Genomic DNA, 144,179 nt, shown 5'->3' on the forward strand with positions numbered 1-144,179 from the left:
TGGTGAGGACAGACCCGCAGGTCCAAACACAGATATGCCAGCCCAGCCCTTCCAAACAGAGGAGGTGAGATCTGCTGCTGGTCCAGAGCTTGAAGGGAGGCAACTGTCTGGGAAGGCACCTGTACGGGAGTATGGATTTGCCGCTAGCCCTTTTAGGACTGTCTGGTCTGTAGGCACTGTGGTGGTAGTGGGTTGCACATATCGTGAAGATGATTGTAAATAGAGCGCTCCAAACAGAAATCCTGAGGTGTGCAGATTCTTATATATACTTATGACAGTTTTCCAGGGAGAAGTATAAGCTAACTCCATCAGTGCCTTTGAGCCTTGACTTGTTAATTGGCATTACTTCTAATTCCCAGCTATATTTTAAGGTATGAACCTAAGGAATTTTAAAGTCATTATGTGGGCGAGGGACTGATAAAAATAAATCCTTCAGGTTTGAAAGTGGCAGAGAGGGAATAAAAGGTGTTAAGAAATCCAGGGGTTTTCAGCCAATTGGTTCAAGAAAGCATCCGGGTGGACTGCAGCTCCTGGAGAAAGGTCACTGATACTACTCTGGGTACCTCTTTTTATGAACTTTATGCATCACATAAAATAAATTTAAAGCAGTTTAATTTAACAGTCTAATTAGTCATGGCTTTTTCATCTTGTCAATTTAACTATACAGAGAACAAAGAGAAAGACATAGGCCAAATGCAGAGCTGACACAAATCAGCTCTGCAAGTAAAGAAAGCTGTCCTGCTTATCCAGGGTTGAACAGAGATTGTGGTGGCCAAATTTGTCCCTGAGGATAACATCCTTAATGAATGGAGACATGCACTGCAAATAAATTTGGCTGACAAGAATTAACTCTCTGCAGAGCAGATCCCTAGGTCTTGCTGTTTGGAGCTTGAGCCAGGTGAGCTGAAAGATGGGTAAAACACTTGAGAGAAATGGTTTAAAGAGTTGAGATAGTTTGGAACAAAACTCCTCTGTGTGTTGGCTTCACAAAGACTTATATGAGTGCTTCCCTTTTCTTTGGTGCTCTTAATTTATACCCCCTTTTGCTTTAAATTTCCCTGTCCATAATCTCACACTCTCAGGCAAAGAGCAGTCACATGTATGTGCCCTCCACTGGAAATGAGTATCTCTCTACTGCCTTTGATGTGGTTATACTGGTTATACCATTATACTAAATTGTGCCTTGCTCTCCAGCTCATGTACAGAAACCCACAACATTAAACAGTTTAGAAAGGTGATGTTTGTGAGCAGATTTCCAGATCATAAAGTCTTACGATGGCTAAAACCTAGAGCTCTAGATCCAAAGTTAGGGGTATTTGGGAAGGTTGTTATCCCACTGCCAGCTTTCATTAATAAAACAAATTATTTTTCAAAATGTTGTACATTCTAGCAGAAATCTATCAGCCATCAAAAGAGGGAACAGGTCTCTTATAAATGACATCTGTTCAAGCACATGTCTCATTTATTTTGTGATGTCATTTTTCAAGAGCATGTACCAGAGGAAGGTTGCCACCTGATGCTTGCAGGTACTGGAGGGAATTGGAGGGGAACTGAGGCAGCTTGACCATGTGTCACCACAACCCTGAGTAACACAAGAGTCATTTCCAAATGGCTTTTTTCAGAGTTCCTACAAGTTAGCATCTCCCTAGCCAAAAATAAACAACATAAGCACAATAAAGAAATTCAAATGTATCTTAAATCATCTAATAATTAACTGCATTCAATTATTCTCCAGGGTGCTCTGTACTGCTGTGTGGTCTCCCTGGAGGCACTGCCAGCACCACAGTGGTGAGTTAATGAGTTCTGGTTGTGTCTTGTCCACAAACTTGGCTGCCTCTCTGTGCTCCTCCTCTGGCCTGAGGTTCATAGGAAGAACACCCACTTCTGAGAACTTTCTCCCTTTTCATGTTGGAAGCCAATGAAATGCTTACTTCTCCCATGTAATGCATTTTCAAGGAGCTTCCTATGTGGAATTTGGCAGGGTTCTCCCCTGTGTCCTCTTCCTAGGCACCCTGCCTGAGCTTGTCTTATCAGTTGCAAGATGCAGGTCCCTGTTTTGACAATATAGTTTGAAGAGTCTTACTTAATCCTCTCTTCGGGATGGTCCCCAGACATCAGTGCTTTCTGTCAGGTCTAGTGCCTGTTCAAGATACTACTCCTGTTTCTTCTGAAGCTTGATATTGCCAAGCTGTCAGGTCTTTTTGCACATCTTTCCCTTACTTTAAACTCTTGTTTCATTTAGCTTTTGCACAGCAATATGCTCTTTTCAAAGTTTCTTGGAGCTCTAGTTATACATTTATCCTTCTTGAGGTTCACTATTGAAAATAAGATATTGATGAATTTCACCTCTCAGAAGTGGGAGGCCCAGAGAGTGAGGGTGAGAGAGTAGGCATTCAAAAGCGAGAGGCCTGGAGAACAGAGACCCAGTCAGGGAAGGCCAAGCAGTTGATTAGGAGGGCAAGACAGTGGAGGCTCAGAGTTTGGGGTCTAAATAGCGGAGGCTGTAAGAGAATGTGGTTGCAGAGAACAGGAGGATCTGAACGTGGGAGGCCTAGAGAATGGAGGCCATGAGTGTGGGAGGCCCAGTGAGTGGGAAATGAAGATGGTGGAATGCCAGTAGTAAAGGCTCAGTGAGTGGTAGTGTGGTAGGCTGAGAGAGCAGAGGCCCAGTGAGTGGGGCGACCAGAGCATAGAAACCAGAGAATAGAGAGGGGAATCTGACAGAGTGAGAGTCTTAACAGTGTAAGTGAAGGCCCAGAGACTGTGAGGCTCAAAGAAGACAGAAAGCCTGGTCAACGTGACACCCACAGAGCAGGAACCAGACAGGTGATTGCAGACCCAGGGCTGTGAGGGAGGCCCAGGGAGAGAGCAGTGGGAGGAGCAGGAGGTCAGTGAATGCAGGCCCAGACAGGCTCTGGGGCTGCTTCAGCAAGCTGCTGCAGTGAGGGTGTGTTTCCCGAGGGTTATGCCACAACGTCTTTTGAGGGCACCATGATCTGTTCCTCAGCTATGCTCTTGCTGTTTTTTTTTCCCTAAACATCCAGTTTCCTTCTCCATGCCCACTAGCACACCCATATTTGTGACACTTCCCACACCTGAGGTGAGGGCAGGGTCTGTCTCAGCCTGGTTGCTGCAGCTCCAGCATTGGAGCAGGCTTGCTCAGCTCTGAAAGGCTCATAACCCCTGAGTTGTGCTTAATCAGGCAGCATCTGAGATTAATTGCAAGGGTTTTTCTCTACCCACCCACAGAGATAAATGCAGAGGAGCCAATTTGGTAATTGCTCTGAGTCCTGGTGTGTTTCTGAGTTCTTCCCAGGATAAGGCTGGGTGAAGGAATATTTGCTGGGGCGTGGACTGAGCTTTTACTTCTGCCCTGGCTCATAAAGATACCAGGGTGTCTTTAACAGGACAGAGCCAAGGATAGGGGCATTAGGAAGAGACCTGATGGGAGGAAAAGTAGGCTGGGAAGAGGTCAGAAAGGTTATCAGAGGCAAGCACAATGGTGTTATAAATAAGAGAGAGGCAGTGTCTGCTTTGGCTTTGTCTGGACTCCTTCCTGCTTAAAAACCAGCTTTAAAACCTGTTGGGGTTTTCTATATTCTCTCATACCAGAAGGAAAGGGCATCTTGATTGTCAGCCTTGAGCCGGCTGCTCCTCATATGTGATATGACCCACCTGATGATGCCATTACTTAAAGATGAGGTCCTCTGGTTTGTTTTTTGGCAACCTACAGCATTCTCAGATTGGTGCTGGACATAAGTTATGGTGTTGTAGAAGATGTTGGGGTGTAAACAGAAATAAAGGAGAGGGCAGGAAAGGGGAATCCATTTGAAGTGGATTGATGCTTTACTGGTAGGTAGAGAGGGAAAAGCAGCCTTGGCACCTATTAGTGGCTGTTAAAAACTCCCATGTTCTGCTAATCTGGGCTAGTAAAAAGGCTGTCTGCTAATGCTCAAAGGTTATTAAGTTACCAACGCTGTTTACTTCTCTAGTTCTGTTGGACCTTTCTGAGAAAAGTGGGCTTAAATGTTTATTGTGGTGGCGCCTGCTCACACTGCTGGATGGTTAAGGGTTTGTCAGTATTTTCCTTAGAAACCCAGACTTTCAGGGCTTTTTAAACTCAGCCATTAAAGTGCCTGCTTTGCACTGCCTGTGTAGACTCTAGCGTAGCTTGACAGGTTTTGGGGACAGAAGGCGTTCCTGTAGGTGTTTTTTTAAAAAATTGTTTTAAGCAATCAACTTGATTTCTGTTTTAATTTGAGGAATTGAGAAGTTCAGAAAGCATTTGTCTGGGGTGCTCTGGCAGTGCTGCTTTAACTTGCCCATAGCTGTGCTTCGGAGAGGGATGTTTTGTGTTGGATTAGTTTACAATGAAACTGCTTATTACTTTTCTATTTTCATTACAAGAAACAGCACCAAAAAAAATAAAAGGAGAAAAAACATCGACAGTAGAAGAGCATTTTTTGTGCCACTTTAAGGGCTGCTTTTTTCCTAGAAATGTGGGGCTGTACTGGATGTTACTGGTGGGGTTACAAGTCAGAGGCATATTCTAAGTGTATAATCGGCATTGTCCTAAGGCAGGTTGTGTTTGCACCTGCACCAGGGTCTGGGTGCTATGGGTGGGTTAGAGAAGAAGGTGAGGCCTGAACTCTGAATTGCCTTGATTTCATAGGTTTTAGTCAAACCTTTCAGGCTACATTAACATAGTTTTCTTGTGGTTAAACGGGAATATTAAAAATTCCGATAATTCTTTTTTCCTTCTGGAACTTCCCAGCAATAAAATGAGAAGTAGCTGCTCAAGTTTTTACCCTTCATTTCTAATAATGATGATGTCTGTCTTGTAAAAAACTGCCTTTTATTTTCCCCAATTAGCTGAGCTGCTGCACCTTTGTGCTGTGAAGTTGAGTGTGCTGAAACCACTTCCCAAGAACAGTCAAAGTGCCCTCTCCCCAACTCTGTGGGGCCAGCCTGTCCAAAGCACCAATCTCCACTCCCATTGGCATTGGTTTAATCTTTTGCTTTCTGTGTAACATAAAGAAGAAACCTCAGTCAATGAATAATGAAAGCTCATCCAAAATCTGGAGTCTTACAGTTTGGTCTCTGATGCACTTTAGTTTAAATGGAGTTGTGTTTTGTTTTGGTTTGTTTTAAATTTTGTTGCTGCATTCAGACTTTCCCTTGTGGATCTCATGGGATTTACATCTAGGATTTAGGGGAAATTCACACTGATGTCCGGGATTCACTTTTTCATCAGATTGTTCTTATTTCTGCTCTTACTGAACTCTGAGGCCAGCTGGGTACAGAATGCTGTTACCACTGTGTAAATAATAATATGGACTACTAGCATAGAGCTGAGAGTCATAAAAAGGTGTGCAGAGTAGTATAGGGAAGGACTGTCTGTCTGTCTGTTTTCCAAAACAGCCTTTCCAAGCTATGATTTTGAGCTAAAAATTAAATAATTAGAAAGGTCTTCCTAGCTCAACAGAGATGTTTTTTGCCAAAACCACCTTCTCACCAGCCAGTCCTTCTTAAATCTGTAACAACTCAACAGGTAGTTAAAATAGTTCTGATTAATTGTAATCAGGACTGTTGGATTCTTCTGAGCTACTGTTCTGATTATGCATCACAGCCAAAATCTTCAGGAGGTATGTAGACAAAGTAACTAGTGCAAGAACTCAAAAGAACAAGACATACAAGCTATTTATGTTATTTTTATATTAAACTGCTTGGGCCTCTGCTGCAGATGTGTTGCAGTCACCTACTCCAGTGCTTCCTGTCTAACTATTTTTAACTTAGTGGTTAAACATTTTTAAGAGTGGACAGAGCCTCTGACTTTGGTGGTGGAGCTCACACGACTCTCATAATAAACTTTCTTTGGTTTACATCTATTACTCAAGTGTAGGTCTGCAGCATAGTAGGCTTCATATTAATGTAATCCTTATGCAGATGCATACTGTAGCAGTGGATTATTTTAAAGGAGTCTGAGGCTGATGGCAGGTCTCCCAGTGGAGGAGTGGGGAAGATGTTCTCTCCTTAGCCCTCCCATGTTCCTCAAATTTCACTTGCATCTTCTAAAATTATTAATTTACTGAAATTGAAATTTACCAAAATTGAAATTTGCTTTTATCAATGGGTCATGGAAACAGCCCTCCTTTTGATTGATCTTTAGTTTTGAATTCTGGCATCATTTGAGACAGCCCACTGCCAAGGTGCTGTTTGCCAGAGGTTTCACCACAAAGGGTTTGTCTCATTTGGTATACACAGCACAGTTTGACATGACAAAACCAAAGTATTAACTAAATTATTATGAAGTGCACAATAATTAGGAAGGATCAGGGGAGGACAGTGATTGTTGGATCTCCCTGAATCCACAGCTTGGTGTACACCTGTAGTGTAGTGATGTGAGTATTATGTTTGGGTAGAAAATGCTTGGTGGGATGAGCACTACAGCTCTGGGATGGCTGCAGATGAGACAGAAGCAGTTGCCTAAAGCAGCTTGGCTCAGAGCTGGCTTGGGTGGCTTTTCACTGAGCAGGCAGACCAGGTGAGCAGTGGGGCAAGATGATGTCCCCTTCTGGGTTTTCCTGCCATGGACCAGATCATCAGCTGGTATAACTCAGGGACTTAATGAGAAGACTGAATTACAGATTGTGTTAAAATCTGAGGTTTTAATTCAGTTCTTCTCAGAACACATAGATATGTTAAAATTTGTACAACCTCACATCACTGTTCTAACATCAGCTGCTTCAGGAAAGGTCTTAAAAAAAATCCTAGTCCTTAAGTTTCAATTATTTTGTTTTGGTTTTGTTTGTTTGCTTTTAAAATTTTGTCAAATGCTGTGCAGACCTTGTGAATGTAAGAAAACATCTTTCTGTCAACAGAGAAATGGTACAGTAGCTGGAAATGGGAGGACAGGGGCAGTGTGGCACAGAGCACAGTCCCCCTTCCCCAGCCCTCCAAGTTATGATGTGATGGTCAGTAACCTCCAAGATTGACTTAGCCTTCACACTGACACAATTTGTTACTGGAGTGGTGGGAAATGTCCTTTTCTTCTTTGTCCCTCTCTTTGAACCATGTTCTAAAAATGATGTTTCATGGTTTTTTCAGTAGTTGGTACTTAAAATGTTTTGCTTCCATATAGGCACTGATACAGTCTGCCTGGGTAGCACGCACAAAAGCAAACAAGGAAAGAAACAGAGAGCACAGACAATTTCTCAGATGTCATGTTTCACCAAGACTATGAAGAGAAGGAAGCAGCAATTTGTTTGGATTCTTGCTCAGCACACACAGCCAAATTGTTGGTGAGTTTTGGAGGGAAAAAATATTTTGCCTGGGGAAGGCCAAGGGATTTTAGTTTGCAGATATGCTGCTGTTTTACTGCATATACTTATTTGTATATCTCTTGCTTTGGAGTGTTGGGTAGGTCTGCTCCCTAGGATTCCCCTTCTTGGCTTTGTGACAGTACAAACATTATTTGATTTAGTTCTCTTCTGCTTATCCACCTTCCGTCTTCGAAGATCTCAATTATCTTCATTATAATATCCACAAAACTCCTGCTCTGAGATCAGAGGCTTTTTCAAGGGCCAAAGCAATCAACAAAACATACCGGGTCCTTTTAATCTCCTTTAATCCCAACACATGGGACTATCCCAATGAAAGATCACATATCCAAAAATTCTTTCTTGGCAATGACGCTTGATTTGTAGCTCAGTTTTCATTAAACTGTCTCAGATATGAAAGAGGATGTACTGGAACCTTCTTATGCCATCAATAAAATAAAAGTTTGGTTTGAAAAATTATCTTATAGAATAAAATAGAATAACAAAAATCCATCATTAGCTATGTTTCAGAAAAGGATTTTGTTGTGTTTAGCATTTTAGTTAGAAATGATGTATGACTACATCATAAAACACTTACATTAAAAAAATCTTCTCACCCTGAATTCAAAATATATATTGTACTCTCTTATCATCCTATTACTCAGGGCTCATGAGTGTAGACATTTATTTTCTTATTGAAATTGGTAATACCATGGATAGTAGGTTTATATTTAGATTGGCATTTATAATATTCCCCTGGCCTACTGAAGGTCAGCCTCACTTGGTTTCGAGAAATTTGGGTCATGTCTGTGTACCTCATTGAAGAGGTGAAAATCTTTCCATGGGGTGAACAGCAGTGGAGAACAGAAACTTCTGTTGTTTTGCCAAGGTAGCCTATGCTTTCTGTTGGTTTTTTGGTTTTTTTTTTGTGCATATGTGGAAACCCACTCAATTTTAAAGAAAATCAAGTGTTAGCAGAATAAAAAGTAGCCCATGCCATGGTTCAAAGTCTTGATGGCTTGAGATGTTCAGGAGTTTCACAAAAATCCCTGTATCAGGCAACATAACAAAAAGCAGGACTCTGCAACATCCTGGTTTGATGTTTTAGAGATGAAAAGTTTCTCCTGCCTGAGGCATAAATTTGGGCTTGAATAAGAGAGCCTAACCTTAAGGCGAAGATGCTAGGACCTGGATTCCTGTTACTGGTTTGAACCATGCAGAGCAGAGACTTAAAACTGACTTTATCGTGTCCTAAGTGAATGTCCTTACCACTAAAAAGTGACTATTGTAAAGGAAAAAAAGGAAAGGTGAGTTTTTTGTGGTGGCAGGTTTTTCTTTTCTTTCCCCCCCCCCCCCCACCCCCTCTTCCTAGAGAACCTGGACTCGTGCAGAACCTCAGCATCTCTCAAAAATCAAAGTTTCACAAGGATGGAAAAAAACACCCTTTCCCACAGTTGTAGGAGCGTTCAACGCAGAATTGTATAAATCAGACCAGTCACTTTTGTGGGAAAGAAAATGTTGGCAGAGATGGGAAGTCTGTAAAGTAACTAACCTGAACACTTCTTTCTGGTCAGCAGAACGATTTACTGAAGGGGCAGTTAAATGTCACAGATTAAGCTCATTAATGGTTCACATATTTGCTTGGTTTATACAATGCTGTCCACCAAATTATATTGATGCTTGACAGAATTATTGTCATTATTTATTTTGCTATAAGCCAGATTTATAGATATTTGTAGCTTTTGTAAGGCTAAACATAAGAAACATTAATAGCTTTACTAATTATATCACTGCTTTAGAGATATAAATAGTGATAAAAGTGCCAAGTAAAGTGAGCTAGTAAAACATTTTAAAGAGAATTTTAGAGTGAGTTGCTGATTGATGATCTCTTGGGTGAGTCTTAACTTTTGGAGGTGAAAGCACTGCTTCCCACCAGGGTGTGAATGCCTTTTTACCTCCATCAGCTCTTTGGGGAGAGACAAGGAAGAACAACAGTGGTATTGAATGGCTGATTATTAAATCAGATTGCATGATCTGAAAAATATTGAAATCCTATAATAGCGTAAACTGATGCTGAACTTATTACAACACAACAGGATTTTTTTTCACCTTTACCTTGTCCTCAGCCCCCCCAGATGGTTTATCTGCCCTTCTTTGTCTCTTACAGCATGCTAAAATTGCAATGTCTTCAGAGCAGGTGCTGCCTTCTCCTTTTGTGTTATTACAGATATGTATGGGCTCTAGCACAGTTCTGACAAGGAATTCGGGTCCTAACAACAATATGAGTAATAATTTCATGGATATTAAAAAAAATTTAAAATCTTTAATTAGCAAACACTGCCTATACAGGGATATATACAAATGAGAGGTGTGGGTTTTTTAAACATCTGTCAGATGGAAACAATTTGTTCTCCTAACTATTGTTACACGGTTTTATTTTGTGAGTGCTCTTTTAAAGGGGGGTCATAGTGATTGAGAAAAAGAGTTAATAAATGTTCAGCCATTTTTTTGCAAACATGAATGCAAATCCATCATTGGTTTAAGTGCTGAATGGGCTCTAGACTATAATCAAAGCCTATTTGACCATGATCAGTGCCACCATGAAGAAACACACAGGGTCCTGTAAGCTGTGATCATTAGGGACAGCACAAGGGTCCCTGCTTTCCTCCTGCATACAGCATTGCAAAGCTCTGAGTTTTATTTTTCACTGAATTTAGTAATGACCTGAGTAAAACTCCCTTGGAGCTAGCAGAAAGACCTGTAATCTCTAATGGCCTTTGAGTCAGGAATGTTGCAGGGCTTTCTTGGAGTGGACCTCCAGTGGGCACTTCTCACTGGTGAGTGTAAAAAAACCACTTTTTAAAATTTTCCTTTGCAATTTCTGCTTAATTGGTCTTCCTAATACAGTTATGAATGGTGTATTGTGGAGGTGGATGTTCCTAGGAGGAGAAAGTTGGGGCCCATCTCATGCTGTAAATATCACAGGAGCTGTTCTTCTGTTTGATCCCAAACTAGAGATGAAAGGGACAAATCTCACATGTTTTTTAACCATAAAAGACATGTGGCTTGACATTGGCTCCAGAACAGGCCAAGATGTAGGATAATCTGATCCCTTTTTTTCTGAAATATTTGTACTGTCTCTTCTCACTATGCCATGAAGCTGTGCCATAGCATTAGAAAATAAATGGAGTGTGCTGTGGGACTTAGTTCTCAAAATGTGGGCAAAAGGAAAACTCTTTTTGACTTAGGTTGTGTAATTTTATACTTGATATTAAAAGTCAAATCACTGCATTGCTCATTTATTTCCATCTTCTTTAGTATACTCCATAGCACAGAGTTTAGAGAGGAGGTTATTTGGCTTTTGTGGTTTGTGAGTATGAAGGAAAGGCTTCATGTATGATTCTAGCCTAGGAAGCAACAAGATGACCAATGATTTTAATGAGTAGTCCTACTGTGGATAAGTTTCAAGATGAAACTGATTCAACCTGAAAACTAAGAGTGTGGATTATTTTTCCTGCCTTTTTTATCCATAGAAGTATCAACACACTTTTGAGGACTGCACTGGCTTCTCCTTCCTCTTAGTGCTGGGGAATTGTAGTGTTGGTCAACAGTGTGCAGTCGGAGGAATAGGTTGCATTACTCCACACACCAAGAGGGCTTCTTGAGTGGACTTCTAAATCCTTCTCCAGTATCTCTAGATAAAAGCTTACTTCATAGCCAAATTAACTGATCAGTGGAAATTAGATAAAACCATGTTCCATCCACTTCATCATTTGCTCTGTTAAAGTAGTGTTTCTTGCTTTTACAAACATGTTTGGGAGTGTTGCTGTCCACCTGCACTCATATTCATGGTCTTCCTTTGCTTTTACTCTTCTTCTCAAGATGCCTCTTTGACTTGCAGATCTTTTTTTTTTTTAACTTTTTGGAGACCCCGGAATCTGATCAGCTGCTCTAAAAAAGGACATCTGCCAGTCTGTTTACAGGTAAAACCAGAAATTTAGAAATCATATTGGTCTTCTGTTGATCTTCAAAAGAAATTATGAAAAAATTATGGAGGCTGCAGGGGTTTTTATTGTTGCCAGGAAGTACCAGTCTTAAAGTTTCATAAGGTTAATGAGTGTCTGTATTGAGAAAGAATATAGCTCCATTTGCATATCTTGCACCAACAAGGGTAAAGGTTTGGCAGCTGAGTGAGATTGTCAGGACTAGCTGAATAATGTCAATATTTTTTACCTCCACTCATTTTTTCCAAAAAAAGGAGACAGTGCATCTTTAATTAAATGTTATATGAATACATTTCAGATAGACCCAAACACAGGGCAACTGTGTTTTAGAAATGCTGTTTCTACATTTAAAAATGTATTTGAAATGTAATTTAAGAAAAAAGATAATGGAAAAAAACCCTAAAATAACTCGAAACAAGCCAGAATATAGTAGCTCATCATTACACTAATATATCAAACAATATGAGCTTAGCTTAATTATCCCCTTTGAGAGTTGAGAAAACTAAGCACAACCTTCAATTTACAGCTGTTTGGTGCCGGGAACCTGAATTATTATTTAAGGAGAAGGAGTAAAAAAAAAAAAAAAAAGTTTATTTATTGTGACCTACACTCAGTTTTTATTCATCATGGAAAATCTGTATATTCACAAATGAGGGCTATTCATCTGCAGACGGCAGCATTCTTCAGCTGTCCGGGGCTGCATCAGCCGCACTTCTTCAGCTTTTGTGTTCATCTCGAAGCCTCTTCATCCAAATTGTTCATCATCTTGATGGCGGAGCTTTATCTTGCTCTAGTGCAGCTGCATTCCCCTTATCCAAAGTGCTGAGAGATACAAGGGAGAGGGAGAGAGAGAGGCAGAATAGAAAAGAGAAAAAGGAATGGCCAGTGCTCATATGAGGATAATTTGTAGTTTCTCAATAATAATAAAAAAAAAAAAGGAGGACAGGCTAATTACTGGCTTAACTAGGGCAGCCTGTGGATCCTCATGTCAAAAGGACTAGCGTAATTATTTGCCATCAAAGCACATTCATATTGTGGTACAAAAGAAGGGCCTTTTGCAAATGGATCTCACTAATAAACAGGGCTGAGAGGAGCATTATGTGTCTCCCTGGATGCAAGCACATTAACACAGTGACATGGAACATAACTCTCAGCCTGGAGAAGGTGGCGGGGGGGGGGGAGGGGGTTGAGGGGGTGGAGAGGAAGAATAATAATTATCCCCCCTCCCCATCTTTCCTCTCCTTTTCCTTTGTGTTGGGCTAGCAAGCTGAACGCAACCCACTGGAAGGCCCAAGGCAGGCTATTAGTGACCTCTGAGCATTGACAAGGTGGCTACACTCTTAAAAGCCCAGCTCTCTATGTCAGGAGGGTTGCCAGAGCCCATGAGAGGAGCTTTAAATGGTCCAGCAAACACTTCAACCTTAAAGACACCTGGAAGGTCACAACCAATTTAATGTAGATGAATCTGGCATAAAGAGGGCTCTTTGAATCCACAGACAAAAGTTTTGGGGTTTTTATTTTTTGTTTTGTTTTGTTTGGTTTTTTCCCCTTTTACCCCAATGCCTTTTTTTTTTTTTTTTTTTTTTTAACAGATCTTATCTTAAGAGATACTGGAGAAAGAGACTTGATTCTGGAGACCCCTTCTGCACTTGGTGAGCAGATGTGGTGCCAGGCAGCCTCAAAGGCTGCAGCTTCTCATTAGGAAAATTAAACAGGTTTGTAAAGAAAGGTGAACATGCACCTTCCAAGGATGTCTGTATGTGTTGACACACTAACTTTTTTCAAACTTCGAAATACTGCAAATCGTGTGTGTGTGTATATATATATATATATAAATGTATATTTATATGTAAAGAGGGCAGTTTGGGGTTTGGAATTTTAAATATTCCAGCTACATAAGGCTATTTACTACTGGTGCCTACTGATAGAGATGCTTTGCTTGCAAGCCATGGAGTTTATCTATTGGTCTGTTGTCTGGCACTGGCTGCTGCCACTGCAAACCATCACGAGTGAGTCCGTTGCTCACAAAGGATTAAAAGGCTTTGCAGTCAGCTTGGGATAGCTGCTGGGAAATGTTAGGTGTGGTGGTTTGGTTTTCCCACCCTCCTGACTTGCTTCTGTGCAATCTCAGCAACTGGGTACACAGGGCTGCTTTGGTTGCACTGAGTTTTCCCACGGAAATCCCTTTTGCTTTTCCTCATCCTCTCACTGAGAGGGTACAAGCTACAACAGGGGCAGTTTGTGCATAACGGGAATGATCCATCTGCCCACCCCCAGTGCTTCTCTGCTCCAGAGAAACAGTTTTCAATGTTGTGTATTTTTTGGTAATGCCTCTTTGGCCTTTTTTTTTTTTTTTTTTTAGGTAACCCTACTTTCAGGTCAGTGTTCATGTCACAGCTTATTTTTTAAGGTAACTAGGAGTCTACATGGATTATGTACTATACCACAGCTCTGCCGGTGATTGAAAGAGTAAACTGGGATAGTCCTTTCCTGTGGCAATGTTGCCTGGCTCTGCTAAACAGGCACTGTACAGCTGTAAAGAAGAAAGATGTTGATAGGAATCAGGACAACATGGCATGTGGTGACGTGAATCTGTACATGCAGCCACATGTGTGCAGCTCATCTGGGTGACAAGGGGCTGAAAGCTAAAGTTGTTTCCTTCTCAGCACTCTTCTAGGTCACATCTAGGTTACACTGCAGAGAGGAACCCCTTTCCTTGTCACAACATTCAGGGGCATTGCTGTCTGTGTTGCATTGACAGGCTGTAAGCCCCCAGGTCTGCACATGTCTGTTAGTATTGCTTGCCCTGAGAATAGCTCACCAAGCCACTAAATTTAGGATGAGGGTTGCCAAATTGTCAACCTTATATACTCAATTGTGAGTCACATTTGAAAAAACTGAGATTGGTATAAAATATATGGAGTTCAATCAGTGGCAGATCTTTTCTTGTTTCGTGGGCTTAAGGGAGGGGGAAATACCCAAGGATGAGACCCTTTAGTGCAGAGCACAAAAATCTGATGCAACTCATAGTAAAATAGCAAATGCTGGCAATAGAGAAGCACAGATGAGCTGTACACTACTACCCAGTTTTGGGACTGGGCAGTGTTTCTAGGACATGACCACTTTCTGTGACCTAAACCCCCCTGAATATTCACCCATCCAGGAGCTGTGAAGCCCCTTCTTATCAATATGTAGTGTTGGAGAGATGGGGACCTGCTGAAGCAGTCGTTATCAGCAGTCTATTGCAAAGGAGATCCAAAGCTCCTGGCGTTTTCTTCCTAGATGTTTCTGTCTCTTTAGCCCCATGTACTATTTTTTTCCTTTTGCCCCTATTTCCCTGGATTTTAGAAAATCCTACATATAGCAAAATTTGCTTTTAATTTACAGGAAGTAGTAACCAGGGACTTAATGGCAGAATTGGATCCTCCAAGGTATGGGTATACTGGAGTATAAAGAATATAATTAATTTCACCTTAAAATAAATCTCTCTGTGAAAGGGATTAGGGAAGTCATCTTTATAAACTTGAGGGGGTGGTAAGGTTTTGTGATTTTTAAATTAATCCAGGCAAATTTTCCTGGCTTAGTTGTGTTCAGCAGTGCCAAGGACTGATACTAGCAATAAAGATGATGTTTATTAGTATCATTACATCAATGTAAAGAAAGTTATAGAATAAAACCAAACCCCTCTGTTAATGGTGATTTTTTTTTTCTGTTAACTTGCTCTTTGGCAGTATTTTATACACTTACAGAGTGTTTATGAACCTGGGTATGTATTTCTGGTGTTGCCAAGAATAATGTGAGTTGAATACAACAGTTGCAGGGTTTCTTTCCTGATAAAATTGTATTGCAGTTTCTAAACCCAGAGCTGGCCTCCAGCAAGGGACTTCTGGTCTTCTTAACGTAGAAGTGTGATGCTTGAACTTTGCTATCACATAATGCTTTCAAGGTTGCTTGTCTAAAGTGACTTAATTTGTACTGCAGAACTAGCCTTGTACCTGCAAACATGCCAAAAGCTGCAGCAAGCCAGGGCAGCAGGACTATTACTAATTTTTTATTAAAATCCCTTAGGCACACACAGAAGGCCCAAAAGCAGCTTTAATAATAGACAACATACAGCACATTTTTCTTGTATTGCCATGTAATCAAATCTAAAGCTTCTGTTCACTTTCTTTGTTTTACCTAGAGGACCAGCTTCCAATTTAGTTGTGGCCTGCACTAAACTGATTTTTCATTGTAATTAATGCCTACTTTGGCCTCAGCCACATACACAACTTTCCATTAGAGGTTTGCAGCCATCCACAGAGTATTTCACCAAGTTTCTTCTGGTCCTGCTACAGTTGCAATTTTTGATAAACTGGGGATTTTTGGTGGTGGTGGTTTTTTTTTCTTTTCACTTTATTATTATTTTGCAAAGAATGCTTAAGTTGCTCAGCTAAATAGGTTTCTTTTTCCCTTTATTTTTCTCTCCTATCCCCTTCCTCCCTGCTGTAGGCACCCCCACCCCCCCATTCCCCCACACTGCCTGCTACACCTATTAAAGTGGTTGGGCAGGAGTCCAACTGGAAGGAAAGCCTTTAAGTGATTTCAGAAAGGGCTAGTGGAACTTATTTAGGCCTGGGGTCTGCTGTGGTTAATTTTCAGTCTGTGTTTTGTGCTGTCCATTTCCTCTGAAATACTACCTGGGGTTTAAGGTTCCTCAGCACAGGATGTTAATAGGCCTCTGCAAACATTCAAAAGGCAGCTTTCCCACCACTAACCTTAAAAAGATTGTGGCACTGGGCCCAGGGTCAGATTGAATAGATGAAAAAGTATATGCTGTGCTTTTGCTCACTCCTTGGACCTTTCCCTGTTGGCTTGCCTGACATTTTCGGTGACTTTTCTTAGTACTTTATTTTCAGAGTGCTTCCTAGAAAGTTCTGCTTATTACCTTCTCCTATCCCCCCAACAGCATTACTATATTGGGAAGCACAACAATTTGTAATTGTACTTTGCTGACTTCTTGGACTTTGCTCCTGCAGCCACAAACTTCTTCTCATGTCCCCGAGGAACCAGTCAAGACTCACAGTGTATAATCCATGTCCCATTGCTGGCACCCAGTGTACTTGCTGATGCCACATGTGGTGCATGCTCTGCAGATCTCCTACATGCCTCTTACAAAAGATGGCACGTTTGCAGTGAGCTTAAAGTAAGGAGCTAATGACCAATTATAGGTATCTCTGCTATATTGGCTCTTCTCCCTGGTGCAAGAAATGCAGCTGCAGGTGTTCCAGTGCAGGCATGAAACAAGTGCCAGTCTGGGCACTTGTAGCCCACCTTTTGTAATTCAGGCACTGATCTCACTTTGCTGTGGAATTACTCAAAAGGAACCAAAGGGTTCTGACTCCATTTGCACATTCCTACATAGATTAAAGCAGATACACTCAGCTGCTTTCTTACTGTACCTGAAAAATTAAGTAAAACTAGTGCCAAAAGATATCCTTCAGTCTGTGACAGCAAATTATTGATTGCAGTGTTTGAAGGTATTGACCTGATGGGCTGTGTGCTGAGGGATCAGTTGTGTTGGTCTCTTTTGTGTAGGTTCAGCTCCCCTTAGGAAAGGAGGTGGATGCATTTAGCTTGATTTAATTTAAGGGCTCGCTTGGGTGCAATGCATGAATTTTTCAGAAATGTGTCCAGTTAGACTTCCCGCAACTGAGGAGGAGAGGTGGATGTGCTACCTGGAATCACACAAGTCTGTTCTATATTGTTACTGTGTCAGACATCCCTGTCTCAGTATGGGAAGTGTAAGAAGCATATTTTTCTTCCCTGACCCCAGAATGCTGGTAGCTTTTACTTTATTAAGAGGGGAACCAAAGCAGCATTTGAGAAGACTTTGTGCAGACACCTAGATGTTCCAGATATAAAAGTGATGGGCCACAAGCTAGGCCTAGAATCCCAAGCAATGGATTTACATCCCTACTTAAGTCTGCTACCCTTCTGGCTTTTCACTCTGATCCACAGCTTGACTCATCTCCCTCTGACCTATTTGCAAGCTCAGTCCTCTCTTATACTTCTGGAAACCAGAAGTGTTTCAGGTGAAGCAGATAGAGGAAGAAGACTAGACCAGCAGAAATGCAGTGCAGTGTCTGCTCTGTGTGAGCTGGTGTTGTGAGTTGCCACTGTAGGCACACAGAACCTGGGATATGTGTGGTCCATATTCTCTTGTAAGGATCTGCCAACTTCTGGCTAGCATTATGATTTCCAGGGGATTTTCTCCAGGGGTGACCTGCAACATCATGTCCCCTTTCTGTACCTGTGCCTATATGAATACCCCTTGCAGAAAAGCAGCTGATATTGGTCTAAACACATTTGTGTATCTCTCCCTGACATTTGCTCTGCTAAAAGGTCAGGCTTCTGTGGTGGAGACAAGAGCCGTCTTCCTCATTATCATGTATTTCCAGTTCCAAAGTTCCTGGTGATTTCTGTGGCTGGGGCAATCCAGCACAAAGTGCCTTCTGCCAGCCTGCAAACTATGCCCTGAACCATGCAAATGATGCTCAGGGAGAGAAGAAATGACTGTTTATGGAATATTTGGGAAAACTCAGTGAATTTCTTGCTGCAGTAAATTCCTTACTTTCAGTGACAAGTTGGAAAAATGTGACAAATTTAACTTAAAAATGAAAGTCTGCAGAAAGAAATGGCCATTCTACAAGAAGTCATTCATGTTTTTCAATCTTCCCACAGAAACACTGCACTCAGTTTCTGTATAATCCCTAGTACTTCATAATATCAGGGTGCAGTGCTGGCAGAGGCAAACCTTCAGTCTCTATTCTTGCTCAGCGGAGGTGGTTTCTGGGATCTCTTTGGCTTTTGAACATCAAGAGGCCAGATTCAGAAACAAAAGAGGGGGTCAAAAAAAGGACATATCTTGTTAAACTAAGGTCTTGCTGATGGGAAGACGCAAGTACCAAAATAAAAGTATGTGTGACATTAGAGTTGGGCAGGCTTTGTAGGAGTTTACAGGGTTATCTCCTTTCTGTGTTTCATAGCATCTCCTCCATTCAACTTCAGAAGCAGTTATATGTATCCTTACCTACCAAAGGAACTGTGAATATTTATGAAGTAATATTGTTGTACAGTGAGCAGGTATTGTTCTTGCTTTTTGCAATTGTTTGGTTATGTACCAACAAACAGGCGCAGGAAAAGCTCTTGCTTTGTCATGACCTGGCTGGGAGGTGGACGAAGTTTTGCTAGTCCTCTTCTGAATCCCACATGCAGTTTGGATGGCCACTGGCTGACTTCCCTAATTTTTCTGCTGACTGCAAACTTGCTGTAAAGTGGCCACTCAGTGGTGGCCCTGGGAGAAGAGATAATAAACTGCTGATTTAGTAATGGAAGAATTAGGGGAAAGGAAGAACCTTACTTGCTTTGGCCTCAGATATGGGTGAGACCTGGGGAGCCCTTCAACAACAACAGAGTCAAAAGAACAAATGCCACACAGAATAGTTTTATGTAGATTTTTTTTTTCAATAACAGCCATAAAGAAAAATATACTTTAGAAGCAAAATATTCTTTTCACATTCTTCCCCTTAGTTTTCAACTTTAATGTGGCTGACCACAGAGCTTCAGTCAGGGAAGATAAAGTCCATGCTGGTATCTACCTTTTAGATAAACACCTACTACAGGTTACAGTATAGTAATCTCTCTTCTTTGCAGTGCAGTTGGGTGCCCACAGGAGAAGCGATTCTCTGCAGGATGGACTGCCATCAAAGCACTGTGAATCTGCAGGATGCTTTGATCATGTTCCTACCCTAATAACCCCTGATTTGTCCTTCTCTGCCACACCTGGAGCAACAGAAACACTCAACCACGAAAAGGTATTTCACATAACTTCCTTGCCCCTGCATTTTTATCTTCTAGAAAATATTATTTGACCTAATGTTTTAAATTATTGGGTGAGTCCCTGTTCTTGGAGCATTTGTAGGTGCCTTGGAAACAATGTGTTGTGCCAGGTTTTTACATTAATTCAGTAAAGCAATATCAATGCATTTGAATTCTTTGCCATCTAAGTTGTGGCTGAAGACAGTTGTAATGCAATAAGATGAGGATGACCTCTTTTTATCTATGTTCCTGTCTCATCACTCTAGAAAGGTAGTGCTAGTTTAAACTCCGGTTGTCATTAATGAAAAATTCTACTGTTTTTATTAAATTTCAGAATCATCTCAGCTAGCTTGAAAAACAATGATATTGGATTTCTTTTTAAAATTAACAATGTAGGTAACACAGTAAAAAAAGCCTGACATTTACTTAGTACCTGGAAGCGAAGACACTGTGAGGCAGAGGGCAAGCTGCTTTGCTTCTCCACTTCATCCTGCAGCCTGCATATGTGGTTAGGAGACATGGGGCAGGGTGGCTCTGGCTGGATTGCACAGTTAGGATAAAAGCCAGGAAACACCAGCACTATTGCTGCCTTTTGCCTGTAGGAGGACATCAGAGATCATGGAGGGAAGAAAAGGTTTATTTTAGCAGCTGGCCTGGATGTCAGCCACGAGAGGTTGGTCAGAAGTGAAGCTTGGGGATCTTGGTTCAAGGATGATGGAGTTGTGAACTGGGCCTGGACAATCAGTAGGTCAAATCTGCACCATGGTTAGGCTGGGAAGTGATCTTAAACCCTCTTCAGATGTTAAAGGGATATTCACCATCCAGCCAATGTAAGAAGCAGGCATGGTGCATGGGGGTCACAGAGCAAGGAGCCAGACAGTGGGATGAGAGGGAAGTTGATTTTTAAGGTAAGTCTATTTATGGTGTAAAATCATTTTACTTTAGGTTAATTTAAAAAGTCTCTCTCCTTAGGAGGTTTGTGCTGCAATCAGCAGGATCCCTTATAAAAGTGAAAGCAGGGAGTCGCTCTATGGCTGTTTGCAGGCATTGGGGAGGCTGCAGTGTCTGGTAGACAACAGACTATCAGGCTGGTGGTATTATTTGATTAAGAGTCTGGGGCAACCTGGAAATGAGCTTGCTCTTGAAAAGAGTCCACAGATCACCAGTAACTTATTCTTGTACACAAGGGTTCTCATTGTCTTCGTAATTCATTCCTCCTCTCCTTATCCAACATTCATTGCTACTGGGTTATTGACTATGTGATTTCTTTTCTTCATGTGAACCACAATAGAGAAGTCATTACTGTACAAGACAGGAAATAAAGCAGTGTTGTGTGTGTTAGGCTTGGGGTAATATTTGGTACAGCTGGTACATGGCAGATTCATTCTCATTTAGGGCTTGGTCCCCATCCTTCTCAGTGGCTTAGAGGGTGTTTTAGTTGTGTAGAGTGAATGTGGAACCAGGAATGTGTGCCAAGGTCCCACTCCATCCTTGTAGCCCTTTCCTGTAGGAGACTCTTGAGATACCTGGGGGATGCATACAGTGCAGAAACTTCTCGTGTCTGATGAAGGCAGGCAGGACAACACCTTGCACCCTGGGTTATAAACTGATATGCCTGGAGCTGGGGGAAGGGTTTCCACCTGCAAACACAAGAGGACACTGAATGCCTGAGGGAGACCAAGCAGGAAACTTGTGCACATCAGTGGCACAAATCTGCTCTTGGCACTAGGGTGACTGCAAATAGACATGCTCCCCTTTCACCCCAGTTCCCCAGATACTGATCAGGAGCAGGGTTTTGCTGTATGGTGTCAGGTTTAAATTCCTTCCTTACAAGGAGTGCTTGTGAAGGTGCTGCAGATATCACCTGTTACCTACCTCAACTTTTTTCCAGTCTTGGTTTGCTTTACTCCCAGCTTTGAATTCCTGCACATGCTGAGCACAATGCAAAGATGTCTCAGTAAAAACTGAGTTACCCCTGTAAAGGGGGCTCTGTGAATATATACTATTGGCTGATCAGTTCTAATAAGAAGTTTGGAATTAGAAGTAGCCTAAAGAAAGCTAACAATTGTCCTATACTACCATACTAATAAATAAGAAATACACACTTTTGAAAGGCTTTTACTCTTAGAAGAGAAAAAAATGTAATAGCATTTTTAAATGTCACATAATCATAATTTATTCTGACAAACAAATGTATTTTGTTGTTGCCGTTTTCATTTGATGAAACACTTTAAAGCTGGTCCAAGGTGGTGCATTTTCAGATATAATGTGTACAGTACATGTAGCAGTTAACAAAATTTGGATGTGCAGCATAGAATGGTCATTATTTTTACTGAAAAAAAAAATAAAGGCACTAATTACTTACAGACAAGATACTTAGCACAAACAGATAAGCTTCAAAATGAAAAATTCTCGGTTTATGATAATTATGTTCTCTGCTTTGTTTTCAGAGACTGATAATTTGAGGCTTTAAAATCACCAGGAAGCCATTAATTGGAATTCTTCAATAAAAAATAAATTACATAGAAGTTCATGATGAGTTGTAAAAACACAGAGACTGTATTATGCAGTGAACGACATTGCTCTACTATTTATAGACATGCACAGCTATATAACAGCAAAACTGTAAAGAATTTGAGATGTGCAGATAGCAATTATTCATGGATCCCAATGATCTGCAGATATTTCAAATAACTGCTTTTAGCAGATCAGCTATCCAGTAAAAGCGGGGCTTTATTTCCAAGAGGCACTCTTCTAACATGTTTCTTCCTGGTTTTGACACCTTCTATGGCATTATTCTCCTAGAGCTGATTATGACAAGAAGACATAGAAGTCATGTCAGAGCAGATGCTCCACTCCATGAGTGTGCTTATTGATAGGAACTGGGGGATTTCTCTTATGAGGGGTCAGTATGGTCCTTCCTCCTATAGCAGGATCAGATCCTGAAATCCATAGCAGCTGACCTAAAGAATGCATTTGATTTCCCTTTCTTGTCCAGTAGTACCAATCACAAGATATCTTCTGACTTATGAGCTGGACTGGACCCTCTTGGGGCTTTCTGAGTAATTTGGGGTGATTTAGGGGACCTTCTCCTGAGAGCTAACACCAACCCAGACCCCTTAAAGTATCCACTGCTGTCTTGCTAAACACATGGCACAACAGTATGGCAGAGCCACCAGACTTCAGCAGCTTTCCAATCAGACTGAGTCTTAAGAGTGCTAGACACAGCAAAGCATATTGATTTATTCAACTTTCCTCCTGGTTTTCTCCAGCACGTGGATGAGTCCGAAAAGGAGACTGATTTCCTGAAGGAAATCAGACACTTCTTTGCTATTGCTTGGGATTCTGGCCTGAGGCTTGAGACAGAGTTGCTAATGTGCCTCAGTTAATTGCCTGACCCAGAGGGTGAAAATACTGTTATATTCTAGCTATGCTCTTTTCATGACCACTGACACCCTGGGCTCCTGCAAGGAGCTCTTTAGATAAAAGCAAGTAAAAGTGATCATAGGGATCCTTGACACATTCACCTAGTAAAGGAAGAGGAGCAGATTTCAGCTCATTCACCATTGAGCTCAAGGGGATGCACAAAAGAGTGAAGTGGCCTTGGTAGACCCTGGTCTAAAGTTACACTTCAGGAAGATGGAGAAGGACCTGATCAAAGACTCTCCCTCTTCAATGCCAATATGGTGCCTTCCGGCTGCCACCATATGCAGGTAGCGTTCAAGGGCTTTACGTGACTCTTGGGCAAGTGCAGAATACACATAACCAATCTAGGTGCATTAATTCTCACGATATCAGCAAGCACAGAGTTGCAGACCATTGTGTTTAATATTTTGTGGCTAAAATGAATCAAATATATCAGCTGGTTTATTCTCTCCCCTCCCATCCCCCATTTATTTAAGTTAGTGTGATCACGGGGAAGGCAGGACAATGCAAGTCTAGGAGGATGAAGATAAGGTGAGAGAGTAGCAGTGAGTCTTCAGGGAGACAGCTATAGTGTCAAGACAAAATGACATGGTGTTAGGAGACAAAGCCATACAAACCCCATATTTGGTCTCTGCTGGCACTTGAAGAGTATTGTAATTCTTGTAGAATAAAACCTATTATGCATCATCTGAAATCAATTGATAAGAGATTGCAGAGAGATTAAAAACCATCCCCTCCCATTCATTAGTAAAGGTGGCTTCTGTCCACAGCTTAGTATTGGTGTGGGCCAACTATGATAAAATGCTGTCTTACCCACCAAAAAGAAACACTTCTTAATAAGCTATCATTTTGTGTACATTTTAATATCCAAATTGCTACAGTGGGTATACAGAGTTCCCTGGAAGTGACAGTGCCGCTCTAAGCCAGGCTACCCCAAGTAATGCAATAGAAATTTTTGATGCCAAACCAATCCCACAACCTGGTGCCTGTGTGTTGTTGACACTGCAATAACAAACTGTTGGCTTTTGTTTCTGTAGTACTCCTTACAAAAAAAGTATTTACATGTGGTTAGTGTGAGACACCTAAGGATTTCTGGCATGTGATTGCTATGACTGGGCACCTGCAGCATGAGGTAATTACTGATGCTCAGCACCTTTGAATATCAGGACATGTTTTTGTGGAAAGCTACCTCCCAATAGGATGATTCTGCTTGTGCTCCATTTCTGCATTGTGCCCTGTTTCTCTGTGTGTGGCCTAGCCTACGATATGTCCTTCTACAGTCTTTGTACTCCTTTGAGAGGACAGAGACCAGGATATCCCATGCAGTAGCTCCCAGAGGAGTTGGTAAGGACACAGGGAGCCCACTTTTGATTTCCTCCAGCATCCCTGAATTTCACAGCTCAACACTGAGCCAGTTCTCAGTCCTAGAAATGCTGTGAATGTCCCATCCTGTTTCAAGCCCCTTTAAGAGCATCAGTGACATTTATCCTATGTCTCTAAATTATTCTCAGTAGACTGATGCTCAGGCCAATGATGGTGATGCTTGCAAAAGGTCACTTGATGGACGTTAGTGCTTGGTTTTATTTACTTAGTTTATTTGGCTTGCAATGAAGGCAGGACATGGTTAAATATGTTAGCCAGGTCACAGGCTGGTCCTTATCACCTCCTCAAGTTAGGATGTTTATAGAAGGTGTTAAAAAAATGGAGTTCAGCAGTTTATTTTTTTGGTATGTCATAATTTCAAAGGATTTCTGAAATTTAATGAACTCATTTAATAGGCATAATTGTCTTGAGTACATGTGAGAAAACTTCTGAAACAGCAGAATTAGGCATGCTCCATTTTGTAGCCTTTCAATGACCTCCAGCAAATGTGTGACCTAGATATGAGAGCCTCCTGTCCACTTGCATAAACATGATGTTTTAAAAAGGCGGGAGTGGGGGGGGGAAGCAGGCTGTGTTGGGGGGCGAATAAAAGAGTTGAGCACTTAATGGCACATGGACAGAGACACACTGCAATTGAAAACCAAATTCAGAAGTAGATAGAGAATTCCCTTGAGACTCTGCAAGCTGAAATTCAGCTGCCTCCTGTGAGACAAAGGTTTGATGTCTGTGGACCTTTGGTCAAAACTGCTCTGGATTTTTCTGTGAAGAGGCTGAAATGGTAGTAATGTGCAGAGATCTGCTTTAGGCCCATGAAAGTCTTTGCTTTAATGCCTAAATGATGCCAAGCATCCTGTATTCAGGACGCAGTGTAACATACAAGACTCTGTTTCCTGGTCTTGATGGAAGATGTGTAGGGGTTGCGAAGGTAGAAGCGATGGCCGTCCCAGGTGATGATGAAATGATAACTGCTTGCTGCACCTATGACCAGCCTTCTTCTTACTTGCATACCTGTTACGGCAAAGGAAGCAACTATAATTTTAAAAAATCTCATTTATTAGCATGCATTTTTAACACATCAGCAACTTCTCATCACATGCCTTTCCTCCTCATTTGATCCAGAAGATCTCTATGGCCAGATTCTGACCACGAGCCTCTTCATCCATATGCACAGAGAGGGATGAGTAGCTCTTGATTAGTTTGGACCCACTATTACCATAGTAACAAGACCTAATTGACAGGATTCTAATTAATATGCATACTTAGGAGAAGAGGATGAGGGTCCTGCCAGGCATGCCCATGCCAGCACACATGGAATAATGCTGCTGCTACTGGCCCCACTCAGCACAAGCTGCAGCTTCAGCAGCACACCTATCAAATCTGCATTTCCTGCATTGTTACAAGTCAGCTTTAATTAAAAGCAGAAGCTAGCAAAGTGTTGCTGGGACGTGAAAATATACGCTGTTATTTATTAACCACTACAAATTAGGTAGATGTTGTCTCAAGGAGAGCAATTTCCACATACTGGTAAAGCAAGCTGGCATGGGATATTGAAGCACTTTCCAAAATGGGCATCACCAGCCTGCACAGAAAAGCACTTTTTTGGCTGCTTCTTGGCTTTTACACATGGCTGAGGTTTAGCATTGTTCATTCTTGCTTGCAGCAATGATACTTTTCTCTCTGTGAAAACTCATTTTTCATTTTAAGAATAATTCCCAGGCAGGCAAAAACATGTCCTGTGTTTTTTCAGTGAGCCAAAAGCTGAAAGAAAATGTTGGGCCAAATTATGTTCTGATTTTGAAACTTTAAAATCTACCTTTGAAAGCTAATTCTGAATTTAGTTCATTCCCCTCAGGTGTTTTCCATGCAATAAAAATTGTGCCTCTTTTTTTTTTTTTTTTTTTTTTTTCCTTTTTCTTTTTTTTTGTCTTCCACCCACACCCCCTTTTTTTTTTTTCTTTTGGTCTCCTGGCATTTCAGGAAAATGAAAATTCAACCAAGAGAATGAAGTCAATTTTTAGTTTAAAATTTTGTATACCCTTAGTGTTAGAAAAAAAAAAAATATAAGGAAGGCTCACTCTAAGTATCTTGCCTGGAAATCTTGCATTATCACTGTGGCTAAAGCTGCTGATACAGATGAGACATTTTGAGTTTCAGTAGCCAGTGATAAAACCAATACCAAACAACCCAAACTAAGAAAAAAAAAATGTTGAGACCTAATAATTCTGTTCAGCAGCTTGAAGGGAGAAAGCGATGAGATGATCTGGAGATTTTCCTTCTCTGCTACTTTTGCTATTTCCACAACCCTGCAGAGAACAGGCAAAAAGTCTTTGAGCTATAATAGGTGAAAAATGAAGCAAATTAAACAAAGTTTTAGTGAGTGATGAAGTGATAGCTGCTTGCTCTACCTATGACCAACCTTCTTCTTACTTGCTTAGATGTGAAAACTGGGCAGTGTGATACAGAGACATTGCTCTGTGCAGGAGAACAGGGAATTGAAGGTACTGTGGATGCCTCTACTTTTATTGGGCTAACAAATTCAGAGTGAAAACCAGTCTTTGGTACCAAAAAAGGAAGAAAAAGCTCTTCAGCACCAAATTTTTATGTTAATCAAGTAAAAGCTATTACAATATCTATCACTGCTAGCTTTCAAAAAGTTAGTAAAGCTGAAGGCCACAACCTGCACCTATCTTCAGAGTAGAGATATCCAGTATTTTCTAGAAGTTAACTGATAAATTGCATGTCTCTGTGTGTATATATATGTATGGCTGTGTATATATTTTCCTGTGACTGTGAGACATAGAGTAGATAGCAAGGAAATGTAAAAGCTCGTTATCGTTTATCATCAAGTGTGGCAGAGGAACAGAAATTATAAGATGCTGGGGAGGAGGGAAGAGAGCAGCTGTACTGACACCAATAACTTTTCATGGGGGTAAGTCAAAGTGTCAGGATGTCAGACCCTCATTCCTGCCCTTTTGAACTTCTATAGATCACAACAAAATAGAGAACTGAGAGAAAGATACTCCTCTCCTCAGTGGGCTGAGAGGAAACCTGTCACTCATGCAAATATTTCAAATGAGAATTTGAATACACACACACACACACTGCTCTTATCTGCCTTAAACCACACTGTACATATCGGAGGTAGAGACAGGTATAAAGTAATAAGTAAATGGAAGAGAAGTGGGGCGTTCTCATACCAAGTCTAAAATAGTAATTGAGATGTGATGGAGTCTTGCAAATATGGTAAGTGCAGCAATGAAGACCACAAATGTGGGCAATATGAGTCATGGGAGGCAGGACCTCCATGGGAGCATCCTGGCTGTGCTGGGGATCAGCTGTCCTGAGGCACAGACAGAAGCTTGGTGGGTCATGCTCCCACCCATGGCACGTGGCTGGTGGCTCTGCCTTCAAGAAGCAATGAGCTGCATCCCCTGTTGCATCCCTGCTGCTGCCAGCTGTGGTGCAGTTCATGCTGCATGGGCACAAGTTGCCCTATGGGATCTATGCAAGGAGATGTTTATGCTCAGAGTATTTTGTCCCTGACAGCTGGCCCTGAACATCACCTCCACACTGGAAATGAGCAGGAACAAAATACAGTAGCAGTCCTGTTCCTGGGACTGCTGGCCATGCTTTTGAGCTGGCCATAGGGCTTTCACCAGGCCCTGTGTTGCAGGTGTGAGATATGGAGCAGCCAACGCACGCCCCAGTAGCACTTCAGATTTTTTTGCTGTCTGTCTGCTGCTCAAATGGCAGTGGCTGAGGACCTGCTGGGCTCAGGAGACTCTATGTCATGTAACATTTTGTGGTCTATGGTTTGTTTTTGAAACACAAAATGAGAAGTGAGAGGCAGCTGGCCTGCTCACGGATAGCTGGCTGAATATGAGCCAGCAGTGTGCCCAGGTGGCCAAGAAGGCCAATGGCATCCTGGCCTGCATCAAGAATAGTGTGGCCAGCAGGAGCAGGGAAGTCATTCTGCCCCTGTACTCAGCTCTGGTTAGGCCGCCCCTTGAGTACTGTGTCCAGTTCTGGACCCCTCAGCTTAAGAGGGACATTGAGATACTTGAACGTGTCCAGAGAAGGGCAACGAGGCTGGGGAGAGGTCTCGAGAACAAGCCCTATGAGGAGAGGCTGAAGGAGCTGGGATTGTTTAGCCTGGAGAAGAGGAGGCTCAGGGGTGACCTCATTGCTGTCTACAACTACCAGGAGGGGTTTGGTCTCTTCTACCAGGCAACCAGCACCAGAGCAAGAGAACACAGTCTCAAGCTGTGCCAGGGGAAGTTTAGGCTGGAGGTGAGGAGAAAGTTCTTCACAGAGAGAGTTGTTAGACATTGGAATGTGTTGCCCAGGGAGGTGGTAGAGTCACCATCCCTGGAGGTGTTCAAGAGGGGATTGGACGTGGCACTTGGTGACATGGTTTATGTCATGAGGTCTTGGGTGACAGGTTGGACTTTGGTGATCCTTGAGGTCTTTTCCAACCTCATTGATTCTGTGATTCTGTAACCTTTTGGGAAAAGATGCCCCAAACTTGCTCCCTTGGGTGAAAAAATGAAGTATTCTACAAAACCTAAATTCTCCACTGTGGTAGCACAGGCTGCCTTTCTACTCATCTTACGAAGTGGAGATGGCAAGGGATGCTCAAACATGGATGATATCCAAGCATATTTTGTGCTCTTTGATTAAAACAAGCCACCTCTGAATTCAAAACATTTTGGCTGAGATTAAGAGGTGCTGCTTCTCACCTGCCAGCTATTTTTGCTTGACTTCTTACTGCAGTACTTCAAAGTCCTATCTGAGACACAAATCCCACAGCTGCAGGAACTGAGCACACCCTATTGAAGAAAAACATTTGCTGTCTCACAGAGCTTCAGATTTAAGTAGACAGTGGTGAGAAGGGTAAAAACAACAAACCAAAGAGGTTGCTGGGCTGGCTGGTGGCAGAATGAGGCTAGACTTTACCTCTGAGATTGAACTAGTGGCCTCAGGTGTATCCACTGAAAGCCTGAGGAAGTAAAAGAGTCATTAGTATCTCTGCAAATGTTTTCCTGTCTGCACTCCTCTCACAGTGCTTTAGTGACAATTTGTGAGGAACACTTCAAGGATGATTTTAGTAAGCCTAGTTCTTCCTGTGCTTTCTGGACCTTATTACCCACACCTCAGCTGTCCAGAGTTTGCTGTTATTAAAAAAAATTGTATGTCCCATGAAAAAGTCCTCCTCAGTTCTGTAGGTTAGCCAGAGATTGGTCATCTGCATCTGTTTTTAAAGTATCTCCAATGGTATTTAGACATGTAGGTGACTTGTATAACAGTGACAGGTGGTTACTCTTTTATGCACTTTGAATTTTCATCCATGCACCTACTGACATTGGGGTTTATTCTTGACTGTGAACAGGTCAAATGGAAGGGCTGATCTGAGCTTCCCTGATGGTAAATATCGCATAGCCATAGCCACCATCACCATTAGAAACATAGAATGTTTTCTGCAGTATTTTGTTTTATACTCAGCATTTCTTTGTTTTTTCTTTTTTCTTTTTTTCTCTTTTCAGCAGCTGTTAGGCAATTTGGGTCCCTAGCCTCACCTTTAATATATTTTAACACTACTAGATTGCATAACCTTCCTGAAGTAAGAAGCAGGGAGCATGTTACTTCCATCTATTTAGTCTATTACAGAAAAACTCCACAATCCTAATGGCTGCCCAGATCTTTTGGGGAAATCCCTGCTTGTGCAGCTCTCAAACTGCAGGTGTACATGTTTTGGTGATACTCCATCACATCTAAACCCTCTGCTGCTGCTGGAGACCCTGGAAAACAAAGTGAAATGCTGAGAGATAGTTATGTCCTTTTTGAAGGAAATATTCCAAGCACCCTGAAAACTGGAATGGGGCAGCAGCCAGGGAGCACAGCCTGTCCCTTGCAAGAGAAAGCAGCAAATAATGAGTTGGTTATAGAAGAGATAAAAGAAAAGCTGACCTCTGTGATAAGCATGGAGGTGGTGGGAACGATGAAGTAAGGAGGCAATTATTGTAGCTCTCTGGGATAAAGTGGGTACAAGAGCTACTGTTGCTGAGCACTGAATTTCAGCAGAAAAAAAAAAAAAGGATCATGCACAGCTGCAGGAGTTACAGCTGGAGACTGTATCAGAAAGAACAAAAATGGATATTGCCTGTAGAGGGATTCAGCACTTTATTGGGCTTCCAGGAGAAGTCAGCTCTGGCATGCACAGGAATTTCTGAGAAGATGATTTTCCAGCTACTTTAGATTCACTGCAAACAGGTTTCAAGTGATAAAATTCTTTGGGGGATATGGGTTATAATGAATGATCTGTTTGAGAAGTGGAAAAAAATAGTGGGATGTTGCAATGTTTTAGCAGCAAGAAAGCCATTGTTTCCAGATTTTTATTAATGATACGGAGTAGGAGGAGAATGGTGAGATGACAGCATTTGTAAATGAGGAAAGTGATCAAAGATCAGCAGCACTCCCAAGAGGAAGGGTGAGAGCAGTTGGAAAATACTAAATTTCAGCTCTGGTTCTCATGTCCCTTAGGATGTTTTATAAATTTATTCTTTCCTGAAGAGTTTTTTGGGCACCTCAACTCAAGTCAATGCATTAAGCCTGCATACCTCAGTTACTTGGCCAGCAGATAAATCCAGCTTCAGCTGCTAATACTGATGAGCCTGGAGTCAGGAGAGACTGCAGCATTTGAACCTTGTGAATGATGGCCAGCTGACATTATTTCAAGTCTCCTGTCATGAGCACAGTTCTCACCATGTGAACAATTCTAGGTATTACTCACAACTTGTAAGAACAAAGTGAAGAATGATATTTGAGCTGAATTTTCTAAATACAGCCACGTGAACAATACTTTGAAAGGAAAAATTTCCCGTCAAGAGACATTTATATGCTGCACCAGGGAAAAAAATAGTTATCTGTTCTGGAGATCTAGATCTGTAGGCAAAAAGATGCAAAGTAGGAAATCCCAAAGCACAAAAAGAATTAAGTTGCTCAACTAACATTATATTTCTTGCATGATAATTATAAACAGATGCACCATTTGGTGGTTTACAGATTTATTTCTCTTCTTGACTTCAACTAAAATTTGTAAAGTATTTCCCTTCATTCAGAGAATAATTGACATTTTCTTATGACATCCCCAGGCTTATGATCCAAAGCTGAGTGAAATCTTTCAATCGAAGCTGGATGTCATTGTGAAATAAACACTTTGATTTCATCACATTTTTCTGGGTTAGGTACAAAAATTACTGTTGAGATGTAATCACCTGAGCAGTCCAGAAAATGACACCAGAGGAGCTGGAGGGGTTGCTTTCAGCCTTTACATTTGCTGAAACAACAAACCCAGTGACTCTCTCCTTTACACAATGTGTAGGGATGCCAAACCCAAAAGTTTTGGAGTTTTTAAAGTTTTAAATAATTGCATGGCATGGAATGGCAGGAGAAGATGTTCCATTTCTAAAGCTGCTCAGGCTCTCGGGAGCAACCTGCTCTGCCATGGCCACTGGCCAGGCTTCTTGTGCTCCCTTTTCTTCGCCGTCTCCCACCACTGTCACCCCAAATTGTGTCATCTTCTCTGTTGAAAGATCATTTCAGCTGTTGAGGTTTTCTTTGTGTAAGTTTAATGACATGTTTTGCAAGACAATTTGATTCCTTGGCACAACATTAGCTTGGCTGTGGCTGGGCTGCTCCTTAAGCTAAGACCTCATGTCTCCTTTGTCAGTCCCCAGCATCTGTGATGCCTTCCTCTAGTCAGGATGAAGATGCACAAGTGCTCCCAAACCTCCGTCCTCTTGATCAGCCTTTCTATGTTCTCCTTCCATGAGCACAGACCTGGAAGAGGACTCCCCTGTGCCATGGAGTGAGCAACCTCTCTTGTAGATACCACACTTCTCAGGCTTTTCATGTGCCAGAAAATACATGTGTATACAAACTGAATCACCCTTTGCCTGCAATTCCAATCATTGTCAGACATCTTTTCAAGCATTATTCTTGGCAATAATATCTCATTCAACTCAAACTTTTCTCCCCAGTGATCATGTACTTTGGTTTCCTATCTTTATCAGAATGAGGATCTTTGTACTTAAAACCTGCTTTTGGTTTTGCTGCTTTGTCTTTTGGTTGGGAAATTGTGTTTTCCCCATGGACCCTGCTCCTTCATGCTGCCAGTTTGATCTCTGTCTCACTGCCTGAAGAGCTTTTTTCCTGAAGAACTAGTCCCAAGTAGAAATGGGAGGTGGCCTCTTGCGTGTTTTGAAAAATTTCAAGAAATATTAATTGGAAATTAAGTACTGAGCTATTAAATGTGCACACCATTAGGAGAGAACATATTAGTGGCATAATCCTTTTTATGATATTATGTAGAGATCTTAGGTCCAAATATTTCCAGCGTTGAACAAGTGCTATCTTAAATCATTCAGTCGTTTCATACAGGCTGCAGCTCACACAACAGCAAAACTTGGGCCTGTTTTCCACCCTCTCCTGAACAGACAACATAGGATTGCTCCATCATATTCACTGTTTTCTCTAGTGCTGTAGTTTTTCACCTTTCTTGGCCAGGTCCTTTTGCCATAGGACCTCAAATGGTAAGCAACCTCACTTTGATTATTGGCTTGATTCATTTGGCCTTTGCCTGTACTTAGGTGCAAGTCTAACGATTAGAAGAAAATCAAGAGCTTTTTTGTGTAGGTGACATACCTTGCCTCATTATGGATGGTTGTGGCCAGGTTCTCATGGGCATCTTGTTTGGTTCTGTCAGAAGAATCACAACAGCGAAAGGTTTAGCACATGTTGTAAAAACTAAACCTTGACCCAGCCATGAGAAAGTGTAAGAGAGTTGGTGATGACGTCAGATGAAGCCATTTCAATATTGATTGAAATAATTCTATCAGCGTTGGTTACTATGAATGTATTTTCTTCTCAGTTACAAGCAGTGAAAATTGCCCAGCTCAGAGATCACTAAGTGGACTCTTCATCCTTAGCTCCCCTCTGATGACAGGACTGGGAAAAAGGGCAATCCTTCACATGGGTCATCATCCCCATGGCCTTACACCTCTGCCCTTGCACATAGGAGAAAAATGAATGCAGATGCAAGTGGTTGGTGATTTGGTTTTCAGCCCAGTAGTTCTGACCAGAGGATGTTTGATTTGCCATGGCCAGAAGCCAGTTAGCTGCCAGGAAAGTATTTGTGTGAAGACTCACTTAACATCTGGCTTACAAACCACATTATATGGCTGTCTCCATGCCCAGGAGTAAGCAATGCAGTTCTTTGGCTCAATACACTGCATTACATACAGCCAAAATTGTAAACTTCTGCATCCAAGACAGAGTCTATGTCAGAGACCCTGAGATGAGGAAGGGGCTCCATCTCAGCCACTGATGCTTGGGTGACTTGCTGACACCAGAGTCCTGAAAAAAAAATTGGCTTAGCATCAGGCAGTATCCAAGCCAAGAAATGGCAGATCAGCAGCTGCTGGAAGCAGAAACTCCTTCGCAAGTTCTCGTCCTCTCTGATATCACCCAAGCTGCTTTCCTGACTTTTAGCAATGGCTTTTTGTTAATTAGGTCATGCATGGCCAATGTGTATGCAGTGCTACACAATCCAGAAGGAACAGTATTTTGTGCCAGGGTGTCTTTTGACTTCCAAAGTCTTGAATTTTCTTTGCTCTCCAGGTCATGATGAAATGGAAGGAGGAACTCAGACAGGGAGTGTTAACTTTTTGCTGGCCACAATTCATTCCCTGTTATGGAGGGTTCAGCAACCCAGCCCCCTCCCATCCAGCCTATCTGTCTGAACTGCTGAAAGCATAATGCTCCTATATGAGAGATAAGTAAGTGAGCTCTCTTCCTTTTCCATAGGGATGAACTATAGTGTATGCAGATTATTAGGAGAAGAAAATAATATCAGAGAAAGGTGGCTTTCTTAAAAGGCATCAGTAGCATTAGTGTCATGTGTGAAGCACCCATTTGTGACAACTGTACAGATCTTTCAATAGAAAATTGTGCTGTGCTACCTTTCAAAGTATGAAATGCTAATTTTGGATTTACAGTTTTTGAACTGGAGGGCTGCATTTTGCATGGAATTTTGTTTAATTTCCCAGTGAAAAAAGGCATTTGAAACACAACTGCCTACAGCCAACTGTCAACAAAAATCAACTGTAATAACACGCAGCCTGTCGCTGATTTATGTGGTGATGTGGTAATCTTCTCAATTTAGCTGGATATTTCTTCTTCATACCAAATAGCTGAAAGTCTTGCTAGACATTTATGAATATCAGGAGGTACTATTAGGATGATAATGGGGCAAGATTAAAGAGGTGCTCACTAGTTCAAAGTGCCAGTTAAAGAGACAGGGAATTGAGAGGTGTGTATACATGTGTGTGTGTGTATGTATGTATATATATATGGCCCATTGGTATAAGTGAATTTGATTATTTTCAGAGTTGTTTAAGATTTGGGAGATGATGTATTGAGATCCATCTGCCAAGAGAACACCTTTCTAAAGGGAGACTGAGAGGAGCAGCTCTCCTTAGTGTTTTCCCCTAAAAACTCTGCTTTTGTTTAGCAGAGGCTGAGTTGAACTTCTTAAGTACTGAAAAATGGAACAAATGAACATGGGTAATGTTAGGGCAAACAGGGTGCTGGGACTCCTCACCCTTTTCTGTGAAGGTCTGAGCCTCAGATATGGTCATTCTGAAACAGGTTGCAGGACTGTTGAGTAAGATACCACATTCTGTGTGCTACAGAATGTACAGAACTAAGGAAAGTAATCGACCTCTTGTAAGGAGCTAGAACTAGTGTTGTCAAAACGATACTGCAACACTGGAGCTACAAATAAAGACACAAGTTTGTGTGTTACAAAAATGTATAATTTACCAGGCATTTTGTTATGCTGTAGAAAAAGGCAGAAATGATAATTGAAAATAAACACGTCTGCCTAGATACAGTATATGCTGCCAGTGTTACTGGAAATAGAACTGCTTTCTTGCTGAAGGTAGTTAAAATTTTGAGACAACTTCTGTCTGCAGATTTGTGCAATGTATCTTCTTAAATTTGTTTCAGTTTGGGTATTTGTAACAGAGAAGCAGGCAAAACGTGAGACCTTGTCTGTGTTTTTATATATCTTGGGGTTTATATATTTGCATTAATTATTAATAGTATGTTCTGCAGATGCACATATCTGCAGAGCCGGACTGAGGGTGCATGTTGCTGAGCTTGTTTCAGAGCTGACAAAGTACACCTGTTACCTTCAAGGTTGCCGAAGATATTCCATTGCAAATTCCTGTCTTCCAGGGAACATGGGTACAAATATAAATATACCAAAGTAATGCTGTTGGGTTATTTCCCCCTGAAGCAAAGGGAATTCTGGCTGCCATTTTTTCTACAGCATCATATAAAGATGGGGCTACTTGAAGATGCTGAGACTTACTGGAGGAGAAGAAAAATAAGTCCATGAATTGTCACTAGTTCTGCTCTGAAAGCTTCTTTCAGACCCCCTTCATCCTCTGGTGAGATAAAGTTGCCAGAGACACAGCATCTACCTGTATCCTAATGCACAAGTTTGCCTGTAGCAGTTTTGGTGCTCTCCACACTCAAAATGTGAAAGTCTCTCCTGAAGAAGTTTTTTGTGTTTTGTGGGTTTTTTTTTGGTTGGTTGGTTGTTTTTTTTGTTTTGTTTTTTTTTTGGGGGGGGGGGAGCGGGGAACTCTTCTGAATGGAGATTTTTCTTCCAAGACCTTCTATTTCTCAGCAGAGAGTGCTGCAAATGGTTGTGTGCTCAATTCTTCCTGCTGTCTGTTCATACCCTGCATCAGCAAAAGGGCGTGAATGCTACTGAGCTACTGTACTGAGTTTCAATTAGCTCTGGAATTAAGCTAAAAAAGGAAATATAAGAGGCCTTCCCTTGACTGAAAAAGATCTGACACCACCAAGATGGCTTTGGAGGCCAGAGCAATAGGGTCACAGAAACAGCAAATAAAATAAGTTGCTTGTTGGGACTCCAATACTGCAGATCCTCCCCCGGGATGGCTGGGATTGGAACACAGTAGACTGAGTATGGGGAAACGAACTGATCAGAAAGGGAGTTATATTTTCATGTGTGTGTTTAGATCCACTGTTTCATAAGATTATTTTTTTCTCTTCCCAATTGGACCCTTTTACATCTACAGACTCAGCTAGGATGTATTGTTCAGACAGTCAGGTAGTGTTTGGATGGGTCAAGCCCTATGAATTCACTTGCCCTTAAAAGTAAAAAAAACTCATCATGAATAATGAAAGAAAAAAAAATAACGCCTGAGCCAGAATGATTTTAAAAATTATTAGCATCTACTATTTCCTTCATAATTTGCCTCCAGACTGTTCCCTTTTCAAAATAGCTTGCCATTAGCAGTTGAACTTTCAGTATGGAACTGGAGCTCTGGAGCCAAAGGAAACATTATTATTATTGTTACTATTGTTATTATTATTATTATTATTTTATGAAATAAATGTTCATTTTGTAAGTTGAAAGCTCTACATGAATTCAGAAAGTACTAGGATCTGCCATTAACCACATCTAGTTTGCTCAAATTGGCGTCTTGAGACAGTGGCCACCTTTGCCAGAGAGATACTGAAATTCTTGACATCATAGAGGTGTAAGCACCACTGTTGTGTTCCCATCCAAAAACCATGCACAGAAGAGTGGTCCTGTGCAGAGCATTGTGGAAAAGATTTGCAATTATGAAGACACTGGATACAGCAGGGATGCAACTGACTGCCACTAAGTAGCTCAGCAACTCTCAGGGGCCTCCACTCAGTTTCCCAGTGCCTCATCTCAGAGAGGAGATTTTCTTTCTTCAAAGGCTTTTATTAAAAACCAGTTCAGGTAAATGCTGACAATAAGCAAGCAAACCTGCTGAGCCCCGAGTCCACAACTTGTCAGGCAGCAGGACGCTTCTCTGTGACATTTAAGAGAGCTAACAGCTGAAGAAGATATTGCATGTTTTACCCTTTCTACTTAAAATAGCTCAAAATCTGCTGTTCTAGCAAATGCATTCAGGTTAATTTTCAGCAGACTGTCCTCACCTCCCAAGACCAAGGTCTCAAGGCTCTTATCTGTCTCCTGTTAAAAGAGACCTTTCTCCCACGTTGTCCTGGCCAGTCCCCACTCCAATTCCCCAGCCAGGACTTTGAAATAACCCAGAGCTGCTTGATCTGCCCCTGAAGCAGATCCATGCAGGGATTTAGGGTAGGCTGAGTCAGGGAATGGGGAGTTTGAGCTTGTAGGATATGGTTGTACAGCAATTGCAACCAGTGAGCTAAAGGGAGTTAATTTGTGTGTCCAAACACTTGTGGAGAATGCTACCATGCTACCATGTTTTGAGCTTCTGTTTGCTACTCATGCATACAGATTTAGTGAATGCTGCTTTATCTTCCCTCTGAAACACCTCCATCCAGCCATGTAGGTCTCTCTGTCTTAGGCAACCCCAAGCTTCAGGTAAGTCTTCTGTTCTTCCTAAAGTCTTAAAGCTTTGTAACATGACACTGTTTCAAGCATATTTTTTTTTTGAGATGATGAACAGAGAAAGTATGATGGGTAAGGACCTGAAGTTGCTGCTTTTCATGGCAGTTGCAAGGTGGAGTAGTTGTCTGGCATAGAAGATAATTTTGTCTTTGGTGACATTCTTTTTTTTTTTTTACTTCCCCACTTACAGTTAGCCCTCATTACAGAATTGCACTTTGTTGTTGTGTTTAACCTTTAGAACACATCTCTGTATGTATTGCCACTCTTGTGAGGCTTTACCTAACTGAATATCTGCATATAGTGGCAATATTTTTATGGGAGTTGGTGCTTAAAATCAGACTTCTTGATTTCCTGTAAAAATAGTGGATAATGATTTTGTTTGTAATGGTCAGGTGTGCCAGTTCTGTGAGCTTTATGGTCTTTGTAGTACATTAAGCCAAAATTGCAATGATCCTTGGTCAGGCAATACTCCTATGAATATGTGGGGTTTATTCCTGATTAAAACAGGCGTTGGCCCAAGTTTGCACTTCATCCTTTTCCTGGTGTGCCTTGGAAGGAGGGTTGGAAGAGCAAAAGGTGTTTTTTCTTCCCCTGTTGCAGTTTCAGGGAAACTCAGCAGTATTATTATAGGTTTCAGGTGTTCTGGCTAAACTAATGCCTGAGCTTGTGGTCACAACTGAATTTTGTTACAACACTTGGGGGTAAAGGAAACTGCAAAAGCTGAAGAGGCAGCCATAATCAGGTTCTGAATTACCTCTGCCTGTGCTAAGAGGTGGAAGAAGGCCTGTTAAAGTATGCCGGGGATTAAGCTACAGTTGTTGTCCACTGGAAGCATTGGCAACCTCAGCTTGGGTGTCTGAGCTTGTGTCAGGTGCCCCCATTATGGAGATTTTAATGGCTCAGAGGAGGAAGGCTTATATGGCAAAGCCCCTTTCCCCACTGAAAATCCACCTGATTTCAGGGGTTTCACTGGCAGCACAGAGCAGTTTGGGTTTTAAGACAGAAAAATGCACATGTGTATTATCTGCAGCTATAATTGAATGTATATACAAACCCACACTAAGTACACCTGTGCTGCCTCCCTGGCATGAATAAGTATTCCCTGCATGCCTGTGTGTTCTCTGCAAGCTACACTACACATTAATAAGACAATCCATAGATTGCATTAGGACATACTGTATGCAGACAATGCTCCAGGTACTGAGGTTTTTATTATTTTGTGTGTGTGTGTAAATCCTGAAATATGGCTGATATGGTCCACTGCAAAATGAACCTATATTGGAAATGGCAAAATTGTAATGTAAAATACACCAGGGTCAGTGGGGTGTGATGTTTTTTGCATACATTTTTTTCTCCCTTGACCCATGCCATTCTCCTGCATACACGGGGAAAAAAAGCTTCATCTCACACAGAAATGTGATGTCCTTTACTGCCAGAGGCTGTTGCTGTTTTAAATGAGGAAAAAGCACAATGCATGAAGAAGGAAAATTAAAGCATATTCATTTTGAAAATTAGATATGGTGTCAGGAGACTTTCTGGAAATAGCAGGGTTTGAATGGAGCACCAGACTACAAGACAGTTCACTGAACTTTTGACCACTATTTATACTATGGGAGCTTTATAAATGGGAAGACAGTGAAGTATTTTATGGCTGTTTAATAGTGAACTGTGGTTTTTCCTAGACATTTATCTTCTCTATGAGCGTATATAAGATAAGTAAACATTATGTAGTGTAATTGCATTATGTTGGAAGTGCTTTAATTTAGGGTTGGTTTATTTTCCCTGTTTGTGATACATCTCATCTCAGGCAGCAAACCCACCTACCTCTGCAAGCAGGTGTTGTTGCCACCCAAATGCCTAACCCCGTCCCAAGATTTAATGTGCAATTGGAGTCACTCCTGGGATTAAAGGGATGCTTTTGCTGGTTGCCATATTGGGCATAAATTTAAATCTAAAGTGGGGGGTTTGTGGCCCTGCACCATTTGGGAAGCTCAAGTAACTTTTTCTCCAGGCCTGCTGTAACATCTCTCTCATTTCTATATAGTGAAACTAATTTTAGTATCATATAATGACATCAGCCCCTCTTTAGCGTTCCAGGTATACAGAGCAATGTACCCTTCCAGGGTTGGCAGCTATCTCCTTACAATTGTAGTGATGCATCACTGGGCATTAATGAATGAAACAGGCATGAATGAAACACTGTTTATGAAAACAAAAAGGTCTTTTTAGCTCCTATTAACTCCGTCCATTCATGGAAATAAAATGGAAAAATCAAAATCCAAGAAAATGTGGTCTTGGTAAAGTTCTAGTCCTTACTCAAGACTCTTCTTTCCCTTCTCCCTTTTCTTTCCACTACATAAATTCAGCCTGAGTTGACATGGGGACAGTTGCATCATGGCACTGGGTGTCTGAAAGGCAGGTGTTCTGGAGAAGGACCTGCTGCTATCAAACAAGCCATCTCCTGTAGCTGAAGGTTCAAATAGAGTTGTGCTATACTGCAGTATCTGTGCGTGGTGCTATTTTCTTTTTGTTGTTGTTTTTTTTAAAATCATCTTTTATAGATGATTATAAAATAGATCTGCTATTACTTATTACTGTGAAGTATTATAATAAAGCTTTTTTTTTTTCCAAGCAATATTAGGAATAGCTTAAGGTGATGGACATCCATTCTGTAGTCCCTTTGTCTTCCATCGGTTAGCCTTCCATATAGTATAGCTTATGAGGGAAGGGAAAAAAAAAGTTTCTCCTTCTGCCATGGAAGATGCTTTTCTTCCTTGGACCAGAAGCTCCTCTCCTATCACTAGCCAGTAACAAACCTTCTGTTCATCCTTATGTCAAAGCCACACTACTGAGCTAATAGAGATCGCTGACAATTAGAGATTAGCTGAAATGATTTGGCAAACTCTGGGTGCTTGTGAACCTGAGGGTGTTCTCGGATCCCTTCAAGCCTGTCAAGTGTATTGCCAGCAGTGTGCTTCCCACATCCCTTGTCCTAATGGGGAGAGCAGTTGGGACGTTGAGTCCAGCTGGGCCTGGAGGTTTGGAGAAGAATGAGAGGGAATGTCTATCAAGATGCATCTCTTCCCTGCTGAGAGTTGCTTCTCGTCTCTGCTTGCCTTACTGGCTGCTCTTTGTTTCTTCTTCTTGCCAAGAAATCCTAGGCACAATCAAGTTTCGTCTCTTTGTGCAAGATGGATGTGACAGGGTCCCAGGAAGGCTCTCTGTCTCTTGCTTTTGAGTAGCTAGATGGGCCATATCTGGAGAGACAATGTTACTTGGGCAGACAAGATGGACAAGGCATAAGATAATGTTTTAAAAGGAGTACAAATGCCCTATCAACAAACACCTTGTCAGGTTTTCTGTTTGGTTTGTTCCCTCCTTTTGGTAATGGCTATTTTTAATTGTTTTTCCCCTAGACTTAGGTATATTGCCTTTCTTATGCTTCCCAGTTGTCCAAAACAGTATCATGAAATATTTTGAGTTGCCAAAATTTTACAGGGCAAGTGGCAATTTTTCAATGTTTTCCTTACTCTTTTTGTTTGAGACTACTTGAGGATAACCGCCTGAAACAATATTCCAGGTAACCATTATTGGAAAACCAACCTCCTATAGCTTACCCCAAACAAATGTTTCAAATGTAAAAGTATGTAATGGGATGAATCAGTGGTTGGTTGATGACTAAGTGATGACCAGCAGCTTGTCATCAGTAGCATCATTTCCTTGAAAAACTGAGTTTACTTTCTATGCTTTTTGTAGACCTGCACCAGCCAAGAAAGCTTTTTCTCAGTCCTGACCAGCTATTTGTGGTAGTGTCGAGAGAAGCTGGTTCCCTAGCCTCATTAGGGAGCTATACTGCAGGAAAATTGCTTGGGGAATTTTTGTAAATCATTTGAATCCCCTGAAACTAAAATGAAGAGGGGTATATTCATTATTTTATTTTTTATTTTTTTAAGGCTCCAGGGTCTCTTTCTTTTTCGTCATCATGTGGAAATCTGTACTTCAACATTCCTGTTTGCCAGTGTGTCTGATATTTGTGGAGGACTTTGGAAGTAGCTTAGCCTTAAGTCCAGTAAAACTTTTCAGCTGCACCATGTGCAAACTCATGTCTATTAAATAGTGATGAAGAGCAACAGATGGCCCAAACCTAGAAATTAACAAATTTCAATTTGCATTTTGCAGGCGTATGAAATATATCCATCAAGCCTGTAAAAATGCAGAGAGGGACAATGCTGACAGATCTTTATCCTACATGACTGCACGTGATTTGCTGTAGAAAAACATACAAAATCAGATCTCAGCAAAAGCATTGAGGTCATCAAACAGAAAAATGAATGACTTGGCTCCATCGTTTGCATCATAGACCTTGTGAACATGTTAGATACAAATTCTTTGTTTGAGTGAAGAGATAACAGATCCACATTAATTCTGGAGCTGATTGCCCTTCTTTATTAATAGAAATGTAATGTAGTGCCAATACCAAGTCCTGCCAGCCTTTCCTTTTTATCTTCTCCATCAAACATAGGCAGCATTGAAGGTCTGATCATATTATCCCCCAATGCCTATTTATTTAAGAGCTGCTTGTTAAGCCAGGGGACAGTGATAGCACCTTACGATGGCTGAGGTGATACTGTCTTGTCAGCAAACACTGTAAATATCACTTGGGATTTTTTCCAAGGCTGAAAATAGTTTCCATGGAATAATGCTAATTCAATCTAGTTTCATAAGTTGAAAAAAAAAAAAAAAAGAATGAATGACAGTAGATTTGTGAATAGTTTGCAAATGGATAGAATTTGTCGAATAATGTGTTCTCTATTAATAGTTTGCTCTGTGTGGCTGCCTAGCAGTCTTGGTTCTCTGGTTGTTTTTTTGAGGGAAAGATGGATTCTTTTTACTTTTTTTTTTTTTTTTAAACACTCTCCTTTTTAATCTGTCCCAAGGGCCATTGTTTACTTTTGAGGTGGATGAACCCATTGTTCCTTGTCTTATCACTGTGAACCACTGAAAAGAGCCTGGCCCCTTCCACTTGACACCCAGAAAGATGAATTCAGGTTATGTTCTGACATTACAACAAAATTGTCAATAGAAATCAATGACTTGTCACATGATAAGTTAGGGTCTATAAGGCAGCTTACCAGTATCCTTACATCTTCAGCCTGGTTCATTGTGCTACCCTCATTGGAAGTCAAGCAACTGTGCTGTTATAGAAAGGTGTTGTCATTGTTAAGGGGATTATAATGGAGTTTAATAAACATGGAAGCTGAGGAATGGAACCCTAATATCGGTGCCAATGCTATAAAGTGGTGTATTGTCTCCAGAGCCTGGTATTTGTATCAACTCTATTGACCCTAGAGAGGTAATATAAACAGAAGAGACAGAGGTCAAAGAGTTCACCTTCAGCTACTACAGATGGCCATTGAGCAGAGCAGGTTTGCATGCACTGCATTGAAATACCACTGTGTCAACTCTGTCCTCCCAAAGACCTCTGCTTACTTGGCTTGGAAGCTGCAACTGGATTATTTAGCCTTGGGGAATGTCAGTGTTGGAAATGTGGTGGCATGCTTGACGAAGGCACTGGACACAGAATCATAGAATCACAGAAATGTACAGGTTGGGAAAAACCCTCAGGATGACCAAGTCCAACCGATAACCCTACTATACAAGGTTCACCCCTAAACCATATCCCCAAGCACCAGACTCTTGCTAGTGATGTTTGTGTTGGGGTGGGTGACATGCAAACTGGGTGCTATTGGGTTGCTGAGTGCTCCCACTACACTCCTTCCTGATAAAGCAAGAATGTAACTGAAGATCTTGCCTCTTAGACTGTGACTCTATGATTCTATTTGCCCATTTGCTCGGGGCAGCTCGGAGCTGGTTGTCCAATCTGTCTGTTTGAGCTCCAGACTTGCCATTACAAAAGGAAGGACCAAATGGCCTGGCCAGTCATTTCCCTCACGCAGAGGGATGATGCAGCTGGTTCGCTCCCCTAAATTCAACCAGAGTGTAAATTATACAGTCAGTCTCAGAGTTTCTCCTTAACAGAAGTGCCTTCAGCTCAAACTAGTTCAGCTGGAACTGGAAAGAGATAAGAAATTGTTGTTGCAGTTGTTGGTATTATTATTATTAAATAAAAAAATAAAACAAAACAAAACCCCCAAATGAACAACAACAACAACAAAAAAAAACCCAACACCAAAGAACATGATTTATAACGAGATACAGAAACAATTTATTCTTTCCATGGATTAGAGAGGTGGTTCTTGGAGCAGCTTGTTAAACAGAAGTGCTTGGCCCCTGGCCTTGCAGTGCTGTTTAATGATCCACTCTTCATGTGCCACCTCTCTAATCCATGGAGAGATAGGTACAAATTGTATCTATAATGTTATATTACTTAACAGTATAATGTATTATAAATCATAGAATTGCATCCCTACCTTGTAATTGGTGAGATGTGTTGCATGAGAAATCCCCTAATTCAATATAAAGTGGTTGCTCTTATGCATAACTGCCTCTCTGGATCAAACCAATTCAGCCTAGAAGTGGTAAGGGGAAAGTTAAAGCTATTTTAATTAAAGAAAAAGCAAAAATATGACTTGGCATGGCTTTATGGACCCCTCATCGGCTTTATAGGCTCCTTCCCTCAAATGACTGTTTAATAGTTCTCTGCTTGCAGGGAGCTCCTCTCCGCAGCAGGAACTGGTCTCCACCAAGTCCTGCCTCTTCCCAAAGGATGCCTCCCTGAACACCATTCAGTTTGCACCAGGACTTTTCCTCACACATGACGGTACATATTCCCCTCTGCCAAAGGGAAGGACAAATGCCTGTGATGAGGGCTTCAGCAGCCTGTCCTATGCTGTGCACCCAGCACCATTTCATGGTGCCCATTGTGGTGGTATTGGAGGACTTTTGCACATAAGGTCCAAAGTAAGACCCTTGGTTTATTTTCCTACTCTTAAACCAGACGTCACATCCTTGAAGAGAGACAAGAAAGAATCATGGTTTCAAGAGAGACGTAAATCAGATATCTGAACTCTTCAAACCTCCTGGGGCAAGAGGTCTGGACATCTCATGCAAGCAATAATTTTTATAATTATTTTTTCCCCTCTGCATAATTTGGGCTAATAAGTAAATATTTAGGACATCTATTCTCTCATCACACATCTCTTACAGTATTTTGCCTGCAAGAAGAAACCTGGTAGGCATAAAATGATGAAGAAAAAGAAATAAATCCTTTGGATCTCCTGGTAACTTAATCTAGTACAAATTTTCATTGAAGCTGGGGTGGCACAAGTCACTCTCACTTTAGGAGAAAGAATTGTGTGGTATGTTAGCAGAGCAAAGCAGCCATTTGGCCATTCCCATCTCCTGCAATCAACAAGACACCTGAGTTACTGACTCAGAAAAGTTACTTAATATCTTGTGCCACTCTTATGTAAAATGGTAGGGACAAAAATTTCCTTTGTCTGTGAAGGGAAGGTGGAGAGGTGGAGGGTTTTTTGTCCCCATTTTCCTATGCAGGATCTCTGCTGCAAAGTGATACTATTTACTAGGTCTTCTGGAGACAAGAAAGAGCTGAAGTTGTATTCCAAGTTTTATTTGTTTGGCAAATAATAAGTAGCAAAACCCTAAGAGATTATGCTTCTGTTTGCAAATAAGGCATTTGTGTTTTCATTTTAATTTGACACTGGAATAAAGGTGGGAGATGGCTAAACCTGATGCAAGAGGCCTAGAATTTTGATGTACTCCTGAATTTATTTCTCAAAGGTGCAAAGATGGTACCAAAAATCATAATGAAAATTTTCAATATATTTTGGCAAACAAAGCCATCAGCATAATGACAAGCCTTTTCAGGGTTTGTTGTTATATTTAGGTCCATGGCACTCAGATTTCCTTCCTGTTCAAATTGTTTTGCTTTCACTGAGTGTGAATCCTCTACAGAACAAATATGTTGTGATACATTTCCTTATCTCCTCTTTCTAGTTACTTCCACCTGCTCTTACAAGTGAAAGGCTGGGGGCAGGGAATAAGAAAAAAAGTAATTTGTTACCAGTTTCTCTGTGAAAGCTCCAGATAACTCTGCTTAGTGGGGTGAAATATTTTGTTTCTCTGCTGTAACCAGCATCAGTCCCTCGCTATCATCTCCCGACCCCTTTGCTCCATACCATCTCCCCTTTGCCTCAGAGCACTGGATTTTCCCCCTTGAGGTATATAGGAGGGACCATACATGAGCCAACAATGTACACTTGCAGCCCAGCAGTCAATCACATTCTGGGCTGCACCAAAAGAAGCATGGCCAGGAGATCGAGAAAGGTGATTCTGCCGCTCTGTTCTAGTGAGACCACACTTGGAGTACTGTGTCCAGCTCTGGGGCCCTTAACACGAGAGAGACATGGACCTGCTAGAGCGGGTCCAGAGAAAGGCTGCAAAGATGATCAGTGGGCTGGAGCACCTGTGAAGACAGGCTGAAAGAATTGGGTCTGTCTAACCAGGAGAAGAGAATGGTCTGGGGAGACCTTATAAGCATAATTTCAGTATCTGAAGGGTACCTACAAGGAAGGCTGAGGAAGGACTGTTTAGAAGGGTTTGTAGTGATAGGATGAGGGGCAATGGTTTTAAAATAGATTTAGGTTGGATGTAAAGATGAAGTTCTTTACAATTAGAGTGTTGTAATCCTGATGCAGGCTGCCCGGGGATGTTGTTGAGGCCCTGTCCCTGGAGACATTCAAGATCAGACTCGATATGGCCCTGGGCAGCCTGATTTAGCTGGAGGTGTCCCTGCTCACCGCAGGGGGATTGCACAAGATGACCATTGAGGGTCTCTTCAAAACCCAATGCAATTTGTGACTGGGGTTCCTGTCCTTCCTGCCAGCAACGCAGAACAGATGGAGGGTTGCCTGGCAGAGTAGGGTCATGCCATGGGGTGCGAAGGGCAGAGTGAACTTTACTCACATTGTACATTTGTAAAAATGATTGCTGAATGGGTGAACAAAATCTTTCACTGTTAGTATGTGCCTACTCTTAAATCAATATAATGCAGCAGGGCTGGGTGTTTTTCTTATGATTTTGCTGTATATTTTCTTAATATATTAACAAATTGGTTTTTCTTGTACTAAAGCAAGCAGGAAACCGGTTCAGCTCTCTTTTTCCACACATTGTAGGATTATTGTGAGTAGGGTGTAAATGCAGATTTGTTTGGAGGAGTGCTTTTATATATATGTCTGTATAAAAATAAGATGTAACAATTTTGAGGATGAAGGTATGGTCAGAAACTTTCTAATGTAGTATGGAATACTTACACTGAGCATAGCCCTTTCTGACCCTCCAAGATCTCTGTGCTGAACATACAATAGCGATAAATCCTGGAGTAGATTAAGCAATTTCCTCATAGTACTGTCTGTATATTGGAGTTTCAAATAACCCAGAGTAGCCTGAAACATTTGGATATTCCAGACTGTATCCCTTCTCTATGTAGAAAGTTGATGGCAGGGCAGCATCCTGAACTTTGACTCCTTGTAAAAGTTTAAATTGCTGCCCTGCTGGGCTCAGAGAATGCTAATTACTTTGTCTCTTACAATACGTTCAGACTACTTATTTAAAAAAAAAAATCCCTGAAGACACAGCTTTTGCATGCCAAATATATTGCACTCAAAAAAGTAGCTGTCCTGTGTGCATACAGCTCATGCCATTGCAAATTTGCTGTTGAGCAACCTTGAAGAATAATTCTTATTTTGCACTGCTCGTGTGAAAATTTGCTACAAAGTCAAGCAGCTCTTGCTTGGGTACTGCTCGTGATGGTAGCTACAACACACAAAAGCTATGTGCTTAGTCCTCCTAGGACTTCAGAGCATGCCCCCACAACAAAGAGTGCCAACAGTGAGGAGTTCAGACAATTGTTGGGAACCAGTGTTGTGATGTCCTAGGCCAGAGGATGTTTGTACTCCAAGGAGATGCTGTAGTCCCCTCAAACCCCTTTGCAAACCCTCTTCCCTCTGGTTTTGAAGCAGCTGAGTCTTTGTGGTGCCCTGTGGCCCTCCCAAGACTGTGTGAGGGAATGAGCGAGTGCACTTGCCTGCACTGCACACAGGACCAAGGGAATATTTTTGAAACAGGTTAAATGAAAGACGTTCTTAACATATTACCCACCAAATGTTTTTACGTATGGAGTATCTTTTATGGAGAGAGATAGCCTTCAAATAATTAATTGGGGAAAGGCAGGTGGAGGGGGGGAAATTAAAGAATTTCTTGATATTTCAGACTCAGAAAAAGTACCACCAAATCAACAAACAGAGTATTCATTAGGAAAAATGTACTTAATTTCAGACCAGGGATGTGGAAGTGCCATGAGAGTTGTTCTCAGAGAATTTTTAGCCCAATCAGAAATGAGAGAAGACCACAATTATTATGGGAGTCTGTTCTTCTGAGAACACCAACCCAGTTTTGTGGACCCAAGAGATCTGAACAATCTCAAATCAGGTCTGGCTGAACAACTATTCCTCCTGCCACTGTCTTTGCCAAGTGAGACATGAGGTTTCTTGTTGCTGTTCTCAAAATCAGAATAATGTTTAACCTTTGAGACTCTTCTGAAAAGAAAGACAAGGGAGAAACATGTTTATTAGGGCTATAGTGTTGATGAGAGGCTTCCATACTCTTACCTGCAAGTTTGACTCTGTGAAACTGACTGAATTTGCTGAACTAGCTTCTGCACGGTGGGGCACGGTGTTGGAATTTGGGAGCATCATGTACCAAGAGCACTCAGTGATGCCTGGGCCATGATTTAACTGATGTATGAAGTGCATCACACCAAGAGACATTACAAAAATCATCAGATCATGGGCCCCAGCTTCTCCGTGGAGGAGCTTACATAAGGTCACCCCCCAGCTTTTTCCTGCTCATGCTCCATACATAATACTGAGTTGGCAAACTCTGTAGATGCCTTGTCCTCAACAAGCAGATGCATAAGGATGTGCTTGCATCCCACCCTGCACAGATATTGTACAGGTACTGATTGCTTGTCAACCAGGGCTGATTCAGTAACGTGCCTGTATCACAGGCTGTGCCGTGGTGGTACTGGAATTAACAACTCAGTGTTTTAGATTACTCCCTGGATTTATTACCTTCTGGGAAAATAAGTTATTTCTAGACCCTCTGCTAACTTTCAATTTCTAGTAAATGAGAATGTACTAGTTCTGGGACTTAGAATGCTTTATGAAAGAGGGGGGGAGGGGGGAGAGGAGCAGGGCAGGGAATGATGAAGGAAAAATGATTTTGATCTGAGACAGAAATTCAGACAAAGGATTACCCATGTTGTTTGAACAGACAGTGCATAAACATTACCTTATATTAGAAGGAACAGAGACTTGCAACATCCAGGAAACTACTTTATTCACAAAATAAAACTGGGCCCATTTCTGCTTATTCAAATACCACCCACAACTTTCTGGGGAAAGATCATATGCAGAGCATATTTGGAAACATTATTAGGGATTCATAAAGTACAGTATTAGTCAATTTTATATGTTCAGTTGCATGAAATCTGTGTGTTTAAAAAATATAATAATTTGCATTTCATGGCTTTTGATAACCTCAGGAGTGCACTTGAAATTCAGCACATGCCCACAGCACCTCCCAGCTCACCCCATTTTTAACTGAAGACCAATGGTTTCTATTAAGGGATCAGGCAGGGACTCTGACAAGCCAGTCAATAACTATGTGAGGTTACTTCATTAATGCTATAATGGCTGATAGAGTGAGAGGCAAAAAACAGGTTCCTGACAGCAGCAAATGAAAATGATAGAGATTCCTGAAGCAATGCGCCTTTCCTTTGTCATTGTCTTTTGCTTGGCTTATTCAAAATGTGGCATTTATGTATTCAGCCTTGATGAATGTTGCAGGCTTTAAGTACTTTTTCCATCTCTAATGCAGTGCCAATTGCACATTGTTCTTTCTTTCTTTCTCCCCTCTCTCTCTCTTTTTTTCCCTCCGTTTTTTTTTTCTCCCCCTCCTATAACCTCTGCTGTCAAGGTGTTGTGGGCTGAAGGGTTGCAGGCACCGGCTAAATAGCTTTTTTTGCTGTAAATGGTGAGGGTGATGGGACAACGTGCCATGAGTACTGGTGGGGTCACAAAGCAAGTGGGTGGTGGAGGCTGGAGCCATGATGAGGAAGGTGCAGCAGTCCCCAGCACTAGTGCCGACCACAGGAGCAAGTCTTCAGGCATAAAAAGGCACTGACCCACCACCTCATGTATTACTAGGGTGGTTTATGAGACACCACTGGTGTTTTAGGAAACACGTTGCAGAGGTGGTCCATAATTTCCCCCATGTGCAGTTTATCACTGGAGCAATGAAGGGCTTCCATCCCCAGCATCCCAGAACTACTTCTGGTGTGCCTGTTCCTCAGTGCCCTGCTGGGGTGTCCCCACCAGTGTCTGTCCTGGGGTAGTCCCCCAAAATAGTGTCATATTTCCACTGTTCCCTCACAGCAAAGTAATGTGAGGAATTTGAACATTAGGATAATGGAACTGGGTAATTCGGTTTCTTTAAACGTTTTTATGTCTTGTATATAAATACCCACATTACAGTTGGAAACATGATACTCTTACAGCTTGCTTTCACTCTTGTTTCATTTAACTGTTTACAGTGTTGTGTGCCTCATGCTACTTTAATTTTGATTGTAGCTCCTTTCTACAAATCAATTTTCTTTAGGACGACCAAACTGGAGGAACGAGGCAAGGCTGGCCTAATATTTGCCCCTTCCAGAACCTGAACCCCTCATGTTTGTGCTATGGAAAAAACTCACTGATTTATCATTGACCAGTAATTTAAAAAGCAGTGTCAAAAGGTGAAACACATCTCCTCAAACTTCTCAAAGTTGCCATGAGTTACGACAATATGTCTTGTCTATTGTTCCGTTCTCATAATTATTACAGATATCTCAGCCATTGCTGAATATTTTTGTTAAAAATAATCTATTTCTTTCACAGGGTGTTGGTCACACCTGGTAAATGCCTTTCCATACTCTAATTTTCTATTCCAAGGCAATTCTTTACCTACCTAAAACCAGTCTGTTTAAAGCCAGCTTCTGAAGATGCTGGGACTGAAGCTTTATTCAGTGTAATATTTAGGCATGTGCTTTTGTTTAAATAGTCCGCCAGCAGTCACATTGTAGAGGTAATGTTAGACACATGCATGTCTGATGACTTGAGCTTAAGCATCCCAACAATTTGATTAATTTGTGGCTTGATAGTGGAATGCTTTTGGCCTAAGAAATCAGAGTGCACAAAGCAGTTGCAGATGTGTATTTCCCAGCTAACTTGGAAGAAAGTGAGGCAAAAGATCGATATTGGGCATGTGAGTTTGTATGAACATTAAAGTGCTTTAAGATTCTTTAAGGAGTAGCTTGAGTATGAACCAAACTTTGGTTTTAATTTGTTTCTGCAGCAGAAGCATAGAAGCTTAGTGCTTTCATTATTTTTTTTTTTAAGACACTGCTAATTTCAGGGCTTTTCCCATGTTTATGGTTTAACAAGAAGAGAGCCAAGTATGCTGTGGTTAATGACATAAGCATTTTTAAAAAGGATACAGAAGATTTGGACTCACAAACCTCTTTGAAGATTCTAGGTCAGCCAAATGAATCCCCTTGGCAAGGAGGGGTGGCTACTGCTTGTCCTCTATATGCGTTCTCTGGTAAGGACTCACCTCAAGAAGGGTTTCCAGGAGAAGGTCCTTGGGCATGAGCGTAATCTCCATGATAACGACTCAAAATCACCCAAATATAGAGTGGGACACAAACTGCCCATTTCCAACTACACAAGAGATCTGGGACACGGAGGAGGGAATCATTTGGGCTGGTGTATGGAGATAGAGTTCTATGATAACAGAAAAAGTTATTGTGTTACAAAAATATTATTGTTAACATGAAATCAAACATCCTACTCAAGTTTAGCTATCTAAGAATTGTAATGTCCAATGCAGTGTCCAGAATCTTCCCATTTGGATTGTAGAAAGATATCATCCAGGGAATGACAGTGCTGTTGAGATAGTGTCCAGTACAGGTCATGCAAGCTATGTTTCATGGAATCATGAAATGACCATGAATGATGAATCGTGAAATGATCATGAATAGTAGTGATTGGAAGGAACCTCCAGAGACCATCTTGCTCCGGAGGTGCATCTAGGTCAGGTGTGGTGTCCGGGCAGGTTTTGAAAGTCTGCATAGAAGGAAACTCCACAACCTCTCTGGGATCCATTACCCTCAAAGTAAAGAAGTTTCTCCTTAAGTTCAAGTGAAACCTCCTGTGTTCTAGTTTGTGCCCTTTGCTCCTTGTCCTATCACCGGTCACCACTGAGAAGAGCTCAGCCCTGTCCTCATGTCCTCTACCCTTCAGATATTTCTATGCATTTGTAAGATCCCCTCTCAAGTCTTCTCATTTCCAGGCTAGAAAGGCCCAGGTCTCTTAGTGTGCTGGGTTAACACCGCCCACTCTCCCTCAACACAGAAGTGAGGGAAAATAACACAAAGAATCAAATTCTGGGTTGAGATAAAGGTATTTACTGGCAATGAGATAATACAGTACACAATTACCTTAGCCTATTTGCAGAAAAAGCACAGCATAATGCAGAAGCAGCAGCAGAAGCCAGCGACCTACCTCACACTACTCTCCCTGGCCTGCAGCCAGCCCGGTGGGAAAGACCAACACCAGTCCTCTTATCATACTCATGGCCCTCCGTTGGACTCTCTTGAGTAGTTCCCTTGAACTGGGGAGCCCAAAACTCCAGGTCTAGAGAGACAACACTTGAGGTTCAGCATCAGCAGGACAGCATAGAGGCGGAGAAGAATGTCCCTCGACCTGCTGGCCACAGTCTTCTTAATGCCCCTCAGAATACTGTTGGACTTCTTGGCCATGAGGGCACATTGCTGGCTCATGTTGAATTTGTTGTCTACCAGCACTCCTACCAGCTCCTTCTCTGTAGAGCTGCTTTTCAGCAAGTGAACTAACCTGTACTGGTGCATGGGGTTATTCCTCACCACATACAGGACTCTACACTTGCCCTTGTTGAAATTCATGAGGCTCACCGCTGCCCAACTCTCCAGTCAGTCCAGGTATCATTGAAGGGCTGCACAGCCTTCAGGTGTGTTAGCCACTGCTCCAGGTTTTGTGTCATCAACAAACTTGCTGAGAGTATGCTCTCCTTCACAGCTTTCACAGGTGCCTGTCTCTCTTTGTAGACTGGAAAGGGAGGTCTAGTTTGGAAATACAAACTATCTTTAAGATCTGTGGTTTAAAATATCATGAAACCTTCCCTGAGGTGGAAGAATCTGTGTTCATCTGTATGTTGCAACATGATTTTTTATCTTAACTAGCCATGCTCAGAGTATTTTCCACCCATTTGCTGAAACAAGGCTGTTTCAGCACATAGGTAGGAAATCCATCAGTGTCTTCCAAAAAGGAGGAAATCTCTCGTGTCTGATAGGGTTACCTGCTGAATGTGCCCCCAGTTTCCAGCTAAATACTCATCTATATGGTGTTTGTTGAATACACTGTCTGTACGTAAACTGATGTCGGTGTGTTGCTACTGTGGAATGTTAGAATTCCCAACTGGGTGATCTTGCAAAGAGTCCATCATTTGACTTGCTCTGTGGTGTAACCTGTTGTTTTAATATGTCCCCACTGACCTTCATGCAGCCATCAGTCTGTGTTCAGCCCTACGTTACTCCAGCTTCTTCCAGGTGCTCAGTGCGTCTCTTCCCCAACCTGTTTTTTTCAGATGGGAAAGACTGTGATCCCTTCTGGTGCTGCCAGAACGGGTTTGTCATGTCCCCATCACTGAAAATATTGGAACTGTGGCAAGTGTCTCTGGTTATGGAGCTCGGGTTGAGGATTGTCCCTTCCAGGCTAGCTGTCTTCCAGGAGAGAGGTTGCTCAAAGGGTAGCTGTGCAAACAATTCATGTCTTCCATTAATATAAACATCCTTGGGGAGGAAGCTCTCTGAGGTGCAATTTGCACCTCTTCCCACAGGCAGAAGTGTGAACTGAGTGAGGAAGCTACCAGGCTTTTGTTCATTGATGGAAAACCACCAAGAAAGCTTTTCACCAAGCAGTTAGGAGAAAGGGACAGTGGTTTCAGAAACTCCAGTTTGTATTTTTGGGTCATAACAACCTGGGTTTATGGGTGATGCAGCATCTCTTGCCCTTTTCTTGTAGAGCCAGCCACTGGGCTGGGCTGTGTGTGCTGGTGGGACAAGTGATGGACCTGGGTGACAGACCTCACTTCTCTGCCTTCACATCACTCTTTAAAATAACTGAAAGTAATTTCTGTTGCACTTTTGGTTGGCATTTGACTTCAAAATAATGATATCCTGAAAGGTAGCAAAGATCCAAATCCATTAATACAGCATATTTTTATGTGGAGAGCTGGGTGTTGGCAGAGGAGTTTTCTTACTTTTTGAAGTTTCAAAACAGCTCAGGAGTAACTGGAAAATGCTTTTCTGCAGAACTGACAGGAAATGTTGCATGTATTTCTACCTGTGTGTATATATACATATATACACACACACATATATAAAATACCCTCAGCACAAAGAAAGGAATTTAATGAACTCAGTGAATCCATCAATTAAAGTAAATTTCATATGCTTTCCCTAATCTGCTTGTTATTTCAAGACCAAGTTCTATTCACCCCAGTCCAGCAGTCTCTAGCAGATATAGTATTGAAATATATCAATTCTTGCATGTGGTATATATTTAAAAAGATATATTAAGTGAAAGGCATGTATTGCACAAAGACAGAGAGATGTTGCATTCTATCACCTCTGTGAAAGCATTTAAGTGTTTTAAGAATATTCTGCAAATTAATCTGCTTTTAATCATTTTCTCTTTCCTAAGAGTTAGAGAAATTATTGCTAGCAAACAAAAATCTATTTTAGACAAACACAATAGGTCTTGAAGGATCCAGTTTGTCATGCCAATAGTCTCATTGGCTGTGATTTGTATTAAAAGATTTTAATTGCCCAGGTAAGTGCTTGCACCTGCCAGGACATTGAATATTAGAGCACTTTATTCTAATCTCTTATACTATAGGGCACACTTCACCTATTAAATTATTCTCTACACAATTATAGCTCAGTTTTGCTGAGGTAGAAAGTGCAACTTAACAGTTTGCTTTTACTCATTATTATTAAAATCATGCAAATTAGGATCATTAGGTAACAGTTGCGTGGTTAACTACTCAATAGCCTGGTCACTGCTTTTCCTTTCCACTGCAAACAATGCCAGGGATGGAGATGTGTTATCTTGTAGTTCAGGCTGTGCTATGTGGATAGCAGGGTTTGGAAGTGTGAGGAGCAGGCACAAGACAACTCCACACTGGAGCTGTCATTCAAAAGGCACAAGTTTCCTTCAGACCTCCTCTAAGACTTAATTCCTTGAGGTATCTTTAACCTCCTCTCCAAAGGGAATAGGACACAGGCAACTGTACAGGGCATCAGTGAACAGTGGTAAAGGTAGTGACCCCTTTCCTTGGAGGAACAGGAGTTTTGGAGGTGACATCTTAGCCCTGGGGTCTTGAGAAGAGAAGACTGAGAGGGGATCTCATCAATGTGTATAAAAATATCTGAGGGGTGGGTGTCAAGTGGAGTGGGCTAGGCTCTTTTTGGTGGTTCACAGTGATAAGACAAGGAACAATGTGTTCAGACTTAAACATTGAAGATTTCACCTCGACATGAGGAGCAACTTCTTTACAGTGAGGGTGACAGAGCACTGGAACAGGCTGCCCAGGGGGGTTGTGGAGTCTCCTTCTCTAGAGACTTTCAAAACCCACCTGGATGCATTCCTGTGCAGACTACCCTAAGTGATCCTGCTCTGGCAGGGGGTTTGGACCTGATGATCTCTTGAGGTCCCTTCCAACCTCTGATGTACTCTGATACTGTGATACTGTGATCTTGTCCCTGTGGCACCAGGATGCAGCAAAGCTGTCCATTGTGTTGGGCCAAAAGCTGCAGTCAAAGTCTTGAAGCTTCTTATGACCTTTGAGCTGCGATTAAGGGCAGGTGAAATAAAAAGCATAAGCCATGCAGCACATAATGAAGGAAATTAAATCAGTAAGCTGTAAACCATCCTCCTTGTAACAGTCATGCATAAATCTAACAAGGGGGTCATGTAGGGATGTCTAGGGTTTGTTTTGACCACTGAATTAGGAGCTTTGAGTCCCACTCAGTTGCTCTGTTATATGTCCTTACATGCATACCCTCCTCATAATCTGTCTTAAAGAAGAACATTGTATTTCCTGTCTGTGTTTTGCACCTCTAGTATTGTCCTCTTTCCTCCTGTGCTGCCCAGTGCCCAATTCTGTCTATTCAGATGTCCACAAAACTGCTCAAAGTTGTTGGGAAAAGGGAGTTCTGTGTAGTATCACCAGTTTTGAGTAAACTCCTTGGTTTTCTCATCCATCATTTTTCCACTCAGCTAGTAAATTTGTGATTTCAAAATCTGGAGGTTTGTTCTGACTTGGAACAAAAGCACAAAGTTGAAACTGCCTGTGAAAAACACATTTCTAGGACATGCTATTTTGAATTAGTCAAAATGTTCTAGTTCAATAAATCAAAGGTTTAATTCCAATTATGTATTTCTTTTCTTTTATAATTAGGGATATAATGTAAAGCAACAGTTCAGAACAACTTTTGCTTTTGCAATGAATAATTGACTCACTCTGTTACAATGAAATTTAATTTTAGGGTTTATTCCCACCAAACTCCTGTGGTTCAATTTTGTTCTAAATGAAATTCTGTTCAAAAAGTGCTGGCTTTCATACCAAGTTCTTATCTGACAAACTGGCATTTCCTGATGGAGAATGTTTTACCCCAGCTCTTTCCTAAGTCCCCAGACCTCTAAACAAAACAGTATTCATTACTCTCCTCTATTATAAATGTTTAATTATATATTGAAGGAATCCCATGTAGCTGAATAGGAATAAGATACCAAGCTCTGAAGGCTATCATACTTTCTGCTGATCTTAATTGCAGCTCAGAAATACAACACAACTGGTTTCTGTTACAGATACCAGTTGAAATTAATCTCTGGAGAAACTCCAGTGCCTCTAGTGGACTTGCTCCAACAATATATTAAACTCCACAGTTTTCATCCAGGTGGTTTGCTTTACATATCTCAAGGTAACTGTGTGGCCAAAGGGTTTCACATTCTTATAGACAGCTTCTGCAGGTCATGAAGCATGTTGCTGTGGTTGTCAGGCTGAGTTGTTTTACTTTGTCATATATGAAGGGAGAAATAGTCTTTCTCTTTAGGTATATGGTCCAGAAATGGTGGTGCTGCTTGCACACATGTAAGTGCTGGGGAGAGGAACCAGAAGGTGTTGAGTTCAGAGTGAGTTTCAACTCAAAGCTGGGTTTATGCTAAGTCTCTTTGTCAATGCAAGAAGGTCTTATAGCAGCCATAAATGTGAAGGACCTGAAATTCAGAGTAAATCGGACAGCTCCTTACCACAGTGGTGAAATCTGTCCTTATAAGATCCAGCTTGTTGATTTCTTTAGGAGAAGAATTCAAGGTGTTTCCAGTGAGAAGACTGATTGGACAAGAAAGTTACTAGTGTTTGTATAAGAGGAATTATTTTGGATAGTTTAAGTGGAAAGAGTAATGGGATGGAACTGAAATAAGGAAAACTTAAAGCGATGCTGTGGGGTAAAAAATGGTCTAGTGATTTGTGAACTGGTCTCCCAAGAAATCTAGGAAAGTCATGCAATGCTGCCCAGTAAAAATCATGGTGGGAACAAACTGAAAGGAAAATTTTAGTTGTCAGCAGGATGGGCAAGGTGCACTGTGGGATTTTTAGAATGATTCAAGGAGTATTTGTCTTCAGTTTTGTTTTCTAATTGACCAAAACATATACAGCAGAGCCTCACAGGGTGGTGCTGAGCCAAAAACTCTTGCTGTGGTCAGAAGAACTACTTTTGAGTTGGGCCTGTAGGAAAACATCCATGGGTGAAATTTTAGGAGGCACGAAACACAAGAATTTTCCACCAAAATGCTCATTTTGCTGTCTATCCTCCCTACAGGGGATTTGTGTGTAATTAGCAATTGCTTCCAGTAAATGGCTCTCTTATCATGAAGGCAATCAAACTTGAAGGAAATTATTGTAAAAACACAGTTTATGGATGGGCCCTTACTCTAACAAGTGGTGGAATGCCTCTGTTCCCAACCAAGCATTTGCCAACCATTGTATGAAGTGTTTATGGCTTGTCTGCCACAAGCATCCCACAGTATGCTGGGGAAAGAAGTGCCCTCTTGGTGATGGCTGATCTTCTGCATCACAACGTTTCATGGTTATTGCATATCATGGCTATGTGCATAGTCTCAACATATGTTGCCTTTGAAGGATACAACTCATGAAGGAACATCTTAAAAATGATTCATTTTTTAAAAGTATTTTTTCACATGAAGTAATATTGTCCCTTCAGGTACTGCTGATATAAACCCCTTATTGTTAGATGTCCCATGAGGGAAATCCCTTTTCCTGCTCACCAGCTGCAGTGTCTGGGCTTGGCATAACTGAGGAATGTAATCTTCTTCACATTTACTCCATTCTTTCTAAGACTTTATTACCTTTTCAGGCCAACACAGTCTATCCAGTATCCCTGTGCCACAAAGAATGATCCTTGACTGTTATGTTGTTGATCAGACTTTCCTGATTGTCTCGTCTCTCACATAACAGGGGGTGCCTGTGTCCTTTCCAGGGCTCTTGGTGCTTGCACACACACATGTGCAGTGCGTGAAGAAGCAGCTTAATGCTCTGCCAAAGAGGAATTTTTTGCTACCTTGGCACTGAAATTTAGCCCCCTCAGGGCTGAAACTGCATTGTCACTGAGAGCCCAAAGGGGGGAAAATACATTGACATTTTATACTACTTTACTATTACTCATTTTCAACAAGATCATTATTCTGTGACCAGATCCATACCTTGTTAATCAAATCTGCAGGCACAACAGCTCCTTGCCATACAGGAGACTTCCCCCTTGCTTCATTGTCTAAATCATAAATATTACAAATTCTCAAGAAATTCTATAAACAAACACGTTCACACCCAAATTCATCAGGACAATGCTATGTTTATATAAACTGCTTCCTGTGGTGATGGGGTATATGGTATTTTTATTGCAAGAAAGGACATATTATTCAGATAAATATAGGGAAAATAAAATGAACTCAATAATATTGGGATGCCCCTAGCAATCAGAGTTTCACTTTAAAATAACAATAATAATTGAAGCACCATTCTCCTTGCCTGAGCCACAATCAGCAGCACCATACTCCATTTGCTTCCACAGGCCCCTTTGAGGTACTTCCCAGCCCAAGCAGAAGAAGGGGAGTCTGACCTTTGTGCAATTTTCTTTGGATTTGGTGTCTTGGCAAGTACCATTTACAAATGAGCACAGAAACTGTGGCAGCTTTGCTTCCTCATCAGGACCAAGCGTGAGAGGCACAATGGCAAAGCTGATGTGTACAGGAGTAAGGCAGCAGCCAGGCAATTTGGGTTGGATGTTGCAAGCAAATCACAAATGTCACAAGTTTCTTTTTTTGAGAAGTTATACCAGCATGAAATGAGCGTCTCAGGAATGGGCTTGAGGAGAGCTGGAGCATCTCACTCAACTGATGGATAGGCTGCCTTGTTCTAGGATCTGGCTCTTTGGGGCTCTCTCCTCCCAGCTTCTCCTGCTGATCTCAGGTGTTTTTATCCTGAGTAACCACACATGCATTTATCACATAACTTTATGGACAGTGAAGGTTTATTACATTGCACTTAAACTTCATTTAACCTTTTCTTGGGAAGCAATGCTTTAAAGCGGGATTGCAGGAGTTTGTAAAATCCTGGCAGGTTGCTTCCTAAGTAGGGTGTGTACAATGCTGCCTTCATTTTTCTGCCATGAATCAATATATTGCAGCCCAACAAGGATTCATCAGAAGACGTAACTTTAGGCATGGGTTTATTTATTTATAAACTAATCACTGGTTCCCAATTCTTCCTCTTCCATAGTAATAGCCATGTCCCAGACACTCCTCTTTGTAGGTGGATTTGAGGTAGTCCTCAGGCCAAAAGACCTCTTGTGAGCTGCCACGCTGCTCAAAAAGCTCTTCTAGAAGGATAAGTGTGAAACAGAAAACTAGGGTTGAATAGTACAGAAATCATCCTGGCAGAAGCAGTTCCACAGGGAAGCTAATGCTAATCCTGTCACTTGTGATGGTAAAAACTTGAGTGAATGATAACAGGGAAGCATCCTTCATGGGTGAGGAAAGGACCTGGGAGACTCCAAAGCTGGGTAGTGTGTTTCCTTGTGTACTTTCAGTAATTTCAGTTCATGTCCATTTAGTGTGCAGAATGATTGTGCCACTTGGGAATGGAAAAATGTAATGAGAAAGATGTGAGATATGATCAAGAGTGTTTAGTAAAACTAAGGAAATATTAATTCTGGTAGAGAAAAACCACTCATCTTTGGTTTCTGCAGAGCCAAAAAATTAATAAAAATAGCCATGTCCATAAATTCTCACCACACCAAGGCTGGGTTGTAAAATGTGAGTGCCTTTTTGTATGCCCATGCATTATCCTGCTGGTTCAGACTACTGTCAGTACAGAACTGGTGCCATCACAGTAAGCCAGGTAAATAAAATGTATTTACATTATCTGTTTTATCATTCTGCTTTGGTTAAAGGGTCACTTTGCAGATGTGATATCTTAAGCTGATCTGTTTTGCTTTGTTTCAAAGCACTGCAAGTGCAGTAAATAGTGCAATTTGAAGCCACAGAAATGAGAAAGAAAAGATTAGCAGTGTTTGTTCCCACCAGTGCAATTTCCCATGAACCTGGGGATTTCCCTGGCAGGAAATACCCTAATATCCAACTTTTACTGAGCTCTGTGCATATCACACCTGACATCGCCTCTGTTTCTTGAAAATCTTCTTGCATAGAAGCTCATAAGCGTAAAAGTTCCTCAACATTATCAATTAAGACATCTCTTCTTAGAAAATCTGAGTCTGTGCTAGGTGCTGCCAAAAATAAATAATCTTCCAAGTCGGTGGCAAATGTTACCAGGGGTTGATAACAATGACTTTCTGTAGCTTGTGGAATGAGTGGAGGCATATTTAAATGGGTGTATTTAAAGTGGTTGAGCCAGAGAGTGTTACTTGCAAGGCAACCCGACAATTAAATGAATAATTTACCTAGCAGTATGACTGCAATGGGTTGAGTCTTCCCAAGTCAACTTAGAAGTAAGCAAGAATGTGCCATAACAGCGTGTTTTTGAACCACAGCATAGGGACTTAATTGATTTACTCTTTATTCTTTTCAAAAGACAGCTGGGTGTCAAAGGTCTTTCTTTTGTGAAGTACTGGAAAACCCGTTGTCAAACAACCTCTACTCATTTAATAATTTATCCTATTTTGTAAAAGAAAGGCAGCTGACACGCAGTAAATCTAGTCCATGTTTAAATTACTGCATTGAACAATAATAAGAGGAATGAATAATCTAGTACATCTATTTAAAATTAAACATATATGAAACTGTTTTTCCAAATGATCACCAAGGGCTATAGTTTAAAGGCAGGACAGGAATCATGAGCAGAATGAAAATGATGAACAGTAGTTTGCAAGTGGCAGCAGAATTATTTATTCTATTTTTTCTATACATAAGGAATAGAGCTAAATGAACAATGTTTAAGCATGTCAGAATTTCATCAATTTTGCATGAGTATTCACAAATATCCTGGTGGGGGTAATTGCTTGCAAATACATTTAAACTAATGATATGTTATATCTTTACTTGATATAAAACTATTAAAAGATACGTTATTGCATTTGACAATGCCATGAAGCTGGGTCAAAGCTTAATGACAGATTTCTGCATTTGTAAATTAAGATACACTCTGCTGGGAGCAAATATTTTGCAAAAATAAAAGCTATCTACTATGAAAGTTTGATCATTGATCTAAGGTTGCTTTTTGGTTTCTCCAAGCACTGGGCTTGTAAAACTGGAGGAAAGGGAGATTCCTTTGAAAGGCAACTCTGAAAATCCATTTTGGCTGTTCCCCATGCAACAGGACTAAAGAAACTTGTTGAAATTATTGTGTGTCTTTAACAGTCCAGTTGGGCAACTGATGAATGATGCTTATGCAACTGCTGGGAAGATTACTGGGGTTTTCTGAAGGAAGATCTAGACAATTTATTTTGTCTAAAGTTGATGGTGCTGGGGAGGCTTTTTAACCTGGGAAGAAATTCAGAAGCTGGTACCGATAGCATCAAAAGACTGAAGTCAGTTAAATTGAGGTTACTGTGACAAATTTGTTAAGGCCTGGCCATATCTCCTCTGCTCAGATGCCCATCTGAGGCATCTCTGGTTGGTTTGGCTGTGCACATCAGCTGTTATTTTGCTTTTTTCTCATGGAAGTTTACAATCAATGTGGCATTATGCCACTGAGCAATTTCAATTATTTATTGGTGATTATAACCAATATGGAATATTTAGAAAATAACATGTCCACAGGATGCAGCCAGGAAGCCTTCAACAGGCAATGGAAAAGTCTTAGAGCTGTTGCAGATATCTTGGAAATATTTTATTTTCCCAGGAGATGCCATAGAATATCATAACCATGAAAGAGATACTGATAAACTTTTACTAGTGATTTCTGGGTAATTTGGATTCTGTGATGATGTGGTTACATGACTTTGTATTATGTCCACAATCACAAAGAAAAGGTATCCCTTTTGAAGGATGCATCCTGTAGAGAGACTGCCACATGCCACTTCTCTACAGCCAGGAGTCAGTAGGGAGGCAGCAGGATTAAAGATTAATTCTCCTTTACCCCACCCAGACAGCTGCCACAAATGGCTATGATGGCAGCATAAGTGAGAATCTAGACTGGTTCCAGCCCATATTCAAGAGCTGGCCCTGATGCTGGTGATATATTTGCTCCAGGATGGTTTATGTTGCCACTTGCAGCTCCTTTGCGGCAGCCTGTGGTCCTCCACTACACGACAATGCTGAAATATCCTTTCCCATCACCTCTTGCGCTCTCTTTCACTCTTTGAATTGCTCTGATTCCTAACATCATTGAGGATTATTATAACCTCCCTTCGTAATATACTATAAATTTTATTATAAAGCACAAATTCTTCAGCTCCCAAGCCCCATCTTAGGGGGAGACAGTGTGCTGTAGTAGTGTAGTAATGTGAGCTGAGAGCTAATGAAGGTCTTTATGTAAATTTTCCAGTTATCAGGTAAAATCTTCACATCGAAATCTGTCACATGTTATAAAAATTCTTTATGTTATCAAATGCTAATGATAACTCATAACACAGAGCCCATGGAGGAGCTTTGAAATCCTTCATAAAAACTGCATTCGGTCCCAGCAAGTGGAGCCTTGAATTTCTGCTCTGACTACTCCAGTTTGTAATTAGCATAGTGCAGGCTTCTCTGCCCTCTGAAACCATAATGTTAATTACAAAAATTACACTGTGTTTAAAAGTGCAATTAAGAGACTGTGCCGCACAAAGGGATCTGTGGAACCTCTTTGCACACTTTGAAGCCAGGTCACAACGCAGCCCCTGAAAGAGAGTCCAAGGCTCACTCCCTGCCATAGGCTTGGGAAGATCATAGGGAGAGCTCAGCTAAAATGAGCTTTAGTGGGCTCTGCTGAACCCTTAATGAATAATACTTATCCTTGGGAGGGAAAGTGGTAAAAGACACAAGGGTAAGGGAATACTGAATTAATTAAGGACTCGATCCTGTGGTGGTTACTGCATCTGCTTGGGCTGACTGTTGCAGTGGTGAGTAAATGCCGACCCTTGGAGGTCATGGTACAATCGCAGCCACAAACAGCAAAAGATCGCTACAGTCTTTTGCGTGGCACCTGAATACAAACAAACAAAAAGTTGCTTTGTGTCTTTGCTGTATTGAGTTACTTGAAAAAAATGGAATTCTTGGAAAAAATGGAATTCAGCCCCAGTCCTTGGCTGAGGGTTTGTGTTGCGGTATCCCTGTTATATGGGTGGTGTTGGGGTCAAGCATGGTGGTTGCCAGTCGAGGAAGCTCTTGGCCCTGCTTGCAGGTCTTCATCCCTTCAGCTCAAAAAGGGAGGAAAAGGCAGTTCCAAAATTCTTGTGGAGAGGCAAGAAAAAGGTGGAAATTTGACCCATGTGGTGTCAAGTGTTGCACAAAAGATTTGGAAAAACAATCACAAAAAGAAAATAGATTTTTTTTTTCTTAAAACCATTTAATAATATGAGATTTGGTAGTCTCTCCTCCAAAGGCCTTCCCAATTCCTTACACAAGACATTAATAATTAATTAAGGCTCAGAGCACCCCTCTGTGGTCAGTATGTGTACACCAGTTTATCAACAGAGAAACTGAGGCACCCAAGGTGACGTGGACAGCTTAGCCCAGGGCAGCTGAGAACAGGGCCCCATGCCTTCCCTCCTTACCACCAACATGTACCTGGCTGAGAAAATTTGGGCAGCTCTCTAGCATCTGCAGCTGGTGGGTGTTTTAAAGGATATTAATGGATATTAAACTCCTATAAATCCTATAAATGGATATTAAACTCCTGTAGTCCTGTCTTGCAGGTGTCTGCCTCAGTTGAGGTCTGAAGCTACTCATCACCCTCCACTGGCAAAAACTGGGCATATGCAGTGACACGTGTCGGGCAGGATAAGGCCATGCTGGTGTATGCAAAGCTCCCAGCCCAGGTCTGATGCATACCATGAGCTGTTACCTTTATGTGGTCTTTCCTTGAATTTTCCAGTAACTTTGCCGTATAGCCTCATGTAAGAAAACTTCAATAAGTCTTCAGTAAATCATCAACCTGACCTTTTCCAGTAAAAACGAGCACTGTCGTGGGTGACGCCAAAGTGTGCATGTGGTGGGGGCATAGGGGGAAGACAAAGGGGAGCCCAGCTTTGCTGAGAAACTTCAGTGCAGCCAGCAGCCTAAGGTTTATTTTGCTTTGGTGCCTGAAAGAAATCCCACCACTTTCCTTCTTTTTGCCTTCTACCTGCCCAACTGGTTATAGACCCAGACAGTTTACATATGTGATCCTTCCTATTTAGAAAATTAATGGTGTTTTCTGGCTCCAAATCACAGCTTGTGGTGCTCTGCAGGCGACGAAAAACTTGGCCAGCTTCAGCAGCAAAGCAGCCATTAGAAAATTAACCCTTGGTGGCAAAAGAGCAAAGGTACCCCAGCAAGGTCCACGAGAAGTGGCAGGCTGTAGCTTTCAGGTGTACCTACATATGTTAGCAATGTAAAACCAGAGCAGGCAGTTCCCCCAGAGAGCGCCCATCAAGCGTGTTTGTAGCTGGATACTGTGGAGAGGGCATGGCCATATCACTTGGCAGCGAGAGCGACCAATATGCCACAATTTTCATTAGAGCACAAGAGAAGCACAGAGTGGAGATTATGAATCAGAGATGTCTCTCTTAGTTCTACCTGACTGCAGAGCATTTGGACATTTGCTCCTTGGTGCTGCCCCAGTACCCCACTGGTCCATCATTAGCTATTCATGCCTCTCTCTCTGTCATTTATCAATGGCAGCACTGTGCAGGAGTGAAAGTGCAGAAAACTTAAAATAAGTTTTTAAAAAAGGGCTTGTGTATCACTGCAGATTTCTTTTTAGCTTTGATGTGAGAACATTTCTGAGGTGCAAAGGGCTGCACCCAAAACCCAGGGGTTGTGCAAACACTGAGCATCACCCCTGCAGTGGGGATTCATGACCTGTGGTGGATTTTGCAAAGATCTTGAATTTTGGCAATATGAAAGTTGTCACTATGCCAGGGGATTCAGTGGAGCTTCCCAAACTGCCTCAAAGCAGAGAAATAGAAGACAAAATGGGGCAGAGGAGTAACAGCACTGAGGATCTGGGTACCCCAACAGTGTGCATCTCACAATGGCTCATCTCTCTGATGAGCAGATCTGGGAGCAAATCCACACCCAACATGCTTCTCTGTGCCGTGGGGATGCTCAAGGTGCCCCAGAGCCCTATGGGGTGTCCATAGCTTGGATTTGGACTGTGCTGGCTCTAATTCAGAAGGAAATGAGGCAATGCCATTTTCAGGTGGCCTTGGGGACAGGACAAGTGGGAGGATGCTGCAATGATATTGGTGTTACTCAGCGAGCCAAGAGGGGTTTTGCAGTAGCGTCTCTGAGGTGGCTATTTGTACTGCATGTGACTGAGGGTTCATGCTGGTACCATTCTCCTGGGAAAGGCTTTAAGATGCCATTGTACCATGTCAAATATACGGCTTCTGTTTGGGTTTTTCTCTTGGACTCCTTTCTGCTTGGTGGGAATCTCTGCTCCCCAGCAGTTGTCTTTCCTACACTTATGCTTGCACCTTTTTTTTTTTTTTTTTTGTGACATGAGTTGGAATGGAGGAGCATCAGGACAGGTTGTGGCTGTTGCTGCCTACCTGTAGCAGACAGCAAGGTGACAGGACCAAGGATCCTGCATTGGATGCAACAGAAACCTGATGAGCATTGCCTCTGCTACCCCAGTTCTGTGCACGCTCATCCTGCAATATTAAAGCTGTGTTTTATCTTTAGCCTCACAGTAGCGGAAACCACAGCTGTTAATTTCACTGCCTCTGAAGTTGGGCTGCACAGCACTCTGAGAAAGCAGTCTGTCCTCTTTCCTGCCCCAGTTAAAACCCCAAAACCAGGCACAAATGACAGCAGAGTGTTGATATCTCCTCTCTGGATTACTTTGACTAAAACATCCTAAAATGAAGACTAACATGATTAAAGATAATGCATTTTTCAATTAGCCTTTGTTAATGTTATTAATAAGATTAATAGCATATAATAAAAATGTCAATAAACATCTTAATAATTTTTGGATCATCTTTTCAGCTGGCAGCAGCGAGCTTTTCCCCGTGCAACCTCACTGGGTTTTGGAGCAAAGTTACTGCAGTGGGATTCAATCTTCTGAGAGCATATAGGGCACATTCCTGCTCTCCCTTTGACAGCCAATGCTTCTACAGACCTGTCTCAAACCCCAGTAAACATGGCACAGCCCAGGACTTTCCAAAGTTGCTGCACAGCAAAACCTTCTCTGGAAAAAACTCATTTTGCATTACCTGGGCTGGCATTGGTGACCCCGTTATGAACTGAATGATAAATCGTACGAGAATCTTGCTTTCCTTCTCCCTTTTAAAATGTGCGACACAGCAGCGACTAGTGTTAATGTATAAAATTAATTGCCCCAGTGAGACATTTCTTCCAAAAAAGTAATAATAGTCAGGATTTAGTCTCATGAATGTGAAAACCCTCTGGTATACTAATAAAATGAAAAGGTTTCACAAAATAATATCCCAAATAATTGGGTTCCCTCTACCAAAGGACCCCATGTTGTTTCTCTTAAGCAATATAAAAAAATGAATGTGATTATTCCTTTGGACTTAATAAAACATAATTGGAAAAAAAATCTTTGAAGAAAGCGTAAGGTAATCGCTTTCACTTTTCCCAATCAAATTGATGTTGCTCTCCCTCCTTCATCCTCCTTGTAAAGTGAAGAAGTCTTTAATGCATTCGGATCATTCAGGAGTCAAAGAGAAAAAAGAGCAATCCAACTTTTTTTCTCTTTCTTATTTACAAAAGGAACCATGATGTTTATTTGTGGTGCTAATGCACCCTCTCACATCTCCCTTTGGTTTGAAGGGCTTCCTGATTTGGTGTTAGAGATTAATTTTTTTTTTTTTTTTTTTTGCTGTTGTTAATGACAGTTTGGGGGTATTATTTCTGTTGATTTTTTTTTCTTTAGACACATTTGACCAAACTTTTGAACAGCCCTGACATGTAAATCTAGTGCCCGTTGCCTCCTCCTCCTGCTCCCCAGAAACTGCATGCTCCTACTGCGCTGCATTCATAATCAAATTAGTGCACTGTGAATAGATTAAAAAAACTGTTATCCAGCCGCTGCCACGAACGATATTTTAGCCCACTCCCCACAAAGCCCTCCCTTCTCCTCTCCCCTTGCCTTTCCCCCCTCCCTATGTGAGACATAAAGACATCCACGCAGACAGAAAGATCTTTACCTTACTTCTCCTCTACAATCCTAGCTTCTTTATTTATACCCCCCCTAACCCAACCCAACAAAACAAAAGTAAATTCTCCAGAAATTAGCTGCTCATGGGAGAAAAAGGGGCGTTGGGGGGGTGAGAAGACAGTGGGCTGCTGCACGAGAGATGCTGTGGGGAGACAGCGCTGGAGATAGTTGTCCCAGCTACGAGATAAAAGCTACATTACATGAAATTAATGGAGGCTGTCTGAGACATACATGAATCACTGTTTCAACACTAAGAAACCAGCACAAAAGAATAAAGAAATCTGAGTACTAACTATATCTTCAAAGGTCTCCTATTTACCCAGCTATACTGGGTACTGACACAAGTGGGGGGAAAATATAAGAAGAAAGCACTGCTGTGATCGAATGAATGAGACCATATGAGCTATATTGGTGCCGTATGCATTCTATTTAGCTGATATCAAACACAGTTTAATGAAAGTTAAATAGTTTCTGAGGAGTGCATGAGCTGGAACAGATTAGATTCCACCGAGGGGTCTGTCAGCATATTGTTGCTCACATGTATTCCCTGCTCAGAGCTGCCACAATTCCAGCACTCCATTAGCAATACACAAAAGACTTATGCAGATAGCGGGCATAAGCACGTACCGCCATGTTGGGAAATAAAAAAAAAAAGAGAGAAAAAAAAAGAGAGAGAGGGAAGAGGGGAAAAAAACCCAGATGAAGGTTTTGTTCGGCACGTTCATCTGCAAATAGATCTCTGTAATTTGAAATTGATAAGAATAGATGGAGAAGAACAGAAGTGGGGGCTGTGAGAAAAATAAAATTTAAAACAAAAAATTAAAGTGGAGAAATATGGAAACTACCTTTAAAAGAGCAGATAATTGCACCAAGTATGTAATGAGGTTTTGATCTTTCAGCAGACAATGACATGGGTGAATGCTGTGCCCTTTTGATCTGCAAGTTACATCTGATCTTAAAGGCACAGGGGTTCCCTTGGCCTCTCTCCCCCAGAAGCTGTAGTGGAATATGCTTTTGGGAGAAGGGAGGGTGGGGGGGAGGCAGGAAATAGTCCTACAAAACAACATCTCTCAGGCTTCTCTGTCTTATTTTAAGATGCAGGATTCATCCAAGAAATACCTCTGGACAGCCTGTGTGCCTGGTACAATCACTGTCACTGAAACTAACATGAATTGAGATTAAATTTTATCACTTCAGAAGATTTTTATTCCTTTCTATGGGAAAAAAGAAATAAATCCTCCTTCTTGGAGGTGTCTGTTTTAAAATTAGTAGTAGGATAAGGCTGGTGGGTGTATTTAGATATCAGATGGCAATTGCTCAGTGATTATTGCATTTTGATTTAATCTGACAGAATCGATTTTGCACCATGAAATCTGTATTTTCACAGGAAAATAGGAGTTGCCATACTGGAACAGACTATTTGTCCACCCAGTCCAGTGTGCTGCACCAGCCTAGACCTGTACATGGGGGTAGCAAGTGCCTCCTCCTGCGCTTACACTCTCTGCAATTACTACTTATCATGAGGTGAGGGGGGACAGGATTTCTTCTTGCTCCTGACTGACAGTCACTTTACACCTTACAGCATCAGGATTTCTTTTCTCTGAAACTTTTTTTTTCTTTAACCCATCTGAGTGAAGCCATGAATATTATTATTTCTGCCCACAGAAAGGCTGTAAACTCTTTTTTGAAAAATGCCTGTCGACAGCGATGCTTGCCCTGGATATTTTCGTCTAGCAGCGAGGATGTTGCTCAGGTACAGGAAGGCAGATAGTTCTCCCCCATCTTCTCCTCTTTCCCTTACCTCCCCACCTGTCTTGCCTCTAATTTGGTCAAAGAAAAGGGGGCATAAGTGAAAAAAGGATCATTTGTTCGGGTTTCTTTTTCTGCAGCTAGGAGCCTGCCTTATTAATATTATCCGGACTGGGAGCATGCAGTGTTTCCTCAGGCATCTCTTCTGAGTCATTTTATCATTATTCATAGGGATAAAAATGGCCCAAACTGAGGATGCTGAGGATCCATTTAGGGTTGCCTGTCAGATCCACTAAGGTAATTGGCTCCATTTCTTCATTCCCATTTTAAATTAAAATAATTTTATTAAATGGTACAGTAGGTGTTTCACCTGTGTCACCAGCTGCCTATTAGAGCCAGAAAGGGCTTTTCCACATTATTTCTGTCTCTTCTTATAACATTATGTCATTGCATTCAGTGTTACATCGTGTCAGAGGTTGCGCAGTTTCATGTACTTAAGCCCAATGGTTACAAAATGTAGGTCCAAGTTGCCCTTTTTGGGCAGGGGAAGAAGTCAAATACACTTAACTGGTCCATCTCTGCTCCCTGTTTCCCTGCCATAATCCCCACAGCAGGAAAAATTACTGTATAACTAAAAGCAGGGTCTATGCTGTAATTGAAAACGTACTACTAACGAAAATTATGAACCAAAGATAGCAGTGAGGTCCCCAGCAGCAATATTTGGAGGTGGAGAGCTGTTTTTAAAGCTGCACTGCCTGGATCTGAGAGGGAAACACTTGAACGGGGCTCTGTGGAGGTAAAAATGTGTAACACAACCGGTCCCTGCGGGTAGTATTTACTGTCCTGATGCTGGTACTAACATGGTGATAAATTAATAGGAGACTGGCTCAGCTTGTTTAGGGATATTTTTGTCTTCAAAGCAGGGTTGTTCTCCTGGTAAGGAACTGGCTGGGGTCAGTAACTTCACTTCAAAGGAGTGGGAACTGAGGTGATGCTCAAAATCCCCATAGTGAAGGCGTTCAGCATCAAAATATGGAATTTTCAACTCCCAGTTTCATGTTTGGAGCACCCAGCTTTGTGATTCAGAGATGGAGTCCATGTTTACAACAGCAACATTTGCATCCAGGATTCAAATAAAGTATTAAGCACCTCCAGTCAGCGAAAGCACAAGTGGTTGAGTACATGTTTGAGGATCTGTCTGAACAGGACATCTTGGGGATAGAGAGTCAGTGACTGGGATCCTTACATCCCACTGTGGTAGGGGAAGCAGGAGCAGCTACAATAGCAGAAGAAACATCAGAAAAAAATGCTGATGGATGCTTTATATCAGCCTTCCCATAAACCAGTACAAGCCAGCAAGGTGGAAGTTTCCATGAGCAGATAACGTGAGCTGTGCAGTGAGAAAAGGTCACTTTTCCAGTGGACAAAGTCATTTCTGTCCAGAAAAAGGTGCAGTTGAACAATAACATTCCTTGTGGTTAGATAGGGAAGCAGGGGGAAGCAGGGCGGGGGAAAGCAGTCAGGAAAAGCATGTTTGTTCAGTTTTCAAGGACCTTGCAACTGTTTTTCTTCAACCTGCAGGTGGCATTAGCACTAAAAATGGATTTTTCTTTCTTGAAAAGTGTTTAGCAATGAAACGAAGAAAGCTGCAGGGGGATCTGTAGTAGGGCTGTGTGCTTGGAGTTAGTCATGCTAACTGCAGATGGCATTTTTGCATGTTTTATAAGGCAGAGATATACAAATGTTTTAACGCCCTGAAATATAATATATTAGGTTTCCGGAAGCAGGCAGGCTGGTAGGACCAGAGGAGCCTGAGCTTACGCTAAATCTGTGCAACTGTGAATGAGTTGTGCCACACTCGGAGTGGAGCTTGCTGCTGGCAATGCTGGGCTGACACCTGTCCGTCATGGTGTCACCTCCAGCTAGACAACATCTTGAGCTGTGAGCTCGTCACTAGTCTTCAGCGAGGGACAATTTTAGATGTCCCAAACTACTGAGGAGCAGTTTATTTTGGGCCCAAGCTGGTTCCTATTAAAATCAGTGGGAGAACCTCCCTTAGATCTGAGCAGAGCAGGATAAGCCCTCGTGCTCAGTGAGGAGTGCTGGAGATGCACTGCAGCTTTTGACTCTTGAGTGTCCTGGAATCTTTGGCTGTGAAATGGAGAATAACAAAATTACCTGCTTGCCTTCTCTACCTGACATAGGGGGCTGAAAACTCCTGATTAGTGCCGAAACAGGGCTTATAATATGAAATATTATCGTCTCCCCCCTCTCCTTTTGTGTCTGTGTGTGTGTGTGAGAGAGGAATGGGAACCAGATCACGTTTTAAACTGTAAAATCTGTGCCAGTCCCTGACACTCATACTGCTGAAAAGGAGCCATTTATGGCGACAGTCATATTTGAATCTCAGCCAGGAAAAGTTCACTCAGGTAGTACAAAAAGAGTAAATATGGAAGAATGGTCTTGCAAAGATGTTGCTGAGTCAGTCTTTATCCTACTGCCCAACTTCTTGCCCCAAAGTCACAAAGGAACTCAAATAATGGTAAACAAAAGCAAATGTTGAAATCTTTCATGACCCTATGTTGTTTCAGCTGTAATTGATCTGGGATAAACCTCAAGTGCCTGACTGAGAGCAAAGCACATACAGGCTTTTCCTGACAAACCCAAATCTTTAGTCGGGAAATCTGGAGTTGGTTCTTGGCTCTTAAGTTATCTTTATTAATTTTCTTAGTTTTCTACTGCTACTTGAGTAGAACAGCCAGACCCCTGATTCCAGTCAGCTGCTGTCAAGTGCTCTGAAGCTGTTACTGAAGTGCAAAAACCCAGGGCAAGGCTGACTTTCCTAGCATCTCTATCTGTGGCAGTTTAGGTGCAATTGCATGTAATCAACTTAGGCTGCAAACCTCCTCTTCCTCAAATTAAAAAAGAAAAACAAAACCAACAAAATCCAAACCAAAACCCAAACCAACCAAACAACCAAACAAAACCAAAACCAAAACCAAAACAAACCAAACCAGCCAACCAACCAACCAAACCCAACACATTGATTATCACAAAAAAAGACAGAGGTCACTGACTGGTACTGAAGATCCCAAAAGAAAGCCAGGAGTTCTGGCAGGGAGAGGGAGCTGCAGCCAAAGGCTGCTTAAGAGGGAAACTGTGGCATTGAGGGAGAACTGAAGTCACAGAGCTCTCACCAGAGGCTGTGAAGAGATGTGGTGGGTTTTTCCCCCCCTCTTTTATTTTTAAGTGAACCATTTTGTTATTGGGAAGCGCTAATTTGTGAAAGCAAAACAACTGCAGGCAAAGGGTGTGCTTTGACAAATTTCTCATATCGAGGTGGGGCAGGGAGAAGCATGAAAAAGAGGAGAAAATAAATGTAGAACGATTGCAATGTCATGGGGGGTAAGTGGTACATTTGAGACAGGGGCTAAATCACTGCTAAATCACTGCAGGCAGAATTGATGTGAGACTGGAACACACTGAGAACTGGGCAGGGGCATAAACCTAATTGATTTGAGGCTGGAGCAGGGAGTTAATTGAGGGCCAGGGTGGAACAGTAACTAATGTAGAGCTGTGATAGCCAAAAGCATATCTCACTCTATGGTGGTTGCATCTGTTGTCCTGCCCATGCAGGCCATGAATGCTGAGAACCAGGGAATCACCCTAGTAGGTAAAACCACAATTTCATTATTTTGTTTGGAGGCTGCTTTCATGCTTTTGGACATGGGCTTGAGCATGTTTTGATCATGCAAGTACTCTCTGCTGCAAGCGACCTTGGGAGAGAGATACCACACAGCATGGTTCAGCGCTGCTCATCATCCCCAGTGTTTTGGCTGAGAAAGGGGAAGAACAATTGGCTGTCCAAAGAATTATCATGGTAAAATGGGTGCTTTCGCTGAGAACTTCATTCCTCTCTGAGAAGCAACGCACGTCCCCAGGGAAACCACCTAGACCAAGTCCACAGTTATTCCTTAGAAATGTTCTCTCTCTTTCTTTTTAAGACTGTTGAATTGAACACTCGAAATTTGAAAATGCAAAGATGAAGGTTGCCTGGGCAACTGCTTTGCACTGAATGAGGAAATGATCTTCTGAAACAAACATTAAGTGATCATGTAATTAAAGACTGAATCAAAATTCCATTGTACAAGTAAGGAACCTAAATTAAAGTTGACCAGGCAACTTTCAGGTTGGTGTTTCCTAAATTTTAAGAACTTGACTTAAGTAATTTTTTATTACTTCCCCTATTGTATGCAATTTTAGTTTTTTCTGCAAGAAAATACATGGTGTATTACTGTTTTGTGGCCAAGCTCACCTCTAGGCAGAATCTGAGTTTCAGCCAAGTGCTGTAGATTCTCAGCACAGATAGAGGAGTCAGAGGACTCCTGGAAGTGTGCAACTTTGATCTACTGTCCTTTGAGGAATGACTTACAGGTGAAGGAAAATCATATCTTTTCAGGTAGTTAGTTATGTTATTGTGTATGGTTTGCCACACTGCATTAGATGTGCAGTGAATTTAGTCTACCTTAGATGCACCAAGATGCAAGAATTGAAGAGTACAGATGTAGAACAGTCTGTCCGCATGAAGACTTAATCCAAGCTACTAGTAGTTAGAGGTTGTTCTAAACCCTGAGGAATTATTTTTGTATCCCTGCTAAACCCTATTTTCTATTTAGTTTTTGGCAGTGGCTTTGGTTTTAGGTTTCACCCTTTCACCGTTTCCATTGTCCAGTGAGTCAGAGGAGTGTAGTGACTCAGTATTCCTGGAGTCTGTTTCAAACTCTGGGTCAAGACTGTGGTCTTAGCAATATTCTACCAGCAACACAAGCAAACACCTTGAATCTGCAACATAAAATACACTTTGGTTTAGACAACTTTAAAGTGACATCCACTTCTATATCATGTATGAATCCTTCTAAATAATAACTTCCTTTTGCAAAACCACGGTGGCATCCTCCAGTGCATCACAGTTTACTTGCCATTTCAAAGCCGCATTTAAAACTTTGCATTGGCAAACCCCTCTCTTTAATTCATCTGGAAACACACACACATTTTTAGTTTACTCATTTTCTAGCTTACTGAGCAATAGTTACAGAGAGCTCTACCATCCTGTTGCTATTTTCATGGGCAACAAATGTCCATACACGCAGCATATACTAGAGCCTGGCTTTTATTATTATAATTGTAATTGTACTTATCTGTCTACCAATGCACAGCTTCAGTTTGACATAAATTATCTCCACAGTGATATGTTCCTACTGAGATATGCTCTTGCTGTCCCCAGCTCCAATCATGAAAGCAAGACTTGTTTTACCCTGTTCCCATTTGTACCCAGTCTAATATTGCTTAATGACCTTACCTTTTTCTTTATTTTGTTTTTAAATCCCAGACCTTCTAGATAGTTTCTAAAAGTAATATCTAGAAATGCATCAATACAATAGGGAAGCTTCAACTTGCATTTTCAGAACTGACTATGGGTTTGGGACACCTCAGTTCTCATCTGCCTTTCTGTGGGCACTGGGGCGCTCAAGGTGAGCACTTGCCCATGATTTCTTGTTGATTAGGCCAGCTTCCTTTGGTAGTTCTTTCCTTTCCTTGGTCAGGTTGTCTTTATCAATGCAGACTCTTGGGTTTTGTAGCAGGGGTCAGCAACATGACTGTGGGTAAGAAAACCATTCTTATATCTAGGTGTCAATGCATTTTCTCAGTTTGTTTTAAATAATGCTAGCTGTATGACACTTTTTTAATCTTAATGATAGTTGTATGTAGATTTTTTTTTCTGTACTCAGTGTTTATGCTAGCTGCAATGGCAGGAGTTGATGGAATTTTGGGATAAGGTGGCTAGAAGACCTTCTGAGACTTCTTCTAACTGTATATACTGATGAGCACAAGCAGGGCCTATTTCTAAGCAAAGGAGACTCTGTGTCTGCTGAATTCACCTTTGTACTAGTTTCATTTGTCCAGGATACATGAGGAAGTTCATTTAAAGTTCTTCCTTTACAGTGGGATATCCCTGACATTTTCTCATTGATACAGACCCACTGGTGTGTTTCAGTGACCTTCTGCAGCAACACTTCCATCAGATCCTATTCCTGCTTTTTCACCCAGCCTGTCCTACCATTGTGTTCTTATCCAGCTCTACTGTTTTGCTGTCTTCAGCTGCCTCCAAATCTTCTTGCTTGTCCATGCACAGTTCTCCTGTTTTTTATTTCTACAAGTGCTTTGTTTTTTATTACTTTACCCAACTCTTGCTCTTCCATCATCGTTTAGCACTAGCTCCCCACTGCAGAGTCTGTGTCCATACAGCAAGACCAGCTGTAATCTTTCTTTCCCATCCCATATTTCAGTTTTACTTGACCTGTTACTCCATTATTTTTTTTTCATCCTCACAGTCTTCCTCACATGTCCTCTTCCACCCTTTTTAAATGAAGTTGTTTCCTTTTCTGTGTCACCCAGACCTGGAGATACCCAGGGAAGAAACAATTCTCATTCTTCTCTCTGAGGCCACTCTTCCAGCAGCTAGAAGCTGAAATTACAGATAAAGTCTGTTTTGAGTTTGGAAAAGTTATAAGCAACTGAAACAGTCTCTTATAATGGGAAGTGTCATACAACCTTAGTAACAGACAGTGCTCTCAGCCCCACCTATAATATGTATGTACATGTGTATAAAAATGAAACCTGAAAACTGAATGAACATGAAAAGGCCTTGACCTACTTTCAAACTGATAGGCATGCTCCCCATCTCTAATGGAAGCAGACAGGACAGGTCTTGTACATCTCTGGCTTCATTTTACAGAAGTGTGTTACAAGTAGAGAATTATTGTGGAAGGAGCCTTTGTAGACAATAAAATCAGGAAAGGTTTTTTTGCAGGATCTCATTTACACACAAGTAAAATGCATGAGTTCTTTTGAATCCCATCCATGGCAACTCAGACAGATGTTGAAACATGTGGTAACCAAAAGTAGGTCCACGTTTGGACCCTGAGGTAGATAGATCTCTCTCCTAACAGGCTCAGGCTATATAGTTTCAGGGTCTGCTCTCCAGCTGCAGCCCAGAGGAAATTTGGAGAGAAAGAACAATTCATACCATCCTCTTTAAGCCCACTATTAGCTTATTAGGAAGCAGAGAGCTCTTATTCCTGGAAGCAATGTTTTGTGAACTGTCATACACATTTTCTTCACACACTGGCACAGATTGCCTGCTTGACCTGAGGGCTGAAACCATTTACATTTTTGATGTGCTCATCTCTCAGAAACACCCACAATTTAGAAATACCATAAACCATGTTTGTTGTTCTGAGGGCAGAGAAGTCTGAAGTAAGGTCCATGAGTTGTGTTTGACCTTGGCTGAAATACTGATTCAAAATAGACCTTCTTTGAAGAACCTCAGAGTCTCTAAACTTCAAAGCACTAGCGAATGTCTAGTTGACTGTAGGTAAGGATTTCTTTAGAGGAGAGCTCATCTATACCAGAATTCTCAAATGAAGCTTCTCCAGTGTACAGGTGAATGAGATCCCAAAAGTTAATACCAGCTCCAAAAGGATTTTGAGATGAAGCTGCATAATAGCAAGATCTTTTTGTTCTCTGTTAAGATTTCTAAAGAGATTTTTACAGGAGACTTGTCAGTCACTTAGCTGAGAAATGCTGTATGAGAGCAAACACTGAAGACTTGATTTCCTTACTCTTTATTTTTCCTCATAGTGTCTGTAGCGTTTGCCATGGATGTGCTCTGCATTGTACTTTTGCAATGGGAACATGCCCATCCTTTCTGTCCTTTTTTTTCTCAGGTGCTTCAGACAGATGTCAGGGTGGCAGAGGTAGCTTTCTGTCTAGCACCATTGGAGCTGACCTATATGCTGTGGCCTTAAAGTGGGTAGAGCTGAGAGAGAAACCCTAGAAGCAAGCTGGTAATGCTGCAAGATCAAGTGGTCAAAAACTCAGTATTTTTCTGTGTTGAGGTCGTTCATAATTTACACCCATTCCCTCCTGCTGAAAAATTCCTCTAATTCTTCCCATGTGAACAGAGAGCATGAAAAGAGCACTGAGAGTCTCCCCTCTTGCTTCATTTTCTTGGGCCAAAGCCCTGTGGACAAAGCCCATTCCAGGTGCAGGACAGCTTTTCCTATAATTTGCCCATGGCATTCTTATCAAAAGCGTTACCTCCAAAACTGTTTCCTTGCAAAATTAATTATCGCTTGAGCCACCTTACTCACAGCACACAAAAAGCGAGACAGGATTTTTTTTTCTTTTTTTTTCATTAAGTACATATGCTTCTTTTTTTATTTATAGAGTGGTTCCCAACCATCTTGAAGACATCACAGCATGCACTCTAGGAACTGAAGTTAACAGGTATAAAATGGGTGGTTATAATTTGCTTATGTGCTGTGATGCCTCTCATATAACCTAGTGATGAAGCTTATGGTGCTGGACATGTAAGATTTAAATTAAAAGAATTAAATTTAAGAAATAATAATTTTAGTAAAAGTGACATAAGCTTCTGCTAGGACATTTTTTGAGGCCTAGTCTTCTCTGCAAGATTCAGCACACAAATGCAGTCTTGCCCAACAAAGGGAGATGAGGATGTGATCAGCTCCATGGGTACAGAGGTTGCTAGCTGAAGGCAGTCTGACAGGATTTGGGAGGAGGAAGCAGGGTTAATCTCTTGTCCTCTTTGCCCAGAGGAATGTTTATGGCCTAGCAGGAAAGGTCTCCTTTCCTTCGGTGAGTTAAGTCAGGCTCTGCTTTGTTTGATGCTGCCCATTTGAGGAAAGCTTCTCCCTGACCTTCTGCCAGAGAGACTGATGACAAGGACAGTTTGAACTAACCTTGACATTCACCAGGGTAAATGGCTTTTTCCAGAAGCAGTCAGCAAGCAAGAAGAGCCAGTCAAGAACTAATGAATCTGTACCTGGGGGAAACTGAACAACAATTGTACTTTTAAAGGAAAGTCTTCTCTGGCTCCATCTGCATTTAAATCAAGGCAAGCTTACTCCTGTTGCTCTTTGACTGGTGGTGTGGAGGCCACCAGTGGAGGTGGGGGAAAACCACAGCGGGAAGAGAAATATGCTCAGCTCTCTGATTGCTGTGATGCTGGACAAAATTTTCACAGTCTGTTCCTTCCCTCTCACAGCCCTGCACTGTCCTCAGCATAGGGCATCAGCTGAAGTGAATTGAGCAAAGACTGATGGTTGGGCTGCTGCTGCCTATGGGTACTATACCCCAAAATGCATCTTTAAAGGGGGTTTTAGCTTTAGGGAGAAAGTGGAGTGATTACTGTGACTGTCACAAGACCTGACTCAGGTCTTCGTGGATGGGGTTATCACACATGGGCTGGTTTTTAACACAGAAAAGGACCAGGCTGCACCTCAGCCTGTGATTTTTCACCAGGGTGCCCCTAGGTTATAAAAGCGGAGGCACACAAAGCCTGCTGTGCCCTTTTCCTGCTTGGGGAAAGAGGTTTTCTTGGCTGCTCAGCTGATACCAGGAAACAATGGAAAAGTGTCAGTGATTGCGACATATTTCACTTTTCTCAGTACTGTCCAGATGATGTATTCTTAGTCCTAATTAGGTTGTTCAAAGCCTAGTTTTTGTGAATAAGCCATCATTGTGTGAAGATTGGCCTGACAGTCCTCCAGCCTGTTCATTCACAAATCTTGGCTGTTGCTTCATTTAGTGTTAACTCATTAGAGCATTCTTCCTGTGACTGGTGGGAAGGACCAGAGGTGGTGTACTGGATGGAGTTTCTTAGACAGATGGATGGATGGATGGATGGACGGATGGATGAAAATCAGAGTATGTTGAATTTCAACCCACTTTGGTGAACCTCACTATTTCATGGAGCTTATGCTCTTGCAAGAAGTTTGTGAAGGGACTGACTGATGCAGTGTGAGCCTATTTTTCTGGGATGCTGGAGAAGTGACTGCAGCCAGTTTTTGTCTGGCAGCTCTTGGACTCGAGGCACATGGGCTGCTTTTCTGAGTCTGCTACTAATTCGTGTGTGCATAACTCCTACTGGCTGGACTAAATCGAGCTCTGTAAAATGTATTTATTAATACTTACTTCCTAGGGCTGTTTATTTAAATGTTTGCGAAAGGCTTTGGAAGGCTAAGCAAGGGGAAAGCATGAGCTCCAGCACTGAATCTTAAACACTGGCAATGGAGACAGTTGGCAAAAAATTAGCAATACATTTTCCTCAGGATAACAAAAGTAGCGCCGATGCCATCTTTGTTTCATGATCGTCTTCCAAGGGGTGATTTAGAAAAAACCTACAATGATTTAAGGAGGGAATGAAACAACACTGGGAAAACGGGCTGGTAAAACAAATTGGGATGTGAGCTGTATGTATTGGCTTCTGAGATTTCCCTGGTGGGGCTTTGCTCAGGTGTCACCACTGTATAGGAGCAGTGGGAACAGAAATAGACAACACCACAGACAATCTAAGGCTGGAGTTAGTACATGTGAGAATCTGCCAGATTTTGCACCTTTGATCAAACAGATGAGATTCACCAGCCCAAATGGGAACTGTGGTGGTGGCACAGAAAGAAGGGGCAGAGCTGCAGCAGGGGGGCTGCTGAGCACCCATGGGTGATGTCTGGCAGAGTCATGCTGGGCGGGTGCATAACCCTGTGAGAGGCTGCAGACAAAGCCCTGGTACTGGTGAGGCTCCTAGGGAAAAAGCAGTATACAGTGGAGAAGATAATATTTCATCTCCCTGCGGGTCAGTTGGCTCTTGGCAGAGTGTTCTCTGTTTGAGATTTGAGGATTTGCAGACAGACAAACTCCACAACCCAGCAAAGGTCAGTCTAAATATCAGACAGATAAACAGCACCTTCGCTGTAAGTGCAACTCCGATTTATGGTACTCAGTTTACTCTTTCCTTTACATGATAAAGTGAAATGTGTGCTTCTTCAGAGGGTAGCAGCTGAAAAATTTAAAGTAACATAACTTTCTTTAAAGAAATATGCTTTCCTATAGCCACAGCCTGCTTCTCTTTATTTTTTTTCCCTTCTCACTGGCTATTTTGGTTTGGAGAATTTCTCCTTTCTGAACCCCCAGCCCTGCAGAAAAATGTGACACTTGTCTTGCAGTTGCTTTTACAAAACAAGACCTTGGAGAAAGTGAGTCTGCAGGAGGACTGCATTGGATGAGGGCCAGCTAGGAGGTGTTAGACTCTCTTCCTTGACCAAAGTTGTGCTTTGGTTGCTCAGCCTGCCCATGGTCTGCAAGCTGCTGGCAATGTACAGGGCAGCAGACATGTCCTCCTGCTGTGTTGGCAGCTATCAACAGCCCTGGGGCAAGCTCAGGATTAATCAGCGCAAGTTTCACACATGATAATCAAGAGTCTTATGAAACAGGCATTTTGCACAATTAACATCCATAGGATCAGATTGAGATAAGGAAGAACAAGATATAAGATATTTCAAAATCTCAATCTCTGCTGTTTCTGCTTAGGTAGAGTAGAAAATGAAGAGATTTAAATTTGTACACTAAACACTGGAGCTACCCATTTTTTTAGGGAGTTGTCTTTTATTACATATCTGACTCCAGTTACTAACAAAGCTCCTTAATGCCTTGTAGATAGAATTTGCCTGTGCCATCATCAATGGAGCCCACATTTCCCCACGCCTCATGAAGTGTCTTTAAAGTGAAATTATGTTGCAATGGAAAACCACCTTCAACAATACTTGAGTGCAGAAAGGAAGTCACAGTGAATCTGGATCAAAGTCCCTTTAATTTTCTTCTTGCTGACCTTGTGGACAAGATCTATGTAATTAAAGCATTTCTGTAGGTAGTAAAAGTGCTGAATGCAAGGGATGTACCAAATACTTTTTTTTTTTTTTTTAAAAGCTAAACTATTTTTCATTAGTCAAGTAATTTAGGAAATATCACATTGCACTATAAAACCAGAAAAAAAAAATCAAACAAGACCCAGTATTTTCACCCTTAAAAAAAAAAAGTATGTCTGTGGCTATAGGCTGCTCATCACAGCAGCGATCTCATCATAGATGCCAATAAAGCAAACCCTGGCTCAGCTGGTCAGTACAACACTTGCCTTGAAATTGCATACATTACCTTTATATTAATATAAAAACCCTTTTCAGTAATTTGTAATGTTTTTATAACACAATGCAATCATTTTAATATTATGAAAAATGCTAACTTTAGCTTAATTGTTTTGAAGTTTGTTCCAGGAATTTTTATTTCACAAGATGTCCCTATAGGTTTTACAGTCAGTAGGAGACATTTGGGTGCAGAGAGGAATAAAATGGAACTTATCTCTTTCAAATTTGTAGGATTTGGAGGGCTCAGGACAAGGAGTGTGTGCTTTTATTTTTTAAGCAAGGGTGACCTTTTCACCATTAAAGTGGAATGCAAAGTTTTAGTGCCTTAAATTCAAGATTGACATTTTCTGTTCTGTTTCACTTTTTTTTTTTACTTTTTTACCTTTTTTTTTTTTTTTTTTTTTTTTTTTTTGAGAAAAGCCATTTTCCTTGAAAGCTTGGCAGATTACTGAAGAGAAGGCAGTCAAGCTAGAGAACAAACTCAGGCAGAGAAGCAAGGACTGGGATATTCATGGTGATGAGCACCAAACCATGAGTGTACAGATCCTGGTACTTAAATCTGTCACAAGGCAGGTAACCTCCTGAGTCCTGGTATGAACAGGTGCCCACACTACATCTCTTACAGCCCATTTACTCCTACTTTATGAGACAGAAGAGTGACACATTAGTAAAATTGGTTATTCTAGATAGTTCACCTCAAAATACACTGGGGATTTGATATAATTACTGGAATATTCCCCTGCTATCCATGATCGGGGCAGTGGAGATGCAATGCCATATTGTACTACAAAGAGAACTCAGCATATACAGGGCTTCTTTAAGTTGTGATGGAAATATCCAGAAATTATTTTATTTCTGGTAATTTTTAATTTCCTTTTTCATGACTTGAGTGGACACAGCCTGACAATTAGGGCTGAGTGCGTATCTAATAAAGCAGTAAATCCATCAGTACAGAGGTGCATATGTATTCCAGTGTGAATCCTAGCATCTTTCTTGGTTGAAATGAGCACTTTCTTTCTTACACAATACATCATGGGTGAAAGTAGCAGCAATGACAAGTAACACTTAGTATCCTTTGAAGAAAATTAGTTTTAAGTTTACATTTTACACACTCATTCAGGCCTGAGGACTGTGTTTGTCTTGCAAAGCAGAAGCATTGAACTCATGCTTTTTGTGAGCTGGAGCAAGCCAGTGCAGCTGGAAAAAAGTTTTATGTAACCACTCAGTGTTGTTGTGAACACCACATTCTACTTTCTCTTCTTGTGGTTTCTTTGGGAGATTTTACCAGTCTTGATGACACCACACTGAACAGAAGAAAGAGATGTGAGGTATTCCTGCATTGCCACAGTGACGCTTGCTTGGGTTTCGTTGGTTGTCCCAGGGTCAAGGTCATGCTCTCAGCCCTGTGTGGTCAGTGAGGGGACAGCCCCCTTGCTGCTCCCCCCAGTACCTGAGCATCACCAACCTGAGCACTGCTGGGCGTTTCCATGGTGACCAGAGCTGGGTTGGTCTCCATGGTTACAGTAGTACCCTGGCTGTGGGATGGGGAGCTGCTGCTGATGTCTAGAGGGTACCTGACCATCCCAGTACAAGTGGGCTGCGGGGCCAGCAGGCTGGGGCCAGCAGGAGTTCGGGCACATGAGATCATAGGCAACAGCTGGAGAACAGTTTTTCACTGCTGCCAGCCAGGGTGCAGAGCATCTCCCAGCTCCCCTTGAGACCTGCACTTTCCCTAAATGGACAGGGACTAAAAGCTAGCCCTATTAATCACCTGCCTTCAAATATCTCCCTTTGTGTCATCTCGTGCCATGCAGCAGGAAATGGTGTTCCACCACCATGGGGCTGGGAATGTCCCTGGGAGGACAGGACAGCTGAGGAGCAAGACCACCCACAAGTGTTACAGACAGGTACTTTATTTCAATTTGGCTTATGTGATGTGAACATGCACCTGCTTGGCTTGATCTTCACCAGAACTGCAAGCCCTTTAGCTCTAGGAAAAGTTGGATTGTCTTCATCTGATGTGGCTGAAGCTTTGGCTTCTTTTCCTTTGCTCAAAATGCTATCAATGATTCAACTTCAGTCCCTATATGGCTGATCTCTCTGCCTCCTGGCATGCTGAAGTTGATCATACCAAATCAAAGACAAAGAAGATGATGAAAGTGCATCAGAGAGGCTGATTTTAGCCCAAGCATGTGTCCACTGAGAAGAAAATCTGTCTACTTTCATAAGCTAGTTAAATGTCCTCAAAAATGCAGTGCCTAATTTCTTTCTGCCCAGATTAGCCAAGTTGATTTTTAAAATGACCTTCTGCTGTTTACAAACTTTTTAGCCCATCTTGAACTGAATATGCTGGTCCCACTCATGTGAAGGTAAAGCTTCACACTGGCTTTAATGTAAAAGGACTAAGCCCCTGCTACAGCATCCTATCACATTGTGCTTCTCCCGAATCTTTGGGTGCCTGCTACCTTGGACTGATGACCAAAGAAACTCCACTGCACACCATCATCAAAGTTTCTTTTTCCTTCCGCATGCTACAGTTCAGATCAACCCTTGGGATTTTCCTGGAGGTGCTGTGACTGCCAAGCTACACTGGGTCCATGAGCATGCCCTGGAGCTGGCTGCTCCAGGCATAAAACAGAATATATGAAAAACTGTGGAAGTGCCTTGGATTGAAACCTTCTGGATTTCAGCACTTGATGGAGTTTAACTGTACTTTAAAGTATATAAAAGAGGTTAAGCACTTGTCCAGTTTACTTTCCTCAGTGCTTGAGGATTAGAGGGGTCTATGGTGCTTAGCAGCTCTCCAGATCAGTCCTTATGTGTGGAGGTAAAAATACAAATCAGACGATTCTGCGGTTCTATGATCTCTGTGGATCCCATTATCTGCTCTGAAGGGTCAGGAGACATGGCCTCACTCACCATGCATCTGCAACCCTTCCCCTCTCTCAAACCTGCTTTCAGAAAATAATTTAGAAAACACTGCCTTTATCTCCCAGCATTCCAGTGAAGTAGCAGTTGCAGCCATGCCAGGGTGTTATCAGAGGCCTGAGTGCCCTGTGGCACCTGGCTGCAGGAAAGTCAGTGCCAGGGCAGGCTGTGCTTTCAGCTTTGTTTTCCTTCCCATTGCCTTGCAGCAGCCATAGGGGTCTGTGGGAGCGCAGAAAGGCCTGGAGATTGTTAAGCACTGAATTTTGTTTACTGCATGTTTTATACAAGCATATTTCATCAGAAGCAGAGGGAAAGCTTGTTCATTTGCAAAGCGAGCACCTTCTCTGCATCCATTTTAGAACTGTGCCTCTTACAGGCAGTTATATGAGAGGAAGCAGCCATGGTCTGCTGGATCAAGCTGTGGTGCACAGGGCTGCAGCTGGAGCTCTTGAGCATGGGGCTGTGGAAGCCATGAAAATACTGCCTTGCCTTCACCAGGGATTTTTCTTTCCCTTGTGAAAACAGAGTGGCCTCTGAATGTCAGCCCAGCCTGCTTGTCAGTTCTCAGCTGCACCATGGGATAAAGCTGCTGATCCCTTTTATCCTCTTCTGGGAGTAATATTAATAGTATATTCATTTTTGTTCCATTTATAATTCATTACTGCCCAGTTATTTGGATTTACTTGCGTTAAAAGGCATAACGAGACAAAAAATTTAGCTGGTTACGAGTCCAGGGAGGAGGGGAAGTCTCTTCCCCTCCCTCAGTCCCTGTCTTGCCTCCAGGGTTAGTGGGAGCTGCTGGCTGGGGCTGAGCTTTCAGGGTGAGCAGGGGAGAAGAGAAAACACTTTGTCCCCAGGACGTCAAGCTTCAGAGACCACCACAGGATGGTCACCAAACCCACAGGAAGAGGCACGTTACTTCTATCCAGACTGGCATATTCCTAGCTCAATATACTCAAATCTCGCTGCAAATCTCTCTCTCACTGGGTGTCAAAAATCCCTCCATACAACAGAAACACATGTTCTAAACAGATAGGGGCATGCATTAAAAGAAAAATAATTTTAAACCACAAACTTTATTGTTTCAACCTCCCACTTACTCCCCAGTGTTTTTTTCTGTTCACAGTATATTGGCTGTCCTGTGGGCATTGCAGGTTCAGGGCCAGAGAGTCTGCTCTGCCCACAGCACATACTCCAGGAGAGGCCAATTATTCAGATAGGGGAAAAGAACACCAACCCGACAACGAAAGAAAGCTGTGATTTTAAAACCACCTTTTAGACTTCCCTGCTTTGCGAGCCAGCCACCTCCATAGGATAAAACTGCCTGGAGCCTGCTTTATCTCACCCCCAGCTGCCAGAGTGTCCCAGGAGATGCTCCAGCTGGACACAATAGCTCCCCGGCCAGGTGCCTTGTCCTTGGCAAGAGGGGAAAAGGTGCCCAGGGAGGAGGCTATTGCAGGACCAACCCTGCCAGGACCCTCTGCAGCTGGGAGAGCTGTCTGTTTGCTTTGCATGAAGCAGCTGGGGCCAATGTGGGCTCTGTAGTCCAAGGTTCTTTTACGTTTTATCTGGTTTTTGGTTTATTTTTCCTTAAGATGTCAGGCTGCTTTCCCAGAAAACTGTGGCTTTTTATGCTGGCTCCAGGGGTCTTGTTGACACCAGGAGAGAATCTAGCAGATCCTTTCAGTGGTTTGGCCCAAGTAGGAACAAACTCGCTCATGCAGTTGCTCTTGAAGACAGTGTTGGCACTCCCATGCTACCCCCTCATCACTGTGACAACCTACAGTTTTTGTAGCTGACTTAAATTAGCTGCTGATAGAGGTCTGGCAAGGCCAGTTGGGACAGTTGTATCCAAAATACGTTTTGGGGAAACAATCTAAAATATGGGCAGAAAGTTTTATCTTACAGCTAGACCCATGTAGCGTTCTGCAGACAGAGAAGTATAGATGGACAAATCAGTCAGTTGGGGCATCTTTGATCCTAAAAAGCTCCCAGTCTTTGAAGGACTTTTTTTGGTGTATTAGTAAGATCCCCAGTCTCAACCGTCCCTATCATCCTGCCTTGACCCAGGCACTCCCTTCCCAAAGAGCATTTGCAGATGTAAAACTAGAGTTACTGGTAGATTCCCAAGATGAGAAATCCCAAATTACTACGGAGTATACTATGGGTTACTACCTGTGACTTCCTTGCTTTTGATTCAGTACCCAGAATGGCCTTTCTGAAACTCACAGAGCCTTTTGGGAGGAGGGTTTCATACTGTACTGCCCCTGCAGCTCTGTAATTTCTTTGTATTGTTTTTGCACCAATCTGACCTAAGGGGGAGGTTCCAGTACCAAAATCTTGTCTTGTAGACAAAATGATCACTCAAGATTAGTACTAGTAATAAATATTAGAAATATGTTTTCCAATTAATTTTCATTCAATATTTCCAGTGAAACTTCCTGTGTTCTCAGACAGGGCAAAAATGGCTCAAATAGTTTCCAAACTTTTTTAGCACTCTGGGCTGAATACTGATCTTTACCAGAAAAGTTGGGACTCGCTCCTGTTTTCAGAAGAGTTACCTGGACAAGGTTATCCATAAATGAGATGAGAGCTTAGCTGTAGCCTGTAAAACTTCTTAGCACCTTCTGCATTTATCTTATCTTCACTGCTAAGTAAGCCATTTCCTTTACTATGAATCAGATGGGAGAAGCATGTCATGGTGTAGATACATGGTTTCTTTACTCTTTGTTTTCCTCCAAAACCCACAGCTTAAACCAAAGAGAAATAAAGCCAGGTCTGAACCTCACACCTCATTAGTGGAGTGCTTTTCTTGCTCTTCAAAAGGTGCCAAAACTGGAGGCCAGGGGCCCAACCCAGGGTGACCAGCAAATTTGGCCTCACCCAAATGCAGGAGCAGCACCTGCACTCTAATTTTTACTTTGCTTTTGTCCTTTTTTAATGGCACACAGAGCAGGTGGTGCAGAGTGGAGGCGTGCTGGAGAAATTACATAGTCACAGGCGCTACTAGCCAGTGCCCTCCTTTCTGAAACACAGCACCTATTGACATTGTCCACCTATTTGGTACGGCTTTGGAGTCTGATATATTTTTGAAAGAGGAGCAGAGACCTTTAAAGGGAGGGAGAGAGGGGGCAGGGAAGCTGCTGGCAGCCCCTCTAACAGGAGCATAGTTTGCAACCCCATTCACAGGCATTGTCTGGCATTGTTGTACCAGACACGCTCCATTCACAGCCCGTCTCTTGTCCCTTTTCAGTGAGTCCCCTCTGGTCCTGCTCTGTTTGTCGGCAAGAATGAGCTGCTGGCAGGAGGAATGTTTCCCAGACAGGGGGTGAGGAGGTCAGTCTGGACCTCTGGACATCAGTGGTGTGGACTTGCATCCATGGCATGTGAAAGCAGGGTGATCCTTTGAGGGTCTGATGGCAGTTTGTGTGGCTATGTGCGGCAGAGCGCAATTCAGATCATCAGATTAGCTGTCAGGTCATCTGCTGTGAAATCCATTATGAAAAACACTCAGAAACTGATGCTTGACTTGAAATCCTTAGTTTACTAAATTGCAGAAATTATCTTTCAAAGCTTTTGTCAGATGCATATGTAAGTATAATGTATTTACGCACTCGCACACGCACTCACACGTATATGATAACGTTTCCAGTAATGCCTCATGCAAAATGCTAGTTGAATAAATCTGTCACTGAAACTTCAGTTACAGATTACTACACTCCAAGATCTGTTATTATGAGTGAAAACACGTCTTTAGAAAGTTCACAACAGTCTGAAGTAGATGAGCTATTGAAATGCAATAGAAAATCTACCCCTTACGGATTAGTCAAACAATAAATGTAGTCCTGCACGTAAACATTGTCTTGCTGTATTGGCAGGGTAAATGGTTTCTGATTTAATGCTTCAGGAATAGGTGGCATTTCCTCAGACTGTGAATGCAAATATAAATTATCTTCAGGAAAAATACATTTCTAATCTGTAAGTGTGGTCAAGCAATATAAATACTGGTAACAAATCAATCAATTACAAAATTATTAATAATTTCCAATATTGTTATTCATCTCTGGTAGCAACAGCGTACAATTTGCCAGAAAATAAATCCTTAGTAGATCTTGAAGTACTTGAAAAGAGTAGTTTTAATCTGTGGACATCCTGAAAAACCACAACCCTGAGTCAGGGAGATCAAAGATGAATGAAGAGTCTGGTGTTTTGGATTTCACAGATAGCCTTTCATGGTGGTTGTTGTCGTTACCTCTCTTTATGTTTTCAAACTGCACACTGCCTTGTGTGCTTTATGGATTTATGCAGTAATAGGCGTATGTACCTTTTCAACCATTTGAACGTAGCAGCAAAGAATGAACTCCTGAACACAAAAAAAGATAAAAGAGGGAAGAAGAGTAACACAGGTATTGCTGTCTGCTGATGAAGAGCAGCTTCTGCTCTGTATGTAAAATATTTACTTGTCTTCTCGATGATCTCCTGAAAAAGTGCGCTCAGACCAGTGTATTTTTGATGGAACTAGGTCAGGTACAAAGGCCTGAAGAAAGGAAGAACTTAGATTTGTGGTAGGTAGAATGTTTGGATCATTTTAGTCCAACTCATTGAAATCTTTGCCAAGTAATTTTGAAAATTTAATTCCCCAAATACCGTTGGTACTGAACCCAGAATGCTTATGTGTCCATGTCATAGAATCATAGAATTGTTTTGGTTGGAAAAGACTTCTAAGATCATCAAGTCCAATTGTTGACCTAACACCACCATGGCCATTAAACCATGTCCCAGAGTGCCACCTCCACATGTTTCTTGAACACTCCCAGGAATGGTGACTCCACCACCTCCCTGGGTAACATATTCCAATGTCTGATCACTCTTTTTGCAAAGAATTTTTTTCCTAATATCCAATCTAAACCTCCCCTGGCACAATTTGAAGCCATTTCCTCTTGTCTTATCACCAGATACTTGGGAGAAGAGACTGACTCCCACCTCACTACAACCTCCCTTCAGGTAGTTGTAGAGAGTAATGATGTCTCCCTTAAAGACTTCTTCTCTAGACTAAACAATCCCAGTTTCCTCAGCCATTCCCTATAAGACTTGTTCTCTAGATGCTTCACAGCTTGGTTGCCCTTCTCTGGACACACTCCAGCAACTCCATGTCTTTCTTCTAGTGAGGTTTGCAAAACTGAACACAGCATTCGAGACGCAGCCTCACCAGTGCTAAGTACAGGGGCATGATCACTTCTCCACTCCTGCTGGCCACGCTATTCCTGATACAGGCCCAGGATGCTGTTGGCCTTCTTGACCACCTGATCACATTGCTGGCTCATGTCCAGATGACTGTCAACCAACACTCCCAGGTCCTTTTCCGCCAGGCAGCTTTCCAGCCATTCTGCCCCAAACCTTTAGTGTTGCATGGGGGTGGTGTGACCCAAGTGCAGGACCCAGCATTTGGCTTTGTTAAACTTTATACAACTGACCTTGGCTCATTGATCCAGCCTGTCCAGATCTCTTTGCAGAGCCTTCCCATCCTCAAGTAGATCAACACACCCACACAATTCAGTGTCATATTCAGACTTATTAAGGGTTCACTCAGTTTCCTTGTCCAATCATTGATAAAGGTATTAAAGAGAGCCATCCCCAATACTGAGCCATGAGGAACACTACTAGTGACCAGCTGCCAACTGGATTTCACTGCATTCAGCACCACTTTTTGAGCCTGGCCATGCCATGACAAAACACTGAGTGCAAAAAGGAGTTTTCATTCACCTTTCCAAAAATGAGTGAGGAGAATAGTTTTCTTCAGCTCTCTGTAATTGTACACATGCACAATGATGTGTGCTTATGCACAAACACTTGAGCATGCAGAGCAGAGCTTTACAGGGTGGCTTCTTAGAATATCAGCCTCATCTCAAGCTAGCTTCAGGCCTGACCAAAAGAAAATTGGCATCAAGAAAGACCATCAAACTAATGAGGCTCTGTCTGGTGGATGCGGCAGAGAATGCTCTTGCCAGGCATGCAATCACAGCACAAGTGGATTGCACAAGTCCTAGATGAGAATGTCACCATTGTACATTTTTTATTTGCATAAAACAATTATCTTACAGACAGTAGCTTTGGGGTTCTCTAGACAACATGCTTTTGATGGTATGGCTGACCTCAAACACACTGGGCTAGCTCTCAGTTAGGAATGAGCAGGGCTGGAGGGATGTATTATGGTAGTTATAAACCATAAGAAGGTATTTAAATAGATAGATAAGACACATGCAAATCTTTTCATTGCCATGACAACCATCTTGATATAGGTTTTCCATATGTAGCAAGAAGGGCAGAGCAAAAGGCACTGGAAAAATAGCAAGAACCTGTAATGATAATGAACCTTGACAGTGTATTAGTCTAGATTTTGGTCACTTATTAACTCTTAATAGAATACAAACTTCTATTGTAATACAGTGTTCAGTGGGTCAGGGAGCAATTGCTTATAAACCTTTGCTATAAGGATCTCTGCTATATGGCTATACCTAATGTACCAATTCTTCACAAATTGATCTGACTGATTAAAAAACACTTCACTATTAGATGTAAATTGCTTAGCTGCTCAAAAGCACTTCGCAGGGACGAGTTGCACAAAGTATGAAAATATATCATTTATGGACATCTCTATATATCCCTCCTAGTTTTATTGGCCAGGCGAGGAATCTTGTAAATCTGAATTCACAGATGATTGTCACATAATAGATGGGACCACCAGTTTCAAAAGGGAAATGGAGAGCAGCCCCCCAGTACAGGTGTGACTCCTCCGTACATTTCCTGTCTGAGCAGAGCAGAACTGTATATTTTCCTCTTGTCCTTCTTTCTTACAGTTCTTAATTTCTTCTGAGTGCAAAACCAGAATTTTGAAGGCCAGCTCATGCCTCTTGTAGCCAGTGAGGGTCCCCTCCTGGAGAGTAATTCTCAGATAGATGCACGGAATGAAAGCAGGTGCTGCAGCTTGGAGTTGTCTGCATCCTTTGTGTTTGTCCCCACTCAGGAGATGCTGAGGCATGGGTGGCCCAGGTGGGAAGGTCAGAGGCATGCTACCCACTTCAAGCAGTTTGCACATCAGATGCATCAACAGTGGCTGAGATCTTTGGAAATTAATTATGGTTAACCTTATGTGAGTGCGTGGGGTTTGTGTTAGAGTCTTTTCCCCTTGATAGTGCTGAAGCCTGCAGTGTCCAAGCCTGTTGTAGAGTTCCTTGTTACTGCTTCTTGCTGCATCTGTAATGGATGGGTTTGTTTTGGTGTATAATTGTGTTTTGGAGTGGATGGCCCACACTGTGCTTTTGCATTGCTCCATTTGCTTCCACCCCAGCAAGCAACAGGGTGTCCCCCTCCCCAGCCCAGCTCTGGGTCCACAAGGGACTGAATCTTCCACAGATTCCACACCATCTCCTGTCACCTTTGTTCATTGCTTCCTTCCCATTATATTCCACATAAAATCTTTATCCTCCTTATCAGAGCTCTTCCTAAAATACTGTCCTTTTCTTTATGCTTTCAGATAATAATTTTAGCCACCACCGTCAGGATTTTACTGTGCAGCTCCTCACAACGCTCACACCAAGCTTCCTCCTTCAAACTCCTTTTGGGTAGTGACTCCTTCAAGCCCTTGAAGATGGCAAGGCAGGTAGGATGCTACAACAACTGTTCATCATTTCAACTGCAGCAATCTTGCTAAGAGCTTCTAGTTAGCTTACTAGTTGCTTTTCTGTCCAACGTGTAAGGTAGGCACGACACAATTTTGGTGAGCATGACACAATTTTGATGGGTACCATTCTGTAGTGCTGCAATGTGCAGCACCAAGCACAGCAGCTCTGACCAAAACCCTGCGGGTGATAGCATGGAGAATAAGTAAAAAGCTGCGCTCGTTTCCCAGATGAGTTGCAGTCCTGTAGCGTGTAAATCAGTCACAGTCCTGGAGGAATAATCCAGGAGGGATAACTGCGCAGGGGAAAGGCCCCAGGCATGATAGGGGTTTGCATTAGCAATGCCTTTTCATCCATCTGTGTTTTGACCAGAGCCAGAGTGGGCCAGAATTTGACTTGTAAGGATGTTTTGATCAACTGATTATTTCGGAGACAGATCTGCTGAAGTACACACAGAGACAAAATACTTTATTTGTGTATGGGAGTAGCTAGGACCCAGAGTCTGAAAGGTTTCCTTCTTCAAAGATAAATCTCTTTAGGCTCTCCCAGTTTCCTTATAATCCTGGAGAATTCAACCATCAGCTTGACTGGGGGAAATATTTCACCCAGACTGTTTATCCACTGAGTAGAGTTAAAGAAGAAACAGCCCAAAAAAGAATCAGGCTCAGAGCAGGCATTAGATTATATAGGTTTTGGTATACTATTGTTCATTTTTTAAGCGAAAAAAGGAATTGAAGAACACTGTTCACAGTCAGAGCTTGATTGTGCTGTTCAAGTGTGTTACAAGCCCTGTCTGGCATCTCCAACACATGTTCCACTTTATGATGTCATGAGGAGAAGGTTAAAAGTATTGAAGGCAGATGGTACCAAAAAGTATCCCAAGAAGAATGTGAAATTAATGCAAGGGCAGATTTATTTGTCCTGCATTCAAATGCTTTTTACAATTATAGATAAATGCTAGCAACAAGTACACCATTAAAAAGTGTGTTCCAAAGTTTAGAAAGGGCACTTGGGTGTTATGAAGGAGAAAAGAGTCTGAGACAAACTCCACCTATATATTTTTTTATAAGATCATCTAAACTTTATTGAACAGAACTGAAAATTGTTGGTATTAACACTCTAGGGCATCCTGTGTACTGAAGTCTCAATTTCTTATCCTGCATACGTGTTCTGGCTGACAAATTTTGGGGTGTTATTTTGCCTTCTAGATATTCAGATGTTCTTTTGACATCTGGGAATTTAATTAACATTTTTTGCATGTATCTAAAGCAAAGTAAACTTTTCTGGAGCCTCCTGATGGTGAGGAGCAATTTTATTTATGAACATTGGCACCTGTCATGTTAATTTGTACAAAGTTTTTGATTTATCCTAAAAGAACACATTACACAGAGGATTTGGAGGAGTTAAAGGGAATCCGCAGGGTGACTTTAATCTTTATGTCTTTATATACTTGAGGGCATTTTACTGCACCTCTGCACTGCTTTCACTACACAATCATTTTCTGCTTTAGAAATGTAGCTATTTGGATCAATAGTTACAGTACAATATATTGTACTTCTGATGAGAGCCTCACAGGACAGTTAAGAAGCACTGGGGTAATTTCACAAAATGCTTGGCTACACTCTGAAATATATTTTAAAAGTAGAGTTGGCAAAATATACACTGTGCAGAATTTACAAGAGCCCTAATGAAATTGTACTTACTCCACTTTTATTAACATTAAATTAGGAAAAAATAGGATGTAAAGGGTGTTCCTTACTTGAAACATGGGTATTTTAATAGGAAGCTGTAAGTGTTAAGAACTGGGCTATCTGCCTCTGAATTTGTTGTAGCAGCAGTTTTAAACTCCTGTGGAACAGCATTGGCTTGTTTGGAGGGATTTTGTGAAGGGAAAGATTTCTAGCTAATGTGGTAAGCGTGCATTTCCTGGGCTTGATTTAAAAGAAAGTAGAAAAAAACCAAAAGATGTTTGGATACATTTGCTCAGTATGTGGAACAAAAAATGAAAGAAGATCTTAGATTATATATCCCTTAAAGCGTTAACAAATGTATCCTGCATGTCGTGGATTTTACAGTAAATTCTTTATCTATAAACAAACTGGGTTATCATAGCTGTTTATTGTACTGCTAGCCCTGATCCTAACCTTTATGTCTTTATTGCTTACATACCATTCCCTTGTTTATACGTCTGTACCAGCCTGTGCCCTTGAACTTGGCCCCTGCGAGCCCTGACCCGGCACGCTCGCTCGCTCAGGCGGGTCACGTAGCCAAGCAGTAAATGGGAGACGGGACAGGCGGGCGGCCGAGGGGCAATTAACGCACCGCCAAAGCCTCGCTGCCCGTCGGGGCTGCCGAAAGGGCAGACCACCGGCCACGGGCCTTTGCGCTGGAGCCGCGGCACCCCGCATGGGCTGCGGGTTACAGCGAGGGGGAGGGTGGAGAAAAAGCGAAGAGGAGAAGAGAGAACGGGAAAACAGACGGGATGCTCTTTGAAGGGTTGTTTCAGTCTCCTCGTGTTGGATGCCAGCTGGATGGCTTCCCGTGCCCAGCAAAACTGCCTGGAGAACAGCGCTGGAGGCTACATTGCAGGGCATGAGGCTTCATCTCTGAAAAGCCATCAGTTGCCCTCCCCTTTCAGCTGTCCAGCTAATGGCCGTGGTCACACACATCAGAAATAAGAGGAGCTGTGTGCTCTTCTGGTCTTTTCTTGGTTTTGTTTGTTTCTTTACCTTTTTTCTCTCATTTGGCTGATAAGATGACAGCCAGGTTCTGATAAATCAGCAAAATTTGTTTTTTGTACAGACAGACAGCCTGTGCCCTCCAGTATCCTTGCCAGCAAAGTTTGAAGTGCAGGACAGAGCAGGATGGACCAGGAATAAGAAGGGACAGGGATGTGGCTGGAAAGATCTGCCTTCAGATCAATGATAAACTTCAACTGTAAGCCAAAAAAGTGCTTTACAAAACCCCTGATGTTCCACACAGCGAATTTCAGTGCATGAAGGATTTTGGCTCAGCTCTGTGGGCGGCATCAGTGTTTGCCACCAGGACTAGTTGGGGTGCAGTGTGGAATGAGCCCAAGAGCTGGGGTCTGCAAAACCTGGGTAGCACCAAACATGCTGAGGCAAAATTGTGTCTGTGTGCAGTGAGCCTTCCTCACCACTCTTCAGAGAATTCATACCAGGGTTTGATTCAGTTTGAACAGGATCTTCACTAAAAAAAAAATCTCCTGGGGAAAACTGATCTCCAGATCTGAATCACATCCTTCATTTGCTGCTAAAAATAATGTCAATGAATGGAAGAATTCACAAATTCTCTGAGGAAAAAGAAGATGAACCCATTAACCTACATTACAGCCATCACCATTAACAGATACGATTAACCCACAGTTCCCACATTGTCTTGTTGGAGATATTACAGTCATCCCTATAATTTTGGAGGTACTAGTCATCCCTGTAATTGTGTGGTAACTCCTGACAAATGCTGACTTTTTAGTAGGCAGTGTTGCAGTCAAGTACTTTGTCAGATTATAAGGCCTGATCAGTGTAGCTTTTCATAAGCATTTTGGCTGTTGAGGCAAAAGCCTTTCTCAAACCACACTTTGGATCAGAGTTCCAGAATAGGATTGGGTCCCCCACTATCTAAAATGATAGGATTTTCCTGCCTTGCAAGGTCATGAGCAGTCATAATCTATCATACAGAGGATGATATGAGTATCAAGAGGTTTAATGACATAATATCACGTTCTAGAAGTTGTTTCACTTGCTAAAGTAACACGTACATTTTCAGTGACTGTTCTTCACACATTTATTGATACTCAGCCACTGAAGTGAGAGTGCTAATGAGAACCCATATTTGGTGAATAAGTTTAACTGAATCCTACTAGTTGGAGAACTGGAATGTTATTGTTTAGTATAAAGTATATATGTATTTACATATATGTGGGCAGTATTCTATTCTCTTAATATATTCTATTTACATTACACATTTTGGCACCGATTACAAGCATTCTGATAAGTTCAGTAATCAAACTTTCATGTATTCAGAAGCATGAATTTTCCTCAGCTTTTTACTTTTTGCCTTGCTTCTATTTTATAGCCCAAGATTTTATTTTCTTTCATTCTTGTGGTGTTTGGGAGTATTTTTTTATCCACAGAGGAAGAAACTGCCAAGAAGTCAGTGTGGTTTTGTAGCAAAAGATCTGAAGTGGTCTTCAGGACTCAGAACTTGACTGACTTCAGTTTCTTAGTGTGACCATAAGCTAATAATTCACTCCTTATGCCTCAGTTTCCTGTAAGAAGTAGTTATATATTACTCTCATGAGTAAAATGAAGATATATTCAGTATTTGTCTGCTGTTCTTGGGTTGGAAAAGGATGTTTCAGAGAAAGATAGTGTTGGAAATAGGCTGTTGCGAGTCCACAAATCTCTGGTGGTCCTAATTTTGCTGCCTATTGCTCAGGGGAAGAAACTTTCCTTTTCCTTTCACAACAGTTCAACAAGCAGTTGAAAAGCTCAGGGTAATACCACCCAAGCAAGAGGACTTAGGGAGCTTCAGGTCTGAAAGCCAACCAGATCACACACAGGCAAGATTCCACAACCTCAACCTCTATTGCCACACTTTAAAAAGGGCAATCAATACAGTTTCTGACCAGTTGTGCTTTTCGCATGCATTTTTCCCAGTTGCATAAGGGTTAACTGAGCTCTAAGAATGTGATCTATTATCATAGTCCTGATGTAGTAGTCATCAAAGAGTACCAGGCGAAACCCATGTGCTTAAACATGTGCAGCTTTAATACCCTTCCATGAGAGATTTTAGTCTTTTTTCACCCCCTACCCTTGCAGCCTGTCTCTTTTTAGAAGTAATTTATAAAAAAAAATTCTCAAATCTAAAATAAAGAAAATCTCTATGTTAAAGCCTACAGTAAAGCAGCATCTTTTTCATAGGTTAAAACCCCCTGAAGAAATAAGACATATATTTATATAACAAAAAGTAAGATTTATGAAAAATGCTGTTGTGGCTTGTAATTTCAACTCAAATGGTCCTGTCTTATCAAACATTGGATGCTGACATGTAGTGATGTGCAAACTCCCCCCTCTGAGCTGAGTGTATTTCTAACTGCACTCTAATTATCAATCACTTGATTCATGTCAGACCACTCACATTTAAATCAAGTTTTTGTGCTATTTGGACAGGTACTCTGTAAACACAGGGAGATGAAGTGGTTTCTGGAACAAACAGGAACGGCTGCCTCAGTGGCTGACTTGAGTCCTTGTTCTGTATGAAAAAATTAAAAGCAAAAGTCTTTCATGCTAAATTTGTATGGCCCTCTACACAAATTGCCCAATTTAAGTATTTTTTGGTAGTGAGATGCTTTGGGACACAGGGGTTGCTAAAATGCATTACATAAAACACTGCAAGTGAAATTTAAGTATAAAATGAAATTCTTTCTGTGTTGGGTTTGATGTACTTAATTTAATCCCTGGTGGACAGTAGTCTGCATTACAAACCCTTCACACATAATTTGGCACAGTTTGGATGATTTGCAATCTCTCCCTTGCTCTTTCTGCTGGGGATGCCCTGAGCAGATCCTGCATGGAGGCTCAGTGACCTCTCCTCTCTCCAGAGGGGGGTCTCTTCAGGTCATTGTTCAGGTCATCTCTGCAGCAGAGTAAGGGAGCTTTGACAGTTTCTTTCCTTGTGTGGGTAAACAGAGGACTTTAATTTCCAGCACTACCAGTCCCTAACCTTCAGAAACTAAGCAGTTGCTGAGGGGGATAGGGAAGAGATGCCTAAAGAAAGTGCAGAGTAAAGAATGCAAAGAATTTTTCTTATCTGTGACAAGTTTCCAAGCCTGTTTGATTATGGTAATAAGGATACCTCATTAAGAAAGGATTTTAAAGGCATGTACACCATTGATAATCAGTCCTGGCCAAAGTACAACACACATTTGTAACTGTTTGGTTTTTACAGTGGGATATGTTTGAAATACAGCAGTGCTTTAGTGAGAATGAGAAATTTCACTTACTGCACAAGGGTGAGGCAATGGCAGCTAAGGAAAGAGCTGTATCTACCAAAGATAAAATCCCTATAGCAGGCAAGAGATGACTGTAAAACATGCACAATTCCCAATCCCTAAAACTCTACGTAATTGCAAATCCTCTCGTTGTTTTAACTTATCTCTGCCAGTGATGTGCTGAATTAGTCCTTTGGAGTCCCTGAATGGGATCAAGTGAAGAGGAAAGGAAGGGTGGGGATGAAAGTGAATGAGCAACAGAAGAAAGCAAGATAGCCGGAGAAAAAGAAGAGGAGGGAGTGTGTGTTAGGCATAATTGTCCTTTTGCTTCCTATGAAATTGTAAAAGCTTTTGAACACCCTTGCTGAACCAGCCACAAGAACGTTTTCTTAATCCCTACTTCATGGGAGGTGTCTGGTCTGATGTTGGAGAAACAAATGGGTCATGAGGAATTTGCCTCATTCCCTGGATGCTTTCTAGAGTATGTGTCTTGCCTGGAAACTGCCAGTGAATGTTCCCCACCACCAGCTGCTGTGATGGTTCCCCATGTTTGGTCTGTTAGCTACCTTCCTCCTGCCGAGTACCCCACTTGTGGGGTGAAGCATCCACTACCTCTATTGTCACCCCTTTTTTTGGCCAGTTTGGCACTGCAGCAGGCAGCTATTCTTACCAGCAAGCAATCCATGGGAATTTACTCTAGCTCCACCTGATACCTGCAGTAGTCCTATTTTTGCATCCTTATCTCCTAATGATTTTATAATCTAGAACAGAACAGTACCCCTGCTGTTCTCCAGACTTCTTATCAAATGATTTTGCTGTCAGACACATTCAGATAACAGACAAGCTGCTACTTCTGGCCCCATGTGGGTTCCTCTGTGTGTGCTTTTTTGAGTAGCAATGAACTTGAGTAGAAATTTTATGTTATGTGAAACAGGAGAAAAATGAAAACTCCCTATGCACAAGGCTTTTCAGGCATGTTCCAGGTATAATATTTGGGTGCTGGCTGCCCAACCCTAAGAGTGGCAGATATAATTCAGTATTTCTTCTTCTAGTGCCTTTGGTTGAAAAAAAGCATTTTAATATCCACACACATCTAATTAACTAAAGCTGTAATGAGACTTTTTCTATTTGTATTGCTCTTTTGTTGTCTCCTATGCACATTTACCACTGATTTTTGCCAAACTCCCCTCTGCTGTGACTATGCAGTTATGAACTGGTGTTACTGAGGAGAACTGAGAGAACGAATAGCCGTAAAGTTACTGGTTGCAAACAAACAGTGCAGCTCTCTTTGGGCACTTGTCAGCAACACCTGGAGATTATTGCATGCAGCCTTCCTAAGCACTAAATCAGCCAGCCACCAGTTTTTAATTTTTTTTTCCTTAGCTGTATAAGAAAAAAATGTAACAGCTGGTTAATTTACTTTTTTCTTACAGTAGGAAACTCATAACCTGGATCACTGATATCTTTATTTTGCAAATTGCTGCCATTAAATTATTTGCTTTCTTTTCTCTCAATGTTGCTTGCTATAAAAGATGGGAGGGTCAATCGCATGCATGAGGTGGCTTGATGTCATCTTTCAGGATGGTGCTAACATGGAAACCAAGGGAACTCTCTGGAAGTTTCCTAAATGAATTGGGATATCCCCTCAAATCCAAATGGGAGGCACTTGCTAATGTAAGCAGGAACTGAAGGAAGCACAAGCACAGAGCCAAAGTTTTGCATGCTCTAGAAACTCCAAAGCAAATGGCTTTGGTTGGCCTGAAACTGTGCAACAGCCAGCTACAACTGAATGCTTTATTGCCGTCTGGAAGTGTTTATTTTCTGAACATAAATTCAAGGGACAGATTCAAGGCATGTCTAGAAATAAAGCATATCATCATGTGAGCTAAGCTGACAAGGACAATTTACTGTACCCTGCATTCGTTCTGGGCCAATCGGAAGAGAAGAGGCTATTAACATCCTGAAATTCCCGCTGTTAGACTCTCCCTGTCCCTTCACTGAACTCAGGAATGGCATGTATTAACCCCTTGAGAGCCTCCTGTGCACAGTACACATCCAAAGAAGGGACATTTGTTTAGGCCTGGCAGACATATACAGGATGTCCAGCTCTTATTGACAGCCGCAGAAAACTGCTTTAAAAGCCATGACATGCCTGGTGCTGTCTGGAGGCCCAGCACAGGGTTAATATCTTTCCTAGAGGCAGCTTCAGTCCTGTAGATGAGCATTGGCTTATTCTGTTTAAATATGAGAGTTCACTGGTCAGCTTGACCTTGAATTCTCTGGCAAAGACAGAAACAAGTTGACATACTGTTCATGTTTCCAGTGGCTGCAAAGTTCAGGGAATACAACGCAAGTGCAGCTCACATGCTGTGAGCATCACTTAGAGAAGAAAAGGGAAAGTTCATTTCGTACTTTTTAAATCCTGCCAGCCAGAAAAGTAACAAAGTCATAAGGGAGTCAGAAGGTAAAGCACAAGATAAAGCACAAAAGGGCACAATAGCAGACATTGCAGAGGAATGGTGCCATTCATAGTCAGGAACGTGTTATAATAAAATCCACAAGCGAAAGTCCACAGAGGACTGTTTGCATAGCAGCATTACAATATCTACATGTGTAAATAGAAGGAACAGCCTTTAAATCCACATTACAGCAGTGGCTGTTGGGTCTTTTACCTGCAGCTGTGATGCTTGAAGCATTCTTCCTGACTTGATGAACATCCTGGTATAGGACAGCAGAATATTTGAACATTGCATCTGAGGGAAATGTTATTCTGGCTCTGAGTTTTCTGTATATAGAACTGCAGAAGGGCAGTGCAGTTAACTGATCTCTAGCTCTTCTCTTGTCCCTCTCTACATGATAGTGGGTACAGATTCAGCACAGCAGCTTGTTCTTGCTGGAAACTGCTTCTTTGCACCTCCAGCCCCTATGTCAGAAAAAAAGTAACTCATGGAGAGCATGGGGAAAGAAAACCCCAACAAGAAATCTCCGTATCAACTTTTCTAGGTTTTCTTTCAAACTGAGGCTGGCTGACTTGCAGCCTGGTAAAACCTAAGGTATAGCACACCTAAGCACCTCTTTAGCCAGAGACTTATAGACTCAAACAGCATAAATAGGAGTAGATATTGCATCCTGGGTCATGGTCAGCTTCTCAGCTTCTCTGTTTGTTTCTCACTGTGCCTGAGAACACATGGAGTAAATCCATACATATTAAACACACACACACCTCCCTTGTGGTTTGGTCTCATTTATCATCTGGGCCTTAGTCATTCTTCTGTGTTTTGGCACAGAGTCATGTAGCAGGATCTCTCTACTATGTTGGCATAATGTTCACAGTTGTAATCAAAACATTTGTTCTTCTATCTTCTCCCAAATCATTTGTTGGCTACTACACATGGCTTCAGTATTGTAACCTTCAGTACTAGACAAGAATAATGCAAGAACTACAAAGAATCATTTATCTGGCATGGCATATTTCATGCTCCTCTGTAAATTTTCTGAAGGAACTGCTGAATGTCCTACTGGGTGACTGTAAAGACACTAAGGACTCAAAGTCATAGGTATCATCTTTATTAGAAGCTCTAAAACACTCATCACAAAGAGAAACCTGACTGAATTTAACTTTTCTGAAATTAAGATGCTGCATTTTCTCACCAAAGTCCTTCCAAAGATTGCTTTAAAAACAAAGTGTTTTGGGGCTGAAAGGATCCCAGTACTGAAATTGATCTCAATCTTCTATTATTATAGAACTTTTTCAGTGCTTTAAAAATGCACTCCCTATTTCTTACTTTCAGACTACACTAATCCCAAATTAGCCTTCTGAGCAAAGGTCAGGGGTGCAGGAGTGCAGGTCCTATTGGTTCAATTAAAGGAAATAACACAAAGTCACAAAGGCTATTGCAGAAGCCTTTGTCAACAGCTTTCTGAATACTGAGAGGCTGCTCAGACATTAGGTGTCTATACAGCCAGGTAATGCTGTTATTTGAAACACATTAGTGTGAGAAATTAAAAACATATATATATATATATATATATATATATGGCTAATAGATTAATTAATCTCATAGCTTTCACAATAAAAGTGTTGGACTAATGCTTCTGATTAATTATTAATGTTTGTCTTCTTGGGGTTTTTTGATTTTTTTTTTTTAATGGCGTTTACAACTTAGCATCGCCTCTCTCTTTTTTCCTCCAAAACACTCACACATAACAAAGCTCAGATAAGGACACTGGGAGCTGTCGCACTATTACTCGCCAGCGTCTTTAATAATGCTGAAATGTTAAGTATAATGTACCAATAAATATTTTGGAGTTAGGGAAATGGCAAATAATGTGGGACAGGCACTTTGTGTTAACAGTTGATATACCGTTGTTACATTGATGAAAACTGGGGCTAATGCATTTGTGTAAAGATCCTTTTTTTTAAGTGATTTTCCTTCCTTTCTTTTTTTTTTCATTTGTGTCCTTGTGCCTGAACATTTGACCCTGGGGGAGTAGGATGGAAAGATTGTTTAAACAGCAGAGAACTGTTTATTTCAATTTTCTCCCTCTTCCCCCCCCCCCCCCCCCCCCCCCCTTTTCAGTTCTCTTTACAGGTAAATCACTCTCAGATATGGGAGAATCTCAGAAAGTTCAGAGGTTTGGGGCAGGAAATGCCTCCCCTACCCCTGAAGTTTGGATTTAGAGCTAAATTTATCTGAATACTGTCATTTCCCTGCTTTTCCTTCTCTACCTCCTTTACTCATTCCCCTTTCTCCCTCCCCATTCTCAGACACCCTGACCTTATCCTTTCCTTGACCTGCAGCTCCCTCTTCCTAGCCTTTTACAGCTCTAAAATGTCCAGAGGCTGCAGTTGAAGGTGATAGTTACTACTGTTGTGTTTTTTTTTTTTTTTTTAATTCCTGGGGTTTACTGTAGTGAGAAATGCTCTATAATTCTTTACCCTCAGAGGCTGTCTCCATCAAAAGTCACTGAAAACAGGCTAGGTGGCCCTAAAATGAAAAAGCAGTAGCAGTGCCCAGGAGAGAAGTTCAGGCTTGCTCATAGCTTCCTGAGTGCAAGCACACCCCCACAATGCAGCAAAGGGCCCACACAGGTATGGGCCATTGCAATTTGCATTAAGTAAAAGGATTCTGAAATAGGTGTGGAAATTCAGACAAATTTCCAGGCTGCTCTTGCTTTCTCTGGTACATTCTGTGCATTTGCATCACTTGTCACTATTTCGAATGGGCCTGTCCAGGTAGAGAACACACAGAATTCAACAACATCCCTCCCCCCCCCCCCTTTTTTTTTTTTTTTCTTTCCCCTTAAATATTACATTCTTGCACCGTGGCTACTCTAGATTTTCACAGAAGTGGCAGGCAGCCAAAGACCGGAGTCATTATTTGTGAACTCTAAAAATAGAGTCGAGATTTATAGGAAGAAAATAGATATGTCTTGTTATAAAGCCATGAATAAGGATTGGCATGAACATAATGCTTTATTCTTTTTTGATATTGCTTATTGTAAATTGCACTCTATCTTTCTGGGAGATACATTAGATTGTTACAGTACAGAACCATTTCCTTTACTTGAAAGTGCTGGAGAACTGCAGTTTATTTGTTGTAAAGACTTGATTATTCAAAGGAAGTGATAAGAAATGAAGTAGCCCCTGGGAATTTTGTGTATTGTTGGGGTGGACAGTTTGTTTTAAAAAAAGTATTAGTGATCTTCTTCTGCGGGTCACTGCTGATAAAAATTACATTCAGCTTGTCTCCTTATCATGAAGGTGCCTTGCAAGTTGCACTTCTGGTTAATATTATTCGTTATTATAATCCGTGAAATTCCAATCCCTGATCTAACTAATGTCAATAACACTCTGCATGCTGTCTCCTTCCAGTGGGGCAGCGACAAAGGGAAAAAAAAAAGGTGGGGGGTGAAAAAAGATGGAGGGAACAAGGAGCAAGAGAGGGAGAGACTTTCACAAAGAGTTAAAAAGGTCTGATGAAATCCTTACAATGTACACCATATGGCTTGACATTTACCAGATTAGTTAAACATTTCTACTGGGGATAAATATTCCTGCACATTGATGTAAAGAAATTGCATGAGACAAGGGCACATACAGCATATTTATGCCATGGAATAATTTTTTTTTTCCCTTTCCCTTCCCCTCTGCTTTCCTAGCAGAATTCAGGCTACCAAACATGCACGAACCAAGTGAACTAGGTGCAAATGAAACCCCACTTCTGTGCACTCCTGAGCTGTTTGTCAAGGTAGCTGTAAACATAACTCCCCTCCTAACATTGCCCCAAATGCCCTCAAAACTCTCACCCAAAAAAAGTTTTTAATGAGCAGTCTTGCTATTCAAAAACCCTAACCCAACCCTATGGAGAGGGTAAAACATTAAAGTTTGTTCAACTCTATTTCAGGCCTCAGGTTGCCTGTCGAGAGATGACTGTGATGGCTGCCAAACTGATTTGAGGCGGGTTGACGCAGAGGAGGTGACTGCTGGTGCCTGTGTCTAGTGTAGACTACTCTGCTCCTTGGTGAACAGCCCTAAAGCCATAGATTTCATTTGATCTTTGCAAAGGCTAACATCTGTCTGCTGTCATTTTAGTAAGATTGATGGCAGGCTGGGATAAGGGAGGAGGAGGGGGAGTGCAGCAGGAAGAAGGCTGGTCCCTGCAGCCCCAACGGCTGTGGCCAAGCCTGCCCAGAGCTGCTGGCCCAGACCCTCTGCTTGTCTGTGGCAGTGGCAGGGAGTTGCTCTTGCACCACTCCAGCAGTAATTGTGCTAGGTTGTTACAGCAGAGTGCAGGAACTTGGAGACATAAAGGCATCATTTTACGCCTTATATATCTTAATAGATTATTTGGTCACAGGCAACACAGAGCAAAATGTTATGATAACCATAAGAATGTAGTTTACTGTGGCTGAGTGTGGCTGGGTAGTGCAGGGTAAAGCGATCAAAAAAAAAAAATTAAGTTTCTGAGCGAAACTAACCTGTGTGGACAGCTATTTTCATACAAAACCCTGACTTTTAGCAAACTCTTTCCAAGCTGTAGCAGAAAACACTTTTTTTTACTACTAGTAGTGTTGCAGTGCCGAAAAAATTCAAATGCTTTCACTTGGAAGCTGATGTCTGAGCTAATGTATTAGGGGAATCTTCTACAAAGGACACAACCCAAACAAGGCAGCCACATATTGCATCCAATACACCTTGGGGAAAAAAAGCTTTCATATTTAGGCAGGATGAAGTCCTTGTATTTTTTTCTTTGAGTGAATGAGCAAATGAGTGAATATCAATGCTGAAATTTGATCTTGATGCAAAATCCTAGACATTTGGGTTTTACTAGGTGCATGTTTGTATCCAAGAGGGATCTTGTTGCTTCTGGGAAAGAAATGTGGTGCACTGTGGAAGGAGTACATAGTGCATAGTGATAGGGCTACTGCCCTTGTGGATAGGGAAGTGAGAAATGTACCTGCAAATCTTAATCCTGATATTAGATTGGAAACCATTGAGGCAAGGGCTGGAAGCAGCCCTAGATCCTCTCAGGGAGCTGCAGGGGAGACGGGTGCATAAACCTGTAACTTCAACAAATTGGAATTCAAAATATGCCTGACCTAAAACTCCAGACTGGGATGTGTAGACTTGGAGGAAAGCTGAGATCCAGCCTCTCCTGCTGAGTTTTACAATGCCAAGTACTAATGCCATATGGATTTTAAGCACAGGGACCAGTCACAGCAAAATGGCATTAAGTGAGGTTGGGATTTTCACTGTGGCCAGAGAAAAATGTAGTGTAGAGTATGAAAACAAGCTGTACACTTATTATTCTTGCTGGTCAGAGTAAAGCAGAGTCTCCCACCTCACATAAACTTTGTTCTTGGGTGATCATGGGTGGTTGGATAAAGAGTGAGACAGAGAGATAAATACACGTACAGAGGAAAATAAGAACAGATAATGGATTGGTGTGAGTTGCAGTGTATTTCCTCCTAGTGATGAAAGGCTAACAATGAGTTATAGATCTTTCCTTGTCATAAGAACAAATATTTCTTTCCAAATCATTTATCTATAACCTACTGAGATATTATTTAGGTCTGCATCATTATTAATCTGGATCTTTGCATTTCCAGCCCAGTCCTTCAGCAGGTGAAAAGGTATTGGTAGGGGCCCTACAAGTTTCATCTACAGCTCCCGTGGATAAGGTATTAGTTTCTGTCATAGGGAGCTGAGAAGAAGGAGGGTATGTTTACTCTGGTGTATCAGGTAAAAGCAATCTGGCTATGTATGCAATGCCAGAGTTAAAATCTTCATTTGTTTGGGTCCCAAATGTATGACAAACAATCTCTGTGTTACCAGATCTCTTTACTGCAGTGGGATATAATTAACTTAAAAAAAAAAAAAAAAAGAAAGAAGATGTTTAGATGAAGAAAACAAGCCCACCTGACAACTTTGATGTAGGAAGAGCCTTCTCCCTTTGACTGCTCCAGTAATGCTGGCACGTTGCATGGGTTCTCTTGAGCTTTTCATCCCCGCAGTCAAGGCTGTGTAACGTTTACGTGTTTCAGAGAGACAACATATGTAGAGGACACGTGTGTGAGGGTGGGGAGTTGGGGCTTGAGAAGAGCAGTCAGGAAAAAAGCAGCATGTTTTTGTCAGCTGAGAGCGGGTTGAACCCCTGCTTTTACAGTGAGAGAAACAGCTTTCTGTGATTAGAAAAACATTTTTATTGTTATTGCTTTAATTGGTATTTATTATTAATCACTATTATACATAATTGTTAATAATTATATATAATAAAAGCCTAGTCCTCAAACCCTTTTCCCTGAGGAGCTGAGGCAGTGCCCTGGGGCTGCTGGAATCTTCCAGAACCACCTGTAACTAGCTGCTCCTGTCTCCCCTCACAGCCTTGCGCTTCCCACACAGCTGCCTTCGAGAAGATGGTGGAGACATTAGGGACAGGTACTGGGACCATGAGGCCAACAGAGCACAGATGAGCTGGGGACAGAGCCTGGGGCCTGTCACCACAGCAAGCTAGGGACAGAGCCCAGGGTTTGTCACTGGCTGGCTGGTGTGAACCAGGACAGTGGAATGAAGGGGCTGGCTGGGCGCCGTGCCTGTGAGTAACGGCCCTTCGCCTGCAAAGGTGCCTGCAGGTCAATGGGACTCGCATTTCTGCTGAACTATCCAGTATAACTTCACCTTCTACAATCTTCCAGTGAAGCCTTTCATGTCATGCCTCCCCCCTGTAAACCCTCTGCTTTTGAATCTTAAGAGAAATCTTTACAGTGGTCAGTAAATCCTAATGTTCATTTGTTCTGTTTTATAAGATTTCCAGTAATACACAGCTTTGGAGATTTGTCACTTGGTGGATCAAACAGCACTAAGGACACAGCAGAAGTGGTCTGAGGGCGGGGGGGGGGGAAGGGGGGTAGAAATCAACTGTTTCCATCTTGTTGAAATGAGCTTCAGGTTCAGTACATTAACGTGCTAATAAGGAAGTCTTGTGTTCCCACACTGTTCTTAAAGGCATTCTCACACTGCTGACCTGACCTCTTTAATCCTGGCTTTCCTGAAGGAAAAGCTGATCCATCAGGTCTCCTGTATCTAAAGCAGGATGAAAGGAGGCGATAGACCTATTTCTGCACTGGTGTTTCTCAGGTACCTCAAGCAGTCTTGGTCTTTTTGTATTCCTCTCTCATTTCCTTGGGAAGGGGGGGAGAAAAAAAAGGAAGCTGTGAGGGCTCAAATCACTGAAGATGAGAAACAGCAAAAGGAAATAAAGAGGTCACACACCTAAGTTAGCTTATGATTAAAAAGAAATTAGTAGGTCTATTTTTAATTTGTTTAAATATATTACTTTCTATTAAAAAGGTCTTCATATTTCACTAAGTATGTGATAAAGTGTGTCACCAGAGGAAGATTTTTTCAGTTTTACTCTTTTTCTCTTAAACAATTAGAAGTCAAAGAAACTTCACTGAAGTTATAATGTGAAAAAGAAATGGCTGCAGAGTGGAATGCTTCGTCTGCAGTACAGTGTGGCTGCCTTCCAGTTGGGTCAGTTTGCAAGAATTCAAGGAAGAAGAGAATAAGCTGCACATAACAGGTGCATTTGGCTAGGTCTGAGGTACCATATAGCCCCTCAAATATTCACCCTCAGAACACTTTGTAGCCTTGGAAACAAAAATGCTTCATCCCTGTGGTCAGATCCAGCCCAAGGTGTTTGAGCCCCAGCCCAAGGAGCTGGTGGGATCTTTCTTGGGGCTGAAGTGCATATCATATATCAGTTGTGTTGCCAGAGCTTAGAGGGTTTTTTGTTAAATCTGCTACGCTATGGATATTTTCAGGCTGCAGCTGACAGAAATTAGAAAGGATAGTTGTAAATGAAGTTTTGTAATGCCAGAAGTCTGTGATGGAGCTCTTTTACTCAATGCATGATCTAAACGGTGTTCTAAAACTTTCAGTGAGATTGCTTGATTTTCCATTTTCCTCTATATTTTAATTTCTGGAGTATCTCTTTAATTAAATGAAATACATTAAGAGTAAGCATAGCAAATGTGTTCATCTCCACAAGCCTGTGAGGCTATGAGGGAAATCCACCATAATGTTTTTAAAAAAATAAATAACAGGTTTGTTTAGGAATTTGTCACAAAACTAAGAAACAATGTAAACACCCTCAGTTTCTTATTTCATTCCCAGCTGGAAAGTCAGGCCAGAATCACTGAACATTTCACCAAGTCTTTCTAACCTTCTGAGCTGAGTTGTGAGAAATTGTTCTTGACATCACATGAGCTGGGCCACAAGGCAGGACTAATGTGATATTTGCTGTCGAAGGTTTCCTAGGAAACATGCTACTTAGAGCACTCAGCCCTCCCCGCCACCTTTCCTGCATCCTCCTGTTTTACCCGTTCCCTCAGGTTTTGCAGAGGGCAGTGATGTTCCCTCTGACCTCCAGGCACTCTTGGTGCAGAACTCCTGCTGCAGTGTGATGCTTCCCAGAAGCCCTGCACACTCAGCTGAGTGGAGAGTGGTTTGCAGAGGGTTTGCAGCTCACCCACCTAATTGCCCTTTTTTCTGTGACTTTTCCTTTTTTCTCTCCTTTTTGTTTTTTCTTCCCCCCCCCCCCAGCCTTCTGCATTGGGAGAGGTGAGAGAAATTGGGTTACATTCTGCAAGTCTGGGGTTGGAGAGGAGAAAGTTTGAGCCTTCCCAGCAATCATCCCTTTTCCCGCCAAAGGGGAAGTGGTGCAAAAAGGTTAGGAAAGTGAGCAGATAACTTGCCACAAGACTCCTGATTTCTGTGGTCCTGCTCTGGCAGGGAGGTTTGAGTCTCCAGAGGTCCCTTCCTACCCCTAACATCCTGTGATCATGGTCTTTTGACCGCAGTTTGCAATACAGTAGAGGTTATGGTGTATAACCTGCAAGGATTTTTCTGTTGAATGAGGTTTTCCAATTAATTCCTGCTGTTTCATCTGGTGGCTGTAGATACTGTCCTTGACATGGGACCCACAGAAATGATTCCTGGCATTCAGGCCAAACTTTTCAGCTTGGCCATTTGGAGCAGCAGGATAATTCTTTTTGAGGATGAGATGAATGCAGTCAGTTCACACATGTTAAATGCAAATCCTTTGATGGAAACTCATGGTCAGCTTTTTCCAGTGCTATTTTCAGAACTTCCACAAAAGACTGTGCTGTGATTATATGTATTCATGATATGTATATCATGTATTCAGCTCAAACAATATTTGAATGATGCATTTAGAATTCTTCCTAAAAATGGACAATGCTTCTGTAAACTGCATCATATTTGTAAAAGAGGAAAAAAGAAATCCAGCTTGCTTTTCCTTTTTTTCTCTCTTTTTAATACATCATTTCATAAGGCTGTGAGAATTGGTGTTAATGCTACATTACATACAGACACACTTCTACATAATCATATACATTTGCATGTGTGCCATACACAAACAATCCTATGGAATCCCGACTTTTCATTAAATTTGCCTCCAGAGTTTTCAAAGCAAAGAAGCTCTGGGTGTCAAACAGTTGAGTTTTTTCACTCTCTTTCATTGGGCTCTACAGCAAATACAGACAACAAAATAAAGCGTTGTGGGGTTTTAGTATTTATTATATTTGGTATTTATTATTTGGTAGTTATTATTTATTGTGGCTTTTTATTTTTTTTCCTTTTTCCTACCAGATCATTTATAACTACTGATTTTCTCTCTTGTCTCCTCCACTGATAAAACACCTTTTGTTTTTTTTTTAAATCCCGTCATTAAATGTCCTTCATGTTGCCAGTATCGATTTCCCCAACCCCTCGAAGGCCAAGAGTGTCACCTCCATGATGCTCCCTGCAGCCACTGACTTACACAACAGGAAAGTTAAGGTTGCTACAGCCAAACATTGGTTTTCCACATGGTAGGCAAGAAAACAAGTAGCCTTAAGTCATTGGACTGAATCATTTATCTCTGTGATGCCATTCATTTCACCTTACTGCATGTTTGTGTACTGAAGCTGTTTGGCCAACATGCCCTGTGGGCCTTGTCTTAGTAATGAAAGTGCAGAGAGTGGAAACAAAATTCCATTCTGGATTGTTTAGCTCTATCTTCCCTTTCTGATGGCATCTAAAAGATAGGCTGACTTTTTGGTGTGCTTTCATGTTCAGAAGAGCAGCATCTGCTGGGCCCTGCAAAGGCAGCAGGACTTCACCTGTGTAGAGCAGGCAGAAGTTGGGTCTTTGTTGCCGGTGAAGGAAAACTAGTAACACTTTTTCTGTTTAAGTGCAGAAAAATTCCTTCCAAGGACCTCAGGATGGATGATGTCAGTCACCTTCAGAGAAACAGCATCAGCTTGGCTGAGAATCTGCAAACAAGTCTCAGGTCTGTACCAGTCTCATAGTTCAGCACTTTTCACTGTGTTTTCACACTTGTCTGGCACAAAAGCAATAGTGAATTTGCAAATGACCCTCTACCTGTGAGATACCATCATGAAACCACATTGCTCACAGAAGGCAGAACTTCCCTAAATCACGATAGAATACCCAATACATAAGACTTTGGTGGGTCACCCAGGCAACTCACTCATTTCCAAAGCACTTTAAGAATGTCAGCCCTTGTGGTAACATGTATAATATATGTCAGGGGATATTGTTATCCCTCATTGCCAGCTGAGGAAGGGAGGAAAGGAGATTACAAAACCGCAACTTGAGTTATTGTTGGAGGCAGGACTGGAACTTGGGATTTCCTGAACAGGTTACCACCCTTCAATTCTCCCTCTGATGGTATAAGTACCAGTGTCCTGGGTCTCTCTTATTCCCATGTAAGGACACATTTGAATATGTTTTTCTTTGAAATAATCTTTAAGGTCAGTTCTGTTGTGTGCTTCTGGCTGTTAATGATCTGTTTTCTGTGGTGAGATGCTCACTAGTACACTGGAAATCATGTGCAGATGTGACAGCATCCATTTGTGACCACCATTTTGCTGTCTCTGGATTTCTGAAACTGTCTACCTGTAAAACTTTGGGAACCACATTTTGAAGAAAAGCGATCTTTGGGGCTCTAATTTTTTTGTTCTTGGCTTCTAGCCATTCAGATGGATGTCTTACATCCTTGAGATGAACTCGGTGCAGTCCTCATTGACCTAGCAAGCCATTTTTTCCCTGATGACAAGCTGGGATCACATCTTGTAATGACTGCTGCAAGATTGTCTTGTTAGGGAAAGGGCTAAGGTGGGATCGTCTTTAATGACAATGAAAGCACCTCATAAAATCTGATTCTTCAGTTTCACAGGCATGGCTCTAGAATTTTAGCCGATGCAGACTTAGTAAATCAGTCAGTCAAAAATTATATCAGTTAAAGTATAACGTTCATGGCAGTCCAAAAACCTGAACATGTAGGTGATTTGGAGGGCATTTTGTTAACTCTTTAATTGGCCGTTTGAGTGCTGGAGGCTGTAGATAATTGCCTGTAGGTCAGAGTAGTCCTAGAGCTTAGGTAAATGTATATTGTCATATGTCACATTTTCATATGGCTCCTTCGCACAGGTTGGTAAAAATGATTGCTGCATAATTAAAATTAAGACAAGGTGGGAAAAGTGATTCAATTAAACCCCTGAAGCCATTGCACAAATTATCTGAAGTACCAAAAACTAATGAATAGTTAAAACTAGTTTTATCTTTTCACTCTTCATTCTTGAATCCTGAGGGTATTAAAATGGCTGGAGTCTCTCTCAGTGTTCTCAGAGGTAAGTTTTTGGGTGGGCAGTGCAAATATGAGTCAGCACAGAGGAATTCAGGCCTTTTAAAATCACAGCACATAGAAACTTTGTTGCCTAGTTGTTTTGAGTTGAAAATAACCAGACCTTAAGCACAAGAGGCCTTTTGGTTTCTCCACCAGCCCAGAATTATTTTGAAAACATCTGCAATATTTCACTCTGCATGCAGCAGGCATTATATACCAGGGAGGGTGATGACAGTAAAAATAAATGAGATATGTTGTAACCAAAACATCCCAAGTCTTACATCATACCTTTCACAACCCTAGCAAGCATCCAGTGCTTTGACTTGAAAACTTAAGGCATGTGGTAGTTTTACAAATATCTATTAGTATTAACAAATATGTTCCATTATTAGACAGTATGCCACTGCCCCAGCCTCCTGGTGCAAGAGGTGAGTTAATATGGCTTATAAAATGTAAAGAGTGCTGCAGGCACAAGGTATGGAAATAAGAGCCCTGGCTAAGCAGGAGGTCTCATTACATTTGGTGGGACAACTTTCTAGCAACCTGAACATGAGTGTAAAACCTGCCTCCCAGCTAAGGCCTTTTATGGTTCCTGTCCTTTCCCAGAGCTATACAACTTTAAGAGGTTTAGAGCAACACGGTCTGCACCTTCAGATATTGGCAGTGTGCTAGTTTTGCCCAGCTTTAAAATGAGAGGAGAACGAAAGACTTAAGATATGTATGTTTGTGCTATCTTTGTGCTTTTTAACAGATTTTTTTTTGATAGTTGAAAGTTGTGGGACACTTCCTGGTTGGGCTCTTGCAATGCTGGGGTTTTTATGAGTGACTTTGCTGATAGCTGTAAACCTCCATTTCTGGGAGGTTTCTTGGCCAGGATTGTGTATACAGAACCTGATGCACTGAAACTGCACAAACAGCAAGCCGTAGGAGGAAATAAAAAAGGTCTTTCTAATCTTCATTAGAAGATGTTGTTCTGGAAAGGTTTAAAGATCCAGCCATTAAAGTCTGTCAGCGTTACCCTGTGCAAGGGTAGTGTAGACATATGAAAACAACAGTGTCATGTCATGCTTTCACCTCTTTGAAAGTTATTCTCACTCTCATTTGAAAGTAACAGTTATAAAACCTATTCTTATCCAAAGCTTAATCAGAAACCTTAAATAGGAATGAATTTATTGTCACAGGTAGCATATTAATCTAAGAACTAGCTTTATAAAGTCAAGAAAATCCCTGCTGAGGACCAGGATGATTCAGGGAATAGTAGGTTATGATGTCAGCTCATTAGATGAGTCCTTCATCAATGGGTAAAACATGTGTAGGTAGGAAAAATAAACTTTCCTGAAGGTTTCTGTGGTTCAAAAATCCCAAGAGATGTGGAGAGTAGAGTAGAGAAAAAGAAAACTGGAACACAGGAGGTGTCCAAGTCATATGAGGTCTCTGCTTTCCCATGTTTTCTAGTGGAAAAGCAAGCAGCCATTGTCAGGAGTGCCCTAAAAAATCAGAACAGCAAATGGGCAAATGTGTCTCCTAGTGTTGCAGTTTCCCCAACAAATCTTCGGTCTTTTTTTGGTGTGTGTATGTTCAGCCTAAACTGCTGGTAATCAGAGACAGAATTTCCATTGTTTCACACCTGAGATTCAGATCACTGCTTATGTGATTAAACAGTGTTTTTCTGTGGTCTTCTCTATATACCCTTGGCCTGTGACCACAGAGATGATAGATTAAGTATTGCTGGTTCCACTACAAGGCAGAAGTGATAATCTGTAGTTGCTTTTATAAATGCAGATTGAGATTTTGTCAGACTACCAGCAAAAACCAGATGAAGTTATAGGCTGTTGTGAATTGCACTGAGAGAGCTCTGAAACTCCTCATCTTCATACAGCAAGGTGGGAATAATTCAAGGATGTTTGTGTGTGTGTGTGTATACATATTTATATATATATATATAAAATTACTTTTGTGTAGAGCCAGCAGTGTGCCCAGGTGGCCAAGAGAGCCAATGGCATCCTGGCCTGCATCAGGAATAGTGTGGCCAGCAGGAGCAGGGAGGTCATTGTACCCCTGTACTCAGCACTGGTTCGGCTGCACCTTGAGTACTGTGTCCAATTCTGGGCCCCTCAGTTTAGGAAAGATGTTGAATTGCTGGAGCATGTCCAGAGAAGGGCAACGAGGCTGGTGAGAGGCCTTGAGCACAAGCCCTATGAGGAGAGGCTGAGGGAGCTGGGATTGTTTAGCCTGGAGAAGAGGAGGCTCAGCGGAGACCTCATTGCTGTCTACAACTAGGAAGGGAGGTTGTAGCCAGGAGGGGGTTGGTCTCTTCTCCCAGGCAACCAGCAGCAGAACAAGAGGACACAGTCTCAAGCTGCGCCAGGGGAGGTTTAGGCCGGAGGTGAGGAGAAAGTTCTTCACAGAGAGAGTGGTTGGCCATTGGAATGGGCTGCCCAGGGAGGTGGTGGAGTCACCATCCCTGGAGGTGTTCAAGAGGGGACTGGACATGGCACTTGGTGCCATGGTTTAGGTAGTCATGAGGTTTAGGGTGACAGGTTGGACTCGATGATCTTTGAGGTCTCTTCCAGCCTTCTTGATTCTATGATTCTATGATATACGGCTCTCAAAGGGCCATCCACTAAAAAAGTGGCAGATCGTCTCTGCCAGCACCTCTCCTTTCCCAAAGAGAAGGGAAAGGGAACAAGGGAGAGAGACTTTTGAGTTGGAAAACTAAAACTAATCAAGAATCAAGAAGGTTGGAAGATACCTCAAGGATCATCGAGTCCAACCTGTCACCCTACACCTCATGCCTATCTAGACCATGGCACCAAGTGCCATGTCCAATCCCCTCTTGAACACCTCCAGGGATGGTGACTCCACCACCTCCCTGGGCAGCCCATTCCAATGGCCAACCACTCTCTCTGTGAAGAACTTTCTCCTCACCTCCAGCCTAAACCTCCCCTGGTGCAGCTTGAGACTGTGTCCTCTTGTTCTGCTGCTGGTTGCCTGGGAGAAGAGACCAAACCCCTCCTGGCTACAACCTCCCTTCAGGTAGTTGTAGACAGCAATGAGGTCTCCCCTGAGCCTTCTCTTCTCCAGGCTAAACAGTCCCAGCTCCCTCAGCCTCTCCTCACAGGGCTTGTGCTCAAGGCCTCTCACCAGCCTCGTTGCCCTTCTCTGGACATGCTCCAGCAATTCAACATCTTTCCTAAACTGAGGGGCCCAGAACTGGACACAGTACTCAAGGTGTGGCCTAACCAGTGCTGAGTACAGGGGTACAATGACCTCCCTGCTCCTGCTGGCCAAACTATGCCTGATGCAGGCCAGGATGCCATTGGCTCTCTTGGCCACCTGGGCACACTGCTGGCTCATGTTCAGGCGCCTGTCAACCAGTACCCCCAGATCCCTTTCCACCTGGCTGCTCTCCAGCCACTCTGACCCCAACCTGTAGCACTGCATGGGGTTGTTGTGGCCACAGTGCAGCACCTGGCACTTGGACTTGTTGAATGCCATCCTGTTGGACTCTGCCCATCTGTCCAGCCTGTCAAGGTCCCTCTGCAGAGCCCTTCTACCTTCTAACAGATCAACACCTGCTCCCAGCTTGGTGTCATCTGCAAATTTACTGATGATGGACTCAATCCCCTCATCCAGATCATCAATAAAGATATTGAAGAGGATGGGGCCCAGCACTGATCCCTGGGGGACACCACTAGTGACAGGCTGCCAGCTGGATGTGGCACCATTCACCACCACTCTCTGGGCTCGGCCCTCCAGCCAGTTCCTAACCCAGCGCACAGTGCTGCTGTCCAAGCCACAGCCTGACAGCTTGGCCAGGAGTTTGCTGTGGGGGACAGTGTCAAAGGCCTTGCTGAAGTCCAGGTAGACTACATCCACAGCCTTTCCCACGTCCACCAGGCAGGTCACCTGATCATAGAAGGAGATCAGGTTGGTGAGGCAGGACCTGCCCTTCCTAAATCCATGTTGGCTGGGCCTGATTCCTTGGCTATCCTTCAGGTATGCAGTGATTGCCCCCAAGACAATCTGCTCCATGATTTTCCCTGGCACTGAGGTCAGGCTGACAGGCCTGTAGTTCCCAGGTTCTTCTGTTCGTCCCTTCTTGTGGATGGGCGTCACATTGGCCAGTCTCCAGTCTTCTGGGACCTCTCCAGTGAGCCAGGACTGGTGGAAAATGATGGAGAGAGGCTTGGCCAGCTCATCTGCCAGCTCTTTCAACACCCTAGGATGAATCCCATCAGGTCCCATGGACTTGTGAATATCCAAGTGACTCAACAAGTCTCGAACTAATTCCACATGGATTTCAGGAGTACAACACTGCTCCTTGACCCCATCGACCAGCTCAGGAGGCCAGTTATCCTGAAGTCCTCCTGCCTTACTGTTGAAAATGGAGGCAAAGAAGGTATTTAGAATCTCAGCCTTCTCCTCATCCTTAGTTACAATGTTACCTTCCATGTCCAGTAAAGAGTGGAGGCTCCTCTTGCCCCTCTTTTTAGCATTAATATATTTATAAAAATGCTTTTTGTTGTCTTTCACAGAAGCGGCCAGTTTAATTTCTAACTGTGCTTTTGCCTCTCTAATTTTTCTTCTACATGATCTAACAACATCCTTAAACATATCACTAGTTGCCTCCCCCCCCTTTCCAAAGGCGATAAACCCTCTTTTTTTCCCTTAAATCCTTCAGGAGCTCCTTGCTCATCAATGTAAATAATAACAACAATAAAATGAAATATATACAGATACATACAAACCCAGTACTGAACCCAGTGGCAGTTGGTCACCATCACCACTGATACTGTGGCAAAAGTCCCAGACTGGACTCAGTGGCAGATGGGAACCAGATTCAGGAGCTAGATTCTGGAACTGGGTTCAGGAACTGATGGATTGGGATCGAAGGTAGAATGGACAGAATCCTCTTTGTGTGCTAGTCATTTGTGCTGGGTTACACCCATCCTGGATGGGGATGAAAGAACCCAGCCCCCCAGGTGGACAAAAGAAACTTGATCTAGGTGGCACTTGGTTCCTCCCCCCCAGGAGAAGGGGCCCCCTGGCTCAGAGGTGGTCTATTCCACTCCCCCTTCTTGTCCAGCAAGCCTGTAAAAAGGGTGGACATCTCGCTGCTTGCTCTCTTTCCTGCCTCGTCTGCTCTAAAGAACATTGCTGCTGCCCTGCCTCCTGTACTGACCACGTGGCCGGGTCTTACTTCTTCCAACTGAATCCACTCACATCCAGGGGAATACAAGGCCATCCAGGCTTAGTTTCGTGTATTTGCCCATTTACCCTCATTCCTTACCTTTGTGAGCTCTCCCTGTTACTGCTTTCTCTCTCTCTATATATATATATTTTTTTTTTTTGGTTAAAAATTTACCTCTTCTACTTCCAAACCAATTCCAGACTATTTCTTTCATGAATTTACCTCTCCTCTCCCCTAACCCCCCCCTTTTTTCCCCCCCTCCCTCTCTACCTTGCCAGGAAAAAGGGAGAGGGGAGGAATCTCGATCTGTTATCATTTGAGCTCTAAACTCCAGTCAGAGCTCAAACCAGCACATCATTGAAGAAGTGGAAGAAGAAGAAAAAGCTGATCCTCATGATCCCTCAGTTTTTTATTGAATATGACATATGTGGAATAGAATAACTTCTTGAACAGTTTAGGGTCACTTGAACAATCTGCTCCCCCCTGCAATAACATGTCATAATTTCAGAAAGTGCAGTTTCTTAGGAAAGACTGACTTGAAAAGTAAAATCTCTTAACAGAATTAGTTCTACTCTAAATCAAACTACGACAATGGCAATAACATACAAAACTAATACAAGACATAAAATTATTAAAAAATGAGTGACAGATTCACATTTTTTTCTGTGTATATACAGAGCAACAAATTAATCAAAAATTACTCATTTCATTGACTAGGGAATGCTTGGAACAGTACCCCATACTTGCTATAAAAATCATTCAATCATAGAACTGTTTTGGTTGGGGAAAAAACCTTTAAGATCAGTGAGTCCAAAAATTATCTAACTCTATCAAGTCTGGTACTAAACCATGTCCCTCAGAATCACATCTTTTAAACATCTCCAGGGATGGTGATTCAATCACCTCCCTGAGGAGCCCATTCCAGTATCAGATAACCTTTTCAGTGAAGAAATTTCTTCTAATACCCAACCTGAACCTCCCCTGGTGCAACTTAAGGCCATTTCCTCTCATCCTAACACTTTTTACTAAGGAGAAGAAACCATATGTTAAGATATTCGAAACCATACAGACCTTGTCAGAGAAAGATGTTGGCACCAGCCAAGTCCATTCACACCAAACCCTGCAAATAGCAAGTGTATACAAAGAGTTTAAAACATCAATTGAGGATGTAATTGGCTCTGCTGGTGGAGGTACACGGAACAAACCCCATTTCCCCTAGGCTTTGTGGAGAAGACCTGCACAATGTGATCATGATCAAAGCAGTGGATGGTAAAGGAATGTATTTTGGAGAAATTGCTTTAAAAGCCTCTGGAATTAGAAAGACAGTGAGATATACTTTCAATAGACTTTCTGGAAATGCCCTATGGGTCACTGATATGTTCCCCTGGGAACCAAAGGAGCTAGAATAAAGATGATAACAGCCTATTAAATTCTATAGGATATGGTGAGGTGGTGAGTGGTTGAACCAGGGCATTTCCATGTGGTTTCAGTAGGTAGCAGCAGAAGGGCTTGCACATTGTAATTCCTTTGGGGTATGTTTTACATGCAGGGAGATAGGGACATGAAGGCAACTGCCTTCTCCCAAAGAGCCCAGAAGCACTGAATTTCTCTCTGCACTAGGACTACTCTTGATATGCAGCAGGGCTTTAATGGTATTTTCTTATAAAGAGGAGGTTCTAAAATGTGTTTTTAATATGTGAGACAAACTTCATCACCAGTGAGTCTGGGGACTGACCATTGTATTATGTCAGAGAGTGACAGCCCTTGTTCACATGAACTCATTTTCAGGGACCAAAAAGCTATATTGCTTGAAGAAACAGCCTTTGTATCAGCCCTACAAAAGTGCACGGATATGAGAGATTCCTTTGGTAGTGTGGTTGCCAAAGGATGCATCTGGAAGGTAAAGTCTGCTTTGCTGTGGGGAGAGCTATTGTACTGATGTTATGAAACTTTGCAAAAGAATAATGTTTGGGTTTTCCCACCTCCTCCTAGCATACATAAGATGACCATGAGGCTGAAAACGCTGTTGGATGCCCAGAAAGGGATAAAGTTAGTACTGATCAGCATGCAAAAAAAGGTTAGGCAAGAGTAGTGAAACTGGTTTGATTTCTTTAGATAAATTCATGAGTTTTTCTTTCCTAAAGGTTTTATTGTTGTTTGTTTTTAGTAAAATAAATCACATTTCACAAGATAGCACTATACAAATAAATACTCCACGGTCTTGCAATTGTTCTGGTGGCTCACCATTAACCTTGATAACCCAAAGAATGGAGGCTAGCATATGTCATGGGTGGAGTCTGGAATAACAAGCATCTTTGTGTCTGTGTATGACAGATTTCTTTAGTCAGATGCAGGCCAGGATGAATTTAGCCATCTTGGCCTTGATATTATCCATGTGGCTAAAAGTGCTAGTCCATTTACCCTGGAAATTATTACAATGCTGCAATGCCAAATGTGCAGTTGCATTGTTTCTTCACTTCATGCTGTTGTGTTTTGAGTTAAAGGTACCTCTGAGTCTTAAGCAAGTCTAGATTGGGTGCTTTTCATTTAAAGGAAATTACCGGGGGAGAATCTTATAGTGCTCTTTCAGAAACTAACAATATTCTTTGTCACTTACTTCTAGCTTAGGTAGTTATAATTTAGAATCATGGAATCAGAATAGAATTATTTTGGTTAGAAAGATGATTGTCTAAGATCATTGAGTGCAACTATTATCTAACTCTGCTAAACCATGTCCCTTAGCACCACATCTACGAATCTTTTAAACACCTCCAGGAGTGGTGATTCAACCGTCTCCCTGGGGAGCCTGTTCCAATGTTTACTAACCCTTTCTGTGAAGAAGTTTCTTCTAATGTCCAACCTAAACCTCCCTTGGTGCAACTTGAGGCTGTTTACTCTTGTCTGAACTTTTGTTACTAGGGAGAAGAGACCAATACTCACCTTGCTACAGCCTCCTTTCAGGCAGTAGTAGAAAGCAAGAAGGTCTCTCTCAGCTTCCTTTTCTCCAGATTAAATGACCCCAGTTCCCTCAGCCACTCCTCATAAGTCCTGTTCTCCAGACCCTTCATCTGCTTTGTTGCTCTTGTCTGGACCTGCTCTAGCACTTCAATGTGTCTTGTAGTGAGGGCCCTAAAACTGAACACAGTACTCAAGGTGTGGCCTCACCAGTGCTGAGTACAGGACAATCACATCCCTGGTCCTGCTTATTACACTATTCCTGATACAAGCAGAGATGCTGTTGGCCTTCTTGGCCACCTGAGCACACTGCTGGCTCATATTCAGCTGCCTGTTCCTCAACAACCCCAAGTCTTTCTCTGCTGAGAAGCTTTGCAGTCACTTTGCCCCATGCCTGTAGTCTTGCATGGGGTTGTTTTGACCCAAGCACAGGACTACACCAGATCAACACTCCTTCCCAGCTTAGTGTCATCTGCAAACTTACTGAGGGTGCACTCAATCCCCTCATTCAGATCATTGATAAAGGTATTTAAGAGAACTGGCCCCAATACTAAGCCCTGGGGAGCACCATTTCTGACCCTGCTACCAGCTGGAATTAACTCCATTCACCACCACTCTTTGGGCCTGGCCATCCAGCCAGCTTTTTACCTAGTGAATTATCCACCCATCCAAGCCGTGAGCAGCCAGATACTCCAGGAGGATGCTGTAGGAGATAGTGTCAAATGCTTTACTAAGTCTAGGCAGACAACACCCATAGCCTTTCCCTCATCCCCTAAGCAGATCACCTTGTCACAGAAGATCAGATTCATCAAACATGACCTGCCCTTCATGAACCCATGCTGACTGGGCCTGAAGGAGTTGTCCTGCATGTGCTGCACAATGGCACTCAAGATAATCTGCTCCATGACTTTTTCTGGCATAGATGTCAGACTGACAGGTTGGTAGCTCCCCAGATCCTTCTTCTAGACCTTTTTGTAAATGGGCATTGCATTTGTCAGTCTCCAGTCTTCTGGGACCTCCTCTGTTAGCCAGGACTGCTGGTAAATGATGGAAAGTGTCTTTCTTGGTGAGCACTTCCACCAGTTCTCTCACTACCCTTGGGTGTAAACCATCCATTCCAGTAGACCATGTATGACTTAATGGATAAAAAGGAAGTAAAAGGACTTATGTAAGAATGCAGATGGTGGATCACTTGAATTTATAGTGGGGAATCTGCTTTAGTGAAGGCTAGAGTAGGAGCATGAGTAGGAGTCAGAATATCATAGTTTTTTTCTGCACACAGCCCAGTGATCAATGACTAACTCAGCTTTGTCAGCCATAAAATAAGCATACTATGTAGACCTTACATAGGCACTGATGATAACCCTACTGATGGTGTGGAAGTGAAAGTTCACCTATCTTTACCTACAGCAATAACCATTTGTTTGGAAATGCATCTAGAGAGACCTTGCTATGCTAAAACAACCTGGTTTAAGTCATCTTAATATTGGGACTGAATGGCCTGGGAATTGTGTGAGTCCTTCTTTAAAGCAGGTAAACAAGCACAGGTGTCCCTGAAGAGCAGACATTTGAGACACCTCTTCTCTGGAAAACTGTCGATCTGCATGCTCAAGATGCATCTCAAACTAGGGAGGAGATTCTTGTTTTCCAGTTAGCTCTTGTCTAAGGAACAGACCTAAAATATTAAGCCCTCCATTAGGAAAACTACTGCAAATGACAAATTCTTCACTGTTCCCAAAGCAGAGAGATCTTGTTAGGGTCACCCATTCTGCAATAGGAGTTTTCTTGTCATTTTATGTGGAGATACTCTTATGTCTCCTTGGGGAATGATTCTCCTTTTAGGTAGAATAAGGGAGGATTAAAGAGTAAAAGCTCTCATGAAGAAAACAGGCTATCAGCCATCACTGGAAACCAGCACTGCCTGTCAGGGAGAAACTGTTCTCGTACCAACTACACATTGCACTAGGCAAAGGTTGAGCACAGTATATAACTCGAACACAGAGAAGAAATGTTATGTCCTTTCTTGTTTGCTTTGCACAAGAGAACAGAGACTTGGCTGTAGTTGCATCTGTTTTCACTACTACCAAAAGCAAAACTTCCATTTTCAAAGTGAAGTTAAGGTCCAGCAACCAGCTCACTTTCCCTCAATAATTACTGAATCTTTCTGACATGATCAGTTCTTCTCATGATGAGCATGAGAAAAAAAACAAGGGCAGCACAGCTGTCCAGAGCAAAAATTTTAGGCTCTTTGTTGAAATTTTCACAAATTCAGGGCAAGACTTCTATTTGTACAAACCTGAATGTGCTTGTGCTCTCAAATGACTATCAATGGCTGGTCTGTTATATCTGCCTGCCCATGAAGCCTGAAAGGCTCTCTGTTCAGAGTAGAACCTGGTGGTATCTTGCAAACCCTGCTGCTCTCTTGAATAGATTATCATAGAACAGTTCAGGTTGGAAAAGACCTCTAATGTGATCGAGTGCTACAGAAATTCAGTCTTGGTCATGAGAATGGACATCCAGGGGGCATGTGTCCAAGTCTGTTTGAAGCATGGTAAATGGCACCTGAAAAATAATATACTTTTTTAGCCCATATTTTTTCCTGTTCTTCCATTTCCCAGCACGAAAGCAATTTTTTAGCCTCCTTTTCCCTCCATCTGCCATTTGCCTCCTTCCCCTTTCTTTGCAACCCACAAATGTTTGCCACTGTCTTCGGCCCCAGACACTGTTTGATAAACAGTGGCTAATCTCAAAAGAGCACGTCTGCTCTGCTGGTCATGCAGCAGGAAGTGGTGGTTTCCCTCCTGAGCTCTGTGGTGAGGTCTCTTCTGGCAGCAAAAACCCCCTCACTGTCTTCTCTTTACACCTTCCTGCTTCATACCCATACCCATGGTGAGTCCTGGGCAGGGGACCCAGAGAGATCCCCTCAGACCAAAGGTGATTAAAGGAAATTAACAATGAAAAATGTGATAGATCAGACAGAAGATATACTATTCTTTCTTATTACTTGAGTAACTTGAATTTTTAATAGCTTTGCAGGTTTTTTGTTTAGTTTCTTTGTTAGTCGGCTGAAGGTAAATACCTGCAGTTTGAGCAATACCAATTTGTTCCAACTGGACACCTGGTATTGTTTATTTCTGGAATGATACACTCTACACACTTCCACAGCCTGAATGTGAGTGTTCTCTCTAAAATTTTCTTTCTAGGAGTAAACATCTTCATAACAGTCATTGCTGATCTGTTTGCAGTAGACAAATACAAAAGGGTTATAACGCAGCCAAAGATAGAAATTAAAATAAATTGGCTCCAAAATATTTGGCACTATTTGCTCACCTTTGGAATATACATCCTGTTCCTTTTCCTAAAATATTGTATATATTTTTTTTAATATAGCTGGGTGAGTTGGTATTTCTTCTGCTCAATCTGTCTCTACACATACATTTCCAACAGTGGCAGCAGATTATGAGTCAATACTTACAGAAATGACATTATATCATTCTTTAGAATACCTATCCTGAAAAGCAAAATCTGCAGAAATTATAGGACTAAGAGGCCTCCTGTGAGAGGCAGAAACTATTTAAACTTGTTATTTTTAGAGTTCTGCAAATCACATATTTTTTTCTTCACTGGCAATTAAAAAAAAAAATGCAAAATGGAAATTGTATTTTTTTTTTTATTATTTTTTTAGGAAAGAATTCTTCACAACCTTTCTTTCTGTAGAATGAAAAGTTGAAATATGTAATTTGTGGGCAAATGAAGTGCTTCATAAGGCCCAGACAACACGGATTCAGGAGGGGCAGGTCCTGCCTGACCAACCTGATCTCCTTTTATGACCAGGTGACCTGCCTGGTGGATATGGGGAAGGCTGTGGATGTAGTCTACCTGGACTTCAGCAAGGCCTTTGACACTGTCCCCCACAGTAAACTCCTGGCCAAGCTGTCAGCCCATGGCTTGGACAGCAGCACTGTGCGCTGGGTTAGGAACTGGCTGGAGGGCCGAGCCCAGAGAGTGGTGGTGAATGGTGCCACATCCAGCTGGCAGCCTGTCACTAGTGGTGTCCCCCAGGGGACAGTGATGGGTCCAATCCTGTTTAATATCTTTATTGATGATCTGGATGAGGAGATAGAGTCCACCATTAGTAAGTTTGCAGACAACACCAAGTTGGGAGCAGGTGTCGATCTGTTGGAGGGTAGGAGGCCTCTGCAGAGGGACCTTGACAGGCTGGACAGATGGGCAGAGTCCAACATGATGACATATGACATTCAACAAGTCCAAGTGCCAGGTGCTGCTCTTTGGCCACAACAACCCCATGCAGAGCTACAGGCTGGGGTTGGAGTGGCTGGAGAGCAGCCAGACAGAAAGGGCCCTGAGGGGACTGGTTGACAGCAGCTGAACATGAGCCAGCAGTGTGCCCAGGTGGCCAAGAGAGCCAATGGCATCCTGGCCTGCATCAGAAATAGTGTGGCCAGCAGGAGCAGGGAAGTAATTCTTCCTCTATAATCAGCACTGGTTAGACCACACCTTGAGTACTGTGTCCAGTTCTGGGCCCCTCAGTTCAAGAAAGATGTTGAGTGACTTGAACATGTCCAGAGGAGGGCAGCAAGGCTGATGAGAGGTGTCAAGCACAAGACCTATGAGGAAAGGTTAAGGGAGCTGGGGTTGTTTAGCCTGGAGAAGAGGAGACTCAGGGGAAACCTTATTGTTTTCTACAACTACCTGAAAGGAGGTTGTAGACAGGTGGGGGTTGTTCTCTTCTCCCAGGCAACCAGCACCAGAACAAGAGGACACAGTCTCAAGCTGCACCAGGGAAAGTTTAGGCTGGAGGTGAGGAGAAAGTTCTTCACAGAAAGAGTAATTGGGCAGTGGAATGTGCTGCCCAGGGAGGTGGTGGAGTCACCCTCCCTGGAGTGGTTAAAAAAAAAAAAAATAGGATGTGGCACTTGGAGCCATGGTTTAGTTGTCAGGAGGTGTTAGTTATTAGGTAGTTGGTTGGACTGGATGATCTCTGAGGTCTTTTCCAACCTGGTTGATTCTGTGATTCTGTGATTTTATTTTCAAGTTTTTGGTTTTGTTTTTTAAAGTTCCCTCTCTAGAAAAAGACTAAACATAAAATTGTCTATTTTAGGCTGGCTGCTCATGAACTGGATGGGACTTCTTGGTCAGGACACCTGTCCTGGAGCATGAATGTTTCCATAGTTAGCTGATCCACTGTGAACACAAGTAACCATGTGCCTGTGAGTCTATGGACTTTGTTCCCGTCTCCACCAAGCACTACAAGATGTGCAAAATTTAACAAAGAAATTAAATGATCTGGAATATTCCAGGGAATAATGCTGAAATCTCCAGTGATCACTAGCATTATCCTCAGCATCATTTCTTGAATTAGCCTATTAAGTCAATAGGCAGGGATGGGAAGGTGCTAGTGCTGTGATGAGCTATATGTGGAGCCCCACCACACCCTGGGCAGGTGGTGGATCATCCGCCTGTTGGGCACCCATGCCAGGATGCTGTCCTCACATCTGCCTACCAGTATGTGGACAAGTCATGGAAACAGCTCTTTTCAATGAGGAGATGATGCTGTACATAGCAAACACCTCTAAAAGTTTCTGTTATTCAGGAAGCTTGAGCCCTGACTTAATTTTTATGGGAAAGACTCTGAAGAAAGTCCTGAGTGGTAATAATTTGCCACTAAAAACTGATGCAGTAGGGAAGAGGTGGATAGACAAGGATAATGGAGGTGCAATAATTCCATGTGGATTAAGGAAAAATTGACATCCAATATGGCACAAAAGAACAGTTACCAGGATTTGCTTTGGCTAGTGCAGGCTTTATGAGCAGGAATACAGCTCACTAGAGACAGGTCTAACAAATGAAAACAGTCACAGGAGTTTCTTCTTTATGGCTAAATGAAAGGGCTGCACCACATCGGGCAAATGCTGCCTTGCCTTGTCTTTTTCATGCCGTGCTGTGCCTTGCTGTGCCTTAGCTGTGTCACTGTTTCTGGCAGGATTGCATATACTAGAGGGAGACAGAAAGCACAGGCAGAGGAGCCCTTGACACTGACAAGTGTTTCCTTGAAGCCAGGAATGCAGACTGGATTTGGGTCTGGATTTTCATTTTTATTTTTGCTGCAAAGGATCTTGGAGGGAAAAGAAACTGTAGCTTCCTGAGTGAGAAAGCCAGCAGCACTGTGGCACTGCAGATGCTGCCAGCTGCAAAAGCAGTCATGGGGCAATGGAGGAAGATGTTTATGACATGAAGAAGAGGGGCAGGAAATCTAAAGAAGCCTAGATGATCAGTGGAGATTAACATGATATTCTATGAGATGAAATTATGGTTCTTGGGTGTCTTATCGTCAAAAAGTTTACTGGTCTCCCGGACAGTGATTTGGACTTGTGGAGCAGTGTCAGAGAGTATCTTCACCTGCCAGACGCTCTGCTTACAAGCAGGTGTCCCAGAAGATACAGTCCTGAGTCTTGATTACAAATCAGGAAATGACTGCTTCAGTAGTCTTTGTCAATAAAGAATAGTAATGCTTCAATTTCCTTTCCCTTTCTTCCTTTTAATTTTTTTATTTTTAATGAGATAAAATCTCAGTGGGAGAAACTTGTTTTCCAGAGCTGTCACTTCCAAAACTTTTTCCTCACAGTGGTTCAGCCTGTACTTAGAGTTTTTATTTAATTACATTTTTTTAAACTTCCCTCTCTAAATTACTTTTTTTTTTTTTTTTATTAACACCTAAATATGCTACTGTTTGGAGCACAAACAGAAAGAGATTACAATTAACAGAATAATTACACTCTTTTTGTCACTATAACCTCATGGTACAGAAAGTATTACAAATCCATTTTAAAACATATTAAATGTTCGTATTAATGAGGATAATAGAGAACAAGTAGCAGCAAACTAAATATTGTTAATGATTTTAAGCTATTAAATTCATTACCATTTCCTTTCATAATAAAGTGGTTACTTGCTAATGAGACCTTTTTTAACTCATCATTATTGAATTCATTACGTTGTGTGCAGTTAACTCTTAAAGATCTGTCTGGTTACACAGATTCAATTGAAAAATAATTTCAACAGCATATGAGGCTGATATGCCATTTGCAATCCTTGTATTTTTGACAGTAGCTCCATGTTCTTATCTTCTGGTACATTTTCTTGACACATCATGCCTAGCAGCTTCTTAGCTGTCACAGCAGCTCCAGCAACATGTACGATGGAAACATGCTGTATTCATTTCATTTAATAGCATTTAATGTTAAAAATAAAGTATAGCCAACTTGTTTGGCCAGGGAAAAAATATCTATCAGTACACCAAATGGTTGATGTCAACGAGCTGCTCTTCCCCAAGTTAAATCCACTGGGAGTCGGGATGGTTTATCTTTCCCTCCTATGGACTTCCCTCCCATGGGCTTTTGCCGATCTGAGTATCTGGTCTTTGCTACCTTGGATGGAAATCCTATCCTGGATGAGAATCATGTTTAAAAATCCTTCTGATTTCAAGGTACCCCTGAACTTAGGTTACAGTAGTTCTGAGGGTTTGCTCCCCTCCTGAGGAGGGAATACATACCATCTTGTCCAGTTGCTGGAGAGGGCACTCCCAGAAACTGAACTGAAATACTTCTTTGCTTCTTCCCTCTCCTTCCATTTTGAAGGAAGAAGAGAATGAAGCTTTTATCTCTTAACTTCCTTTTTTTTCATGCACCCTTTTTTGCTTCTCAAAACCCCCCAAACAACACACACACATGTACTTTCAAGTTATAGATACTCAAATACCACAAAGATACTCTGTATATCACCTGCTGTGGCACAGCAACACGGAAGGAAAAGGGTAAGAAACTATGAGTGGAAAATGCTATTTTGGACCAACTTTGCCATGGCATTACTGGCTGTTTCAGCACTGGCTGCATTAGCAGTTGGGCCCACGCTGCTCAGGTTATTCACCATAAGTTGCACCATTGAAGAATAACTTTGATCAGGTAGGAAAGACTTTGTGACATTTATTGCCACTGTGCTTGATGGCTGGAAGCGGGGCTGATGGATACCCTGCAAATCCAATAGATAACAGATTAGATCTGCATGTACTGTATGGCTCTGGAGGAATATCACTGCATCATTACTCAGATCAGGCCGCCCTCCTCCTGCCTGTCACAAGCCGTATCTTTGCATATGTGAGCTATGTGGGCCCACCAGTGGGCCTGTGGCAGCCCAGCACTCTGCATGGCTCAGGCACTATAGCTGCACTGCAATATATAATTACAATAATGCTACGTATTTGTAACCTCTGCTTTATTTAAAACCAGGTCCCCTTCACCTGTAAATAGCTAGGGTATAAATGTGCCCCACCAATCACATTGGACTATTGTATTATACAGTCTGTTGAATGCTTTTGGCAGGCACAAGCCTGTGCTACTGTGTCCTTATTTTATTATTGTTTTGAGGGTAGAGCTGTGTGATTACCCATTCTTGCTTCAGGCATAGCAAGCCATCTGGAATGCTTATTAAACCCACAGGCAGATCAGAAGGATATAACTCTGATGATGTACATGTACATGGTCTGTACTACATCATCAAAGCATTTCTCCTCTGATGATGTAGTACACATTAGTGGGCCTAGATAATGGATTAGAACTAGCAGAGTCAAAGTTAGACTTTTTGAAGGATGGATATGGTGGAGTTTTTTCTCCCTCTGGATAACTGCTGGCATAAGATGTGGAAAGAAAAATTTAGAAGTAAGCCAAGGAGGCTTCAAAACTTGTAAGTGCTCAACTTGTCAATGGGGATGCACAAGTAGTGATGAAGAGGCTTAAGGAGAAAGCTTTGAAACCTGAGGCATTGCAAAGGGTCATATGTATTCGTTTGCCTGAGTGAAAAGGGAATTGGAATGTGTCCAGTAATAATGCCTCTTTTCTAGTCTTCCTCTGGTTGGTCATCACTGAGCGGATTTTTCGGTAGGACTTCAGCTTTTCACCATACTTCAGTACCACATCAAAAAACCAACACCCTGTGTTATGACACATAGAACTAGTTTTTCAGCAGTTTCAAAATTTATGCTCATCACATATTTGCAAGTAGTATTTAGAAATAAGCTTTTCAAATGAATGAGGGATCTGATCAGCTTTCAAAGTAGCCATGTGTCTTCTCTTCTGACTATGAAAAAAAAATCAACATCAGTAAAAAAGAAAAACAATCTGGGCTCTATGTATGGGGTGCAGCAGAATGAAGGAATAACTATTTGCATGCCTGTGGAGCTCTAAATATAATTTCTATTTCTCTTTGTTCATAAACCTTCTTGCAATGATTTTTTGAGATAGCTGATATTTGTCTAATCATGGAAAGGTGTTTCGTGTATAAACAAAACCTTTTCCTGTGGAAGCTGGAAAGGTTCATAAAAGTTAGGTCATTCAGTCAGGAAACTGAATGTGTGCTATGCAATTTAGATAACAAATTGCACACTTTAAATATCAAACTGTAAATATCAAGTACTCAAAAGAATATTAAAATTTTTGAGCAATTCCAAAGAGTAACATAACTTCCAAAGAAGAGCTGTAGGTAGTGAATGTATGCTCTGAAAATCATAGCTGTAAAGTAAGGCAAATGCCTGTTTTAAGAAAGGGCAAATAGCAAGAACATAAAGGTATGGGTCATGTTTTATTAATGCATAGTGTTTCTCAGGTTTAGCCACTCTGTCAGCATCATAAAGGTAGGCTGTATACATCTGCATGTCTGAATTGTGCAGCCTGATTCACATTCTTCAAAGCAACAATTAATGGCCTTGGGTGCAGAATAGCAGTAGTGTAATTGCTTTTAGGGAACCATATGAATTTCCAGTTTGATACTGACGAGATTATCTGGAGGTGCAATGAAGAGCAAATAAAAATCCTCAGTTGGAAGTGTGGAGTTCATGATTTACGACTGTAAACTGACACTTTCCCATTTTTGTTTTGTTTTGTTTTGGTTTTTTGTTACACATAGTGAACCCACTTTTGGCTAGTATGTCTTCCTCTTTTACTTGGCTTGATGGTCACTCCAAGAGTTTGCTCTCTGTCTCTTAGCAAGTTTGTGTTTCATTCCTGTGCCAAAGACAAAGAAACTTGGAAAACTCTTGTTCTCACTGCAAATTAGATGTCTCCTGTTTGGATAATCCATGATAGCAGAGCTCCTAGGTAGCAGTTTTTGCAGGAGGGGAATGTGTGAGGCTGTGTGGCATGGTGTGTGCACTTCTTTTAGTGAAGCATCCAGCTTTTGCCCTTTTCCAAGCCTGCCTTCTTTCTTTTCCTGTGGTGTCTTAATGTGTTTCCACTCATGAGCACACACTTCCTTCTCTCCCCCATGAACTGCCCTCTGTCTTCTGGAGTTTTCTTTCTTGCAACCCACTGCAGGGATGTTGCTTTCCTCCAACAATGCCTGCTGTGTTCCCCGCTAACCTACCCGTGCCAGTTTACTTCTTTCCCTGCTACCACTTTCTCTGCAGTTCCATTTCACTGGGGAAGGAGATGACAAACTGTCACTTTCTCAAACACCCTCTCCTCCACCAACTACTCTTAAAGAGGCAGTGGGATAAATGAAATTCAGCATTCGAAAGGCTCAACTCCTCCAGAAAATATTCCACCCACAAGTGGGGAGCTTCAAAATCCATTCCTAGCAGTTAATGCTCCGTCCGAAATGACATAGCTTTTCAGTAGTGACATGTGCATTGATCTGCATTACAAAAATAAGAGAAATAGCTCTTCTTTTCAGCAGCAGATAATTACCAGCATACATCAGGTTCCCTCCTGCTGATACTCATGGGGCGGAGGGGATGGGAGTGGGCATTAGGTGGAGAGGACCTTACCAGCTTGAATGTTCAGCCAGATAAATAATATTGACTGGGATTTATGTAGAGCCCCAACAACATCCGTTCTTGCTGGTTTGATTAGCCACAGGAGTACATTCTCTACAGTTAAAAGATTTCACCCCAATCATGTCTTCCACACAAAGGTGCTAGTTAGGCTACAAGCAGAAGCAAGCTGGGAGCTGATAAGTTCCTCAGTTCTCATCAGAAAAATATAGACAGGTGGTTGTGGCCTAGGTGGAAGACTGAATGAATTATGGAACAGATGTGTAAGAAACCTTCCCATCCTCCATTTTAGGGGGACACAGGCAACCTGGCATACATGCAAAACTCTCTCTGTTCCCTGCCACCCCTCTCTTGCAGTGTTGAGGCTTAGGAGCCGAGGGAGGAATTTCCTCATGGCTAATTGCAGATTTTTTGGAGATTGCATATACCACTGGGACAAGGGGCTGCTTGTTTGAGTGGTGCCCCTCTCTAGGGTTTGGCTCTGGGTCTCTTATGAGCAGCCACTGCCCTGTGCAGGTGAATACAGCTTAGCAGAAACTTCTGAGCTCCTCTGTAATGAACCCCCCCCTCAGGCAAGAGACTCAAATTTCTGCAAGGGAAGGGGTGCCACTCACCAGCCACCAAGTGCCCTCCGGCAGGACAAGAACCTTTACTTCAATCACCTCTCTTTGGGCCAGATGTCTGAAAAATCACTGCTGTCACTTTTCTGGCTGAGCTATCAGTACACAAAAAATCCTTCATTTTCACAGGAGTGCTGGAAAAACTTCAGCTGGCAGGGAAAGGGTCTGCTGCTGTCTGCGTGGGACTTTCCCATTTCTCACTTCATAGTCTGTCATTCTCTAGAGACAAACAAACCCATGGCAATGGGACCGAAAGTGCTCTCTGGGTCTAAGCATGGTTCTGTGTGTTAGATTGACTGAATTTCCTCTCATCACTGAATGCAATCTGCTGTGAGAAAGTTTTACTGTTTCTGAGTTCTTACAAAAACATTCCTAGATAACTGAGACATTCCCAAACAATTAAGATAACCGGATGTGTCTGTTATTTGTAATTACCTGAACATGAATTATTTCTCAATAACAGCTCAATTTTTTGTGCATTTTGAATTACTCTAGATAGTGGATAGGAAGATTAACGCCTCTGAACAGAAATCAGTGGTTTGTACATAGTACACCTCATTATGATGCAAAATCACCTCCTTCCAGAATTAAGTACTGGGGCTGAAACAGTATGTTAAATGAACTTTCCAGTTATGCTGTAGTTCTGATCTACAGCCTGTAGTGCCCTTTCAGGTGACACCAAGGGGTGAACACTGAGGTTTAAAGTCTATGCACAACTCATGAAGAAGATGCTAAAAAGAACTTGGCAAGCAGGGGAAATTGTTGAAGACGTGAAAATGGTTTCTTAAACCACTTTGTTAAGTAGCACAGTTTGAATAAAAGGGCTTTTGCATGTGCTGCTTTTGCACCTAGAGCTTCTCCAACATTTTGTTTTACAAGACACCCAGCGTTCACTGCATTGCAGCACGAGGCAGAGGAAGTCAGGGCATCCTTGACAAAATCACAATGTAGAAAAGACACCTCTATATTTGGGTAATCTTTGTTCTAATGTTTCAGTATCAAGTGGAACTTAGCCTACACCTCAAAAATGTTATTTTCCACATCAGTACTCATGACTTTTTGGTACAAAAACATGTGTCTTTGAAATCTTCCCCCTTCCCCACTTTATCTAATGGAGCTTCAATCAGAACTGGCCTTTAACACACAGCGCTGGGGTACTCATCTGACCATCCCTTTTCCAAGAAGCCTTTTTGTCAGTTTCTTGCTCCCATTGGGTATCCCTCCTGCTGTGCCTGTAGGCTGTGCTGCAGAAAAGTATTTCACCTAGGCATGTGCTCCACTCCTGTGTACTGCAAACTTAGAGTTGGCAGCTCCCTAAATTCACTTTCTTGGTTCTCCAGAGGACAGTAGTCCTTTCTGCACTAGGAGATATAGTTTGCTCCTCTGTTATGATTATTCTTGAACTGGTATCATTACACCTTGCAGTCCTTCACTGAGCTTTGCACTTATGACTTCTTTCAGACCCCTTCCCTTCACCTGGCATTGTCTGTAACTCCAGACAAAAGAGATCAGTGTCACGGCTCAGGACAGTTAAGCTCACTGCCTCCTTCCCTCCATCACTATGTATCCACCAGGCTGCTCACCTAACCATACGGTAAGTTGAGGAACATACTGAGGCAGTCCTGTATGCTGTTACTAATCACAACTACTATACTCATCATTTGTGCACATCTTACTGCTCATGCTTTCATCATCTGACATGTAGGCACAGCAAATAGGAAGGTGGGGAGTATCCAAGTACCATCTTTCTTTTTTACTCTTCCTCTCCTGTTTACTCCACTTACACTATATGAGTCAATGGCCTTACCTTTGCTGTCTTCCCTGACAACTTCATTGCATTCTATATGTTTACCTGTGCTTATAGTGAATAATACTAAGACCAGTGGTGATGATGTCACCTTTAGTTGTTCCAAGAAAAAGAAGTAATTCTTGTATGATACTCAATGAATACTTGGTGACTGCTGAGTTCAGTAAGGAGTTTTTCTTCAAACTTTTCCTCTTTCTCTTGACAGTTTTGCTCTGGGCACTGTTGTCTTTATTGTCCCAAAGGAATATTCGTGAATCTGTTCATCATGTGCCTATCAGCTGAGGTTTCCATAACCAGCTTTCCACCTGCTGAGGACTTAAGAGTTTACAGCATTGATGTAGTGCTGAAAATAAATGGGCCTTAGAGATGGTTGGAAGACTAGTGAGAAATGCTTGTTTTCACTCCTGCTAACTAGTTAGAAGATCTCAATATGACCTAAGCTTCATCCTTTCTACTGCACATATTGACTTACAATGACTTTGCCCAGGTATGAAGAGTACGTGGCAGAGTACCTAGTTTTTAAACTGCCACCTCCCTCTCCCTTACAAGTGGAAGGTATCATTCAGTTGGTACTTGGGAGACAACAAAATTTACAGGAATGTCTGAGTATTTTTTATCATTGGTAGATGTAAAGCAGATTTTCTGGTGCAGAGAGGTGATTTGTCACTGATATCTTCACTAGGTTCCTTCAGGCCTGATTGTTCTCAAGCAGACAGGTCCATTCTAGATCCATGGGAATGTTTGACTTCTCTAGGACAGAAGAAAACACATTGGTAGCAGGGGGGACCAAGGAGTTAAGTACCTTTTCCAAGAGACCTGTTTTTCACTTTTTTTCCCCACTTCCAGTGCCAGGTCTGACTCTTGTCTTTCCAAGCTCCAGCTGTGCTTTAATGGAATGGTCTCCTCTATTAAAACATTTCTCAGAGATCCCATTTACCAGAATCTATTTGTGTCATTGACTACCTGTTAGTGAGGTAGCCAGGCCTAAATTTCTCATGGCTGTGTGTACATTGTATTTATTTTGTGTTACAAGAGAAAAACATGCACCTTTCTTTTGTATGGTCATTTTATGGGTAGTTTATAGCTTCATTGAAGCTGGACTATGTACTGGTGGGATAAAAAGGAGCCTTATCTGAAGCAAACCATGTGCTGAAGTTTTCCTTCAGATGAACTAAGACTCTACAAAGACTGGCTTGGGATTTCAGAAGTGGCTTAAAGATCTGGAATGAAACAGATAGTTACACAAAAGTTACAATGCTAATTCTAATAGCACTGTGTGTAACAGTGAGAGGGAGAAGTCTGGAGTCTAGTCATGCATTATTGGAAGGGAGGAAGAGAGAGAAGAAAATTGGGCTAGGTCAAAAGAATTGCAAACAATTGTAATAAAGGGGACAAAAGAGATGAGACAAAAGCATGAAGCATAAAGTAGGCTAGTAAAAATGTGTTTGTTCACCTTGCATGGATTTGATTGTGAAGCATGAGTGAGGCGAGAAGGGGAAGGAAAGGAAACTGAGCCTAAAAGTATTTAGCTACTGAAGAGTTGCTTTTCTTCCTTTTCTTGTAGATTCCATTCAAATGTGTGAACACTATTTTTCCCTAAGAGTTTCTAAGTAACAGTTAAGCAGACATCATGGTCCTATGGTGAGCAATGCATAAGCTGTGATTGGAGATGCCTAGAAAAACAAATAGAAGGATTACACCTCTTTATCTACATCCAAATGTTTTGTTGGATGCAAGCTAGTCTTGGAGAAATGCCTTCCTCTCAAGAATGCTTCTAGAGAAGTACTTAGGGGTTTGGTAGGGCCATGAGAAGTGCTTCAGGCTTGGGTGTTCCACATCATTTGAGTTCTCCCGACTGCTTGTGCAGCTTCTTCTGTCTTTCAACCCAAAGTCCCCACAGGTATAAGATGGTAGTGTACTGTGCAATTAATTGCCTGTTATTTCCCAACATGTGGACACACAAGGTGAAAAAGTACGACAGGGCCAACCCAAGGATGGCTGACCATTGGGGTTACTGCTGAGACCTTTGCACGAACAGTGTTCAGACCTGGTTACCCAGCCTGCTCTCATCACAAATCTTGTATTTCCAAATGAATATTTTAAGGGAAGGGAATTGTGTAGGTTGTTACTGTAGCTTATTAGGCTTTAAAAATTCATGTTTCTAAATTCCCAATATTATTTTCTCCTGGCTTTAAAGAAAATAAAAAAAAGGTGTGTGTAGAACTCTCATTTCAATAAGGGTTTAATTGTCTGTTTTACCTGGAAATCCCTCTGACTTGAAACTCCCTTCTTCACAGTTCTACCTGAGCACATGGCAGTTGTCTTCTCTTGAAGTGTCTATTGTACAGTTTCTCACACTTTCAGGCTTTTAGCTAAAACTTGCCATATGCAGCCAACAGAAGAATTTAAGTTAAGCAACATGTTACGGACTTCTCAGGTTCTGCTATTCATTAGGGGCTGTGCTGGTGCCAAACACTCCTGGCCAACAACATGAACCTAAAGGGGAAGCTCATCTCACACCACTTCAGTCATTTAAAAAATAAACTGTTTCTTTAATCACTTTGATACTGTCAAAGGGTGATCTACCAAAGGTGACATCTCTCTCTCTGTCTCTCTCTCTAGTCTGTCTGTCTGTCTATCTATCTCACCTGTCTTAAGTGATGAATCTCCCTCTGGGTTTGCCCAGCCCACTGGTGAGTTTGGACTGAATACCTCTCCTTTATACAGCTCAAGCCCTGTGACATGAAGCTCATGACATGGAGCATCAGCTGATGGAATGATGTGTTGGTTTGACCAACCTGGTCTCTGATTGATAAGGACAGATACTGAATGTGGCAGAATTTTGCAATATGGAACAACAATGAAAATGAATGGTAAATAACTCACCAAAAAATCAAAAAGCCGTTGAGTTGGAGCTGCTGTGAAAAAGTAGATGTCCTGGAAGCACCCTAACATGCTGTCAGGCAGGAGTCCCAGCAGGACAAGATAATTTATGATATAAAACACCTGTGCTGTTGCTGTCAGTACTTAGGTACATTGCAGGAATGCCCCTTCCAATACTGCTAGGAAACTATCTATGCTAGGCAGCTCTTAAAGGGGAAAAAATAACACGTGGTAGAGAAAGATGAAGGATATGCATATAAATATCTCAAAGATGCTTCTGATAGAAATGTGGAATATGACATTTTTCTCTTTGTGATGCCTCAGAGTGCAGTAGCTGTGCTGGTGGCAGGGCTGTGGAAGGGTTGTTTTTCTATTAATGACAAACAAAATGAGGGTAAAATTTTAAGTTGAGGATTTTTCTGCCACTAGAAGGCAAATTACTACACGCACTACTACAAAAGAGCAGGGGTAAACAATACAATATGCTGCAAATTGCAGATGCGTGTGCAGTAATGCCGTGAATACATTAACTTCCCCTGTTGTCAAGGCAAGTGACAGCAGCTGAGTGAAATCCAGAAAGAAGCTACTGTCAGTGCAGTGCTCGCCTGGGCAAAGTCACATCACTCCTAATAACAAAGTCTATTCTGTTTACATCTGACATGGTGATCGAGGGGCTCTCATTTGGGGAATTTTATTTATTTTGACCCAGGTAAGTCCACTGAGCTGCTAGATCAGGCTCCAGCGTCCTGACATGGCAATTAGACAAACTGTTCCACGCTGTTTCATCAGAAGGACTGAATTTCCTGCACCTCTTCTTCCTTCTAGTAACTTTTCCTCCTCCTGCTGCACTTTATGGTATAAAGGACAGAAAGAAAAGCACAGGAATAAATAAAGCAAGCTCTCTTGGAGCTGTGACTTGAATGCTCCCACCATGGGTGAAGAAAGGGGTATTTAATAGGGACAGTGCATTGCAGAAGTCTAGTTTTGTGCCTATAACTGTGCACCAACCTGTGCAGAAAAGGGACTGCACAGAGTCATGTTTTTCTTTCCTTGTGCTGTACACATCCCCAGGAAAATGCTTCAAAGGCTAAATCAGTAGATTTAGTCCATGTCCCAGTTTGATTAAGGTGGGTCTGTATGTGACTTACACGGTGCTGAACACATCCAAAGCAAGAAGATAAACATCCCATTGTGCTGAATTTGATGAAAGAAAATCCCGGAAAATGTTGCACTTGTCTAAGAAAACTGCCAGAGGCAGATTATTAGGTCTGAATTAAAATGCAGACGAGATTCATTAAATTGTTGACCCTGCCCCCTCCAAAAAAAAAAGTCAGGTTGCCATCTTAAATTGACAGCATTAGAGACAAATTATGTGCACTGATTAATAAGTGTGTGCTAAATTGCGGCTTAGAGAGCGGGTGGAGTGCTGTGGGAATGAGAGTGAGGGAAGCAGCAGAGGAGGCAAAAGCCATCCTGCCTGTGGGAACAGGGTAGTGACAAGGGATGTGGAGTCCTGTGGCACTAGGGGTGCAGAGGGGTATGAAGGATGATAGATGAGGAGGTTAGGACAAAAGAGATGAGTCTCCTCCAATGATCCCTTTCCCTCCAGGAGGGACATGGAGACACAGAACCCAATGTGCAGCAGTTTTCCAACTGTTTCACCATCCAGTGGTGAGGATGAGTGTTGAGCTCAGGATCTACATTACTCCTTTTCCTTGGGATACATGGAAACTTACTTAAAAAAAATAAGGAAATAAACACCCAAACACTGGAAAGGTGGGATTTAAGAAGATAAGTAAGAGTAGTAGGGTAAATTAGACTTGAGAAGCCAATTTCCATCACACTGGGGGAAAAAACCCAAACTATTTCACCATTTCAGACAAAAGGAAAAAAGCAGACATAACAGTGTGTGTATTATTCACAAGACATAATTCTCTGAAAATACTCTGACCGGTACATAAATAGCAAAATGAATGTTATTAACATGTTAATTTTACTAACCCTTTAACCTATTGATTAACCAAACAGAAGGAAACAGCATCTTTTCATGCTTCCTCCCCTCACGCCTTTCATGTAATTGAATTCAAATTCACATCTGTAGCTACTAAACCAATGTTTTCAACCTTTCTTCTGCACCTCCCCACCCCCAACTGTTTAACCTCCCATCCCCAGCTCTGGCATAAATGTAAGCCTTTATTTGTGAATATTCCGATAAGCACTTTGCCTCCAACTATATTGTTCAAGTACCAGCATCATTGTTACAGCTGTAATTGTTACTATCAAGACACAGTTCTTTGTAATTAGAAAGTCAAGATGGTATTCAGCAGTATGGCAGCACAGATTCTCATTTGTTAGGCTATTAGGAAAAAAAAAGTGTTTACAGAGAAAACAGTGTCATTGTTTAGTGCTCTTAATTGACCATCTGCCTGGTAAAGAAATGTCCACAGAAGGATAAATAAGTCTATAGTACACTTATTTATTTATTTTCTTTGTGCAATAAGTAAATTAGGAAAAGCAACAGCAGATCCAAACTAGACAAGACATTGCTAAATCAGGCTGCAAGTGAAATCATGTCATGAATACATTAACTTTTATTTCTCTCAGTGTCAAGACTCATGTCTGCATCTTTCTTAAAGTTTGTTGGGAAGAAAAAGGAGGCCAGATCTTGGTGGGCACTGTGGAGTTGACAGCATTCATCTTTTAACAAAGTCAAGCATATGCTGCTTTGAGTGCAGCATCTTTGCATGCTCAATGACGTGTTTAATGTCACCTTTCCCACTGTAAATCATCCCTGAGTAAATCCACAAGGGAGAGTGGTACTAGGAATTAAGCAGGAGAGAAATAAAATTCATGGCCATGTGGTTCTATCTCAGGGAATTTGGAACGTATTGACAAGAGAGATTCACACCTGACGGGGCCGAGAGCTAATTTGTAGTAGGGCTGTTTATCTTCTGCCTGAAAGGAATGCTTTTTCATATTTAATGTGCATTTTCCTCATCTCTCTCTGTGTATGTGTTTGTGATTTAGTGTGATGGAGGGTACATCTGGTTTTGCTGCTGGGTAAAAGTGTAGTTTCAAACTTGGGACTAATTAAAAATTCTGAGTTTTTTTCCTATGAATATGTAAAGGAGGGGCAGTTTGGTCTTCAAAACCCAGATTTGATATTTTCTTTGCACTGTCTTTGGTGCAAAGGCAGTGTCTTTGGTAGGGAGCATTTGATCTGTTCGTACAACATTTTGTTTATAGTTTTGAAATGAGAAGTGAAAAACCCCAGCAGTATTACCATGCTAAGCCAATATGGTAAATGACCACACTGATCTTTTGTGCTATTTATCTTCTGACATTCCAGGTGGAAATAATCCAGTATATTTATGTGTTGATTTATTACTGTGTGAAGTAGAAAATAATACAGAGAAACAATAGGAAAAATTTAAAAAAAAAAAAGAAAAGAAAAAAAAAAAAGGAAACAGAGGCATGAAGTAAAACAGTAAGAATTAAATTTCAAAAGAATCATAATCTCTCAAAACATTACCTTCCAGTTTCAAAAGGCACCAGGACATCCTCAAGGGAAGCCCCAGTTCTGCCTCTATGGCCATTGTAGTGTCCATACAGAAATGCAGCCACTGAGATGATGGCAGGGGACAGCAACCAGTGCCCTCGCACAACTAGCAGAGTGACAATGGTGATGACACCAGCAGGTAGAATTTACCAATACTTTAAAAGGTGACCATGTTTTAGCCATCAGTTCCCACAATGAGAAATACACTAAAGGTCAAAGTCAATTTTCTTTCCATAAAACCACTCTGCCTTGATTCCTTCACCTAATTCCTCAAGTGTATCATCCCTTGTCCATCTGTTCCCTACTGAAACCTTTCTTTTTTCATCTCCCCTGATTCTAGTTCTTAATTCTAACCCTCATAATTTGTGTTTCTTTTTCTTGCCCTGGTATTCACTGTTGTGCACAGATTCTTTTTTTGAAGTTTGAAGGAGTATCTCAAACTCTTGCTTTTCTGCCTGACGGCTTTTGAGAAGGGCTGATAGCTAATGGAATCTAGATATCTTTAAAATACAAACATTGCTTCTAAATTTAAAAGTTTTTTTTTCCTCCCATTTCTGGAGATTTGTCATTATTGCCAAGTTCATTTTTTTTGGAGAGCAATGACTCACCTTTTTGCCTTTTTTTTTTTTTTTTTCCTTCCAGTAGGGGCTACAACTTAAATAATAACTTCCATCAGCAGGCGCATGAAAGTGAGAACTGTGCAGGGCTTTCAGGGTACTGCACAGTTTTCCTGACCTAGCAACACTTAAATTTATGAGGTCCAAAGTCTTTTATATCTTCTGAACTGGAACTGAGGGAAGTAGACATCCAGCCCTACTGAGATTGAAAAGCCTGCTCCGACAGCCCCCTGCTTGTGGATGCCAATGTTTCCATACACACTGCCGATTCCACTTACCACTATATCACTTTCAATAAGGGTATAATAATGACTTCTTGAAGGTGCCTTTATAGGCTGCTTCTGCACCTATTTCCCCATCACTAGGTGTATGTACTGTCACCTGTATGTCAGCATATGCCTCTCTAGGGTGGGTTCTGCCACATGGAGCCCACGCCTGTGTTTTGTCTGCATCTGCTTTGCAGTATCGAGCAGAATAAGTGGCTCAGAAAAATCTGATTGACATCAGTAGGTTTAAGCTCATGCATGTCTAGCTACTTGTTCAATTTGTTTAGTCCAGTGGTCTCCATTATTAGGAGCCTTAGGGTTTTTCTTTTGATTTGGCAGGATGATTATAATGAGAGCTCCTTAGTTGCTACTACACCAGGGTATCTGCCCACTTGCTCTCAGCCTCTGCTGTATAGCTTGTGATTAATGTAAAACAGTCAGATGCCCTTCAGATCAGTCAAATTTGGGGATTCTATTATAAACACGAAAAGAGTGCCGAACGCACAAAGCCCTTGGTGGTACCAATTAAAGACAGCATCATTCAGAGCTGGCACTTCTCATGCTGCTGCATTTTTTTCCTTTTTTCTTTTTACCACAAGTCTTTTCCATGGCAGTGGTGACCACCATACACCTGTGCCATGCTCCAGCTCCAAGGCATGAGTTCCTTGGGCAGAGGGGAAACACCTTGTTTTCCACTCTTGCTGTACAATTTCTACGACCCTTAGGTAGCCCTTCATCTGTCCAGACATGAGCAATGGGATTTGAGAACAATATCTCTTCATGTCATCATGCAGGGATAGGGAGCATTGCCTGGAGTGCTCCTATCAGAAAGCTCTGTGGTGTCCCTTCCACTGCATGTTGTTTTGTGAATTTCATGGTAACTCCCCAGTTTATCAACATCATCTTCTTATTCCAGTCAGTATTCCTTGAATGTCACAAGTGGAGAGATGGATTATTCACAAAGCATCCAGTATTAAATCCTGTTTACATGCAAAAGTTGTGCCGGTTTACCCTGAGGTTAAATCATTGCAAACCCCTTCTGTGAGGACCCTTTGAAACTAATGAGAATGATCTCCCATAATTTCTTTAATTAAAGAACAAGAACAACCTAAATCAAGATAAAACATGCTTCATAATAAATAAGGTTGGCCAAGCAAGTGAGTTTGCGTTGCTTGAAATGCCGACTACACTTTTTACTGCCTGTATTACACTCGTGCTTTGGGCAGAGCAAACCTTGGCTCTACTTCCTGACTTCTGGTCAAGCAGCTGCCTCAGTGAGAAGGTGTTACAACTGCCCCCACCAGAGTCAGCAGAGGTTTTGCCTCTGCCTCTGAGGTAGCCAAGGTCTTTCTCCAACATACAGATTTCATGTTAAACCCCATGCACCACTTTGGATATTTCACAAATTCATATGAAGTGTCTGGACCAAGACAAAGCACTGTGTTTCATGAAAGTTACTTGCCCCTCTCTGTGCTTGTCAGAAAGGAATACAACTATCCCATACAAGACTAGAGAGAAAAATCCTTTATTTCTGAAATTTCATCTTCCAGAATCAGACTTTTTCTTGTGTAAGGCTCTGTATAAATCCGGGGTCTTGTAACTGATCTAGTTGTCCTCTGTCTACGACACACAGTCTAATTGCACTGCTTACTTAGCAGGCTATAAAGAATTAAGAAGCCCTCATTTAAGAAAAAAAAAAAAAAAAAAAAGGTTCTGGTTTCTTCTTTCTCTGCTCATTTCTTTAAAAAAAATGACCTTTAAAAGCTACTTAGATGACACTTGCAGTTGTGAAGGCAATGGCTATCCTCCTTCCTTTCATTGCTGATTCAGGAAACCACTGAGTGCAGAAGCAGTGTTATTTCCAATCCAGCAACAACAATCTCATCACAAATCTGGCGACCGTCTAAGAAGATCATCTTGTTTATTCTCCATATATCCCCTTCTAATCCAGCTGTTTTCTAAGTCTGTCCTAAGAGATGATCATTCAGCTGCTTTTCACAGAGCTAAACCCTTCAATTGCTCAAATCAGCCTTTCACATAGGGGTTGCTCTCCCTCATAGGACTCTACCTATCCATACTCAGACCCTCCTGGAAGGGGCTCTGTGCCCTCCAAAGCCAACCAGATAAGACGCCCTGTGAGGCTATGGGATGTCAGTGTTGTTCACTGGTCCTGTGTCTTATTGTAACAAGAATCTTTTGCACAAAATCACCGTGCTCAAAACCTTGGAAGAAAATGCGAGCAAAACCAGAATATGAGTTTCTTCTCAATCAGTATTATGGAGCTCCCACCAATCTTCTAACAATGTTTTATTCATGGATGAAAAGATACTAGGGTCCCAATGCATTATAGCAAATCATATGTAGACCTGTAAATGAACCCCAAAATAATCACAATATTTTGTTGCCTGCTACATTCAGCTTACTGGTATATAAATTAGAGATAAACTGCATTTAATCTCATTAAGCATTAAAATGTAAGCAAACAAATTGACTAACAAAATATAGCAGGGTGCCAGAAAAAGAAAATAAGCTCAGAAAATAATTGGTTCTCAGGAAGTTAATGAAAGTTTGTAGCATGCTTTTTATATGAATAGAGTTCAGAAGAGATTATTTTTTGAAGTGTTACTCACAAATCTCCCGTATCCACAATAGATCTTTTGTTAACTGTACCTGCACATTTATTGTGTGTGACAGCCTAATAAAATGAAGTCGTTTTAATAAACATTGTATCAGAATATCCTATCTTCTATGTGGCAATGTGAATTTCCACCACTGAAGGAAACATTTAACATTCTCACCATTTTAATACTTTTAATAAATATTTGCAATTCCTGTGATAACGCATAATGGCAGAAAAATCCATTGCCTCCAGAATTTATGTGGCTGCTGGCAGGTGGCCATTTTCCAATTTTCTGTCTAGCTAATATACATTTATTATGTATTTCTAAGGGCTTCTTCCCCCCCCCACCCCCCCCAGTATTTGCCAGTATTTGGCTTGCCATAAAATTGCTGTTTCTTTTACAAGAGAAAGCACTCGGGACAAAGAAATTCCAATTGTACCTACAACTGACAAATGGACATCTGCTGACCAAGCCAGAGAAGAAAAGCACTTGCCTGACATAGCTTTCAGTTTGATTCCCTCCCATCAGCTGAAGCCACAATGTTTTTGGATCAGAGAGACATATTCTGAACTGAAAACAAG

This window comes from Indicator indicator, chromosome 9, assembly GCF_027791375.1.
Source record: "Indicator indicator isolate 239-I01 chromosome 9, UM_Iind_1.1, whole genome shotgun sequence".
NCBI lineage: Eukaryota > Metazoa > Chordata > Aves > Piciformes > Indicatoridae > Indicator > Indicator indicator.